The 124,216-nt window shown below is 38.5% G+C and overlaps 11 protein-coding genes, 1 long non-coding RNA gene and 2 pseudogenes across 19 annotated transcripts; 4 read left to right on the top strand and 10 right to left on the bottom strand.

The window, feature by feature from the left end:
* The first annotated feature begins 10,295 nt into the window (after positions 1–10,295).
* Positions 10,296–11,468, top strand: LOC149723803 (uncharacterized). The gene has a single exon (XM_089893438.1). The coding sequence runs from the start codon at positions 10,296–10,298 to the stop codon at positions 11,466–11,468; it is 1,173 nt and encodes a 390-aa protein (XP_089749564.1).
* A 136-nt stretch (positions 11,469–11,604) lies between these two features.
* LOC149723802 (uncharacterized) lies at positions 11,605–13,500 on the top strand. Its single transcript, XM_089893437.1, has 3 exons — positions 11,605–12,060; positions 12,500–12,784; positions 12,889–13,500. The coding sequence occupies exons 1-3, from the start codon at positions 11,605–11,607 to the stop codon at positions 13,498–13,500; spliced, it is 1,353 nt and encodes a 450-aa protein (XP_089749563.1).
* A 2,670-nt stretch (positions 13,501–16,170) lies between these two features.
* LOC149723801 (general transcription factor II-I repeat domain-containing protein 2-like) lies at positions 16,171–17,141 on the bottom strand. Its single transcript, XM_089893436.1, has 2 exons — positions 17,027–17,141; positions 16,171–16,592 (listed from the first exon to the last, which is right to left on the bottom strand). Exons 1-2 carry the CDS (start codon positions 17,139–17,141, stop codon positions 16,171–16,173), a joined length of 537 nt encoding a protein of 178 aa, XP_089749562.1.
* Positions 17,142–32,371: 15,230 nt separating this feature from the next.
* LOC149723800 (uncharacterized) lies at positions 32,372–33,504 on the top strand. Of its 5 annotated transcripts, none has more exons than XM_089893421.1 (6): positions 32,372–32,804; positions 32,864–32,921; positions 32,994–33,032; positions 33,089–33,136; positions 33,188–33,241; positions 33,305–33,504. In XM_089893421.1, the coding sequence occupies exons 1-6, from the start codon at positions 32,769–32,771 to the stop codon at positions 33,484–33,486; spliced, it is 417 nt and encodes a 138-aa protein (XP_089749547.1). In that variant the 5' UTR covers positions 32,372–32,768; the 3' UTR covers positions 33,487–33,504. The 5 variants fall into 5 exon arrangements, with proteins under 5 accessions (XP_089749547.1, XP_089749546.1, XP_089749550.1 ...); XM_089893420.1 differs by having other exon boundaries at positions 33,182–33,241; XM_089893424.1 differs by lacking the exon at positions 32,994–33,032.
* Positions 33,505–34,056: 552 nt separating this feature from the next.
* On the bottom strand, positions 34,057–35,498 carry LOC149723799 (uncharacterized). Of its 2 annotated transcripts, XM_089893419.1 has the most exons (5): positions 34,942–35,494; positions 34,755–34,879; positions 34,557–34,698; positions 34,382–34,490; positions 34,057–34,325 (listed from the first exon to the last, which is right to left on the bottom strand). In XM_089893419.1, the coding sequence occupies exons 1-5, from the start codon at positions 35,115–35,117 to the stop codon at positions 34,194–34,196; spliced, it is 684 nt and encodes a 227-aa protein (XP_089749545.1). In that variant the 5' UTR covers positions 35,118–35,494; the 3' UTR covers positions 34,057–34,193. The 2 variants fall into 2 exon arrangements, with proteins under 2 accessions (XP_089749545.1, XP_089749544.1); XM_089893418.1 differs by having other exon boundaries at positions 34,382–34,698; positions 34,942–35,498.
* A 2,756-nt stretch (positions 35,499–38,254) lies between these two features.
* LOC149723798 (uncharacterized) lies at positions 38,255–39,746 on the bottom strand. Its single transcript, XR_016386891.1, has 2 exons — positions 39,224–39,746; positions 38,255–38,646 (listed from the first exon to the last, which is right to left on the bottom strand). It is a non-coding gene; the product is annotated as an uncharacterized LOC149723798 (long non-coding RNA).
* Positions 39,747–45,483: 5,737 nt separating this feature from the next.
* LOC149723797 (uncharacterized) lies at positions 45,484–48,259 on the bottom strand. Its single transcript, XM_089893417.1, has 4 exons — positions 47,317–48,259; positions 47,127–47,236; positions 46,882–47,048; positions 45,484–46,689 (listed from the first exon to the last, which is right to left on the bottom strand). Exons 1-4 carry the CDS (start codon positions 48,055–48,057, stop codon positions 46,481–46,483), a joined length of 1,227 nt encoding a protein of 408 aa, XP_089749543.1. The 5' UTR covers positions 48,058–48,259; the 3' UTR covers positions 45,484–46,480.
* A 16-nt stretch (positions 48,260–48,275) lies between these two features.
* On the bottom strand, positions 48,276–52,629 carry LOC149723796 (uncharacterized). Its single transcript, XM_089893435.1, has 3 exons — positions 52,591–52,629; positions 52,014–52,174; positions 48,276–49,917 (listed from the first exon to the last, which is right to left on the bottom strand). The coding sequence occupies exons 1-3, from the start codon at positions 52,627–52,629 to the stop codon at positions 48,387–48,389; spliced, it is 1,731 nt and encodes a 576-aa protein (XP_089749561.1). The 3' UTR covers positions 48,276–48,386.
* LOC149723794 (uncharacterized) lies at positions 50,013–60,145 on the bottom strand (annotated as a pseudogene). The gene is made up of 5 exons (XR_016386890.1): positions 54,162–60,145; positions 53,672–54,104; positions 52,877–53,587; positions 52,591–52,823; positions 50,013–52,530 (listed from the first exon to the last, which is right to left on the bottom strand). The product of XR_016386890.1 is annotated as an uncharacterized LOC149723794 (transcript).
* LOC149723795 (uncharacterized) lies at positions 55,366–55,914 on the bottom strand. Its single transcript, XM_089893434.1, has one exon. The coding sequence runs from the start codon at positions 55,912–55,914 to the stop codon at positions 55,366–55,368; it is 549 nt and encodes a 182-aa protein (XP_089749560.1).
* A 1,457-nt stretch (positions 60,146–61,602) lies between the features above and the next one.
* On the bottom strand, positions 61,603–63,152 carry LOC149723793 (uncharacterized; annotated as a pseudogene).
* A 14,794-nt stretch (positions 63,153–77,946) lies between these two features.
* Positions 77,947–81,361, bottom strand: LOC149723792 (uncharacterized). Its single transcript, XM_089893415.1, has 3 exons — positions 81,341–81,361; positions 80,466–81,309; positions 77,947–79,519 (listed from the first exon to the last, which is right to left on the bottom strand). The coding sequence occupies exons 1-2, from the start codon at positions 81,359–81,361 to the stop codon at positions 80,815–80,817; spliced, it is 516 nt and encodes a 171-aa protein (XP_089749541.1). The 3' UTR covers positions 77,947–79,519; positions 80,466–80,814.
* Positions 81,362–101,288: 19,927 nt separating this feature from the next.
* On the top strand, positions 101,289–103,533 carry LOC149723791 (myosin heavy chain kinase B-like). Of its 2 annotated transcripts, none has more exons than XM_089893431.1 (2): positions 101,289–101,936; positions 102,132–103,533. In XM_089893431.1, the coding sequence occupies exons 1-2, from the start codon at positions 101,873–101,875 to the stop codon at positions 103,151–103,153; spliced, it is 1,086 nt and encodes a 361-aa protein (XP_089749557.1). In that variant the 5' UTR covers positions 101,289–101,872; the 3' UTR covers positions 103,154–103,533. The 2 variants fall into 2 exon arrangements, with proteins under 2 accessions (XP_089749557.1, XP_089749556.1); XM_089893430.1 differs by having other exon boundaries at positions 101,289–101,948.
* Positions 103,526–106,521, bottom strand: LOC149723790 (uncharacterized). Its single transcript, XM_089893432.1, has 4 exons — positions 104,727–106,521; positions 104,441–104,550; positions 103,925–104,091; positions 103,526–103,866 (listed from the first exon to the last, which is right to left on the bottom strand). The coding sequence occupies exons 1-4, from the start codon at positions 105,453–105,455 to the stop codon at positions 103,652–103,654; spliced, it is 1,221 nt and encodes a 406-aa protein (XP_089749558.1). The 5' UTR covers positions 105,456–106,521; the 3' UTR covers positions 103,526–103,651.
* Positions 106,522–124,216: the final 17,695 nt, after the last annotated feature.

The raw sequence follows: 124,216 nt of genomic DNA, 5'->3' as shown, positions 1-124,216 counted from the left end.
AAAGCAGAAAGATTCTACCAATCCTGGTCAAAAGTAGTGAACACTTAAAGTAGTAGGTATATTGTTTATGTTGGTACAATTTATTGGTAGGTAAACCTTTAAGGCATAGATTTTATCATCTTCGACGTTCACTTATAATGACCAAGTGCAAACAGTGAAAAAAATTAAGAATTTAAAAGAAGAGATTTAGCTAAGAGCCAAGCACGAGCAATCAGCAAAAAGCCCTGTTGGGAAGTAACGTTTCACCATGTTCTATCAACTCCCAGGTGTAGCTAGTCTAGTAGACGTTCACTTATAATGACCAAGTGCAAACAGTGAAAAAAATTAAGAATTTAAAAGAAGAGATTTAGCTAAGAGCCAAGCACGAGCAATCAGCAAAAAGCCCTGTTGGGAAGTAACGTTTCACCATGTTCTATCAACTCCCAGGTGTAGCTAGTCTAGTATTTCAATTGGAAGAGAAATTGTAGGCAACAGATTTATCTGTGTTTATTTTAAGGGCAAATTCCCACCGATAAAACATTTTGCTGTTTAAGTCACGCTTTATCGCGTGCTTTTAGTCAAATCCGCTTTAAAGCAGTTTTGCCAATTCACACCGCAATTTTGCTTTAATGGCTTCGCGCGACTAGGCGATCGTTAGCAAAATAGCTGAACGTGAATATGGCGATGATTTCGGCTGAGACAAAAGAAGTGATCGCAGTATACTATCTCTGGAAACAAAGAAATAACCTTGAAAGTGAAAGACGGTTCTGGGTACATCCAATCTGTCAGTTCAGGCCAGAAGGAGCTTTTCATACACTAGAAGAAGGAGCTTTTCATACACTATTTAAGACACTGCTTGATCCCAGACAAAATTTATGTTTTTTGTCATTTAACGACACATTACAAGACACTTCTGAAGATTCTCAAGGTTACAAGTGCCACATGAAAGTCGAAAACTTACCAATGCAAATATTTCTATTCTTCTGAACAGGATGAACAAAACCTAAATAGATGGATAAAATTGTAAGAGATTTATCTGTGTTTATTTTAAATTTATTTATCATTAGTATAGTAATGCTAGAAAAGGTTCGGAATCTGCAAAGAATGTTTATCATAAAAGTAAAATTCTTTTTCATACCATTTTTTCTCTGTTTATTGCACATTATTTATTTTAAGTATATTCAACACTATACTGTTGTTCTTTGCAGACGCGGCCCATGCACTCCTGTGTCTCCCAGTTTGCATTAGTGAGAGAAAAAGAGAAGATGACAATTTTTTAATTACTGACATGGTAAGATAGTCTGTGGTTTTTGTTGTTAAGTGTTGAACTTCAATTTGTGTACTTTTTTAAACGCAGTCGCGGATGGAAATGTGGTTCCATCTTTTTTGTTACTTATTTGCAAGGTTTCGGTTTATAGTGAAGAAAGCGTTTGAGACAGAAAAGTTCAAGCGATGAGAAAGATAAGAATTCAAAACCTGGAGACCTAAAGAGTAAACAGTGTTAAAATGTTACAGAGTCAAAACAAAGAATCAGACAACATGAGCAAAAACAAAATACGTACAATCGAGAAAACGCAATTCACTTTCTGAAAGAGTTGAACGATAGTTATTCAAATCAGAGAAATTCATATTTTCGTTATCACAATTTCTGAAATTTCTGAACCTGCTCATCATTTGTAAGGCTTTGTGGCACTCGTGAAGTCCGACTGACCCCCACAACATCTCTGTTTCACCACGTAGCATAACTGAATATTCCAAAACACCTCCTCAATGCAAGCTTTACGCCACCAGTGCAGGAAAAGTTTTAAATAATACTTTTCAAAGAATTATTTGCAATTCGAATATCAATAAAGGGTTAACAAAATTTTAAAGCAAACCTAAGTGCAAATCAAAGCCTATGTGGTAGTCAAACCAATCAAAGCCTAATGTGGTTTTCGTTGTTTAAAGGGCCTAAACACACCCCAAATGTACTTCGCTTTAATCGATGGAGTGTGTTTTTCTAATTCCAACGACATCTTACTTGTTTTAATCGGTTCTGTACAACCAAAGATATTCCAGCTCAAACACCGTGAAATTCAAAAAACTGATTTGAAAGTTGCGTGGCGAAAAAAATTGAGAAGTGTACTACCCACGTGACAAACACGTCACAAAATTGTTGAAGCGTGGCCGCTCTCATTCAGAAAGGCGAGAGGCAGTGTTTTCAGCGAAAAACGAGAGAACAAAAAAAACGCAAAAAAGCACAAAAAAAACGCAGGTTTCGCTTTTACGAATGAATCAGTCACGTGACTAGTACGTTCCTACGTCACAATCACGGAGCTCGTAGTAAAAAAAAGATAGCGCTAGAGATCACTGTTTGAGGACGAATATCTCCGCCTATACTGGACCAGTTTTAATAAGCAAAGTATTTTTGGAATCAATAACACGGTCGCTTTATGAATTTACCATAAAAAATAAAAGTGACGTGGGGTGTGTTTAGGCCCTTTAAAGAGTCTGGATCACTCGCGGGCACTATGACGTAAATTACGTCACGATCTTTTCTAATCGATCAGCTGATTTAGGCTTTGCTGTTTGCAGCAAAACAGAGTGTACCGTCGACATAGCATTTTCTGTTACTTTTAAATTAAGAAATATGCGTAGGTATTGCCGTGGCCTGATTTTAGTTTAAAATTAACATTTTTTAAAATTGTTTGTAGGTGTATTACACTATTTAAATTTGTCAGTTAACAATAATGTAAAAGTGTCAGTGTGTGATGTATAGTCAGGTAGAAGTATTTCATCTAATGAAGTGACATAAGTGAAGATCCTAGTCCACTAGCAATAAAAGTATTGAGCCTTTCCAGTTTGAACCTGTACTTCCAGCAAGTGTTGGGGAAGTAGACAGGCCAAGACCATGGAAAATAAGTGAAGCTGAGCAAATCAACAACACAATTTGGTGGGTGTTTAGACACCCGTTGTTGGTATATTGTTTGTGAGCTGATTGCAGGGGTGATGCAGTGACTTCGTGCGCTCGTGGGTGTCTAAAGCTACGTCCTAGTCTAGGTTATCTAGGAGTTGTCGTTTGCCGTTTCCTAGTCTAGGTTATCTAGGGTTTTGGCTGGCAAGAAATCACACGATTTTGTACCCTCAGTTACAGTAACTATGTTTATTTGTTCATATGCTTCGTATCGTTATATCGTTCTCTCGTTGTTATCTTATATAGTTCTCGTTTCTCTTATCTCTTTTCTTATTTTTTTTTTGAATGGCGATCACACAACGGTATATATAGCAGTCGGGGAATGGTTTGAAGGGAAAAAGAAATTTTGGGTGTCAGACGAACCGGCGTGATAAATGGCGGTAACGAGGTTATAATGCAAAGGACACAATTGGGAGCATCGGCGCTAACTCGGTTAACGGCAGGGTGCATTCGCCGCGTTGTGGGAAAGTTAGCACGCGACGTCAAACATTTGGGTCAATATTGGGGACAAAAGAATTCGTGTGACGTAATATTACGACGGGCCGCTACAACACCTCCCTTTGGCCATTGAAAAAATTAGAAAACCAGTCAAATATGCCAGAGTGGTGCTCGTTGTAGAAGCTCGTCGTCTCACATACAAAGGCAGGAAAGTGTTACTCTCGGGATCAGCTTGGTCCGCATTCGGGTTGCCTGTAAAACATCTAAACACCGAACGCATAGTTATAGTCACACACACAATAACAAGGCATGTTTAGAACTGGTAATCTGCGTGTGTGAGTTGTGGGTGTTAGTTATGTATTCTGTATAGTACGGTGTCAACCAGGGTTTAATCGGGTGTTGTGACATTTCTTTACTGTAATTGCACGTAGTTGCGTGCACACACGGACGACTTCGTTTGCAAGCACCGCCGGACACAATAACCAGGGCCACAGCATAAAAATAACAAAAGACAACATGTATTTGGCAGCGTTGCCGCTGCCCGGTCACCCCCAAGTAAAAATTAAGGTATAATCCTTATGCAGGCTTAAAAAAATAGGGAATTAGAAATCTGTTTCATAAAATCGCAGATGTGCGGGTCGACGAATTGCCCGACCAAAGCGGTTTGTATTTATAGGTATCGGGATCCTACTTGGGGATGGTGTTCGCCGAACGACGGGTTCGGGATCATATATGATCTTAGATATATCGTTCTCCCCTTCAATTCTGAAAGATTCGTTTGCGTCGCGAGGCTGCATTGTAAAGTCGTAAACCGTGTTTGCAGGTTTGAGACGATCTAAGGAAACGGTAGTCACTCGATTTCCGAAATCAATGGTAAAATACTTATCCGCTCGGCTAACGACGCGGAACGGTCCGTCATAGGGACGTTCTAGAGCCTTCTTAACCCGATCTACGCGGACGAATACGTGTGTGCACGAGAACAACTTATTATCGATGTATGACGGATTTTGCAATAACGGTCTGGGAAGTGTTGGTCTCAATGATTGCATGCGCTTACGTAGGCCATCGAGAAACGTTCGATGATCCGCGGTAGTGGTGGTAGGCTGGTCGAAAAACTGGCCTGGTAGTTTTAATGTGGTCCCGTATACCAACTCGGCGCTGGAACATGTAAGGTCCTGTTTGTATGCGGCGCGGAGGCCCAACATAACCCAGGGTAAGTTTTCAAGCCAACCGTTATCGTTGAGTTGCGACATAAGCGACGCCTTAAGGGAACGGAAAATTCTCTCCGCCATACCATCAGACATTGGATGGTAGCTCGTGGTGAAAATTAATTTGGCTCCGAGGAATTTAGCCATATCGAACCAGATGGATGATGTAAACTGCGCACCTCGATCGGTCGTTATTTGGGCGGGGGCTCCGAAATTTGCAACCCAGTTGAGGCAAAATGCGTTCACCACCGTTTCGATCGTAATATCTGCGATTGGGACAACTACGGGGTACCGAGTAAAACGGTCAATTATGAGTAGGATATATCGATATCCGTTACAACTGGGTAGTGGTCCGGTTATATCCACGTTAATACTGTGGAAACGTTGGGTAGGGACGGATATGGTTTTGATTTTGGTGAAGGTATGCCTGCCAACCTTTGATTGTTGGCATGATAGGCAAGCTTTTGCCATATCCCTTATATTTGCATTCATACCTTTCCAAACAAACCTTTGGCTGATAAGCTTTTGAGATCCACGGACTCCCGGGTGCGATAAACAATGCAAACTTTCGAAAATTTTGCGGCGGAAAGACTGCGGGACTACAGGGCGGAACGTACCGGTAGAAATGTCACCAATAATGTCTATATTGGAGTCTGGTAACTGTCTTACCGCCAACGATAGACTAGACCCGTCACACCGCTTTAATTCCCGAACCGACTTATCGCCCATTTGTGCTTCGGCCATGGCTACGTAGTTTATATTTGAGGTTGGAGTTGAAAAAATAGCGTTGATTTCTGGACGCGACAGACAGTCCGCAATAACGTTATTCTCCCCTTTAAGAAAATACAATGTGCAATTAAACTCCGAAATATAACTGAGATGGCGGCTTTGGCGACCAGAGGCTGATTCGAATCTACTGCTTATGGCAGATACGAGGGGCTTGTGATCCGTTAAAATGACGAAGGTTCGTGACTCTAAGTAATAACGAAAGTGTTTGAGGGACGAAAATACGGCTAACAGCTCTAGGTCGAAAGTGCTATATTTGCGCTCGGCGGCGTGTAATGTTCTAGAGAAAAATGCCAAGGGAGCCCAGTTACCGTCAACCCGCTGCTCTAGGACGCCAGCAACAGCGACGTTACTTGCATCCGTTACGAGTCGAGTAGGTGCGTTTGGCAGTGGAAAAGCGAGAGTGACCTTCTCTGCGATGAGGGATTTAATATTTTCGAATGACTTAGTGCTCTCTTCACTCCATTTAATACGGGAGTTTTTCGGCAACTTAGGAGATGCCAGTGAGTTTAGTGGAGCCAAGATAGCGGCACATTTGTCAATAAAGCGGTGGTAAAATTAACCGCTCCGAGGAATGTGCGTAAACCACGTATAGTTTGAGGGCGGGGATAATTTACGAGCGCCTCCACCTTAGATGCGGGCGGTTCGATACCGTGCTTGGTAACCGTGTGTCCCAGAAAATCAATTGTTTCTGCGCCGAAAATACACTTCTTGTTTAAAATTAGGCCAAATCGTAAAACTCGCTCAAATACCGTAATCAGGTGGCGAACGTGCTCGTCTCGATTAGAGCTGTAAACGATGGCGTCGTCGATATATATAAAAAAATGGAAGGTCCCGAAAAATATTGTCCATCAGTTGCTGAAATGTCGCGCCTGAGTTTCGAAGGCCTAAACTTAAACGGGTTCACTCAAATAAACCGAGAGGGCAATTAAACGCCGTTTTGTGGATATGTTCTGGCTTTACGGGGACCTGGAAATACCCAGACTTGAGATCCAACTTGCTAAATATAGTGGCCCCGACCAAGTTCGCAGTCATGTCGGCGAGTAAGGGAATCGGGTAGCGAGACGGGACGGTGTGCAAGTTTAAGTTCCGATAATCAACAGTGACTCGGTAATCACCATTGGGCTTTTTTACAAGGTGGAGTGGCGAGGCGTGGCTAGAGTTTGATGGACGGATACCCAATTTTAAAAGTTTTGATATTTCCTTCTTTGCAGCCGCGAGTTTTATAGGGTCGAGCCTGCGAACGCGACAGGAAACGGGGTATCCGGTAGTTTCGACTTCGTGCTCTATATTGTGACGAACAGGCAACGTAAACCTGGATTCGTCGAATGCCGTCGGGAAAACATTAAAGAAATCGTCCAAGCTTTCGATATCGGAAGGCTTAATGCAATTGTTGGATGCTGGAGTTGCGCTGGGTTGGGACGTGTGGGTATCAACGGTATTTCGGGGTGGACGCGATATACAGAAAATTTTACGGTTGCTTACATCTATCATTATTTTGAAGTAATCTAAGAAGTCCAGGCCAAGGATAGGGTGACGTACGTTTGCAACACAAAACTTCCAGCGAAATGATCCACAATTATTTAAAGAAATAGCTAAATGCCGATATCCATAAGTTTTAATGTTGGTGTCGTTTAGTGCGATGAGGGTGGTATTCGCGTGAAAAAGAGATTTCTCGTTATTTAGTGGAGGAATCACGGATACCTCTGCGCCTGTGTCTATCGAATTGCGTCGCTCCCATATCGGTCGTGATACATGCAAAACCGGGATGGCCTACAGTGGCTGACATTATAGTCGTTAGGTACACGCGACGAATAATTAACATCGCATCGTCGACATTCGATGTTTTGTGACCTTGCACTATGGTTTTGTCGGTTACCAAAACGCGGTGCGTCGCGATTATAAGATACGCGGGGTCGCGGGTATGTTTGACCTTGCGAAAACTGCGGATTTTCATGACAATAGGCCGTTAAGGTCCGGATCGACTCGGCTAATGAATCGACTCGCCTCCCCATAGCTTCGATAGGACTGGAGTCCTGTCTGCTCGTTACGTTATCCTTGTGACTATTACGTGAACTGCTGCCCTTTACTACCTCATCCGCACATTCAACCAAGTCTTCAAAATTCAAATCCAAATTTCGACGTCGCGAGGGACACACTTTAGAAGCTTGTTTCGCATTAGCTTAACAGCGAAGGGGTTTTCACGGTCGCTACCCAGAATCGATTTCATTCTGTTTACAAACTCGGTTGGTGTGTCGTTCCCGATGTCTAGATTCTCGATCTCGTCAAATCTATCACTTTCCGCCCGTGCGAAGGCGTGCAATAAGGCGTTTTTTAATACATCATAAGCGTTCTCTGATTCGGGTGAAAGCGCATATTCCACACGCGTTATTTCTGGACTACCAAGTGCGCCAATGACCGAAAGAAATTTATCTGCTTGTGCTATAACATTTTGCTGCTCAAATGACTTTTCAGCACAACTAAACCAGGGCGCTTGGGCAAAAGTCCAGAAATTTGGCAGTTTAACGCGTTTGGGGTTTTTCATATCGTTAAGCGTTGTAGGACAAAAAGAAAAAGGTACCGAACCATTACCAGGGGCATTTGGGGTGCTAAACATATAGTCCGGTTTGTGTGGCACGCTGTTACTGGTGTACCGTCGGCGCTATTGTAAGACATAAGGTCGAACGGTGTGCTTGCGACATTATGCAACATAGATGAAATGCCACTAACCTTTTGAAACCCCGGATGTGGTTTAGCGTTGCTTGTGTTAGATGCGGCCGGTTCCGGCATGAGTGGTGATGTAGTGTCAGCGAACCTCACGAAAGGATTTCGATTGCTCGAGGGATGTGTGGAGGATAGCCAGTTGTTATCCATGCCTTGCATTTGTGTGCAATAACTAGAAAAAAACGTAAAGTGTTAAGATGTCGTACGGCTAGTATAGATTACATAGCTGACCCACGATAGTCGGGGGCGTAAATATTTTCATAAAAGATATTTATAAGAAAACAAAAAAATGGTGCCGTTAACTATAAAACAAAACAACACAAAACTGTTGGTTCAAACGGTGCTCCCTCGGCGAAGAAACTTCCGGGGCGATGGCGAAGGTCGCTCGATGAAGTGTCACGTTTGTTAGTAGGCTCGATCCTCGTCCAATGACGGTCCCGTTTTTGCTTGATTGCTTTCGTTGGTTGATTATCCTTTTTTGTTCTTTTGATCACTTTTGTTCGTTTTATCACGTCGAGGTCACCACTTTTAGACACCCGTTGTTGGTATATTGTTTGTGAGCTGATTGCAGGTGATCTGCAGTGACTTCGTGCGCTCGTGTGTGTCTAAAGCTACGTCCTAGTCTAGGTTATCTAGGAGTTGTCGTTTGCCGTTTCCTAGTCTAGGTTATCTAGGGTTTTGGCTGGCAAGAAATCACACGATTCTGTACCCTCAGTTACAGTAACCATGTTGTTTATTTGTTCATATGCTTCGTATCGTTCTCTCGTTGTTATCTTATATAGTTCTCGTTTCTCTTATCTCTTTTCTTATTTTTTTTGAATGGCGATCACACAATGGTATATACAGCAGTCGGGGAATGGTTTGAAGGGAAAAAGAAATTTTGGGTGTCAGACGAACCGGCGTGATAAATGGCGGTAACGAGGTTATAATGCAAAGGACACAATTGGGAGCATCGGCGCTAACTCGGTTAACGGCAGGGTGCATTCGCCGCGTTGTGGGAAAGTTAGCACGCGACGTCAAACATTTGGGTCAATATTGGGGACAAAAGAATTCGTGTGACGTAATATTACGACGGGCCGCTACAGGTTGACCAAGAACAGCAGTTATTACAAAAATGTGACATTTAATAAGTCTGTTGGTTAAAGTTTGCACTGTCTTTTTTCCTGAATTTGTTGAAATTTGTGTAAACACATATGTGTTGCAAATATGATATTCTTGACTGAGGCTTGAGCATGGAATACAAATTTAGTGAAATCAATTTTCTAGTATAGTATTTATTGTTGATTTGTTGGCCTTCATACCAAAAAGTTGGTCAATCACATGTTTATGGTGTTTATTTTGTTTAGACAGTATCGCTACACAGCTGATCAGAACTTTGTTCGATAAGTACTGGAAAAGGAAAACAGAAAAGTTCCATCAGTGCTGATCAAAAGTATAAGCGAACAACATTATAGTGACGGTTTAACAACATTTGCAAGAATATTTCATCATTCAGTTTTGAATGGTCTTGTTTCATACAAATTGTGATTCATTTCAGTATTCTTCTGCGCTCTCCAAATAAATGCTACTTGATCCGAACAAGTGTTTCCTTGCATATCCTAATGAGAACATATCATAGTAAAGCGATCTGAAGTAAATTGTGCACTACAAATATGAGATGACCAGCATACCAATGTAATGTTGCTTCCTTTTTTCTATGCCCCACTCTTCCTTTTGAATATACTTATTATTACTTTTGTCATTCTTGTCTTGCTATTTTAAACACAACACCTATCAGGCATGATTACTCGGCTTATGATAAACTCCTATATAACTTTAAATACAGTATAAATATAGTCTATGCCATATAGGGAAAAAAGAAAAAGAATTTAAAATCTGAACCCTGGAAAGTCACGAAAACTAATTCTCCACTTGGGCTATTTTGTGTGGTTATACACGGATCCCTTGGAAATAGTTTCCAATAAGTTGCTAAAGCCATAAATACTGTTAATACTTTAAAAAACGTTTTTGATTTGCTTATCTATCAAAACTGCACCAATAAACGATAAACCGCTGATAGGCCGGATTTTCCCCATAAACGAAATATATTGCATTGTGACGTCACAGTGCCCACGAGAAACGTTTTTTACAACTTTGAAATTTGGAACACTTGGAATGAACTTGTTGGAGTGAGAACAAGATTAGGATGGAGTTTGGTTGGGAAAGACATGCGTGGTGGTGACAAGCGGAAGCAGTCTTGTGTAAATTTCGTTAAAATGGACAATCTGGAACTGCACGACCGTATGGTAAAAATGTTTGATCGGGACTTTGAAGGAGAACAACATTCACTTGGCTTAGCAAATTCAGTTGAGGACAACAGGGCACTGAGCATGATGAAACGTTCCATTCGGAAGACTGATGGGAGGTATGAAATGGGATTGCCCTGGAAATCTGACTCTATTGCTTTGCCGTACAATAGGTGTTTGGCAGAAAAGCGTTTGGGATACCTAAAACGAAAATTGAACAGTGACCCGGACTTGTTAACGAGGTATGCAGGGAAAATGGAGGAGTCCATTCGGTGCGGCCACATTGAGAAAGTAAACCAGGCAGATAGGGTTTCGGGATCTCGGATATGGTATGTGCCTCACCATTGTACTGGTCCAAAGTTTCGTGTGGTATTTGACTGTGCTGCTCGATTTCATGGGACTTGTTTAAATGATAATTTGTTACAAGGTCCTGATCAAACGAACCGCTTAGTGGGGGTGCTCATGCGCTTCTGTGAAGGAAAGGTCGCACTTTCAGCTGATATAAAGTCTATGTTTTATCAAGTACTCGTAAATCCGGAGGATCGAGATGCACTACGCCTATTATGGTGGCCGAAGGGGGATTTAAGTAGGGATCCAGAAGACTATAGAATGCGGGTTCATGTTTTTGGGGCAACCTCTTCTCCTAGTTGTGCTGGGTTTGCCTTGCGCCAGGTTGCAGAAGATAATGAGAAAGTTGCCAGGACTGAGGTACTGAATGCTATCCGTAACAATTTCTATGTGGATGACTGTTTGCTCTCCGTTGCATCTACAGATGATGCAGTGAAGTTAGCTTCAGATTTGCAAAGGACCCTGGCCACAGCTGGGTTCCCGCTGACGAAATACATGAGTAACTGTAAGGAAGTACTGGAAAAATTGAGTGATGGTCATCTGGCTCCAGTGCTACATGGATTAGATTTGTGCAAAGATAAGCTTCCTGGAGAGAAGGTGTTGGGAGTAGTATGGGATGCTGAAAGTGACCATTTTAGTGTTAAAGTATGTGTGAAAGAGAAGCCTCTTACTCGCCGAGGCATCTTGTCTATGGCGAGTCAGTTGTATGACCCTGGGGTTCATTCAACCATTTTTACTTCCGGTTAAACACCTTCTGCAACAATTATGTCAGTTAAAGTTAGATTGGGACTCAGTCATACCTACTGAGTTGGAGAAAATGTGGTTGAAATGGTTGGGTAGTTTGGAAAGCTTGCGCAGTGTACGTGTGCCACGTTGGTATAAAATGGGTCCAGGTATGTCATGTGCGGAATTGTATTGTTTTTGTGATGCGAGTGTTGTGGGTTATGGTGCAGTATGTTATTTGAGAGTGCTTGTGGATGGGGTTACATTTTGTTCATTGGTTATGGGTAAATCACGTGTTACTCCTATAAAGACTGTATCTATTCCCCGTCTTGAACTGTCGGCAGCTACTGTTGGAGTGAAACTTGGTAAGTTGGTGGCTGGTGAGTTGACATGTAAGCTGCACCGAGTCGTGTATTGGACAGACTCGACTTCAGTATTGCAGTTTCTAAATAATCCTGGGCGACGGTTCCAGACATTCGTGGCCAATAGATTGGCCATTATCAATGATCTGTCACATACAAAGCAATGGAGGTATGTTGACACGAAGAACAACCCTGCGGATCTTGCATCTCGTGGGTTGATGCCAAATCAGATCGAAAAGGCCAGGCTCTGGTTTGTGGGTCCTCCGTTTCTACTGAAGATGAATGGCCTAGACAATTAGTGAACTTTCCGTCAAGGCCATATGAAGAAATTGAATTTAAACCAACCTTCAAAGTCAATACTGTGGTGGGAACTATATTGCCGGTCTGTCTGAAGAGGTTGATTTGCCATTACTCCACTTGGGTACGGCTACTCCGTGCGGTAGCATGGTTAACTAACACGATACAAACAATATTTGAGAGGAAATATTCCTAAAACTACAAGATTGATGGGCGATTAACAAGCAACAGATCGAATTCTGATGGTGGATGAGTTGCGGCAAAGCGTCTTTGATGTGGTTAAGTTGGTGCAATGGGAAATGTTCCCTGAGATTGTGAACGGGTTGGAAGATCGTTCGTCATGCAGAGAAGCGCTCAGGTATAAAATGCATTAAATCTCCCTCTCTTTCATTACAGAGACTACAGCCAATATTGGTAAATGGCATTTTGAGGGTCGGTGGCCGCTTGCTAGAGGCGGGACTGGAGGAGGATAGTCGCCATCCTATGATCCTACCAAGTCATCACCATGTTACAGACTTGATCATCCAATATTATCATGTGAAAGCTGGTCATTGTGGGACCCAATACGTTTTGGGGTTGGTTCGTGAGATGTACTGGATAGTTCATGGACATTCGGCAGTAAGACGGTATCTCAAAGAGTGTCGGCCATGCAGGCGATGGAAAGCTAAGGTGGGAGAACAGGTGATGGCACCGCTTCCCAAGTGTAGAGTGGTTGCAGGGAATGCTCCCTTCACTGCTACAGGGGTTGATTATATGGGCCCGCTTCTAGTCAAGGTTGGTCGTAGTCACGTGAAACGCTATGCTTGCGTTTTTACTTGCATGGCAACGCGGGCAGTGCATCTCGAGGTGGCCATCTCCTTGGAGACCAGTGCATTTCTGAATGCTCTGTCTCGTTTCTTGCATCGTCGGGGTTCGACAGCGAACTGTCGGATGATTCGTTGCATTCTTTTTTGGTCGAAGTAGAATCTATCCTTAACCATCGACCTTTGACCCCAATAAGTGACGATGTGAAGGACTTAGCTACCCTGACCCCAATGATGCTACTAACTGGAAGTGTGGCTCAGTCATACCCATCGGATGTCTTCATCGAGGCTGATGGTTATCGGGAGTCGTGGCGGGCGGTGCAACTATTGTCGGAAAGGTTTTGGCAGAGGTGGGTACGAGAGTACTTACCGCTGCTACAGCACCGCCAAAAGTGGTTGCAGCCCAAGCGAAATTTAGCGGTGGGGGATATCGTGCTGATGAAAAGCGAAACAGCCAGAGGGCATTGGCCGAAAGCGGTAGTTGAAGAAATACTCCCTGATATGCATGGAGTAGTTCGAAGGGTTCGAGTTCGAAGCAAGGATGGTGTCTATCTAAGAGACATTCGAAAACTTTGTTTGCTAGAATCCGCTTAGAATTGTTTATATATTTGTTTGTTGGGTATATATTGTATTGTTGTGTGACATTCGTGTTGTGTATAGGTTCGTTAATCTCCCTTGTTTTCACCGCCTTTTGTTTGGAAATGATGTGTCATTGGGGGGAGTATGTAGCGGTTAAATTTGGTATCGATTATACGTTATCGTTTCTCCATTATATGTTATGGTTTCTATGTTGATTGTATAATTCTATGTTGATGCGTAATTTATGTCCAGTTAACCTTCTTGTTTCTGGCCCGTTAGATAGTAGTTTGCGCAGCTTTGTTAGCCATGTAGCGGCATTTATTATTCGCGACTGTAGTAATTCTTATTGCTTAATTTATTCTATTTGAATAAGGTGTTTGTATAGTGGCTGTATTGTTTCGAAACACTTGCTGAACATTTGTTAATCCATTGAGGATCGTAATTATACGTTGGAATACAGCTCAACTTGACTTTTGTTAACTTGGCAGTTATGGTGACAGTTTGTTCGGGGGTTGTGTATTTATGGTCTATTGTGCCTGGTTTGTCTGGATTGGGGGTTTGTGTATTTGAGTGGATTGTTAGGTTGGGTATGGTATGGGTTTATGTGAGTGCTTTCCTACAGCTGATAAGTGATACATCACCTACGGTACAGTACTTTAGTCAGTTCTCTATTTTTCCTTTTCCCCTTTTTTTTCCCAAAGTCTGTACACTACAGTCGCAATTAAGTGCCCTATATATGCGTGTGTGCTCGCCTTAGTTTTCATTCGCTATTCCAGCGTTTCACTCTACAATTTGGCGTCTCAATACAAACCCAAGAACACAACACCTGGCAACTGGAGAAAGGTATAAAAGCTTTCACTATGGTTTCCATGTAGGCCACTTAACTATTTGCAAGGCGTTTCACTCTACAATTTGGCGTCTCAATACAAACCCAAGAACACAACACCTGGCAACTGGAGAAAGGTATAAAAGCTTTCACTATGGTTTCCATGTAGGCCACTTAACTATTTGCAAACTAATTCCTGAAGTTTGCACAGCAATCTGGGATGGTTTGCAAGAGAAGTATATGCCAAATGTAACGGAAGGTTTCCTGTAAGAAGTGGTTCACAGTTTTTTAATTACAAAGGTTATCATTCTGTTGTTCTCCAAGCACAGTGATTGAAGTGGGTGACTATGGCAGGAGAAGTGTGTCCTCTGTTGTTGGTCAAAACATGGCAACAGGCTCATTTTGTTTGCCTGAGGAAGTGATTCTTCCAGGCACTAATCGAAGTTGTCCATGTTTTATTGTTGGCGATGAAGCGTACCCACTGCTTACCATTCTCATGAGGACATACCCCAAAAGTTATTTGGACAATGCAAGGCGTATTTTTAATGGAAGATTATCAAGAGCAAGAAAGAGCGTGGAGTGTGCCTTTGGCGTGATGACAGCCAAATGGAGGGTGTTTGAAAAGCCAATGCGTTAAGCCAGAGAATGTGGATAGCATCGTAAAAGCAGCATGCATTCTGCATAATTACGTTAGGAGACAAGGAGGCTCCCCAATCGACCTCTAATGCTGATTGCTCACCTGAGGCAGACGATATGAATAGATCTCGGCCTTCTTTAAGAGCAATGAAAATTCGAGATGACTTAAAAGATTATTTCTTAACCCCACAAGGAGAAATTCGGTTGCAATATTTTTTGACAATATATATTGATTTTCCAGTGTATGTGTTATAAATAAACAAAAATAACCAACACTGGGATATGTCCAAAAATTGTTTATTGTAGTCCAGGGGTGGGGAACCTTTTTAGTATTGCGGGCCACATAAAATTAGAAATAACACAGGAGGGCCACTAAAAATTTCGAAATTTTATTTACAGATAAAAAATGCAGCCAAGTAGAGTGATTTATTTCACTTTCATAGCTAGTGGGATGGCTAATAGTTTTAAATTTTGGTGAGTCGTGTGATGTCTGCTGACACGGATGATGTTGCAACTCTTAACTGCATCTCCACGTTTTCATCAGTCAGTCTGGAGCGAAGCCGACTTTTTGTTAGATTCAATTTGGAAAAAAAACTGCTCGCAACGGTAGGTGCTTTCAAATAGAGACGCATATTTCAAAGCATGTTTCCGCATGACTGGAAAAGCGTTGATAAAAGTTGAGCAGCGGAATTTTTTGGTACATCGCTTTCAACGTACCGTCACTCTAGGAACATCAGTTGCAACCACATTGAAAGGAGAGGCAAAAATATCTAACTCCATTTCTTTACTCTTTATGCCCAAAAATCTTGCATTAAATGTCTCCATAAGATTGACACATACATGGGCATATTTGGCTGTTGTAGAAGGCTTTTGCTCTTGCACGGTAGGGAAATGTGCGGTGTTATTGTTCTCAAGTTGTACTTTCCACAGATGTAGTTTAGCTTCAAATGATTTCACTTTTGCAAACAAGGAGTTCAAAAGCTGACTAGGACCATGCAACTTGACGTTGAGCTCGGAGAGGTGCTTGCTAATGTCAACCATAAACGCTAGGTCACACAACCATTGGCTATCAGTGAGTTCAACGACATGGTTTCCCCGATTATTCATAAACTGATCGACTTCGTTTCGTAACAAGTAAAAGCATGTCGCTACGACTCAGCCAACGAACTGCACGGTGGTAGACAAGGTCGTGGTAATCAGTATTCAGATCTTCCAGTAATTGCTTAAACAAGCGGCTGTTCAAACCTCTGCTTTTGATGAAATTGATGCACTGTTGGCATGACACTACTAAGCTGCACTGACTTCGCGCACAAGTTTTCCTGGTGAATGAGACAGTGGCATACAACTAAATCACTTGCATTAAGGCCGTAACGTGTCATTTCTCTTTTTACAAGTGTGGTTAACCCCTTTTGTGAACCCACCATGGCTGGAGCACCATCTGTTGCAAGACCACTCAACCTTTCAAATGGTAGATTAGATTTGCGCATTGCTACTACAAGCCTCTCAAACAAGTCTTCACCACGTGTTGTCCCATGCACAAATTCCAATGACAACAAATCTTCTTGTATTTCAAAGTCTGAAATTGTTCCTCGAATGAAAATTGCTAGCTGGGCGGTATTGGTTATGCCGGTCGACTCATCCAGGGCTAGAGAAAAAGAAATCGAGAGCCTGAGCGTTTTCTTTCAATTTTTTTTTCAATATTTTTACCCATATCCTTAATCCAATCTGAGACAGTTCTTCGAGACAGACTGACTTTCTGAAACAATTCCACATTATCCGGCGCTAGTAGCTTGACAGAGGTGACAATGCATTCTTTCACGAATTCTCCATCTGCATGTGGTTTCAGCTTCTTCGCTATCAGTTCAGTAAGTTCATAATTCGTTCTGCCGATATATATCTTCATCCATCATTTGCAGTACCTTGACAAAGTGCTTTGCTGCGCTTGTAACTCTCTTCTAAGGACACTAATCTTATACTGCCTCGCCTGCCCTGTTAGCTGTTCCAGATTACCATGGCAAGAGTCATAATGACATTAATGACGCTCTAGATTTGATTTCTTCTTTGCCGCTACAGATTTACCACAAACAATGCACACAGGTTTGCCACTTACTTCAACAAAGAAGTACGAGTTTGTCCAATCTTTCTGGAACATTCTGCCTTCATCATCAATCTTTCTTTTCGTTCCAGAAGCCATTATACAACTTAAAATTTTGCAAATTTGAGAAGTAGGCTACTCTACAAAACACTTTTCACAAAAAGCATAACTGACCGATTAACAATAACTGGTCACATTGTGACGTACACAGTGTTGTTGTCACAAATGGCCTTCTATGATGGATTAACTAGTCATAGAAGGTCATTCGAAATATAATGAGAATGCAGAGCCTACTCTTTTTTGAGCTGTTGTTTTGATATATTTTGGTCAAAAAGTTTTGACTCGGGCCACATGGAACAGTCACGCGGGCCGACGGGCCGCAGGTTCCCCACCCCTGTAGTCGATGCACAGTCAGATGAAAGAATTTTTGAAAAGGTAGTACGTAATACGATATTAACAACAAAGCATATTTTACTAATGAATTTTGAGGTAACAATTAAATACTAGATCTTATACCAACGAATTAGTAGGAATAAGATCCACAATGTGACATACAATAAGAAGACAAAGAAGGTAACGAATGTTAAAGAAGGTAACAGTTAAAGAGGTAACGAAAGTTAAAGAAGGTAACGAAAGTTGTAATTAGGGACAGAGGAGCTTCACAATAATCACCTTATCACTAATATAAAACCCACTTTAAATAACTTAAATTGCTTCAGTTTATGGCTTTGACAATACTGCAAAATAGAAATTGCTTCAGGTATGCATTGAGGATTTAGATAAAAAACGTAGCTGAAACACATATTTGACATGGTATGAACAATGAATGATATGAATAAAGTAAAATTTACTTTAAAACAACACAAGTTTGTTCATTAAAAATTGCATGCTGTTGAGAATAAGAAGACAAAGAAGGTAACGAAAGTTAAAGAAGGCAACGAAAGTTGTAATTAGGGATAGAGGAGCTTCACAATAATCACCTTATCACTAATATAAAACCCACTTAAAATATGGCTTTGACAATACTACAAACTAGAAATTGCTTCAGGCATGCATTGAGGATTTAGATAAAAAACGTAGCTAAATCACATATTTGACATGGTATGAACAATGAATGATATGAATAAAGTAAAATTTACTTTAAAACACAAGTTTGTTCATTAAAAATTGCATGGTGTTGAGGGTAAAAAGTTTGAGATGTAAAAAATAAGTTATGGAACAGTTGTTTTAAAACACATTTGAAACCGAAGACAGTCAACTTTTGACAAATGCCAATAAACCGCAATGCGTTGTACATTCATTCGTCTCTTCAAAATCTGGCCGAGGGTTATGTGTTTAGAATTAATTTGGCTGGGGCGTATGTTTTGGATAATTTTATGACATGAATTAGTGCTTGTTTTATATAGGGTTAATAAAAAACGTCTCCTGTTCTTACGATGTTTAAAATTTCAACGTTAGAACCGCAAAATAATAATACAAATAACGACTTGTAAACATAATAAAGACGTAACCAATGTTTACATCACCAAGACGGGATTACACAAGTGACAAACAAAACTTTCATTGGGAGAAGCAGTAATCTAAAAAAACGCTTTAACAAAGATACGAATTCGATTTTACAATAAGATCATTTGTTACCAAAAGTGCAGCTGCAAGCTGCGTTAGAAGGGAACAAACCGAAAGCATGAGGCAAAAGTAGCGCACGCTCCACTTTCATAAAGCGCGATAAAAGCATGACTAAAAACGAACGTGCCTTTTGCGTGCCTTACCGCATTGGTGCGTATCAGACAATAGAACAAACAGCGCTCCATCTGGAAAGCGCTTTAAAGCATGACTAAAGGCGACTTTGCTTCATTGGTGGGAATTCGCCCTAAATTTATTTATCATTAGCTAGTATAGTAATGCTAGAAAAGGGTCGGATGCCTAAAAAGATTACACCAAAACCTGCAAAGAATGTTTATCCAAAAAAATTCTTTCTCTTTTTCATAACTTTTTTCCTCTGTTTATATTATTCATTATTTAATTCAAGTTTGTTTGTGTTCTATGCAGATGCGGCCCATGCCCTCCTCCTATGTCTCCCAGCCTGCATTGGTGATAGAAAAAGATGACAATTTTTTAATTACTGACATGGTAAGATAGTTAAACCAATCAAAAGCCTATGTGGTTTTCGTTGTTTAATTTTTGAACTTCAATTTGTGGTTTTTCAGACGCGGATGGAAAAGTGGTTACACCTATTTTGTTTACTTATTTGCAAGGTTATAGTTTACAGTGAAGCAAGCGTTTGAGACGAAAGTCAAAGAAAAATTCAAGCGAGAAAAAAAATTAGAATTTAAAACCTGGAGACCTAAAGAGTAAACAGTGTTAAAATGCTAGGGATTCAAAACAAAAAATTAGACAACATGAGCAAAAACAAAATACGTACAATCGAGAAAACGCAATTCACTATTTGAGAGAGATGAACAAAGTTATTTAAATCAGGGACATTCATATTTTCGTTATCATTGGGGGTCTTCAAGCAAAAATTCCATTTCTGCAATGCATTATGGCACTCTTGAAGTCCGACTGACCCCAACAACATCTCTGTTCCTCCACGCAGCATAACTTAATATTCCCAACACTACCTTGATGCAAGCGTTACGCCACCAGTGCATAACATGTTTTAAATAATACTTTTCAAAGAATTATTTGCAATTCGAATATCAATAAAGGGTTAACAAAATTTTAAAGCAGCCTAGTGCTTTAGAATATAGGGTTGGGATGAAATTAAAATTTTAATGAGAAACGTTACCCGGTCGAATCTGTCACAACAGCGATAATCGTACGCGACTTCTGTCGGCTTGCACGAGTGTACGGTTACTATTTTATCTGGTGATGTGGCACTTGTAAAGAATCTTGCATTAGTTTTTGAGCCTTCCCAGTTTGATCCTGTGCTTTCAGCAAGTATAGAAGTTTATACCTATCACGAAAAACATATGAAGCTGGAGCAAATTAAAAATATAAATTGTTGGGTCGACTAACAATAACTTGGAGCATTTATTAAAACATGTGACATTCATTAAAGAGTCCGGCCCACGGTTCTCGTGGTTGTGCAGTTTTTTGCATAAGAATAAAGTTTTGTCTACTGATGCTAAATTAACAGCCAGTTTGTGAAAATTCGCTTTAATTTAAAAGTTATGGAACGTTTAAATTATCATCAAGTTTCAAATTTGTAAATACGTCACTCGCGGGCACTGTGACGTCACAATGCAATATTTCGTTTATGGGGAAAACCCGGCCTAGGGTTTATCGTTTATTGGTGCAGTTTAAACGTTTTTTAAAGTATTAACAATACTTATTATGGCTTAAGCAACTTATTGAAAACTATTTCCTAAGGATCAGTTGTATAACCACACAAAATAGCCTACCAAGCTTAGTGGAGAATTAGTTTTCGTGACTTTCTAGGGTTCAGATTTTAAATTCTTTTTTTCCCTGTATGGCATAGACTATATTTATATCTCTGTATTTAAAGTTACCATATAGGAGTTTACCATAAAGTGGAGAATTAGTTTTCGTGACTTTCTAGGGTTAGATTTTAAATTCTTTTTCTTTTTTCCTTATATGGCATAGACTATTTATATCTGTATTTAAAGTTACCATATGGGAGTTAACATAAGCCGAGTAATCATGCCTAGGTGCTGTGTTTAAAATAGCAAGACAGGAATATGACTGTTGGGAGTTTCATAAGCCGAGTAATCATGCCTGATGTGCTGTGTTTAAAATAGCAAGACAAGAATATGACTGTAAAGCGATAAGTGCATATAATATAGATATGTGTGTGTTTCTTTTTCAAAAGGAAGAGCGGGACTAACATTATATTGGTATGCTGGTCATCTTATATTTGTAGTGCACATTTTACTTCAGATCGCTTTACTATGATATGTTCTCATCAGGATATGCAAGGAAACTTGTTCGGATCAAGTAAGCAGCATGTATTTGGAGAGCGCAAAAGAACAGATCCACCATCTGGTACAAGCATTCTTTATTCAAAACAATGAAAATACTCCAATACTTAAATATGTATTTCTAGTAATGTTGAATGTACTTAATTTAAAACAACATAATCTTGCATGAATCACATTTTGTATGAAACAAGACCATTCAAAACTGAATGATGAAAAATTTTTGCAAATGTTGTTGAACTGTCACTATAATGTTGAACCTATCTGTTTTCCTTTTCCAGTCATTCCTGTACCTATCGAACAAAGTTCTGATCAGCTGTGTAGCGATACTGTCTAAACAAAATAAACACCATAAACATGTGATTGACCAACTTTTCTATACCAGAGTAAATTGATTTCACTAAATTTGTATTCCATGCTCAGGTCTCAGTCAAGAATATCATATTTGCAACACACATCTGTGTACAGAAATTTCAACAAATTCAGGAAAAAAGTCACATTTTTTTAATAAATGCTATTCTTGGTCAACCCACCAAATTATGTTGTTGATTTGCTCAGCTTCACTTATTTTCCATGGTCTTGGCCTGTCTACATCCCCAACACTTGCTGGAAGTACAGGTTCAAGCTGGAAAGGCTCAATATCTATTGCTAGTAGACCACTTCACTTATGTCACTTCATTAGATGAAATACTTCTACCTGAATATACATCACACACTTACCCTGTTTACATGATCAATTCAATCCGACTTGATGACGTCACACGCATTTCAAATCCGATCCGCTAAAACGCATATTTACATGGCGCGTTTCAATCGGATTAAAACTGAAATGGGGACCGAAGCGTTTGTAGTCGCCAGTTTTAATAAACTTTATTACCCGCAATAGGTTATCAGTATAGCTTGAAATACAACAATCAGCAGCCTTTAAGTGCATATGTGCATTATTTTAATCTACTGAACTGGTTTATCTAAAATTCCTAAGTACTGTTATTTATGTCCTGCCATACTTCACAGATAGGTTGTTGCTATTAATTCAGACAATGCTGATCCTCTCATAAACATACTAACAACATAACATGTTAAGTTTTGGTCCCATGCTTTTAACAAGTATGACATGTGTTAATTTTGGTAGTAGGTACTGCAACAATAAATTATTAACAAAAGCAAAATATACAAAACAGTAAAGCCACATGTTAATCTGCACAAAACAGAGTTTATTCAGACATAAAAGTTTGGTTTTCATACCACACATACTTTCATACAGACAACCAAATACACTTTGACAAAGAAGTCATAATGGCTTTTACATCACAAACACTGTTTTAATGATGTTTTTCGAAGGAAGTAGCAATAAAGCTCTGAAGCAGCAAGTGTTTCTGTCGCATAATCGATAATAATAACATATTTATTCGCTTATTTAAACCATCATCAATAAAACTTCCGAAGGAAGTAGCAATAAAGCTCTGAAGCAGCAAGTGTTTCTGTCGCATAATCGATAATAATAACATATTTATTCGCTTATTTAAACCATCATCAATAAAACTTCATTCTTCCTGTTTTACAAGATTTGTTCTCGTGGTGTTAATGGTTCCTGAAATATAAGTGTAAGTTTTAATGAATGCACTAAAGTCCATCCAGTCATACTAACCTTTTTCTCATTTGCTTTCTTTAATCTTCCATCACTTCAGTCACTCTACCATTTTGAATGCAATGCATAACTTTGTTGTTCTTTTTGCTGCCAAATGTGTTGAACAATTCTCCAAGACAATTCATAATAGAAAAAATAGTTTGACTGTTAACCAAATATTTGTTCGAATTCTTTATATAATTTTGTACACAGGGTTGCTGAAGTGCCGTTTGGGCATTTTGGTTCTTCTTGTGAACGTATGGTATTTTACCGCGTATTGCTTTGTTTTAACGAAACCATTGCGTCAAATGGACAAATGTAATTGTCTAACACCCTCACGTCCAATTAAACCCGGTATTTTTGTTACAACACAATTCATAATAGAAAAAGTAGTTTGACTGTTAACCAAATATTTGTTCGAATTCTTTATATAATTTTGTACACAGGGTTGCTGAAGTGCCGAATATTTTGGGCATTTTGGTTCTTCTTGTGAACGTATGGTATTTACCGTATTGCTTTGTTTTAACGGAACCATTGCGTCAAATGGACAAATGTAATTGTCTAACACCCTCACGTCCAATTAGGTGTAAACCCGGTATTTTTGTTACAACAAAGTTCAGACCTGTTGGTGTATTGCTTTGTTTTAACGGAACCATTGCGTCAATGGACAAATGTAATTGTCTAACACCCTCACGTCCAATTAGGTGTAAACCCGGTATTTTTGTTACAACAAAGTTCATACCTGTTGGTGGATTGTCCTTACTACATTTTCTTGTTCTGGTACATTGTGCAGAGAAAATTCCGAGTACTGGAAGTTTATGATGGGATGCCGATTCGTATCTCCCATAAATAGGTCGTAGTGTTGGTCTTTTCAATTCTTCCCATCGTTTCTCTAATAAAATTCTTCCCATCCTGTTGTGTCGACTTCAAAACTATTCTCTTCCATTAACAGATAATGTTTGCTTGTAGTTGTGTTGGGGAGTTTATGTTTGCTTGTAGTTGTGTTGGGGAGTTTATTATCTTTATGAAATGCTCATAAATGGTGGAAGATTCACCTTGTCTCTATCAGAGTCGTACAAACACCGAGTAGTCCAACTGCCGTCTATGTGTGTCCAAAATAGAGCAAAAGTGGTGACTTTGACAATGGGTTTAAACGAACTTGTAGAGTTGTGTTGGGGAGTTTATTATCTTTATGAAATGCTCATAAATGGTGGAAGATTCACCTTGTCTCTATCAGAGTCGTACAAACACCGAGTAGTCCAACGTCTCTATCAGAGTCGTACAAACACCGAGTAGTCCAACTGCCGTCTATGTGTGTCCAAAATAGAGCAAAAGTGGTGACTTTGACAATGGGTTTAAACGAACTTGTAGAGTTGTGTTGGGGAGTTTATTATCTTTATGAAATGCTCATAAATGGTGGAAGATTCACCTTGTCTCTATCAGAGTCGTATAAACACAGTGGTGGTGCTGCTGCAAACTTGCAATTGTGAGAACACTACAAGGCACTTAAATTTTTAAAGGTTCATTTAAGGCACAAAATTTGAGTGGTTTTGATATAATTTCTGCATTGCAACTTTTAACTGGTTTGTTTACAGTACTGTTGGAAACTTTCACCGCCTTCAAGTCCTGTGGTTTACTTCACTGAAACTGTGGCAGGAGATGGTATTTCTATTTATTTAGGTTTCAATAATTTTAACTGTAGATATAATTGTGGTTGTATTTTGCAGAACTGATAATAACACTTGAGGTGATGGAAGAAGTAGATATAATTGTGGTTGTATTTTCCAGAACTGATAATAACACTTGAGGTGATGGAAGAAGAAAGTGAGTCATCCATTCCAGCAAAAAAGCCATCAACTTCCAAAGCAAGGCAAGAAACGATCAGGTTGGCACATTTGATTAGTTTCTGTCAGTCTTATGTTTTGTGCTATTTCAGGAAAACATTTGTGGCATGATTCGTAAGAGTGTGGAGAGTATTGAAACAGTGGCAGGAGATGGTATTTCTATTTATTTAGGTTTCAATAATTTTAACTGTAGATATAATTGTGGTTGTATTTTGCAGAACTGATAATAACACTTGAGGTGATGGAAGAAGAAAGTGAGTCACCCATTCCAGCAAAAAAACCGTGGAGAGTATTGAAACAGTGGCAGGAGATGGTATTTCTATTTATTTAGGTTTCAATAATTTTAACTGTAGATATAATTGTGGTTGTATTTTGCAGAACTGATAATAACACTTGAGGTGATGGAAGAAGAAAGTGAGTCACCCATTCCAGCAAAAAAACCATCAACTTCCAAAGCAAGGCAAGAAACGATCAGGTTGGCACATTTGATTAGTTTCTGTCAGTCTTATGTTTTGTGCTATTTCAGGAAAACATTTGTGGCATGATTCGTAAGAGTGTGGAGAGTATTGAAACAGTGGCAGGAGATGGTATTTCTATTTATTTAGGTTTCAATAATTTTAACTGTAGATATAATTGTGGTTGTATTTTGCAGAACTGATAATAACACTTGAGGTGATGGAAGAAGAAAGTGAGTCACCCATTCCAGCAAAAAAACCATCAACTTCCAAAGCAAGGCAAGAAACGATCAGGTTGGCACATTTGATTAGTTTCTGTCAGTCTTATGTTTTGTGCTATTTCAGGAAAACATTTGTGGCATGATTCGTAAGAGTGTGGAGAGTATTTCTGAAATAGCAGCAGAATGACGAATTTACAGCATTTGGAAATTTTGTTGCAGCAACTCTACGGGGCATGCCACGAGCCTGTCATTTCACAGTGCAAGTTAATAATAATATAAAAAAAACTGTACAAATACGTTATAACACGAGTGTTCTGTTAAATACACTTCCTGCCCCCCTTACGAGTTACCACGTATGTAACTTATTTATCCTCGCATGGCGGGGCAAGGACAGTCGTTATAACACGGTAATTTACACAAACCCATTAGTGACCACTGGGTTGGAGCAATTGCTGGAAAGTGTCTTGCCCGAGGAAACATAGGCTCACAATGATAGCAGCGACGAACTTGAACCCATTACCTCTCAAATTACCCATGTAAGCATTGTTTTAGAACTCTTTAACAGATATACAAAAACATCACAATCGGCCGCAACATGTTGTTGTCAAACCATCCAAACAAACTATTAAACAGATGGTGGAAAGTATTAACAGGATGAAAAATATCTTGCATGATGCTACTTCTTAACAGGCTTTGTTGGAAGCCGAAGAAGGATTACATTCTGTGGAACAGAATTTGGTAGTCTTGCAGCATGAAGAAGGTATCCGGGTATCAAAACCTCCTCTTTCTTTAAAGACAAAAAAGAGAAAGTTGCCGTCATCATTTGTATGTGATAATTACCACGCAAGCACCATTAAGCCGAATAAATGTCAAGGCAGACATGGGTCGGTGGCTAACAGCATGTCTACATGCAGTCACTGGATTGCAACCAAAACAAACAGAAAATTCTTCCAACGTAATTGCCGGCCCTCAAAATTCCAACAACCAAAAAGTGACAAATTTAGGAAACATGCTACACCTTGGCTGAAAAACACCTAACTGACAAAGCATTACAATGTGGTCCATATTCTGTTACATATCTTTAGCTTTTGTCATTGGAAATGAACATAAGTTCCCAACAGAAACAAGAAATATGGGCATGTGATAAGCGGTTCCGTGATGGTTGGCTGTATGATGAAATAAACGACAGCTACCTTTGGTGTTTAAATAAATAAAAACAAGCAAATCATGTTTGCCAATTCAACTGTGGCACAAGGTATGAAAAGCGGTCTCTTAGTCAAGCGACTGTGGGCAAACATGACATTAGAAAATAAGAAACTTATTTTTATTCCGTATAACCCAAGTACAATTCATTGGATTGCTGGTTGTCGACATCAAGAAAAAAATGGGCAAACATGACATTAGAATTTATCTGCATGTACGCGAGTTGGCTAGCAGAAGGTAAACCATTGCTACAGCCAGATGTTAGACCAAGAGAATCCCAGGAGCATATCATGAGTCACGTCTGGATATTAACGTTTGTGGATCATGTAGAAACCAGGATGAAAATATTACTGATTGGGTCCCATGCACTAAGTGTCCTCAGTGACATTAACAAGGCAAAAATCAAATAAAACTTTTGTATGTTCCCATAGTAACAACATGGGTTTCATGCACTAAGTGTCCTCAGTGACATTAACAAGGCAAAAATCAAATAAAACTTTTGTATGTTCCCATAGTAACAACATGGGTTTAAGGCCAGAAACATTTGTTGGCCTCCACCGAGGTCAATTAAAGTAAAATCTACGAAACTAAAGCACCATTTTATTTTAATGCTTTAAATTAAAGCAAATGCTCTTACAGAAGTGTAGCGGTTGATTGTGCTCTAACTAGCACAGATTTAATGATATAAAGATAGCTAAATTTAATACTAAATACAAAAAGATTGAATATAAAGCAACGTTGTATAGCGAAAACAAAAAGCATGACAGGAATGGAATGCAGTTTCGCTGCTTGCGTAACATCTACTTTCCTGTCATTCTAATCGTGATAATAAAACAATTACCCAGTTGTGTGTATGCCAGGCGAGGCAATTGCCACATGCCAATGACGCGTTTTATTGTTTTGCTACACGTGTTTTTCGTTATACAAATCTTTCACTTTCCTGTACTGAGAGGCAGTTCCGGGCTTGCAATACCCTGCTGTTCTCACTTTGTCTCTAAGCTTGATGTCGCTCGTTCTCCGTACAATAAACAGAGATGTGGCGTACAAGCGTCATACATCGGTGTGCAATGCGTTGCGGAGTCGGATAGCGTGAGCGTCGGGGCAGGAACGGATAGCGTGTGCGTCGGGGCAGGATGGAACAGCGTCGTCGCGAGGCTGCAGAGCGCGAGCTACAACTTCAACATTGGCCGCTCCCCCCCACAGTTGGTGAACCGCTGGACACAAAAAATCCTTCCGATGGCAAGTGCAGTCAACGATGAATCTTTTTCTGTTTATATACTTTATGCATACCGAGCTGACCACTCACAGGGTTTCACTGGTCTATGTGGCCCACAGAAATAAAAAAAGAGTAGAACGCGCAACTGCCCAAAACCGTGATATATTCTTTTTTCTATTCACGTGGCCGCCAACTCCGTCCCCATTTCCCTTCGTCCCCAATGTAAAAGATAGGCGCATAGTATTTTTGGAAGGTTTTAGCTGTTTATTTTAGAAACTACACCAACTATTCAAGTTTATTAGGCCAGTTTAGTTATTTAGCAGGTTAATGCTTACAGTTTACCACTTGTTTAGGAAATTTAATTATTTAAAAAATTTAATTAAAAATTTTAAACAAACGATTTGTTAGAAATATATATACATTATAGAAAATAGTTGTTTCACACTATAACTTTCAATTTAGTCAAAAAATGAAGAAAAACTACATAAAACGTCATCGACTCCATTGACTACAATAGTAAACGGGAACGAGCCGTAAAAGAGAGAGAATGTATCACCTCTCTCCTTTGCCGACATTGGAGATGCGCGTTCTATTCTTTTTTATTTCTGTGATGTGGCCCGAATATTATATTACTTTATTACTGTTGAAGTCAGTCTGACTAAGACCCCAACAAGCATAACCGTTTACTGTTGAAGTGAGTCTGACTAAGACCCCAACAAGCATAACCGTTGAGTATTACTGTTGAAGTGAGTCTGACTAAGACCCCAACAAGCATAACCGTTGAGATGGGTAAAGTTTTCCCCCAACGAGTGATGGCAAAATGCCCTCTTATACCTATTTTTTAGGCTTATTGTGAGTTGATACACTCGCAGGGTTTCATTAATGTTATAGCTCGAATGTCTATTTCTTCTTTGGTCTTATATTTGTATGCATATTGTGAGTTATGTTAGCACACTCACAGGGATTCAGCTGCCTATCAGTGGCGTAGCAGCCACGAGGCAGTTGCAGTAGTCGCCAATTTGTCCAATGATGTGGCCTCTTGGCCTGAAGTTATAGATCACAATGTGGAGTTGAGTTAGTCAAAGCAGGACCTGAAAAGTATCAAAACAAGGATGGCCCATTTGCTTCAAAGAGCAGAATAATTAAAGTTGGAGATACCAGCACTAAGCTTGAGCGAAGAAGTGTTTTCAAAGAATGGTTCTATAAAATACTCAAAAACGGTAACAGAATTTTGAGAAGTTGGTTATTATATTCGAAAAAGGAATATGTATTGTTATTGTTGTTCCACTTAAAATGTTTCAATAATTTTTGGCATTTAAACCCACGCATATTTGAGCATGAGAAGTCCAAAATCCACAAAGAATGCTTGGAAAATGGAAAGATCTTGCATTGAGACTACAAATACAAGAAACGATTGACAAGAACATGCAGAAAAATACGAGTGAAGACCAAAAAAAGTGGAAAGCAATTTTAGAAAGCGTTGTTGAGGTCATATTATTTCTAAGTAAACGAAACCCTCCTTTTCGAGGACATCGTGAAGCTTTTGAATCCAACAACCAAGGGAATTTTTTCGAGACCGTGAAGATTCTGGCAAAATATAGTCCCAATATCAGCAAACACCTTTCAGATATTCGTATTTCTAAGAATGACAACTACTTATCTTTCTCCCACTATTCAAAATGAGCTTACTTTGCTTCTCAGTAAACAAGTCAAAAACATCATTCTTGAAGAGGTGCGCGAAGCTAAATATTTTGCGATTATGTGCGACACCACTCCGGAAATATCACATACAAATGACTTTTATTGTCAGATATGTAACAACAATCAAAAACAGTAGTATTGCCCAACTGGAATCATTTTTGAATTTCTTTCCGTTAAGCGGAAAAACGGCATCTGAAATTTCTCAATCTATTCTAGATGAACTTGAAGAACTAAACAACTTAGACGTGATGATGTGTAGAGGGGACAAGGCTACGACAACGCATCTACCGTGTCGGGAATTCATGCTGGATTTCAGCAAAAAATCAAAAACATAAATCCAAAAGCACTATTTGTAGTACAGTGTGGAAATCACACACTGAATCTTGCAGGTGTTCATGCCGTCGGATCGTCGCAATTAAGCGACAGATTTTTCGCTGTTTTAGAAAGACTATGTTTTTTTTCTGCCTCTACTCATAGATGGGATGTCCTTCTAAAGCATGCGCCAATCGCGCTGAAGCGAGTGATTGATACGCGATGGAGCACACATCACGCTGCTGTAAAGGCTCTTCACGCAGGTTTTCATGAGATTATGGATGCTCTAGATGAACTATGTAATCCAAACGAAAATCTTAATACACGAGGTGACGCTCATAGTATACTAGAAGCGATTGTTTGGTGGGCTTTTTATTCCAATGTGTTTGCCTGTTTGGTGGGCTTTCTATTCCAATGTGTTTGCCATCCAAAGCACCGAGACAGTTGGCATCTACCATGTCGGGAATTCATGCTGGAGTTCAGCAAAAAATCAAAAACATAAATCCAAAAGCACTATTTGTAGTACCGTGTGGAAATCACACCGGGAATTCATGCTGGAGTTCAGCAAAAAATCCAAAAGCACTATTTGTAGTACAGTGTGGAAATCACACACTGAATCTTGCAGGTGTTCATGCCGTCGGATCGTCGCAATTAAGCGACAGATTTTTCGCTGTTTTAGAAAGACTATGTTTTTTTTCTGCCTCTACTCACAGATGGGATGTCCTTCTAAAGCATCCGCCAATCGCGCTGAAGCGAGTGATTGATACGCGATGGAGCACAAATCACGCTGCTGTAAAGTCTCTTCACGCAGGTTTTGATGAGATTATGGGTGCTCTAGAGGAACTATGTAATCCAAATCCATTAGCAAGTATGAATTCCGATTTAGTGTCTCTTTCTTTAAACATCGCATCAACCCAAACACTTCTGCCAGTTAATTAATTCAGTTTCATATATTGCAATTTGAATTTAACAGTAAAATTTCCATTTACTTTTTGTTTGTTTGTTGCAGCATGAGTGATATCAATGTCATTTCTTGTTGTACTAAAACAGCTGCTCACGCTCAATTTTACACTTCAACGAATTATATAATGTCATTTTTGCCTCGCAGTATAAAATCAAAATCTAGAATAAAATACTAGCTCTGATGCACTTCTGTAAACACGTGTAGCATTCAGCTAAATTTATTTTATTACGACGTGCGATACACACCGATCGAGTAGGATTGAATTCTTTGGCCCGTCGTGCCAAGCATTTCTCGCGTCGGGAGAGTCTCAAAATTTCACTTCTCCACGTATGCTCTGACGCGGTGTGCATTAGCATACGTAAGGGCGTGTCGGCGTCGGATCGGAAGGCGTTAACGACGCGATAACGAGGGCAGTGTGCATAAGCAAACGTTGGCCGGACGTCGGGCTTCGTTGTGGTGGAAGCTGTCCGCCCCCGCTGTTGTACAATTGCGCCGAGCTTTCCGCGGGGTGCCGAGGTGCCCTCGCTGCGGAGCCAGGTCTTCGAGGTCGTGCTCTTGCCGACCCGACCATGCTAGGTTGTTTTACACTGAGCGAAAACTTCGGCCCGACGTCCGGTTTCGTTGTAGTGAAAGCTGTCCCCCCCCGGTCGTTGTATTAGTACGCCAGGCTTCCCGAGCTCTCTGCGGGGTGCCGAGATGCTCGAACCCTCTCTGGGATACCAAGGCGCGGTTGCTACTGTAGAAGAGTATAGGCGCTGGGAACGCAGGAGTTGCCTGCACGGCTGTCGGGCTCCCAATGCTGGAGGTGGAATAGGTGCGGGGAGTGCAGCGGGTCGAACCACAGCAGCAGCGTTAAAACTGCAAAATAATAAATAACGACTTGTACACATATAAAAAGATAAACAATGTTCACATCACTAAGACGAGATTACATAAGTGACAAATAAAGATTTCATCGAGAGAAGCACTCATCTGAAACACGCCATAACAAAGATACAAGTTTAAAAAATAGTTTCCTATTTATTTTTTTGTTGTTAAAAAACAGAATAGTAGTTTAAAAATAGTTTCGTATTTTTTTGTTGTAGAAAACTTTTGAATGTTAAAGTTTAGGAATGAAAATGTCAGCTGTTCCACAACCAATCCGTGAGGTCGCTTTGTATGCGTGATCGATTAAGTTTACACAAGAGAACCTTCGCAGTTTGAAACAAAAACAAGTGATGTAAAAAACGCTTTGACAACGATACGATTTTAGCAATGAGATCAAGCAGCAGCAAGCAATGTTAAAACCGCAAAATAAAAAATCGGATGTAGCGTGAAAACCGCGAAATACTAATATAATTAACGATTATAAACAATTATATTATAAATATATTTAATTATTTTATCTATAAACATAATATTGACGTAAATAAAGTTTACATCACCAAGACGAGATTACCCAAGTAACAAATATAGCTTTCATTAAGCCTCTTTACATGAACAAATTAATCGGTTTAACTCGCAAAATAAACCCGCACATTTTGACGTACGGTTTGCGTCGTTACGGCTGACTGCTTTTTTGCGGGCTGATAGGCGCCTTCTTTAACTCGCGTGTAGAAGGTAGATTAACGCGCAAACTTTGCAAAAGACTGGTCGTTTCATGTTTTGAACCTAAGATGGAAGTAAATAAAAACAAGCCTGATTGCTACAAGAGAGCCCTATGGACATCGAGAGATATTAACTATTTAATAGATTTAATACAAGAAAAACGAGATCTTGAGAAAATTGATGGCAGAATTCAGAGAAACAAAGTAATTTTTCAAAACCTAGCAAAACAGATGCAAGAAATCAACTGTTCGTACACTGGTTAGTATGTTTAAAGGAAATCGAAATGATGTAAGGTCCCAGTTGTAAGATTACACAGTATCATTTTAACTTAGTTTTATATATTATGATGTAGTGAACATCTGTTAAGTTACTCCATTAGTGTTTAATGTTTATCACTAACTATAATAAGAGAACAACTTTTACAAGACAAAGAGTACACAGGTATAAGTAAGAAAGTTCAGTAACAGTACAGTATAGATATTGTGCATTAAAGGTCATTGGTTGGTACTGGGTGTTTTCTTCACAAACTTCTTTTTATGAAAGGGAGCAGCTACGAGAAAAATGGAAAAATCTTAAAAAAAATTATAACAAAATAAAACTAAATCTAAGTACATCGGGTGCATCAAGCAGTGGAGCTCAGTGGGAGTTTTACGAAAAAATGAATTCCCTGCTTCAAAACAGACCAACAGCAAAGGTAAATTAAATAATGTTATTTCAATAAGCTTATACTAATGTAACAATGTAATTTTAAAGGCAATGAGCAACACTGGGGTAGATTCGTTAAGTGAACCTTCTTCAGAACTAATGGATGGTAAGAATCAATTTTAAAAGTACTAATTAATCTAAAAATTACACTATTTTTTTCCTTTATGTTCTTTAATAGTTAGTTTATTGGAACAAGACGGACTATGTGAAAGTGAAGGTACTGCCAATTATTTTGAATTTTGGTCCGAAACTTTGATTCTTTTTATTTTACAGCACTCAGTACAAGTACAACCCCTATTGAAGAAGCATCATGTAGTACAGGTTAAATAAACCATTAAACTCATTATATAAAGTTAAATAATTCAGTTTCAGATGAAACAAATTCTGTACAACGACAGCCACCAAGAAAAAGACGTAGAACGAACCGTAAGTACTACGTACTATAACTTATTTAGGTTTTGTTTAGACGCCTTTTGTTTCTTTTTCCAGAGCCACTTGATGATGATTCTTTTACAAAATTTGTAAACGTTTACAATGAAAATTGCGAAAAAGATCGCCAACTCATGAAGGAAATGATGACTGGAATAAGGGAGGGTTTTGCTAATGGTATTGCTGAACTGACCAAATGTACTGTTGTTGAAGTGATTAGTGACTCTGCTTTACACGAATAAATTGAACAAACATGTTAAGTTGCACCACACTTTATTGCAAACCATGATTTAAAGTGAAAAGTTATCGGGAAATAGATTCTCGCAATGGCAAATGTTTTACAACATGTGATAGCAAAGCATTTCTACACAGCATTCTTCCATCTTGATTTACAGCATCACATGCCCGGCTTATTGGCTGCTGCATCATAACATAATTGTGATGAAATCGGTCAAGATTTTCAAACATTGGGACATTTGATTTTTCACACATATTATGTAGTACACAGCAAGCTCCGATTATTTTAGGGGCATAATTAATATTACATTCAATTTTTCTTAAAATGCGCCATCGTGCCTTCAGTCTTCCAAACGTGTTTTCCACAACTATTCGGGCACTACTATGGTAGTAGTTAAATGAGTCTTTTTCCTGCGATAAATTAGTGCCTATGAAGGGCTTAATTAGCCATGGAAGTAATGGGTATGCTGGATCACCAAGGATTAACAGTGGAACTGGATACCCCTCAATATTAATTGGAGCCTGTTTTATACAAGTGTATTTAAAATAACAGCAAATAAATTACTAAAAACATACCTTTGGTAGCTTGTTGGAATTTTTAAATAACCCGGAGTTCTTAAAAACTGTAGCGTCGTGGCTGCTTCCTGGCATCTTTACAGATATGTTTCTAAAACTGAAAACCCTGTGCTAAAAGACTTGATACAATATAAATCTAAACATACAAATAAAGATCATCAACAACAGCTTGCAGAACTAAAGAGTTCCACCCCTTTCTGTTTGTATAATCTTTCTTCCCTTGCAATGGGGCAGTTACTATATGACTGCCATCAATACAACCCATTACCTAATAAAAGAATATGTCAAATTGATAACAGTCTATTAGCTAATTTTAATCTATACCCGAGGAAAATGAGATTTTTTCTCAAATCTTGCTGCTATTTTCAACGCTTCTTCTTTGTCCGGCATAAATATATGATTTTTCAGATGTTTACAAAGGGCATCACATAGCCTAACAACAACAGAAGTTAATTTATTTATAGGAAACAAGAATATGTATAACATTTTTTGTGGATACCTTAAAAGGCAGTTATGTACAGAAGCTTCACTAACTCCAAAAAGTTCACCAATTGTTCTATACTCAGAAGAAGAAGCAAGTTTGTATAAGCCAATGGCAACACGTTTATTTACATCAATTGGTTCTCTAACAGCAAAGATGCCTATATTCAAATATTATATTGACACCTAAGAAAACATAAAATGTTAAAAAACTTACTGGGTTTCATGTCGTCTAACACCAAATGAACTAATTGCTCAAAGTCCTGTTTCGGCATTCGAAAGTGTTTTATCCACTGTGAATCATCAAAGTTAGTAACAATAGTGTTCCAAAATTCTTGTGATCTAGAAAACAAATGTTGTCTCATATTAAAGTTTTTAAATATACATTTAGTGGTGAACTGTACCTTGGTAACATCCAAACTCTTTTTGATTTAGTTTTGTGACACTTTGTTTTGAATAAAACCCCAAACAGCACCCTTCTTGCTCTTTGACGTTTTTGAAAATACGATAAAACTAAATATACTTGCATAAAATATTTGTAACCCAAACAGTAAAATTTCGTTTTAATTAAAGTATCCATCTGTAAAAACTGAATTAAAATGACTATTAAAAAGACACATTCCTTATCTATTTAGTTCCAGCTTTCTTCCGTGAACTAAACAGCCGCGAAAACAAAACAACAATCTTGCGGGCTACAAAAACGCACCATGTAAATCGAAGGCTTTTGCGGGTTATTAAGGGGAATTACCACAACTAGTTTTTATGAGAGTTAACGCGCGTCGACAACCCGGCAATGTAAATAGGCTTATTGAGAGAAGCAGTAATCTAAAGCACGCCTCTGGGAAATCATAAAAATGATTTTTTTGTTTTTTTCGCATAAAAAATGTAGTTGTACTGTTTTGAACTAAAATTTTTTGCAAAAAAAAACTGTTGTAAATACTAATGTTAGAAACTTTTTTTAATAAAGTGTTAATTTTTATTGCTTAAAACCAGTAACTATACAGTTTTATTTAAAACTTTTTTTTGAATTCTTTTGGGAAACATGAAAAAATTGATTTTTTTTGGTTTTTGCATAAAAATTGTAATTGTACTGTTTTAAACTCAAAAGTTTTTGCCAAAAAAATTGTAAAAACTAATGTTAAAATTTTTTTTTTATAAAGTTTTAATTTTTTGTTGCTAAAAACAAGTAACTGTACAGTTTTATTTAAAACGTTTTTTAATGTTATGAACTTAAAATTTTTTTGAAAAAAGTTTGCAAAAAAAAACAATTGTTGTAAAAACTAATGTTAAATTTTTTTTTTAATTTTGTTATTGTTTAAACAAGTAACTGTACAGTTTTAATAAAACATTTTTTTGATTTCGTTTGGGAAACAAGAAAAAATTTGTTTCTTTTTTTTGCATAAAAATTGTAGTTGTACTGTTATGAACTTAAAATTTTTCCGAAAAAATTTTGCAAAAAATAAATAAAAAATTGTTGTAAAAACTAATGTTAAAATTTTTTTAATTTTTTTTTAATTCTTTATTGTTTTTTTGATTTCGCTTGGGAAACAAGAAAAAATTTGTTTCTTTTTTTTTGCATAAAAATTGTAGTTGTACTGTTATGAACTTAAAATTTTTCCGAAAAAATTTTGCAAAAAAATAAATAAAAAACTGTTGTAAAAACTAATGTTAAAATTTTTTTAATTTTTTTTTATTCTTTATTGTTTAAAACAAGTAACTGTACAGTTTTAATTAAAATATTTTTTGATTTCCTTTGGGAAACATGAAAAAATTGATTTTTTTGTTTTTTTTTGCATAAAAATTGTAGTTGTACTGTTATAAACTTAATTTTTTTTCTTTTGCAAAAAAAAAAATTGTTGTAAAAACTAATGTTAAAATTTTTTTTTCAATAAAATTTTAAGTTTTTATTGTTTAAAACAAGTAACCTTACAGTTTTAATTAAAACATTTTTTTAAATGAAAACATTAAAAAAATTATTTTTTTTTGTTTTTCTGCCTAAAAATTGTATTTGTACTGTTATAAACTTAACTTAAAATTTTTTCGTGCTAAAAAAATTGTTGTAAAAATTTTTTCGTAAAAATTTTGCAAAAAAAATTGTTGTAAAAACTAAAGTTAAAATTTTTTTTTAATAAAATTTTAATTTTTTTCTGTTTAGAAAAAGTAGTAACTGTACAGTTTTAATTAAAACAGTTTTTTGAATTAAATTTAAAAACATGAAAAAATTGATTTTTTTTGTTATTTCAGCATAAAAATTGTAGTTGTACTGTTATAAACTTATATTTTTTTAGAAAAGATTTTGCAAAAAAAAAAAAAAATTGTTGTAAAAACTAAAGTTAAATTTTTTTTTAATAAAGTTTTAATTTTTGATTGTTTAAAACAAGTAACACGAAAAATTAACTATTACAAGTGTGAGCAGGTCACGCAGTGGGCTAGAGCAAAGTTAGTATAGACCAAGTTAGGAAACAGAATGTATCTTAGAAAGAGTTAGCAGCGAAAAGTTAGCTGTAGTTTCAAACTCCGGGCGATGTGAAGCAAATGATTGGTATTTTTATATGTGGAAAAATTAAAAAATAACTGTTATCAAAGTAACACTGTTCTTTCAGGAGCAAGCGTGAAAAATGTGGATTAATGGCTACAGAGAGGAAACACAAATGTTGTAAAGAGATATTGCAGTTTTTGCAAATAAACCGCAATAAACCAAAATCAGAGTATTAAATGCATTACTGGGAACATCCTTCATTTGTTTCGGCATCGGGTGCAACTCGAGTTCCCAAATTGTAAATATGTCAGTGTTTCAAAAAGAACTATATTTTTAATTACCTTTCGTGCAAAATGACACACATTGCACCACCTTTATTGGTGAAACTTGTTTACATGCCTTAATATACCCGGTGGCCTCACTGTCTATACTTGGAGATGATTAGACATAATGATATACTAATTACACAACAAATAAAGTAGAGAGTTTTGGAACTTGAAATGTGCACTGCATACTACACTACAACAAATAAAGTAGAGTTTTGGAACTTGAAATGTGCACTGCATACTACACTACTTTCTGTTGGTCCAGCCAACAACTTATGTATTGTAGTTACAGTCGTATCAGTGATCACAACATATTCATAATCATGACCTACCTGATTTTGCATTTCCACATTTAAGAACAGAGCCAATATCTGGCATTTCAACAGTTAAAGGTATAATTAAACCCTTTAAGGGTATTTGCCTCACTGTCTATACTTGGAGATGGTTCATCATCTGTACAAGGAATAGGCAGAGGAAATTTCACAAAGTATCTTAGGCACTACAGACATAATGATATACTAATTACACAACAAATAAAAGTAGAGAGTTTTGGAACTTGAAATGTGCAATGCATACTACACTTCTTTCTGTTGGTCCAGCCAATGACTTATGTATTGTAGTTACAGTCGTATCAGTGATCACAACATATTCATAATCATGACCTACCTGATTTTGCATTTCCACATTTAAGAACAGAGCCAATATCTGCAGTTAAAGGTATAATTAAACCCATTAAGGGTATTTATCTAGCGTATCACAAGGTAATTTTCAAATGGTTATTACTGCTGTGGGGGGCGGCTAATGTTGAAGTTGTGGGTTCGCGCTCCGCAGCCTCGCGACGACGCTGTTCCATCCTGCCCCGACGCACACGATATCCGACTCCGCAACGCATTGCACACCGATGTATGACACTTGTACGGCACATCTCAGTTTATTGTACGGTGAAAGTGCGACATCGAGCTTGGAGATAAAGTGAGAACAGCAGGGTATTGCAAGCCCCGTACTAAAAACACGTGTAGCAAAACAATAAAACTCGTCATTGGCACGTGGAAATTGCCTCGCCTGGCAATCGCGAGTATTGTTCAATTGTTCCTCATCTTGAAATTGTTTTGTCGCTACTTGACATGTTCACGACGGTAGACTTGTTGCAAGATTCGCGTCGCTACTTGACATGTTCACGACGGTAGACTTGTTGCAAGATTCGCAACTTCTTGTGTTGAGCAGACTAGACTAGGCATCGATGAGGACATTTGATCAAATTTCGCAGTGTCGTGCAGGGTATCAGTACTCGAGCAGCAGATTGTCTGAAAAACAAATTGGAGAGAAAGTACTAATGCCCTAGAGATTGAATATTTAAATACAATAACGAGCGGGTAAGATAGGTGGAGATAAAACTGGGTTTTAAACGACAAATGGCTTCTGCAGTAACAAGCAAAAATTTACTGTAAGGTAGAGTAGGTCAAAGTAGGCAGCTGAATCCCTGTGGGTGTGCTAACTCACAATATGCATACAAATATAAGAGCAAAGAAGAAATAGACATTCGGGCCATAACATTAATGAAACCCTGCGAGCGTATCAACTCACAATAAGCCTAAAAATAGGTATAAGAGGGCATTTTGCCATATCACCCGTCGGAGAAAAACATTATTTTACCCATCTTAACGGTTATACTTGTTGGGGTCTTAGTCAGACTCACTTCAACAGTAATAAAGTATAAAGCACATACAACAACTCAACGGTTATGCTAGTTGGAGGTCTTTGTCGAACCCTACTTCAACAGTAATAAAGTATATAGTATTCGGGCCACCTAGACTAGTAAAACCCTGTGAGTGGTCAGCTCACAATATGCATAAAGTATAGATAAACAGAAAAAAGATTCACCGTTGACTGCAGTTGCCATCGAAGGATTGTGTCCAGCGAGTCACCAATTGTGGGGGCGGCTAATGTTGAAGTTGTGGGTTCGCGCTCCGCTTTTGTGGGTTCGCGCTCCGCAGCCTCGCGACGACGCTGTTCCATCCTGCCCCTACGCACACGCTATCAGACTCCGCAACGCATTGCACACCGATATATGACACTTGTACGGCACATCTCAGTTTATTGTACGGTGAAAGTGCGACATCGAGCTTAGAGACAAAATGAGAACAGCAGGGTATTGCAAGCCCCGTACTGCCTCACAGTACAGGAAAGTAGAAGGTTTAAAAGGAAAAACACGTGTAACAAAACAATAAAACGCGTCATTGGCATGTGGAAATTGCCTCGCCTGGCATACACACAACTGGGTAATTGTTTTATTATCACGATTAGAATGACGGGAAGGTAGATGATACGAAAGCAGCGAAACTGCATTCCATTCCTGTCATGCTTTTGTTTTCGCTATACAACGTTGATTTATTCAATCTTTTATGTATTAGTATTAAATTTAGCTATCTTTATATCATTAAATACACTGTATTTAGCATATTTTAAAATACATCGACCATAAAGGCTAGCTTAAGTTACTAAATTCAATTATCGCACTGGACCGATTCAAAATCAATTAGTGCATACACATTAACAACCATTTATCTCTTTAGGCAGCCTAAATACTTCTTCAGTAGCCAATATACTTTACCAGAAAGAATATCAAGGCTAATCTGGCCCAGAGTCGTATAAACACCGAGTAGTCCAACTGCCGTCTATGTGTGTCCAAAATAGAGCAAAAGTGGTGACTTTGACAATGGGTTTAAACGAACTTGTTAAGTTTTGTTTGTGTTTTTCCTATTGTGGGAAGGTGTAAAATAGCTTCTATTTACCTTACCAAACATTTTTTAGAAAAAATAAACATTTTTTAGAAAAAATAAATTTAGCCGCATTAAATGACTAAAATGTCTCAAATCAACCGCTTCTAATTCTAATTTTTGACTTTTTTTGACACAGAAAACAAATAACACATGTTTTCTACATTTTCAACCTTTAAATTTGGTTTTAGGCCCAAGTTTTTCTGTAATTTATCGAAAAACATACATTTTCCCTATACCTACTGTGTTATTTTGGACCCAAATTGCCGTTCAATTTGTGTTTTACGTAACAATGTTGGTATACTCGGTATTTCTATGGCTCTGATCTGGCCTAAACAAAGCACAGTACAACTTGTCCTGTGCGAAAAATAAATGCGTTTACTGCGTATTTTAGATTTAGCAGCAACGCTATAAAGCGCACTGAAGCGTGTCGGCGGTGTGTGACGTCACGACCCGTTTTCAGAAATTTCGAAAAATCGCATCTTAAAATGGAAATTAAAGTAGTGTAAAATCACGATTAGGTGTAATAAAACTGCAAATAAAATATTTATTTAGCCATAAATTGTGTTATTGTGTTTCCAATCAAGTCACCCTACTGTTTAGTGTGCCTTTAAAGGAAAATACAGGGTTTCATTTTTATTGGTAATGGGGTAGATGCGGATCAAGACGTTTATTTTTAGTTTTCAAGAGAATGGTATAATTCTCCACGGAATGCAGTGTTCCCACTGTACCATTCACAAAGCCTTTCTTCTTATCCCGATTTTCAGTAATGCATAAAGTGCACCAACGTATTAACATGGTTGTCTCCGTAGTTGAATTGTCGAGATTGCACACAACTGCGGGGTCTTCTTGGTAAAAAAGGTTTCATTGCCAGTGTATTAATATGATGGACCGCCTCGTTTGTACAGGTCAGGAAGAGTGCATCGCTGTGTGTTGTCATAGCGTCAATAATTTGCTTGTCTGTGACGTTTTGAGTTGCGTATAAGGTGTTACTTTGACAAAAAGCGCCCTAACATTTTACGTGTTGGCTTCCAATGACGAATGTGGTTAAGGAAGTTATTTAACTCGCCGTCGATGCATCCTAGCTGTAAGTTTAAATTATGCGTTGAAGCAGCTTGTTTTAAATACGGATCATCAAAAAATGTTTTAGTTATCTGCCATCACGTGAAAATGGTTGCTGTTGTGTTGCTCATCTTCACAGAATATGACACATTTGCTGTTGTTTAATGATGCTAGTGTGTGGTGTGTATGTGTGCATAGCGTTCGTCATTGTAATCATGCTGACTTCGTCTATGATAATCAATTGAAATGCATTTAAGGCCCAGTTTATTTGAAGTGGCTCATTGTCTCTAATTGGTATTTTGAATGCAGCATGAATTGTCTCTGCGGTGATGTGTGATCCGAATTGGGCTTTGTAGGTTTGAGCCAGTATTTCTGTTGGACAAGCTACCAAAACTTTTTGCCTAGCAGATGTTGTGTAATCATGTGGTTTTTCCAGTACCATGTGGTCCGATGAGCAATCTTGGTCTATACGATTGTGGAATACTTGTATCTTGTCTTACGAGTTCCAATTCTTGTTTGACGCTTAGGACAAAAAACAGTGTAGGATCCTGAATGTGCAAATCTGAGGAATGCAAAATGTTTCTTCTCCAAAGAGACAAAACCTGACGTAAGCTTTCAACGTTGCTGATCATTGTTTTGATGTAATAATCTTTGTCTCCACGGTTGTTCATGTACTCTTTAATTTGTTTGTTTGAATACTGTCGAGACCTTGTTTATTTAAACTAAACTTAGGCTTTATTTAACATAACGTAACTACGACCTTAATCAAATAGAATATTAGATATAGATTAAAATAACAACGGAAATGATATCACTAAACTCAGTAAGCTAATTCAAACAGTAACACTGCAACTGAAAGACGGGGAGTTAAAACAAATGGTGAAACGTGGCGAACAAAAGAAGGAACACACGAAAGTAATTATTAGCGGCGCGCGCCGCACACAGTGTTGCCGTTTGTGGAATGCTTCACATTCTTCCCCACAAAATTTTGTTTTAACAAATTACAATACAATACAATACGAATTACAGGATTAATACGCGGTTTAAAACCCGTAGCGCTGGGGTTCTTTTCTTTGCCGTGTCGATCGACGTAATGGCACCTCGTACGTCGTTTCGCTGCTGGGTTCGATGATTTCAGATCTTTCACTGTCACCGGTTTGTTCATTGGCGGTCCCTTCCTGAGTTTCGAATCGTTCACTCGTTACATGTTCATTTCTGTCCGGATCCGTTGGCTCAATGCTGGGGTACGGGGCGAGGTCAGAAGTTGAAACAGTCGTTTCCCGTCCATCCGGATGTCTTATGTTCGCGTATGTAGGGTTGGCGTCCAACAACTCGACCCAGGCGCTTCATGCCATTCGGTCTTTGGTGTGCCTAGCCACCAATGAAACTCCACACGAACGTTTTTTCTTACAAGACTTCCTCCCACTGTTCCTCGGCCATAAGTTTCCCGTGCAGAAGTAGTTTAACAGTTCTCCAAATGGTTTGATTGACGCGTTCGCATTGAGAATTACCTTGAGGGTGATATGGTGTAGATTTGCTGGTTGCAATCCCACGCTCCGTCAGAAAAACTTTCACTTCATGGCTGATGAACGACAATCCACGATCCGAATGTACGTAAGCTGGAAAGCCAAATAAACAAAATAAATTCGTGAGACACTGTATGACAACCGCGGAAGTCATTCTTTTACAAGGAAATACAAACGGGAAGCGGCTATACTCATCGACGATGATAAGTAAATAGCTATTGCGACCTTTGACAGGTCCTTTAAAATCCATGCTCAATCTCTCCCATGGTCTCATTGCTTTAATCAGATTCCGAGAAGCTGGTTTGTAGAACCTTGGCTTAACTTCTGCGCACGTTTTACATTGCCGACAAATAATCTTAGCTTCTTCACTAGAGAAGGGAAGATTACGAGTTTTAATAAAGTGGTACAATCTTGAAAAACCTGGATGCCCTCTAGATTATTGTGCAGCGTTTGGAGTTCCTTCAAATCACGATTAAGAGCATTCACTCGGGACAGCGCATCTGGGACGAAGTTATCACGTCCCGGTCTATGAACTATGTCATAGGCGAACTGACTCAGCTCTAATCGCCACATTAGAATTTTGGAGTTTTTTATTTTACCCCGGTTTCTTTGGTCGAACATAAACGAAATAGACCTCTGGTCCGTAACCAACGTAAAAGATTTACCTTTAAGAAAATGTGACCATTTCCGAACCGCTTCTACCACCGCCGTCGCCTCTTTCTCGATCGCGGGATAGTTCCGTTCACACGTGTTTAGAGTTCGAGACATGTACGCCACTGGGCGCCCGGATTGGGAAAGAACTGCAGCAATTGCGTAATCCGATGCGTCCGTTTCGACTTGTAGGGGCTCTTCACTTCTAATGGCTCCTAAGCTTGCAGCCGCCAGCTCTGTTTTTAAGGTTTCAAAACAAACAAGTGCATCTTTTGTTAGTGGAAACTTCTTTATACAAAGTAAAGGTTGTATTTTGTGTGAGAACCTCGAGATCCATTTCGCATAATAAGCAAACATACCTTGAATACGTTTCAACTCTCGGGGTGTATCTGGTGGCGGTAGATTTAGGAGAGGGCGTAGGCGTTCCGGATCAGGACGTGCATCACCGTAAGAGATCCGGTAGCCGAGAAAGTCAATACTGGTCATTCGAAGTTTGGACTTCTCTTCATTGATGGTTAGATTATGCCTTTTCGCAGCCACTAACAATTTCTTTAAATTTCTATCATGCTCCTCCAATGTCTCTCCTGTAACAGTTATGTCATCCAAATACGCATATACCTTATTTAAATGATTGTCTTGTATGAATCGATTTATTATTCGTTGAAACGCAGATACTCCATTTGTGACCCCAAAAGGTAGGCGTTTGTACTGATATAACTGACCTTCTGCTTCAAAGGCGGTGAAGGGTCGATCTGAGTCTTTCAACGGGATTTGGTGATACGCAGATCTCAGATCCAAGGAGGAGTAAACCTTATCTTGAGCCACCTTGTTAACTATGGACTCGATTGATGGCAAGGGATAGGCGTCTAGCTCTGTAAATACATTCACCGTTTGTGAATAATCAATTACCATCCTTGGTTTCTTTGATCCCTCGCAAGCCACCAGAACCTGTGCTCTCCATGGTGAATTGGATGGTTCAATAATTTCCTCTTCAAGCAACCGTTTCACCTCATGGCTGATGAATCCTAGATCCTCCTTACTATATCGACGTGATCGGGTTACCAGCGGTTTCCAGTTTGGCCGCATGTGCCTAAAGAGGTCAGGAGGGTCTACTTTTGCAGCCAAAAGACCTAACACTGCTTTTTGGAGAGGAGGGATCGTCAGAGGACGTCGCGGGCCATTCATTTTAAAAATAACTTCAGAATGCCGACACATAAAATTGTGACCCAAGATAATATCCGCGCACAAACCGTCTAGTACCTGGAATGGAACGTTTGTGTAATCACGTCTATGGTGGCCCAGTGTTGCCACACGTTTTTTAACTCTTAACAATAAAAAAAACAAAAAAAAAACGAAAATGAAATTGAAAACGAAAACGAAATTGAAAACGAAAATGAAAACGAAAATGAAAACGAAAATGAAAACGAAAATGAAAACGAAAATGAAAACGAAAATGGAAACGAAATTGAAAACGAAAATGAAAACGAAAATGAAAACGAAAATGAAAACGAAAATGAAAACGAAAATAAAAACGAAAATGAAAACGAAAATGAAAACGAAAATGAAAACGAAAATGAAAACGAAAATGAAAACGAAAATGAAAACGAAAATGTAAACGAAAATGAAAACGAAAATAAAAACGAAAATGAAAACGAAAACGAAAATAAAAACGAAAACGAAAATAAAAATGAAAACGAAAATGAAAACGAAAATGAAAAAAAATGAAAATCAATTTCGCTTTTCGCGTCGTGGCCGAGGAGTGCCAACGAAAAAAAAACGAAAATGAAATTCAATCGTGCCGTGGCCGAGGAGTGCCATGTGCAGTGTTACCGTTGTATTTCATTTATACTTACCATATTGGATTGTACGTTCTTCTGATAAACAATAATGATGTAGAGTTAGGTGTATCTATAATCTACATTATGTATTTACTTTATTGAGTTATTTAGCAAATAAAACTCAGTGAAATTATCAGTACGTAAACTCGTTATTTTGCATTGCATCACTGAATCGAATGACGTCATATTCAAGCAATTCCCTCGGGTGAAAGCGCTGTTAGTCTTTTTATATATTGCGGTTTTACCAACACAAAACTGTGCAAAAAACAAGAATATAATGTGCCATATCCGACGTAACACATCCTTATTGTGACGTCATATGTTGCTATTTAGACGTAACAACTGGTTACGCACTGCAGTGCCAGTTGTGCCTAAAAGTCTTTCCGTTCTGGAAATGATTCGTCTTGGACGCGTAATTGAAACTTCTAAACCTTGCACAATACAGATATATGAATTGAAAATTCCTAATATGGTCTGGTTTAACAACGGCAAAACGGTAAAATTTGATGTTGGAGCCAGAAGTTTCGGACAAGGTTCGTTCAGAGAAGCATATAAAGCAAAGCCTCTTACTGTCTCCAGGGAATTTCAAGGAACTTGGGTACTGAAACGGTATCTCTCCTCTACATTACCTACAATCAAAGCAATAAACCAAACCTGTCAGGAACATACAAAAAAAAATAGTTCAAGCACACACACTGGCTACTCACTGGGCACAAAAAATGAAAATGAAAGTAGAGAAGTTGGGAAAAGCTTCAGAATTTGGCCACTTTCCAAAATATAATAAAATATACTTGGGTCAGGATACAAATTCAGAGGATTTTGTCACTATAGAAGAATACATAGAAGGTGACTTTATAAAGTTCCTCTGCAATGATGGAAAGATGTGCTTAGCTGCTGCCTCTTTCTCGCCAACATATGAAAAGGCTGCATGCCTGGCTCATTATTCATACATTCAGTCCGACATGAAACTGTTACTGACAGATATACAAGGAAGCGAAACAATATTTACAGATCCGGAAATCGCATCAACATCGTTGGTTGATGGTACTGATGGTGCTTTTACATTTTGTGCAGGCAATTTATCCACCACAGCTATTAACAACTTTAAAAGTTCCCACATTTGCAACAAATTTTGCCAAATTCTTGAGTTAAACACACTGACAGTGGAATGAGCATTGGTTATTTATTTACAGAGGCATCATATAAAACAGCAGTGGAATCATGACACTTAATGGGGCCCATGATTGTAAATATGTTCACAGCAATTATGTAAATATGTGTTCTTTATGATTCGTTTTGATTAATGATTCGTTTTGTTTCCTTTTGAGCGAATAAAAATGCATGAACACATTTGTGTGTTTCAGTTTCCTCTGAATTAGGCAAAATATCGGTCAGCATTTTCCTTACTTGCGCAGGTAGATAATCACTTGGTACACTGAGAACTCCAGACATTTCAGCAGCCTTTTTTAATATTTCATCGGACACATAGCTTCCTGCAAAAAACATTTGTTACTACAGTGGAAGCATTATTCCATACATTACTGTAAAGCATTCAGTAGTACCATAAATCAAACATATGTTAATAAAAAAGTGCTTGTACATTTAACAGCTTTCTTCTTCTATGAATAATCTAATGAAACTGGTGAATATAGACATTAACCGTTTTGTAAAATTAACACACATACCACATTGTTCTAGCCCATAATTCTCTGGAAAATCAAAAATATGATTGGGGACACCATTTGGAAGAAAAGTATCCTTTTGTCGCCTGATTCTGTGTGTGTTCCAGCTGTCCACAAAATTTTTCATTTCCCTTTCCAGAACAGGAATATAAACAAATGCTAGTATATGTCTGAAATTAATACCTAGGTATTATAAATCTTTATACACTAAACAGTAAACATTTTTGATTCACACAAAAATAAAGTACCTGTCCATCACATTCTGTGGGTCATACAACCCATGATCTTTTAAATAGCGCAATTGTTCTTTAAAATATTTTTCTAAACGCTCATGGAGTTCTCTCCACCACCTTTCTATCTGTAGAAATTAACGTTGCAATATTAAAAATATGTCTTGACATTGGTTTACTAAGGGCATAAACTACTTCTTGTACATACCTGATTCGAAGTGGATTTTCCATATATAACAGATTCCATCGGAGAGATACTTGAAGCCTCTATGCTATTGGTTATGTATGCTTGCATGGTAGCCATTATACCGGTTTCACTGCCTCTGTCAACTCTGATCATTGAAGGTATTTTCCTTGATATATATATGTGATCAAAATACCACTTTCCAATCAACTTTGGATCAGCATTGTCAGTCCAAATGCGCAGCCATAATAGTTTTCTGCTGCATGTATCAATACAGCCATATACAGCCAATGGAAATGTGCTTCTTTGATACCCCATCAATTTACAATGACCATCTAAAGAATGTACCCAGTTTGGTCCTTTAGAAACGAAGTGACCATTTGATCTTTGATGTTTATTTTCGAGTTGTCGCGACTTTAATCCTTGTGGATTAAGCTCCTTCATAGTTGTGTAAACTGTGTCTCTAGAAACATTTAAACCATAAATGTCACGAATTTTTCTATGCATAGCCCGGTATCCTAGGTCTTTTCCTGCTCCAATCAGCTCTTTGCTTACAGCTTCACTAACTTCACTTTGTGTTACATCACCATCAACATATTTTAAACTAAAATGCATTAGTCTTCTGGATAATGTTCTCAGACTCCATTGATACTCTGAAAAATCTCTTTCCATGTATTGTAAAATGAGTTTTCTTGGAGTAGATTGACAAACATATCTTTCCAGTTCCAACCTAAGATCATCATCAGTTTTCCAATCGGTTTCCATTGTGAATTGAAACAGGAAACTGACTACAGGGATAACTCACGCAGGCAACATAGCCATTACTAACCAACAGCGCTTTCACCCGAGGGAATTGCTTGAATATGACGTCATTCGATTCAGTGATGCAATGCAAAATAACGAGTTTACGTACTGATAATTTCACTGAGTTTTATTTGCTAAATAACTCAATAAAGTAAATACATAATGTAGATACGCCTAACTCTACATCATTATTGTTTATCAGAAGGACGTACAATCCAATATGGTAAGTATAAATGAAATACAACGGTAACACTGCACATGGCACTCCTCGGCCACGGCGCGATTGAATTTCATTTTCGTTTTTTTTTCGTTGGCACTCCTCGGCCACGACGCGAAAAGCGAAATTGATTTTCATTTTTTTTCGTTTTCAATTTCATTTTCGTTTTCAATTTCGTTTTCATTTTTATTTTCATTTTCGTTTTCATTTTCGTTTTCATTTTCGTTTTCATTTTCGTTTTCATTTTCGTTTTCATTTTTATTTTCGTTTTCATTTTTATTTTCGTTTTCATTTTCGTTTTCATTTTCGTTTTCATTTTCGTTTTCATTTTCGTTTTCATTTTCGTTTTCATTTTCGTTTTCATTTTCGTTTTCATTTTCGTTTTCATTTTCGTTTTCATTTTCGTTTTCATTTTCGTTTTCAATTTCGTTTTCAATTTCGTTTTCGTTTTCGTTTTCGTTTTCATTTTCGTTTTCATTTTCGTTTTCACTTTCAATTTTATTTTCGTTTTTTTTTGTTTTTTTTTATTGTTAAGAGATAAAAAACGTGTGGCAACACTGGGCCACCATACACGTCCCAACAAAGAGATTGAAGCCGATGCCCTTCCTTGAGTTGTAGCTGATAGTCCATTTGTGGCCATGCCGATAACCGCAGACGACTTTTCTACACGTAAATTGAGTCGGTGAGCTACTTTTTTGTTCAAGAAATTATCGGAGGCACCGGAATCGAGGAGAACTTTAATGGATTGACCTTTCACAATCGCATCTACCACGGCGGGACCAAGGCAATCTGGCGCCCCAGCTACTACTGAAGGAGTTTGCATTACAGCAAGATATGGCTGATCCTCATCTTGCTTATCCATAGCCATCATCCTAACTCGGTTCCCATATCGTGCACTTCGGCATGCTCTAGAGAAATGTCCGCGTCTTCCACATTTAAAACAGTCTTCATTTCTGGCGGGACAATTGGTCCGACTATGCGCAAAACCACCGCAAAAGATACATTTACCTCGGACCTGCTGTCGACATACAGTTTCTTCGTATTGGTGCTGTGGGGCAGATCGTTTTGGTTCGTGTTGGTGCTGTGGGGCAGATGCAGCAAAAGACGGCGTGGGTGCGGCGTTTCGTCCCATAGATGTGGAATACTTCTGCGCACGGTCCAGACTATCCGCAAGTTCAAACGCTTTCATCAAGTCCAAGGAATCTACCTCCAGTAAACGCTGTCGGATGACAGAAGAAGAAAGTCCGTTAATAAAGGCATCTCGAGTCAGTTCCTCCCGATACTGATTGGCTTCTACTGCAGTGAATTCGCATTGTCTTGAGAGCGACTTTAATTCTTGTATGTATTCCGGAATACTTTCTTCAGGCGATTGTTGCCTACTGAGAAGCAAATAGCGCGAATATATATTGTTTTTCTTTTTGATGTAGACACTTCGGAGGGTTCGGATAATCTCTTCATAGGATTCTGCTTCTTCAACATACGGATAGACATCGGGCGACAAACAACTTATGACTATCCGCTTCTTGTTAATCGCCGAGGAAGAACTTTGACTTTCACTTAGCGATGATATGAAATCTTCAACCGTCCGTAACCAAAACTTGAAACTTTAGCTGCATCTACTGACGAGGGTTCCACCGACAACTCCTTTGGTCGAAGTATCTTTTGATCCATACGTTATGTTAAATAAATTGTCGAGACCTTGTTTATTTAAACTAAACTTAGGCTTTATTTAACATAACGTAACTACGACCTTAATCAAATAGAATATTAGATATAGATTAAAATAACAACGGAAATGATATCACTAAACTCAGTAAGCTAATTCAAACAGTAACACTGCAACTGAAAGACGGGAGTTAAAACAAATGGTGAAACGTGGCGAACAAAAGAAGGAACACACGAAAGTAATTATTAGCGGCGCGCGCCGCACACAGTGTTGCCGTTTGTGGAATGCTTCACAAATACCAAAATGTGGGGTTTGCGAGTGCTGCGAGATGGAAGTAGGCAATCAAATTTGGAGTTGTATTAAAGTCGGCGGTGGTTCTTGAATGGTACGTTTAGCAGGGTGTGTTGCCACAAGGAATCGTCTGTAAAATATGTTTGCCGTTGGTGTGCCGACGACTACAACCCGATTACCACCTGTGTACGGTTTTGATTGCCTTTGAGAAGTTACGAATGTACGCAAATATTTAAGAAACGTTACGTTGTCGATCGATAGAGCGGTTGTTCATACATTTTGACTTGCGCACAAAGAGCGGTGTTTGGCAGAGTCGGGACTATGTAGCGCTGCTCTGGTCCTGTAAAGTTTCATCGATGACAAGAGAAACATCATTTCCGGCTCTGCGGGATTCATGGTGGTTACGATTTTGTATGCCACTCGGTGAGAAGTCAAAAGGCGTCATGAATGATTCGTTACATTTAGAGACATAACTGGTTACATAACGCACCAACATCACTGGTTTGAACATCCATGGCACAATTGAGAGTTTCCGAAAGAGTGTCGATATAGGCTCTTAGGTTAATTAAAGATGACGTCGGTGGATACAAAATGTGTGTAAAGTGTCTGCAGTAGCAGTATTTTGCTGTTTCAGGCAAGTTGCGGGTCGGTTGGATTTTTGCAGTGTGAATAAACTTGCAGCATACGCCGGTTCGTTTTTAGGAAGAATTGCTTGTATTCTATTGGTGTCGATGGAGGTTAATTTTTCTAGCCAAAGTAATAAATGAACGTGCAGCGTTCTCCTCTTTGCTGAAATTTGACCCGATAAAAATACGTCTTGACATTTTGGATGGATTTGTGCCTGTAGTTTGAAAAAACGTGGTTGAAATTCGACCCGATAAAAATACGTCTTGACATTTTGGATGGATTTGTGTCTGTAGTTTTAAAAAACGTGGTCTTTCCAGTTGCCGTTTTTCCCGGTGAGATATCCAGAAACAAGTTCCTTTAGTATGTGACCGATGTGAAGGGTTTAAACAGAAGGCTGGTCCGAGGGATCAAAACCTCACTGTTCCCAATTGTTGCTCAAGAATGTCGTGTTGGGGGGAAGGTTCGTACGGGTTGATGGTGATAACGAGTTGTTGCACCGTGTCTATGAGGAATGCATGCTGCCATTTCCAAAAAGCAGGCGAAAACGATTTCGCGTCTAATGCTCTTTGAGGTGAACAGCCGAACATTCTTCCGGAATTGATGGCACCAGTCACGGTCTTAAAGATCCATCGATTAAATTGAAATTGAAGCAGCTCGAAACTGTAAATAATCTGTGATTGACGACAGTACTTTCTGCGTAAACGCATGCTTTGAACTGACGTGTTATGATCCTCCTTCTATAAAGGTTTCGCACAGGTTGTTATAAGGATAAAGGAGAGGCCACAATACGCATTCAATTCCCTGTGCGTGTGAAACAGACCAAAGAATTGAATACGCGCGAAACTGTAAATAATCTGTGATTGACGACAGTACTTTCTGCGTAAACGCATTATTTGAACTGACGTGTTGTGATCCTCCTTCTATAAAGGTTTCGCACAGGTTGTTATAAAGGTTTCGCACAGGTTGTTATAAGGATAAAGGAGAGGCCACAATACACATTCAGTTATAAGGATAAAGGAGAGGCCACAATACACATTCAATTCCCTGTGCATGTGAAACAGATCAAAGAATTGAATACGGGTTTCGCTTTCCAAAGTGTTGGCATGGTCAACGTACTTTTTGTAGGAACTATGTGCGCAGGTGTAGAGATGCTCGTATGCCATTTGCAGTCGTAGCTTTAAGGGATTATCCGGAAGACTCGAAATGGATTGTGAAACTCCTGCCGACTTTACAATAATCCGGAATCCCCCTGTTTTGACACGGTACCCGTGTTTTTTCTTGGAATAGGGGCCACAGTCGATGGTAAATGGTGACAAAATCTTGTGTTCCTTTTGGTTAAAACCTGTCAAGCACTCTGGCCATGCAGATAATTTTGGAGCAGCGTTCGGGCAGTAATTGCAAGTAGGCCTGGTTGCAACAATTCGTTTCGCAAAGCTTGGTTTAAGAATTTGAGGAGACAAGCAAATACATGTGTCACATTGCGACCACGACGCCTTTTCAATCCACGTCTTCAGGTGACCAGCTACTTGTTTTGTCCCACAGAGGTGTGAGACAATGTTGAAAATAAATGAGAGGACAAGAGCTCAAAACGGGCACGTTTTTCTTGAAAAGCAGCGTGGCGTTTTTGTTGAATCTAAAAAAGTCAAAAATGAGGAGATTGTTTTGCTTTTTTTTCCAAAAAAAATTGACGTACCTGAGGATCGCAAACGATTTGGGAAAAGCTTAAATCCATTATAAAGTTAACATGTATGCTTTTAAATCGTTGCTTAAATCTTGATTTAAAACTCTATATTAAAATATTTTCAAAACAAGTTTATACAAACATTCATGGTGGAAGTTATTTTACTTTCGAACCTATAGGTTCTAAACAGAAAGGTTCAAAACAAGGATCTAAGCATGAAGAGACTCTTCGCAGGGTTACGAAATCTGAAAGAGAACAAGTTAGCATCTGTGTAAAAGATAATATTTGATTGTCTTACCGTTCGTTGATGATTGAAATATTAGAGATAATAAGGTGAGGAGGTTAAAGAAGTGTTAAGAATTACAGATGATAAAACGTTGAACTTGGACAGGTCAGACTATCCAAATGCAAACAGTATCAATATGTAAAATGCTAATATGCTATATCTGAAATCTAAAAAGGAAAATTGCAAATTAATTGAGCGAATGTGAAAAAGCACATATAACAAAAAATGTGGAATGGAAATAACAAACTAAAAACACAAGTGATAAAAAGTTGAACTTGGACAGGTCAGACTAGCAAAATGCGAACAGTATCAATATGTAAAATGCTAATATGCTATATCTGAAATCTGTCGTAAAAAGTTTAATCCTTTCTTTTTTTAGACGGCCCAGGCTTTTTGAAGTGCTATCAGAGGTTTGTATGTTGCTTTGCTTTGTTAGCAAATCTTTTGCAGCTGCAGCACAATAATTTGACAGCGTCGGTGATGCAACATGTGGAAGATTTAAAGCAATGTTCTGGGCAACTTTTAAATGAAGTGCGAGCAAGTGCATTGATGCACCCATTCTTCATACTAAGTAATAAAAATAATTTATTGATTTGGGCATTTTTGTCTCGGATTATTCATTTTGAACTTTGTCCATTATTTTTTCTCAACTTGTTCCGGGTTGAGGAAACATCTGTTTGTACTTTCCCGGTTACTTGCGTTCTTTTCGAAGAACTGTTAAGACTGCAAGAAAACACAAATTACCATGATATATGAACAAACACAAATTACCATGATATATGAACAAGAGGAGTAGTATTAACTTACTTTTTCGCCATTGTAAGAATCGTGAACAGTAATTTAAAAGGGTTTCTTGTGATGTAATAATATATCTGAAATAATTTATTGATTTGGGCATTTTTGTCTCGGATTATTCATTTTGAACTTTGTCCATTATTTGTTCTCAACTTGTTCCGGGTTGAGGAAACATCTGTTTGTATGTTAGCGTCAGTCAGATCGTCAAGGTCATTTTTTATTCGTTCCCAATTCGTTGAAATTGTCTCCATCAGCTGACTTTTTGCTATTTCCGGGCGAGTGAGCCATTCGCAAGTAAATAATTTAAGCTTTGCTTTAAAGTCGTCATTAGATGCAGACCTCGGGGAGTGTGGCAATTCCGTATGGTCTAAGAAAGTCTTTTGGGAACTGTTGAAAAAACTATACTTTCCCGGTTACTTGCGTTCTTTTCGAAGAACTGTTAAGACTGGAAGAAAAAACAAATTACCATGATATATGAACAAGAGGAGTAGTATTAACTTACTTTTTCGCCATTGTAAGAATCGTGAACAGTAATTTAAAAGGGTTTCTTGTGATGTAATAATATATCTGAAACAAACATACGAATCAATACAGAGTAAAAACAGCAGTGCGATTTGTTGTAGTTGGGCAACGGAAGAAAACGCCACGTGCGACAATTTCGCGCAGAGCTAAATCTTTGAGAGATTTTTTTTATTGAAATAAAATAATACAAACAATGGCAACTATGCCGAAGCAATGTGTACAAGTAGTACACAGCTCAGGTGGTTGCACCCCACTTAAAGAAGTTCGCCCACATGCTTTAGCAATATAAAAATCCAATATAAAATTCCGTTTTTTGAGCATTTTCTGCGTTATATTTATATTAAAAATCTGGTGGTTTCGCTTGGATTCTAGATCGTTGAGCATTTTCTGCGTTATATTTAAATATATTAAAAATCTGGTGGTTTCGCTTGGATTCTAGATATATACAGAAAACGTGCACACAATAATAAACAATTCACAAGAATGCCAGTAATACTAAATGAAAGGTGCCTTAAGTCCAGTTTTCAACCTTGTACCAGAATTGCTTAACTTTCGGGCAATAATAAAACGCGTGTAATTGTTTCTATTTCTGTTTTGCATGAAACGCATCGGTCAGTGTCTTTAAAAAGAAAAGTGTTTCATTTGTTACAATAGCGTGGTTTTGTAATTTTATTTGAAAATGTCTTAATTTTGTTCCAACGTGCAAAAATAATTGTTCATGTAAACTTTCTCCCAGTCGTCTATGTTCCCAATCATTGCGCACCATTTTTGCTGCGTTCCGAGAATTGGTTCCTCCAACGCCGCAACAATGCTTCGGTACATCGAGCTTGTCGAATTTAATTCTCCTATGCCATTTAACAATTGTTGCACCCTACTGGCGCTCGATGTTATTCTCTATCACAATATTGCCTGTGTCCCAGCTTTCAGGTATAGATTTAATGAGTTCGTTATAGCGTTCGTAGTCGCTCTTATTATCTTTAACGTTGTATTTTGTAACAATTTCAGTATAGCTCATATAGGTTCCACCTTCATTTATTAGTTGATTATAATTTACTATGCCGACATTTGCAAACTCTTGGATGAGAAAGGAACGAGATCGGTATTTAATTTTCGCGTTCAACCACAATGTTCTCGAGCTATAATTTTCTCCCCCAGTGCACCACAGTCATATATCCGTTTGAGCGTTAGTAAAGTGGTTCGGAGCGCTCGGATAGGAGTATACGCTGGAAGTCAACAGATGTTTCACGCAGTGATGATTGTAATGTTGCGATTAACACCCCCGTGTTAAAGTAGCGGGATTCAGTTTCTTTCCATGGCGATCGATATTCTGGGTTTAACAGAATTAACCATTTAGATTGTAAGGCTAATATGTAAGCATCGATGTTTATCATGTTCGTTTCTCCAAGTTTTATTTCGCGACCAAGTGTTTTTCTCTTTATGCGTTCCCATTTTGAGCCCCAAATGAACCGAAAAATCTTTGTGTTTAGTGATTTCACTATGTATTTTGGAATTGGCGTTGGGAGAACGCTTGCTTTGTAGGTGAGTATCGGGATTATCGGGGATTTCACGACCGTAACCTTTCCAAGAATGGTAAGAGGCCTCCCGGACCAGATGTTTAGCAAAGTTGCTATTTTCTTCAGCGGCTTTGTCAAATTTAGGTCAATTATGACTTTAGCGTACTCAATGCCCAAATATTTTTTGTGGTCTTGCCGCCACAGGAGGTCCAAATCCATCATAGGTTTACTTAAACATTTTCGTTTACTACCAACGTAGAAGGCTTGTGATTTTTGGAAATTAATCACGCATCCAGCTCTTAAGCCAAACTCGTTCAGATTTTTGGAAATTAATCACGCATCCAGCTCTTAAGCCAAACTCGTTCAAAGTCGTTTTCTCAAGCCAAACTATTCTCCTCACCGTCGGTAAATATCACGGTGCCATCAGCCAGAAGCGATATCTTAATTTCCGTATCATTAATTTTGACGCCCTTTATCAGCTAGGCGAATTTCCGCTGCTAACGTCTCGGTGGCGAGAACGAATAGTGATGGAGATATCGGATCTCCCTGCCTGCAACCTCTGCCTATTTCGAAGAGGCGAGACACATGACCGTTATTTGTTATTACATATCGGGGCTTTCTGTAAAATATACTAATCCATTTTCGTATGTATTTCCCAACAAACCCCCAGTTTTTTATCATTTCGTAGACAAAATTAAAGTTCAGTGTGTCAAAGGCCTTATAAAAGTCTAGGCTGATAACTGTGCCTGGTACGTCTTCTAAGTCACAATAGTCAAAAAGTTCAGTGTGTCAAAGGCCTTTATAAAAGTCTAGGCTGATAACTGTGCTTGGTACGTCTTCTAAGTCACTCTGCCTATTTCGAAGAGGCGAGACACATGACCGTTGTTTGTTATTACACATCGGGGCTTTCTGTAAAATATACTAATCCATTTTCGTATGTATTTCCCAACAAACCCCCAGTTTTTTATCATTTCGTAGACAAAATTAAAGTTCAGTGTGTCAAAGGCCTTCTTATAAAAGTCTAGGCTGATAATCCTGGTACGTCTTCTAAGTCACAATAGTCAAAAAGTTCAGTGTGTCTGTCACGTTTTTACGCGTGACGGATGGATTTTTAATTGGAATTAACTATCGAAAAGTGTCTCGAAGCTGGTCCCGTTAATCACCGTAGCTAAACGTCTTTCTTATTCCTCTTACTCACAACCATACGTAACTCAGTTCACTCTTGTATATCATGTTTTCTACGAACCACAACACGCTTATATACGCAACGATTTCACGACAAAAGACACAAAAAAAAACAAAAGAACAGCGTGATAACTGCAGCGTCTAGATCCGTAACAGCAGGAGTGTTTGGTTTGGCTCCAGACCTTGCAGTTACGTTCCACGACTTCCGCGATACGTAATTATCGATCTATAGATACGGCAGATGACCCAGAAATTCACGCACAATACATAATATGAGGTTTAAGGAATAGCAGCCTTTTACGCATCAAAGCGTGAATTTGTGACATCACCCCCCATTTAAAGAACTTTGTTAAAAGTTAACAAAAAAACAACATAAATTCACTGTTTGAAAACGGATACATATTACACAAATATAATTTACGATGAGACGTGGTACACAGAATAAAAGTCATGAGCGGCTAAGATAATCAGCACCCACGTTATCGGCGCCTTTGATATATTCGTATTTGCTTCGATAGTTTTGGAGAAACAGTGCCCAGCGCATTATGCGGTCGTTTATGAACTTAGCCTGATCAACATAAACCAGGGGCTGATGGTCGACTTGTAGTCTAAACTCAACACTGTAGAGATATCTGGAGAACTTTCTGATGGCCCATACGATCGCCAGACATTCCCTCTCGATGGTTGAATATCTGGATTCGGTCTTGGTCAGTTTCTTGCTCGCGTAGCTCACGGGGAGGCACCGTCCGTCGTGAATCTGACCAAGCATAGCTCCGATGCCCTCGTTTGACGCATCCGTCCGCAGCACAAATGGTTTTGATACATCAGGTAGCTGTAGTATGGGGTAATTTGTCAAATGCCGTTTAAGAGTAGTGAATGCTTGCTCATGGGCGTCATCCCATGTGATGGAACTTGGTTGACCTTTTTTTGTCAAGTCGGTCAGTGGTGTAGCGATGGTCGCATAATTTGGGATAAAATCTCTGTAGTATCCGGTCAGTCCAAGGAAAGCTCGGACTTCCTTTTGAGTAGTTGGCCGGGAAGCATTCTCAACCGGTTGACCTTTTTTTGTCAAGTCGGTCAGTGGTGTAGCGATGGTCGCATAATTTGGGATAAAATCTCTGTAGTATCCGGTCAGTCCAAGGAAAGCTCGGACTTCCTTTTCAGTAGTTGGCCGGGAAGCATTCTCAACCTTTGTCACGTTGTCCCTTTGTAGTCCAACCACCCCGTCAACTAGATGATGCCCTAGAAAGTCGAGATTGTCCGTTCCGACAACACATTTGAAGTCGTTGAAGTAGTACTCGCAGAGCATCGAGGTGTTCTTCCCATGTTTCCGTGTGTACAATGATATCATCGATGTAGCATTCGACATTGTGCAGTCCTGCAAGTATTCTGCGCATGGCTCGTACAAATGTGGCGCTGGAATTAACCATCCCAAACGGCATCCTTATGAACTCGTACGTTCCATCTGGTGTCACAAAAGCCGTCTTGTGCACATTTTCGCTACCGGCACTTGCCAGTAACCTTTCGACAGATCTATTTTGGTAAAAAACCTGTCTTTGTAAAGTTTTTGAAATATCGCTTCTGCCGACGTCATAGGTTCGGGGTCGAATACCGTTACTTTGTTTAGTTTCCGAAAGTCGATACATATCATCCGATTAGATCCGTCTTTCTTTTTGACGATGACCACTGGTGACGCGTATGCGGACTCTGAGGGTCTGATGACTCCCATTGCCATCATGTTGTTGATTTCCGTTCTTAGTGATTCGCGTACACTGTATGGTACTGGATAAGGCTTCGAGCGTATTGGCTTCTCATCCGTGACTGTGATCTTGTGTTCGATAATTCCCATCTCACCCGGGACGTCCGAAAATACATCCTTGAACGTTTGCACAAGCATTTTGACCTCTTGTAGTCTTAAATGCTCTAATTGATTGCCGTAACAGATATCTTCAAGCGACTCATTAGCTCCGAGTGTTGGCACATCCCATGGTGTCTCTTCCTCTTCGGCTACCACTCCTATAACTGCCGAACTGGCAGTGAGATTGTGTCCTTCTTCGGGACTTGGTCGAACCTCACGTTCCACGTATTCCTTCAGTAGATTAGCGTGGAATGTTTTCAATCTTCCATTTATGTCGAGTCTGTAATCATTACTACCCAGCTTGCTCTCAATGGTGAAAGGTCCATTCCATTGCATCAACAGCTTGTTATTATCTGTGGGTAGAAGAACGAGGGCTCGGCTGCCGACTTTTAACAGTCGGCGTTTCGCTTTTCGGTCGAAATAGCGCTTATAACGAGTTTGCGACTTTTCCAATTCGTCGTTAGCAATCTTTAAAGTGTCCCGGAGACGTTCTCGTAATTGCATTACGTATAAATAACTGGTTTGTACCTCTGGATCTGTCTTGCCGTTGGTCCACATTTCTTTGAGTACATGCATGGGCCCTCCGTACCGTCCTCCCATACATCAGTTCAAAAGGCGAGAAACCCGTGGATTCCTGTCTCACCTCTCGATAAGCAAATAGAAGCGGGTTTATATACCGATGCCATTGAGCTGGTTGGTCGCTGCAGAGCCTCCTTAACATACGCTTTAGCGTCCCATTGAAACGTTCAACAAGACCATTGCACATCGGATGATAAGGCGTTGTTGATAAGTGACGTATCCGTAGTAGCCTTTCGACTTCTTGCATACACTCCGATATAAACTGTGTGCCCATATCACTCAATACTTCTTCAGGTATGCCAAGCCGACTGTACATATCAACCATGGCCTCCGCTACTTCTTCCGTACTGATTCCTTTTAATGGCACTGCCTCCAGGATATCTCGTTGCGTAATCCACAAGCGTCAATATGTAGCGATGCCCTCTTCCACTTGCCGGTAAAATTGGGCCAATTAAATCTACAGCTACCTTTTTAAAGGGGACGTCGACCAAGGGCATGCGCTCCAGGGGCGCGATCGGTACTCTCCCCTTTTGAATGGTGCGCTGGCAGATGTCGCATGACCTGCAAAACCGGCGTATATCTCCGTTCATGCCGGGCCAATAGAAGGCTTGAAGAATCTTGTCTTTTGTCTTTTTAGTTCCCATATGGCCTCCCATCATTGATTCGTGCGCCACTTCCATTATCTTATTCCTCAACTTCCTTGGAACAACTATTTGGTTCAGAGGTTTTCCATAGTTAATCTTCGGAGTCGTGAATTTTCTAACCAGTAGACCATCCTTTTCAAAGAAGCAAACTCTAGTGGTACCTTTGCCTCGTTCATCGTTCATTTCCCGATACTTTTGCAGGCTCTCCGTCTTGCAGCTGGGCACTCATGAATCCGCTCTTGTCAGTGACCGGCCAGTCGTTCGGCGTTGGGATCGTCAAGGGAGGAATTCCCCCAGATTTTGCCGTCTGCGCTCTCGTCGTCACAGCACATGCGATACCCCACTGTCTAAGTTTTTTTCCGCGAATAAAGTTGAAAACTGCCTTTCTCTTTTTGCTGTCTCACAAACCAGCCACATTATATGAAGCATTATTAACTGACAGTTGAAAATATAAACATAATAATCAGTAATTCATTCACCGTATAGTTAGTAGTTGCCATGACTGTATTCAATGAGCCTTTTGAGCCGCCTTTTTATATTGTGCGATAAGTCTTATAAATTCTCCCCGTATCACGCCAAAACAACATCCCTTGCATTGCGTTTTCTTTCGGCGTCCGGTCAATGTCTGTCCATGTTCGGTTCTAAGGTAAGATTGAAATCCCCCCCCCTATGATTATGTCTGCGTTAGATGCGGAGCGAAAAACCGTTCGAAACAAATTCTCGAAGAAAGTTGGATTGTCTTTGTTTGGCGCGTATATGTGTTAACTAACAGTAGCGTTCGCGATTGGATTCGAACTTTAGCCATTATATCTACCCTCTGGGTCGACATTAATATTCACCAAACTATATGACGTTTTATTGTCGCATAGTATTGCAACACCTCTACTACGATTATTTTAATATTCACCAAACTATATGACGTTTTATTGTCGCATAGTATTGCAACACCTCTACTACGATTGGAGCCATTAGCCCAAATGATCTGTGCTCCCCATTTCAGTTCCCATAGTTTTTTACAGTCCACGGAACCATGGGTTTCTCTATGATTATGTCTGCGTTAGATGCAGAGCGAAAAACCGTTCGAAACAAATTCTCGAAGAAAGTTGGATTGTCTTTGTTTGGCGCGTATATGTGTTAACTAACAGTAGCGTTCGCGATTGGATTCGAACTTCAGCCATTACATATCTACCCTATGGGTCGACATTAATATTCACCAAACTATATGACGTTTTATTGTCGCATAGTATTGCAACACCTCTACTACGATTGGAGCCATTAGCCCAAATGATCTGTGCTCCCCCCATTCCAATTCCCATAGTTTTTTACACTCCACGGAACCATGGGTTTCTTGCAAAAACGTAAAGTTAAGTTTTTTTCCGCGAATAAAGTTGAAAACTGCCTTTCTCTTTTTGCTGTCTCGCAAACCAGCCACATTATATGAAGCATTATTAACTGACAGTTGAAAATATAAACATAATAATCAGTAATTCATTCACCGTATAGCTAGTTGCCATGACTGTATTCAAAACTGCCTTTCTCTTTTTGCTGTCTCGCAAACCAGCCACATTATATGATGCATTATTATCTGACAGTTGAAAATAAAACATAAACATAATAATCAGTAATTCATTCACCGTATAGCTAGTTGCCATGACTGTATTCATATCCACAACCACACAAAAATGGCTTGTCGCCACATGGTTCTTTGAGATTTCTCTTTCCGCACTTACGATTATTCAGTTTCTTTTTACATGCCGTATTTTTACAGGTTTTACTCGTATAATCTTACTAAAACAATTTAAAGTTAAACAAGTGCAAACAAGAGAGTACTTCTGACAAGCCACGCATTCGTAGCAGCCATCTTCTAAACGAAACTCCGGTTGAAGTGTATTGCAACACGGCATTTTTCTCATTCCTCTTTGGCACATAGGGCAGATTGTTTCTTGTATGTCACTGTTTTTAAGGAACAAGTCGTCTGTGCAGCAGGCGCGTGCTACGTCAAACTCACATTAGCAACCCCAGCAATGATATGACTTCGCACTTTCCGTTGTAATCCTTCGGTTTTGCAGTTCGGACAACACACCGGTAGCCTTGTTACACTGAGACTAATGGAGTGCAGTTTTGGTTTATTGCCGTCTTCAGGGCTCAAAAGTGGTCTTTTCGACATTGACTTTTCAGGTTCCGCTTCATATTTTTTTTCTGTCTCCTCCTTCTCACCTTCTTCTCTTGAGCTGCTGGTACTTGCTCGAGGGCCGGTGTGGTCACTGTTTTTAAGGAACAAGTCGTCTGTGCAGCAGGTGCGTGCTACGTCTTTTCCCTGAGTTCCAGAACATTAGGACTTGAGCTGCAGGTAATATCAATTTTTGTCCCCTCCTTCATTTCGGCAATTCCCACAATTTTGCTTTTTTTCAAACCCAATTTTCTTCAATAATTCAAAATTACCTCATAGCGTTTGATTTGTTTTTCTGTCTTAAAGTTTAAATTAGGTCGTTTAAACAGATTGTTCTTTTGGGTGCCCACCACCCTAGCGAAACTAGCGATCGCACTTTCCGTTGATAATCCTTCGGTTTTGCAGTTCGGACAACACACCGGTAGCCTTGTTACACTGAGACTAATGGAGTGCAGTTTTGGTTTATTGCCGTCTTCAGGGCTCAAGAGTGGTCTTTTCGACATTGACTTTTCAGGTTCCGCTTCATATTTTTTTTTCTGTCTCCTTCTCACCTTCTTCTCTTGAGCTGCTGGTACTTGCTCGAGGGCCGGTGTGGTCACTGTTTTTAAGGAACAAGTCGTCTGTGCAGTAGGTGCGTGCTACGTCTTTTCCCTGAGTTCCAGAACATTAGGACTTGAGCTGCAGGTAATATCAATTTTTGTCCCCTCCTTCATTTCGGCAATTCCCACAATTTTGCTTTTTTTCAAACCCAATTTTCTTCAATAATTCAAAATTACCTCATAGCGTTTGATTTGTTTTTCTGTCTTAAAGTTTAAATTGGGTCGTTTAAACAGATTGTTCTTTTGGGTGCCCACCACCCTAGCGAAACTAGCCTTTTCGCTCATCTTGCAAAACACGTCCGCACGCTAGCCTAACTCGCTGGTCTCCAACAATCTTTGAGAGATAGAGACGCGGTTGCAAGTTGCAACGATTTGGCGCCAGGCAGCGGCCACTTACTATCGGTGCTTCGCATCATTAGCATATTAGAAAGAGCTGCTGGCGCGGCTTGACTACCTACGATCGCAAGTTAACGCATTAAGCAGATTTAAAAACGAACTGGTACTGTTGCGTACTAACATATCACACCTTGCTTGAAAACTTCGCGAACTTTACTTCTGAAACGTGACCTCCTTTCAGCTGCGCTGGCATTAAACTAATGGCAAAAAAACGGAGCTTCCGCTTTTAAACAAGCCTATTTGTTCGAGTCAGACCTACTTGTTTCTTTAATTGTTCATAGGGCGCACCTGATTGAACGAGCGCTTTCAGCCACTGCTTCTCTCAAATAAAATTTGCATAAAGCGAGGCGCGCAAGAGAGAAGCCCCGGTGAAATGAGACGATTTAGAACAAGATAACAGCCGCATGCCAAGAGTCTGTGGGGGGCGGCTAAATGTTGAAGTTGTGTGTCGCGCTCCGCAGCCTCGCGACGACGCTGTTCCATCCTGCCCCGACGCACACGCTATCCGACTCCGCAACGCATTGCACACCGATGTAAGACACTTGTACGGCACATCTCAGTTTATTGTACGGTGAAAGTGCGACATCGAGCTTAGAGACAAAGTGAGAACAGCAGGGTATTTGCAAGCCCCGTACTGCCTCAATGTACAGAAAAGTGAAAGGTTTATATAACAAAAAACACGTGTAGCAAAGCAATAAAACGCGTCATTGGCATGTGGCAATTGCCTCGCCTGGCATACACACAACTGGGTAATTGTTTTATTATCACGATTAGAATGACGGGAAAGTAGATGTTACGAAAGCAGCGAAACTGCATTCCATTCCTATCATGCTTTTGTTTTTGCTCCACAACGTTCCTTTATATTCAATCTTTATGCATTAGTGTTATAAAATTTAGCTATCATTATATCATTAAATCTGTGCTAGAGCACAATCAACCGCTACAAGTCCAATCGACAATTGCCCTCGAAAGAGGGAGAGGCGGCTGCAACTTGCGACAATTTCGTTTAGTGCAACGGCCAGATTACAGGACAAAACAACCACACTCTTCGAGAGATAGCGAGTCGGTTGCAAGTTGCGACGATTTGGCGCAAGGCAGCGTCCACTTACTATCTGTGCTACAGCTGTTGGCGCTTGACTAACACGATCGCAAGGTACAGCAATAAGCACATACATTTTAATTGTACCTGGTACTGTTGCATTACTATATACCATATCTTGGTAGAAAACTACATGGAGACTTGTATTTACGTGACATACCCTGTATAGCGGTTAAATTTGGTACCGATTATACGTTATCGTTTCCCCATTATATGTTATGGTTTCTATGTTGATGCGTAATTTATGTCCAGTTAACCTTCTCGTTTCTGGCCCGTTAGGTAGTAGTTTGCGCAGCTTTGTTAGCCATATAGCGGCATTTATTATTCGCGACTGTAGTAATTCTTATTGCTTAATTTATTCTATTTGAATAAGGTGTTTTGTATAGTAGCTGTATTGTTTTGAAACACTTGCTGAACACTTGTTAATCCATTGTGGATCGTTCGTTTCTGGCCCGTTAGGTAGTAGTTTGCGCAGCTTTGTTAGTCATGTAGCGGCATTTATTATTCGCGACTGTAGTAATTCTTATTGCTTAATTTATTCTATTTGAATAAGGTGTTTGTATAGTGGCTGTATTGTTTTGAAACACTTGTTAATCCATTGTGGATCGTGATTATACGTTGGAATACAGCTCAACTTTGACCTTTGTTAACTTGGCAGTTCTGGTGATAGTTCGTTCGGGGGTTGTGTATTTATGGTCTATTGTGCCTAGGTTTGTCTGGATTGGGGGTTTGTGTACTTGAGTGGATTGTTAGGTTGGGTATGGTATGGGTTTATGTGAGTGCTTTGTGGGTATGGTATGGGTTTATGTGAGTGCTTTCCTACAGCTGATAAGTGATACAGTTCTTTAGTCAGTTCTCTATTTTTCCTTTTCTCCTTTTTTTTCCAAAGTCTGTACATTTTACACCCTGACTAAACAGCCCCTGAGCGAAAGAGAGAGGTGCCGAACCAGTGACGTCCCACAAATTAAAGATTTCTTTTGAGGTCAAATGGCTCTCTTTTCAGAGCCAATAAAAAACAGGCAACAGATAAATTAAACAGTTCTTCTTAGAACTATAAAAAAGAGATGCTAACGGTTCTTGTTAAGAAGCTTATGAAAGAGATTAAACGGCTCTTTTCACAGCTAAAAGAAGATATGCAAACGGTTTTTGTTAGAACCTAATGAGATCAAACGGCTTTTTTCAAAGCCACTAAAAGAACACGCAAGTTCGATGCCAAGAAGGACTACACTTTATATAACTGCATGCGTATTGTTTATTAACGTGCATTAACTATGTGAAAGAAATAAGGAGTGTTTTATTTACGAACTCTGCACAACACAATATATTTTTACATCTCGGCACTGAACATAAAGAACATGATGATGCGTAAATTTGTGCTAGATTATTCATCTCCATAATGCAGGACTAAAGTGCTATCTAATTAAGTTCACAACACAAATTTAACCACTGGGTGGCCAACAAAAATAAGCAATTGAATGAGCGTATGACTGGAAAAATGATGCAACTTAAGCCACTAACAAAGCACATGAATAGGCAACTACAATTGAAAATATATCACCCCCTTACTCCGGAACTGGTGCTACCTAATTTACTTCATTGCAGAATTTTTACAAGCGGGTGGCCAAAATATTGCTTTTAAAAAGGCAACTAAGTAAATAAAACAGCAATTGGCAAGCAACTGGAAAATCCACCGTTAAGTAATTTAAAGTATAAAAGAAACAATTTGTGTTGGAATAAATTACACTTTGTTGCAGAACAGAAGAGGTGGCTAATTCTGTTTACATCACAATTTCGAACAGCGGATGATGGCCAATTTCTTTTTAAATGAACAAACATGCAACAGAGTGAGAAAATGTGCTGTGTATGTGTATGCAAAAGGGAGTGACTTGCACGACTTTCGGTTGCCACTGTAGGAGAGTATAGGCGCTGGGAGCGCAAGAGGTCGATCCCCGCCGGTGGCCTGCGCGGATGTCGGGCTCCACCGCTTGAGGCGGTATAGGCGCTGGGAGCGCAGCAGGTCGATCGACGGGAGTGGCTTGCACGGCTATCGGTCGTTACTACTGCAGGAGAGTGTAGGCGCTTGGAGCGCAGCAGGTCGATGATCCACGGGGTTGGCGGATACGTTGTTGTTACCTGGTTGATCCTGCCAGTAGTGATATGCTTGTCTCAAAGATTAAGCCATGCTTCAAAGCAGGCTCTCGAGCCTGAATAATAATGGTGCATGATGGAGAGTAATGGAATAGGACCTCGGGGCTAAATACAGTTTCGCGAGTCCTATATAGCGAACAAGTACCGTGAGGAAAAGTCGAAAAGCACTTTGAAGAAAGAGTTGAAACATTGCGTGAAACCGTCGAGAGGCAAACGAAAAAGCCTGTCGGGTCTGCCGGCCGGTCGGGCTTGCGGAGCGAAGTATCGCGGAACCTCGCTGCGCTCTCGGACGTCCGGTCGGCGCACTAGCGTCAGTGGAGGGCCGCGACCGGCTGGGAGGGGCGGACAAGCTGCGGCGCGCAAGGTAGCCCTGCCTTTGGCCGGCTGGTACAGGCGCGGCGCGTGCAAGTGCCGCCGCTCGGAGTGCCAAGTGGGGCCACTCTTGGAAGCCTAGGGCCCGAGCCCGGGTGGAGCAGCCGTCGTCGGTGCAGATCTTGGTGTTAGTAGCAAATATTCAAAAGAGAACTTTGAAGGTCGAAGTGGAGAAGGGTTCCATGTGAACCAGTTGGAACATGGGTCAGTCGACCCTAAGGAACCGAAAGGGAATCGGATTAATATTCCCGAACCTCAACACGGAGATTATTGGTGCTTCGGCGCCTAGTGCGGTAACGCAAGCCCGGGAAGAGGACCCACATTCTCTTTTCTTGGTAAGGGGTGGCAACCCTGGAATCGGTTTGCCCGGAGATAGGGACATGTGACCCGCAAAGCAACATCTCTTGTGCTGTTCAAAAAGCCCGCGTCGGCCCGTGAAAATCCAAAGGGAGATGGTGTAATTTTCGTGCGAGGTCGTACCTATATCCACATCAGAGCGAGGCGAGATGCTCGCGTTGCCCCGGCGGGCCGAAAGGGAATCGGATTAATATTCCCGAACCTCGACACGGAGATTGGTGCTTCGGCGCCTAGTGCGGTAACGCAAGCGAACTCGGAAACGTTGGCGTAGGTCCCGGGAAGAGGACCCACATTCTCTTTTCTTGGTAAGGGGTGGCAACCCTGGAATCGGTTTGCCCGGAGATAGGGACATGTGACCCGCAAAGCAACAACACGTCTCTTGTGCTGTCCAAAGAGCCCGCGTCGGCCCGTGAAAATCCAAAGGGAGATGGTGTAATTTTCGTGCGAGGTCGTACCTATATCCGCAGCAGAGCGAGGGGATGCTCGAGTTGCCCCGGCGGACCGAAAAGGAATCGGATTAATATTCCCGAACCTCAACACGGAGATTATTGGTGCTTCGGCGCCTAGTGCGGTAACGCAAGCGAACTCGGAAACGTTGGCGTGGGTCCCGGAAAGAGGACCCACATTCTCTTTTCTTGGTAAGGGGTGGCAACCCTGGAATCGGTTTGCCCGGAGATAGTAGGGACATGTGACCCGCAAAGCAACACGTCCCTTGTGCTGTTCAAAAAGCCCGCGTCGGCCCGTGAAAATCCAAAGGGAGATGGTGTAATTTTCGTGCGAGGTCGTACCTATATACGCAGCAGAGCGAGGCGATGCTCGCGTTGCCCCGGCGGGCCGAAAGGGAATCGGATTAATATTCCCGAACCTCTCGACACGGAGATTGGTGCTTCGGCGCCTAGTGCGGTAACGCAAGCGAACTCGGAAACGTTGGCGTAGGTCCCGGGAAGAGGACCCACATTCTCTTTTCTTGGTAAGGGGTGGCAACCCTGGAATCGGTTTGCCCGGAGATAGGGACATGTGACCCGCAAAGCAACAACACGTCTCTTGTGCTGTCCAAAGAGCCCGCGTCGGCCCGTGAGTAACGCAAGCGAACTCGGAAACGTTGGCGTAGGTCCCGGGAAGAGGACCCACATTCTATTTTCTTGGTAAGGGGTGGCAACCCTGGAATCGGTTTGCCCGGAGATAGGGACATGTGACCCGCAAAGCAACAACACGTCTCTTGTGCTGTCCAAAGAGCCCGCGTCGGCCCGTGAAAATCCAAAGGGAGATGGTGTAATTTTCGTGCGAGGTCGTACCTATATCCGCAGCAGGTCTCCAAGGTGAACACAGCCTCTGACCGATAGAACAAATGTAGGTAAAGGAAGTCCGCAAACTAGATCCGTAACTTCGGGAAAAGGATTGGCTCTAGGGGCTGGGGGTCGGTCTGGCCGTGGCACGAAGCGGGGTGGGGCGCTGTTCCGGACTGGGCGAACACGCCTTCGGGTGTGAAGAGCCTGGACCAGTGTCGGCGTCTTCCCGTGGAATGCCGCAGCTAGCTTCGCGGCCCGATTCGGCCGGCGTCGAACAGCTGACTTAGAACTGGTACTGACCGGGGGAACCCGACTGTTAATTAAGACAAAGCTTTGCGATGGCCGCTGGTGTTTGACGCAATGTGATTTCTGCCCAGTGCTCTGAATGTCAAAGTGAAAAAATTCAACCTAGCGCGGGTAAACGGCGGGAGTAACTATTATGACTCTCTTTTTATGGCTCTCTATGGTGGTCGTCTTCTCGTGGCGAGAGTCGTAATTACCTCCGGCATAACTGCGAGGGCCGTCACCTGGTGTTGACCCAATGTGATTTCTGCCCAGTGCTCTGAATGTCAAAGTGAAAAAACTCAACCAAGCGCGAGTAAACGGCGGGAGTAACTATGATGACTCTCTTTTTATGGCTCTCTATGGTGGTCGTCTTCTCGTGGCGAGAGTCGTAATTACCTCCGGCATAACTGCGAGCCCTTACAAGGCTGGCAGGGGGACTGTCGGAGCGAAACCAAGAAGTGCTGGTGGGGGCCTCTGCCCGGCTCACAATATAAATATGGCCGGTTGCCAAAACGTAGCTGGCTCGGAATGCGGAATGCTGTAGCTTAGAGTGAAGGCTCGTTGGTCCGCGAGGAGGAGATGATTCTGATGGCTCAGGCGCAGGTGCAAGCGCCACCCGGTACCGGTTCATCAACCAGTATTTGCATGCGCTATTTCCGTCTCGATCCCTTGATGCTATCAAGGGAGCCAGAGAGGCAAGTCCGCAGCTTATAAAAAGATCATTCTGGAGCAGCGGCTTGCAGCGCTTGTGCCTGTAAGTCCTCCAAATCAGATCAGCGGGGCGGAAAGCCCTAGCCAACCATCATCCAACACCTCCCAGGAGGTAAGACAGGATCCTGAGGAGAGGTCAGAGAGACTTCGCGACGCGATTGACTTAGGACACTTGCGCACCGACTTCGACACGTCGACCGGCTGTCGGATCTCAGGTCCATCCCTCCCTATCGATCAAATCTGCAGTCACATTCAATCTGTTGCTGTTGGTTGGCTACCAACCGAAAGCGTTAAGGATGATGATCACAAGAAGCGACTTGCTGAATTGAACCTTGCGTTCCTTGATAAGCAAGGCATTTGATAGCGTATCTCACCGCTCCATCCTACATGCTGTTGAAAGACTGGGCGTTCCGCCCCCGTTACTCAATACGTTGAGGAGCTGTACGCTGACTCGGAGACTCTCCTTCGAGGTTCTGGCGAACTATCGCCTCGATTAAAGTTCGACGGGCTGTAAAGCAGGGCGACCCGCTATCCCCCTACTTGTTCAATGCAGTTATAGATTGGTCTCTCGAACAATCCTTCGGGGTTACGGTCGTGGTCTCTCGAACAATCCTTCGGGGTTACGATCGGAGAAGCAAGGGTTAATGATTTAGCATTTGCGGACGATATAGTTTTACTATCATCTTCGCAACCTTGTTTACAACGACTAATCGATCAGCTGACCACTCACCTGGACTCAGTGTGAATAGCACAAAATCTGCAAGACGTTTCGGGCTCATACCGGTGGGGCTAATATCTCCGCCGCCGGGATGCGGGTGGATGTAGCAGACAGTCTTTTAGCAAGTAAGTAGGCGAATCTCTCGAAGGCTCCTTTGAAGCCCCAGCAGCGCCTGTACATTTTATGTACTCACCTGCCACCTTCGATTAATATCAGCTGGTACTTTCGAGTACTAGCAAGAAGTTTCTGCAGCACCTAAAGACAGGTGCGTGAGGGTGGCGTTCCGGAGGTGGCTTAGGCTACCAAAGGATACGCCGAAAGCAACTTCTACACAAAGTGCAATGACGGTGGTGGGCTCGGGGTTCCCGAGCTCCAGCGGGTAAACCGCTTCAAAATGCCGGCCGTTGGCTGAAGACAAGGAGGTCGCAAGATCCCGTGGTGCAGGCTGCGGTCGGACTGGAGTATTTCCAGAAACTGTTGGAGCGCTGGAGTACCCCCGATTTATATCAGGGGGAGGGCCATCATCACCACAAGTGGGCACCTGGCCGTCGCACAGGCTCGATCGCTTTATTCCTCAGTCAATGGCCGGGGTCTGAGGCAGTCGGGGCTTGTGTCGAACCAGTTCGACTGGGTGAGAAGCGGCTGTAGCCTACTAAGTGGCAGAAACTTTATCGGAGCGATTTGGCTGAGAGGTAACCTGCTCGCAACTAAAGTACGTGCCTTCAGGGGACGACCTTGAGTGGATATATCATGCGATTGAGTTTTACTATCATCTTCGCAACCTTGTTTACAACGACTAATCGATCAGCTGACCACTCACCTGGACTCAGTGTGAATAGCACAAAATCTGCAAGACGTTTCGGGCTCATACCGGTGGGGCTAATATCTCCGCCGCCGGGATGCGGGTGGATGTAGCAGACAGTCTTTTAGCAAGTAAGTAGGCGAATCTCTCGAAGGCTCCTTTGAAGCCCCAGCAGCGCCTGTACATTTTATGTACTCACCTGCCACCTTCGATTAATATCAGCTGGTACTTTCGAGTACTAGCAAGAAGTTTCTGCAGCACCTAAAGACAGGTGCGTGAGGGTGGCGGTCCGGAGGTGGCTTAGGCTACCAAAGGATACGCCGAAAGCAACTTCTACACAAAGTGCAATGACGGTGGTGGGCTCGGGGTTCCCGAGCTCCAGCGGGTAAACCGCTTCAAAATGCCGGCCGTTGGCTGAAGACAAGGAGGTCGCAAGATCCCGTGGTGCAGGCTGCGGTCGGACTGGAGTATTTCCAGAAACTGTTGGAGCGCTGGAGTACCCCCGATTTATATCAGGGGGAGGGCCATCATCACCACAAGTGGGCACCTGGCCGTCGCACAGGCTCGATCGCTTTATTCCTCAGTCAATGGCCGGGGTCTGAGGCAGTCGGGGCTTGTGTCGAACCAGTTCGACTGGGTGAGAAGCGGCTGTAGCCTACTAAGTGGCAGAAACTTTATCGGAGCGATTTGGCTGAGAGGTAACCTGCTCGCAACTAAAGTACGTGCCTTCAGGGGACGACCTTGAGTGGATATATCATGCGATTGTTGCCGTAGGCCGGAATCGACTGGCCACATTCTTCAGGTCTGCCCAAGAACCTGGCGAGCGCGTATTGGCCGCCATGATAACGTGGCCAAATTAGTAGCGAGGGAGAGCGCGAAACGTCATTGGAAGAGGTGATACGCGAGCCGGCCATTCCAACGCCGGTCGGTATTCGCCGACCTGACCTCGTGTTTTTAAAAGGGGATACAGCAATCGTAGTCGATGTGACGATCGTGGCCGATAATGCCGAGCTCGAACGATACGGGGGGTGGGTAGCCCTCAATATTGGGGCAAGTAAAATCACGTTTTCAAGCGTCACCACTAACTGGCGCGGTTGCATGGCGAAAGAATCTGGCAGGATGCTGAAACTTGACCTCGGCCTCCCCAATTTAATCAGGGGGCGATCTCCGCGGTTGTTCTGGAGAAAGGCTTCCACATGTACCCCCCTGCTTTAAGAGGGGGACATTTCGAGTTCGCTACTGATGAAGGGAAGCTGGATGAAAACGTTAGTAGCAACGAGTCAGAAACTGAGGTAAGCCACCTCAATCCATTATTAAATGGCGAAAGGCTAAAAGAGTGGGCTACCGTAAACCGCATGGCGCCGGTTGGAGAAGCAGAACCCCGGCCCGATGTACCAGGGCATGAAGCCCGCAACCATAGGATCCGGGGCAAAAGCGCACCTGGCAAAACAAATAGCCGCAATAGGAAAAGGCAGTGCCTCGGGCCTGGCCATCCTTGCAAGAAGGCCAGACCTTGTCAGGCGGAGTTTGACTGGGGCGGTACATCTGTCAAAGAGTAACGCAGGTGTCCTAAGGTGAGCTCAATGAGGACGGAAACCTCGCGTAGAGCAAAAGCTCACTTGATTTTGATTTTTAGTATGAATACAGACCGCGAAAGCGTGGCCTATCGATCCTTTTAAACTTGCGAGTTTCAAGCAAGAGGTGCCAGAAAAGTTACCACAGGGATAACTGGCTTGTGGCAGCCAAGCGTTCATAGCGAAGTTGCTTTTTGATCCTTCGATGTCGGCTCTTGCTATCATTGTGAAGCAGAATTCACCAAGCGTTGGATTGTTCACCCACTAATAGGGAACGTGAGCTGTTTAAGAATGAAAATTTCAGCTGTTCCACCACACACCCATGGGGTAGTTTGTATGCGTGATCGTTAGGTGTTCACAGGAGAATCTTCGCAGTGCAGACGTTAACCAACTTCAACAACGCCATATTGTAGCAGTATAAAATATCACAAGCACATCTGTGTCTTTTCAGATGTCCTGCCAGCAGCGTTAGAAGGGAACAAACCGAAACGTATTAATATAAATTAGGACTTGCAATTATCTTAAACGTAAACAAAGTTTATGTCACCAAAACGAGATTACACAAAGAACGGATAAAGTTTAGGTATAGAATACTGCTTGTGGGGGCAGAATTAGGACTTGCAATTATCTTAAACGTAAACAAAGTTTATGTCACCAAAACGAGATTACACAAAGAACGGATAACTGCTTGTGGGGGCAGTACATTTAAGCAATGTGTTTCCTGTAATCACTGTTGATGTGTCCAAAAAAATGGAGGAAACTGATTAGCTTTTGTGTGGCCCAATGTTATTGCTGGATGTTCATGTGTAGGTGTGGTAATGTGTGTAAATAAAACTGCAACGTATTGTACACAGTTTTTATAAAAAAAATGGGCAGTAATGAACATTCTAATAAAGAAAGCGCTTATAACAAACTAATAAGAAAAAAGTGCCGAGTCAGCATAATATAGCCTACGTTCAATCGAAAATTGAAATAAATAAGGTCTGTTTTACAATTTTTTTATACGGTTTTGAAAAAGAAGCATTTGGGCAGTAGGTATCAGTGAGACATAATGAACATTAATATAAAAGATATCAGTGAGACATAATGAACATTAATATAAAAAAGTGCTGAGTCAGCATATTATAGCTACGTTCAATCGAAAACACGAAAAACTAGCTTTTTATAAAAAAAATGGGCAGTAATGAACAAAAAAATGGGCAGTAATGAACATTCTAATAAAGAAAGCGCTTATAACAAACTAATCAAACTAATAAGAAAAAAGTGCCGAGTCAGCATAATATAGCCTACGTTCAATCGAAAATTGAAATATATAATAAGGTCTGTTTTACAATTTTTGTATACGGTTTTGAAAAAGAAGCATTTGGGCAGTAGGTATCAGTGAGACATAATGAACATTCTAATATAAAAAAGTGCTGAGTCAGCATATTATAGCTACGTTCAATCGAAAATTGAAATATATAAGGTCTGTTTTACAATTTTTTTATACGGTTTTGAAGAAGAAGCATTTGGGCAGTAGGTATCAGTGATAAATAATGAACATTCTAATATAAAGAAAGCTCTTATAAACGAAGTAATAAGAAAAAAGTGCTGAGTCAGCATATTATAGGTACGTTAAATTGAAAATAAGGTCTGTTTGACAATTTTTTTTATATGGTTTTGAAAAAGAAGCATTCCTTATACCAAATCAGAAATATAATTTGAGTTTTTTTTACTTTTTCGGAAGCTGGAAACGATCAAAGTTGAGTGGGTATTTTTCCTAATAAACGATCAAAGTTGAGTGGGTATTTTTCCTAATAGGAAATCCTATGCAAAAACGCGCCACGGCCTATTACTCCAGCGGTCGAATTTGCGGTTTTGAAACTCATGTTTTTGTTGCCCTTTCAAGTAAAAAGTATTTTACCCCCTTTTCGGTTGGAAACTTTTTCTTGAGTTCCAGTATTCCTTGGGTTCCAGAACATTAGAGGCCATGAGCTTCCAGGTAATATCAATTTTTGTCCTCTTGATTTCGGCAATTCCCCCTTTTTTTCTTTAATAATTCAATTACCTCATAGCGTTTGATTTGTTTTTCTGTCTTAAAATTCAAACAATTTGGTCGTTTAAACAGATTGTTCTTTTCGGTGGCTCACCACCCTAGTGAAACTAGCCTTTTCACTCATTTTGCAAGACCCACGCCAGCCTAACTCGCAACGAATCCCGTGGACTGGCGACCTATTATTGTTGCGGTTCTTGTATATCGTTAGAAGCATTCCTTATACCAAATCAGAAATATAATTTGAGTTTTTTTTACTTTTTCGGAAGCTGGAAACGATCAAAGTTGAGTGGGTATTTTTCCTAATAGAATCCTATGCAAAAACGCGCCACGGCCTATTACTCCAGCGGTCGAATTTGCGGTTTTGAAACTCATTTTTTTGTTGCCCTTTCAAGTAAAAAGTATTTTACCCCCTTTTCGGTTGGAAACTTTTCCTTGAGTTCCAGTATTCCTTGGGTTCCAGAACATTAGAGGCCATGAGCTTCCAGGTAATATCAATTTTTGTCCTCTTCATTTCGGCAATTCCCCCTTTTTTTCTTTAATAATTCAATTACCCCATAGCGTTTGATTTGTTTTTCTGTCTTAAAATTCAAACAATTTGGTCGTTTAAACAGATTGTTCTTTTCGGTGGCTCACCACCCTAGTGAAACTAGCCTTTTCACTCATTTTGCAAGACCCACGCCAGCCTAACTCGCAACGAATCCCGTGGACTGGCGACCTATTATTGTTGCGGTTCTTGTATATCGTTAACGACCACTTGCGGCAATTGTGGAATAAATTCAGAATCGCTTGCGGTTCATCACCACTGAGCGCTCGTTGTCGTTGGACAGATAAAATTCTTTTTACAATACTGTTATAGTTAAATTATATTTCGTACGTTTACGCGGTAAAAAGTACAGCATATTATTCACCTAGCATAAAGAATTCTTCTGAATCTGGTTTTCTTTTTCAACAAAGCACTCTGACTTGGGTAAAGATATGAATCGCTTGCGGTTCATCACCACTGAGCGCTCGTTGTCGTTGGACAGATAAAATTCTTTTTACAATACTGTTACAGTTATATTATATTTCGTACGTTTACGCGGTAAAAAGTACAGCATATTATTCACCTAGCGAAAGAATTCTTCTGAATCTGGTTTTCTTTTTCAACAGTGCACTCTGACTTGGGTACAGATATGATAGCCATTTGCTTGTAGGAAAAAATTCTAGTTTTATTTGGATATGTACATTTGTGATAAAGCAGGTTGCAGTTTTGGTACCACGCCTAAACTTTTGCACGAATTAAAATTCACATTCTATTTGATTAAGGTGAATATATATATGCAAGAGTAGGTTAAACTGTTTTAAAACTGTGCCAATATATATCACTGAACTGCCAAGAAGTTATGGAAGCGATCATGGAGAAGATGGCCTCCTTTGAAGAGATGTTCTTGCAGCTCAAGAACAAGCAAGATGAGTATAAAAGTGGTAATGCTAATTCTAACAACGATGATATGCTGCTTCTCCTGCTGTTGCTGTTATTACAGGGTCACCAGAACTGAAACAGTATTAAATATTGTGGCCCATTTAATAGTCTAGACGGTCAGGTTCTACGTCCGTGTTAGATAAGGCTTGTAAAGAGCACGACGAGGCATATTCTCGATACGGCCCTGAGGCATATTATAAGTTTTCGGATGATGACCAGAAGCTTATCAATTTTGCGAAAAAGGATTTTGTCTTTGCTTGCACCAATTTGTACACTACATTTTTGCTGCAAAAGAGTCTGGTTGCTCCTAAAATGGCTCCACAGAGACCAAGAGATTGGGCGATCATTAGCAAGATAAATCGTGCCCGGGCCAGCAAGAAGGCCAAACTGACAGATAACAGGGACGACCCTGAGGCCAAACATGACAGTTTTCCTGAAGTCTCAGCCAAGGAGGTAGAAGACATTTTACGGATAGAAGAAGAATACCACAACAATCAGAATATGGACTCTGGAATTGGCCGGCGAGTCTGGTTGCTCCTAAAATGGCTCCACAGAGACCAAAAGATTGGGCGATCCATAGACACCTTAAATGTAATAGACTGAACTCGGTAAAAAAATTTCAGACAGGTCACGCATGATTGAACCCAGGCGGCAATTTGGTGTTTAAGTTGTATCTCTATAGTAACAGACAGTAGCGTCGGTAAAGTTATAAATACAGTCTTACAGACAGATCATAGCTTCTACAACAGTTCGATATAATGAATTGTTGCATTCCCGGCTGCTCCTATTCCCACAAGGAAGGTAGAGAAAGACGGTCACTATTCTCCATAAGACGTCCAGAATTTGGGAAAACCGCTAGCGAAAAACTGCACCGAACAGATTTGACAAATTTTATTTTAAGGTTAAGAGATCCACTTAAAGGAGATAACATAAAACAACTGCTACATAAAGAAAAGTAGGTCATGAATATGTTGGTGTAATGGTGTGGATACTGTACCATAAGAAAAAATTTCAGACAGGTCACGCATGATTGAACCCAGGCGGCAATTTGGTGTTTAAGTTGTATCTCTATAGTAACAGACAGTAGCGTCGGTAAAGTTATAAATACAGTCTTACAGACAGATCATAGCTTCTACAACAGTTCGATATAATGAATTGTTGCATTCCCGGCTGCTCCTATTCCCACAAGGAAGGTAGAGAAAGACGGTCACTATTCTCCATAAGACGTCCAGAATTTGGGAAAACCGCTAGCGAAAAACTGCACCGAACAGATTTGACAAATTTTATTTTAAGGTTAAGAGATCCACTTAAAGGAGATAACATAAAACAACTGCTACATAAAGAAAAGTAGGTCATGAATATGTTGGTGTAATGGTGTGGATACTGTACCATAAGAAAATTGTTTTTAACTGGAACACATTCATCATGCTATTATTTTTTAGTAATACAGTCTATCTGGAACATTTTAACCCTCGGTCATTACCTATAAATTTTATTTAGGGCAACCATTTGTGAAATTCACTTTTCTGAAGATGATTTCATCGTGCACAATACACGAAAAAGTTTAAAATCTGGTGCAATGCCGAAATTTTTCTTGCCTGCCAAGTGCAAAACTACACAAAAAGTTTGTATTTTACTTTGTTTTTAGGTAAACAGTACTTTGAAATTATTCTTCGGGTACGGCACAAACTAGTGCAATAACAGTGAATTATTATTCCAGCCATCCAGAAAGCAACCATTTTATCGGCAGCCACTTCCACCTGTTATTCGGCATAAATCAGCAATCAATGTTTTAAAATCTTACGAAAGTTTATCAGAGTCCCTAAAAAGTAAGACAGATCAGTTTCATGTATTAGGTTATTCAGTACCAAAAGCATTACTATATTTCAGAACAGTGGGGTTTGGTATTTAGAAACAATTACTTATTCTTAGAATATGTAGAGAAAGAAAATGATATTCAGCCAAGCATCAGGTACAAAAGTTTATTTGAGGTTTTGCCTAAAAGTATATTTTCATATTTAAAACTTATTTACATAACGATTTGTATTTTCCTATTTTCACGCAGTATTTGTCTTTCATTGGATTTGATTATTTTGTGGGTGGCCTTTGGTGGATGGCGAACAGATATTGCACAGTTTGAGGTGTGCAATTTAAAAACAACAATTCTTAAAGAATTCTTAGGTATATAAATTATTAATACAAAATCTATACAAAACTTGGGCAAATGCTAATGAGCCTAACAAATTTTAAGATCAATTCTTAAAATATGAACTGTGCTGTGGAGTGGAACAGCCAACAAGAAATACAAAAGTTCACCATTTACAATCGTGGTGTGGTGATTCAATGGACTTGAAAACATTCATACGTTCACCAAAGTGTAATGGAATTGGTAGGAAATTGGTGATGTTGATATAATACAAAGATATAATTTATTGTAATATATATCATGAAATCATGATGAATATAATACAATAAACAATGTTACAGTTGAGGTTGGTGGGCAAAGGTGCTACCCTTGTGATAAGTATGATATCAAAACAAAGTACAACAAAAAGTATACTTCATTGAAAAATGTGCAAGATGATGATTTAGTGACTGTGGATGAAGACACACACAATGACATAATTGTAAGTACAGATATTCATTAACCATCTTTCTAAAACGACCCTACCTACTAGGAATTATATCATAAAGAAAATGATGAGATGAATGATTGGCAAAAAATGTTTTTTTCAAATCAATGCCAAAATGCAAAGACATCTCCCAAGCAGAGACGATATCACCCAGATGTGATACGGTGGGCGATCGAGCTGTATGCACGATCCCCTGCTGCATACAATCAACTTAAAACTTCTGGGGTATTGACTCTACCATCTTCAAAAACTCTGCAACAGTACAGGTATGAAAAAGTACACCATTGTTAATTTGTTTTTTACACATATATAGTTATTCCCACCATAGTCGATAAATCCAACTAATTTTCCATGTTATAGTTATTAGTTAAAAACAAAAATGTTCAATTTTAACGTGTTTTTTTTTGTAGAAATATGGCTTCAAATTCATCGGGGATAAACAGAATTGCAATGCAGCAACTAAAACAACTAAAAGACAGTGTTGAGGGATACATAACTGTTGATGAAATGAAAGGTATGTTTAAAGCAAACTCAAAACTTTGTTTACTTCAAATCTATGACACATCATTTTAAATGCTCTTTCAGTTCAAGAAAGTTTGGTACTAAAACATGGAAAATTAGTTGGATTTATCGACTATGGTGATCGGAAGTGCGAGGAAAAACTAGCAACACATATATGCAGTAAGCTATCGCCAATTTATAAGCCTAAAAATGTAGTAGAAAGATTAACTTAACTTTACGTTCAGTGTTTTACATTCGTTCTTTCAAAAAAGAAGTATCTGTACCGATTGCATGGTGGCCTACCACAACAACACCTGCTTATCAATTGGCATCAATGTTTTGGGAATTGTTTGGTGTGTGCGAGCTGAAGGGATTTCATATTAATGCAGTAGTTGCAGATGGTGCATCTGTGAATCGGAAATTTTTTGAAATTTTAAGTGGTGTGACACATTCAAGATACCAACAGTACATTTGCTCAAACCCATCCCGACCAAGTTACCCAGTGTTTTTATGTTCAGACACCAGTCATTTACTTAAGGTATATCATGCATTATTAATATATTAATGAACCATATTATTTCTTTATACCATACAATTTATTTCAGACAACTAGAAATGCACTGTTTAGTTCTAAACCTGGAGGAACCAAATTTTTTAACAAAGCTGGGAGGGATATACTTTGGAGCCATGTTATATCACTGTATAACAAAGATAGTGTTACGCCATTGCACAAAACTAATTTGACTGATGCACATATTCATTTAAATTCTTATAGCAAGGTATGCTATAAATTTACTGCTCCCTTAGAGAGTTAATTTTTATGCTAAATCTTGTTAATTTACTAGATGAAAGTGAATTATGCAAGAGATGTGTTAAGCTGGCGTGTAGGTCAGTCAATTAAGCAGGATGTAGCAGGCGCTGATGGGACATCAGAATTTATTCTGCTGTTTAATAAGTATGAATGTTATTTTGTTGGCAATTTTACACACAAATAATGGTTGTGTATGTTTACTAGGTGGTTTGAAATTGTTACGTGTGGGGTTGATTGTCCCATCTGGAATGCAGAAGACCAAAGACTACATTGGCTTGAAAACACATTTATTACTTACTTAAAAGACTGGAGGGTAAATATCTAAATTACCGATGAAGTTTAAAATAAACAATCATAACTAACATTATGGAATATACAATTTTAATTAATTAGGAAGAAGTGGATATAAATTTTCCAGGAGAGGAAAAAAGAATAATGGCAAATGCTACTTTTGATGGCTTAATATTTACAACCATTAACATGATTGAGTTGACAAAGCGTCTCCTTCAAACCCAACGATTTGTTTGCCTAAGAGTACTCACCCAAGATGTGCTGGAGGCAACATTTGGAAATTTGGTACAGGTTTTGTAGTTTCATTACATCAGCATAAACTTCATATTTCTGTGCACAGAGATCCTACATGAGACATAGCAGCAATCCTAACATAGCACAAGTTGGATATGGAGTATCTTCAATAACACAAAGAAAATGCATTAAAAAGATTAAGGGAGCAAATACAACATATGGGAACACTAATGTTTGGACCACTGTTTGTGAAGAGCCACTGCCAAAAGTGGCAAAAAAGTAACCATTAAAGTAGGTGACGAGGCTAAACATAAACAAATACTTCATTTACGTTTTATGTACAATATTTCTGTTTAGGCAATAAGATTATTTACCACACTTTTTTTTTAGATCTCTACGTAAGGCAAGTGATCTGGACTTTAAACAGTATTTATTTAATGAAAATTTCGCAAAATTATGTCCAAGTACTTTAACTAATAAATTTGAAATGTATTCCATTATTTTAGACATATCTGTACCCTCATTACTTGTTCTCTGTGTAAGATACTCAACATAATGCTTATAAACAGCATCTTCCTTAACAGTTTGCAATAATCTGGTAAAATCAACATTACGGGCTGTAGTAGATGTTTCTCTGTTGTGCAAATAATAAATCCTACAAACTAATTTTTGAAAATCCTCAGATGGACACTGTAGACTACTTTCTTTATACTCCATGGTTTTTAAGAAACTTCCAGAAGGACTATCCTTACACAGTAAATCTAATTCTTTTACATTAACAAATTTGGTTTTAGCTTTTTTTATCAAGTATCCTCCTATGTATTCTAAGATTTCTGTAAAAACATATAAATTTTTATGTACCTCCTATGTATTCTAAGATTTCTGTAAAAACATATAAATTTTTATGTAACATATTCTTAATAAAGTAAAACATTGAATTACCATTGTCTCGTTCATCAATTCCTCCAACATAGTTAATTTCCATAGTGGTTTCAAGTGAAACTATGGTGTCCATTATCTTTATAAGCAATAGCGGAGCATATCTCTGAGGCACTTGAAGTAGCATATGAGCATTTAAACATAAAGTAGTGTAGGAGGCATAAAAACTGTTTATATTTTTTGAAAAGAAATCGGACTTTAACTGCTGTATGAAGTTTTTTGTGGTTTGTGTTATTGGTAGGCTGTGACTAACGCTTTCCTCTGTTATGCTGCATAGCTTGTATATGGCTTGTTTAAAAATATAAGTTTCTTCGTCTGCATAATGCTCCTCTGTTTCCTTATTATGAACATGTATCTTGTCTACTGTTGAAGTGTCTTCGTCAAGACAAGTGCTTTTACCTTTTATTATATTTATTTTACTATACAATTGACTTATTTCACTTTCCATAATTGCAGTCATTCGTTAAGTTCAACTAAAAAATACTGAAAATTTCAATCAACTACGCACCTTTGCTCTTTTTACCTGAGATCAGTCAAGCGTGACGCGTCTGAAACATGTTCAGGAGGTTTTTTTGCTTTATTTAAAATAAACTTTTGACAAAAATGCGGTAAAACAATAAAACTGTATGTTTGATTCAATTTTTATTCATTTTTTTAAAGATCATAGGAAAGTGCGATCTCTAATATTAAAAATTTACCAAACTGTAACCGGGCGAGTTTAGTCTATTACATTTAAGGTGTCTATGGGCGATCATTAGCAAGATAAATCGCGCCCGGGCCAGCAAGAAGGCCGAACTGACAGATAAAAGGGACGACCCTGAGGCCAAACATGACAGTTTCCCTGAAGTCTCAGCCGAGGAGGTAGAAGACATTTTACGGATAGAAGAAGAATACCACAACAATCAGAATATGAACTCTGGAATTGGCCGGTCGACCGGCATATCACAACAAGTGGAAGAATTTTTCCTGTCCCGGTCACAATCACAGAAGCGATTGTTAATGGAAATGGACGATGACGCCGAGACCAGTGATCCGAAGCGTATGAAAGAAGCCGGAGCGATGGGCATAATAGTACAATTACAATGATAATCACACATCGAGTAATTCTGCTATATCTCAACCGACGTTTGCTTCGTGGACAGCATGGGTGGCAAATGAAAGGGACAGCATCAACTCTTAAGAAAAATTCTCGACCCAGCGAAGCTACACCATTTTGAGGAATTTGGCGCTCGGACCACACAGCAAGGGTACACTGATGGCGCTAATGAAAATACAAGAAAAGCAAAGAAATTTGGAAATATTCCAAAAGTTATGAAGAGAAGCTGTAGTCGTACGGCTGTCTAATTGAGAAATGGAATCAAGATGTTTTGTGTTATTCACTAGAAACTTTATCTGAACACAAGGAATGGCTAATTAAAAGATTCGGTAAAAGAGACCACTGTGCAGACATTATTGCCACAATTAAGCATCTAATGGAAATTACATGTGTTTTTCTTGTTAAAGCAGTAGTCGTACGGCTGTCTAATTGAGAAATGGAATCCAGATGTTTGTGTTATTCACTAGAAACTTTATCTGAACACAAGGAATGGCTAATAAAAGATTCGGTAAAAGAGACCACTGTGCAGACATTGAGAAGGCAGTAGTCGTACGGCTGTCTAATTGAGAAATGGAATCCAGATGGTTGTGTTATTCACTAGAAACTTTATCTGAACACAAGGAATGGCTAATAAAAGATTCGGTAAAAGAGACCACTGTGCACACAATTAAGCATCTAATGGAAATTTTTCTCGTTAAGGCAGTAGTCGTACGGCTGTCTAATTGAGAAATGGAATCCAGATGTTTTGTTTTATTCACTGGAAACTTTTTCTGAACACAAGGAATGGCTAATAAAATATTCGGTAAAAGAGACCACTGTGCGGACATTGCCACAATTTAGCATCTAATGGAAATTACATGTGTTTTTCTCGTTGATTAATTTGCGTTGCAAAAGACAAGTCAAAGATATATTCAGAGGGTATGGCCATATTTACTACAAGAAGAATTCCTGTTTGCACTTTATAATAATCTTGTCGATTGCAAATCAAGCGAAATCTACAGGTATTATTACGTACCGTCATACTTTCTTAAAATAAGTTCATTAAACATCATTATACACCGTTAATTTTTCAGAATATTTAAATCCATCACCAGCCGGAGATATGCAAAAAATGATACAAATACAGTATTAGGGAACGAATTTCTACAATCTGCAAGAATGTTGGATTTGTTAGAAATTTTTTTTAAATGTCTCTTTTCTTTATAAAACATACTCTAAGTCAATTACAATTGTAACTGTATTACGCGTATTTATTACGCACAGTTACGTAAATTGTTATTTTAAATGTCTCTTTTCTTTATAAAACATATTTTAAATGTCTCTTTTCTTTATAAAACATACTCTAAGTCAATTACAATTGTAACTGTATTACGCGTATTTATTACGCACAGTTACGTAAATTGTTATTTTAAATGTCTCTTTTCTTTATAAAACATATTTTAAATGTCTCTTTTCTTTATAAAACATACTCTAAGTCAATTACAATTGTAACTGTATTACGCGTATTTATTACGCACAGTTACGTAAATTGTTTACTTAAGGCACACATACCAATGTTGCACAGTGTCTCGTTTTAGTTCATGTCACTTTGTTTTCAGACGACCTGCAATGAAAGAGATCATTGAAAGTGCCCCTGAATATCATCACCCTTTATTGCTGTGTTCTTCTTCACAATTGCAGTGTTGCTTTACTGCATTATAAATTTTATGCATATATTTAATACATATATTTCGTTTGTGACAGACAGGTGAGTCGCCAGTAGTTGCAACTCAGTTCTTTGTCATCGTTGTAGAACGAGGAAATCAATTTGAAAAAACGTGGCCCTTCCAGTTACCGTTTTTTTCCGATCCGATATCCAGAAACAAGTTCTCTTTAAGAATGTGACCGATGTCGAGTTTTTTTCCGATCAGATATCCACAAACAAGTTCTTTAAGATTGTGACTGACGTGATGAGTTCCTCCTATAAAGGACCTCGCACAGAGGCCAATGCACATTCAATTCCCTGCAATTGAAACATGTCGAAAAAGGACCTCGCACAGAGGCCAATGCACATTCAATTCCCTGCATTTGAAACATGTCGAAGAACTGAATGAGGGTTTCGCTGTTGACTTTACAATGATCCGGATTCCTCCTGTTTTGACGCGGTACCCGTGTTTCTTGGAGTAAAGGCCGCAGTCGATGATGAATGGTGGCAAGATATTGTGTTCTTTTTCACTGTTCACTGAAGTTTCGCAAGCACCCGGGCCATGCAGATATTTTTACCGCTCGTTCGGGCAGAAATTGCAAGTAGGCCTGGTTGCGACAATCCGTTTTGCAAAGCTTGGTTTGAGAATTTCATTTGTCACATTTCGACCACGACGCTTTTTCGATCCGCATCTTTAGGTGACCGGCTACTTGTTTTCGCTTGGTTTGTCCAACTGTGAGACAATGGAAAACAACTGCGAGGACAAGAGAACGCATTTTTTTGTAGCTTCCCGGCGCTCAAAACGTGCCCGTTTTTCTTGAAAAGCAGCTTGGCGCTTTTGTTGAATCTAAAAAAGTCAATAATGAGAATTTGTTTTTCTTATATAAAACCAATTCACGTGTTTCTTGGAGTAAGGGCCCGCAGTCGATGATGAATGGTGACAAGATATTGTGTTCTTTTTCACTGTTCACTGAAGTTTCGCAAGCACCCGGGCCATGCAGATATTTTTACCGCTCGTTCGGGCAGAAATTGCAAGTAGGCCTGGTTGCGACAATCCGTTTTGCAAAGCTTGGTTTGGCGCTTTTGTTGAATCTAAAAAAGTCAATAATGAGAATTTGTTTTTCTTATATAAAACCAATTCACGTGTTTCTTGGAGTAATGGCCGCAGTCGATGATGAATGGTGACAAGATATTGTGTTCTTTTTCAACTGTTCACTGAAGTTTCGCAAGCACCCGGGCCATGCAGATATTTTTACCGCTCGTTCGGGCAGAAATTGCAAGTAGTAGATCTGGTTGCGACAATCCGTTTTGCAAAGCTTGGTTTGAGAATTTGTGGAGACAAGCAAATGCATTTGTCAGACAAGAAATGCAAAACCAATTCACGTGTTTCTTGGAGTAATGGCCGCAGTCGATGATGAATGGTGACAAGATATTGTGTTCTTTTTCAACTGTTCACTGAAGTTTCGCAAGCACCCGGGCCATGCAGATATTTTTACCGCTCGTTCGGGCAGAAATTGCAAGTAGGCCTGGTTGCGACAATCCGTTTTGCAAAGCTTGGTTTGAGAATTTCATTTGTCACATTTCGACCACGACGCTTTTTCGATCCGCATCTTTAGGTGACCGGCTACTTGTTTTCGCTTGGTTTGTCCAACTGTGAGACAATGGAAAACAACTGCGAGGACAAGAGAACGCATTTTTTTGTAGCTTCCCGGCGCTCAAAACGTGCCCGTTTTTCTTGAAAAGCAGCTTGGCGCTTTTGTTGAATCTAAAAAAGTCAATAATGAGAATTTGTTTTTCTTATATAAAACCAATTCACGTGTTTCTTGGAGTAAGGGCCCGCAGTCGATGATGAATGGTGACAAGATATTGTGTTCTTTTTCACTGTTCACTGAAGTTTCGCAAGCACCCGGGCCATGCAGATATTTTTACCGCTCGTTCGGGCAGAAATTGCAAGTAGGCCTGGTTGCGACAATCCGTTTTGCAAAGCTTGGTTTGGCGCTTTTGTTGAATCTAAAAAAGTCAATAATGAGAATTTGTTTTTCTTATATAAAACCAATTCACGTGTTTCTTGGAGTAATGGCCGCAGTCGATGATGAATGGTGACAAGATATTGTGTTCTTTTTCAACTGTTCACTGAAGTTTCGCAAGCACCCGGGCCATGCAGATATTTTTACCGCTCGTTCGGGCAGAAATTGCAAGTAGTAGATCTGGTTGCGACAATCCGTTTTGCAAAGCTTGGTTTGAGAATTTGTGGAGACAAGCAAATGCATTTGTCAGACAAGAAATGCAAAACCAATTCACGTGTTTCTTGGAGTAATGGCCGCAGTCGATGATGAATGGTGACAAGATATTGTGTTCTTTTTCAACTGTTCACTGAAGTTTCGCAAGCACCCGGGCCATGCAGATATTTTTACCGCTCGTTCGGGCAGAAATTGCAAGTAGATCTGGTTGCGACAATCCGTTTTGCAAAGCTTGGTTTGTCAATGCATTTGCTTGTCTCCACAAATTCTCAAATATGCATTCACATTTCTTTGCAGCGAAGACTTGGTAGAGTATCGGAATTTTCCCCTCCAGGCTTTTTTAGAGGTGCTTGCCACATTCAGGGTCTTCGGCGATTACCCCAGACCAGAGTGTTGGTTTTACGGCAACTGCTGTTTGGGCAGCGATCAAAGGAGGAAGGGCCTCTGAGGAGGGAGGTTTCGTTCCAGCAAAAATGACTGCAGTCTTTCGTCGTCCGCCATAATGGCGTTCATACGTGGAAGAAATGGCATAGTGTTTTTAGACTTCTGTAAGATTTCAAAAATAAGGGGCTATGTCAACACGTGCACCACTATATATACTGGGGAGATGATTCTGACTGACGAGGGGTCTTCGGCGATTACCCCAGAGTGTTGGTTTTACGGCAACTTCTGTTTTATGGTAGAGTATCGGCATCTTCCCCCTCCAGGAACTTCTGTTTGGGCAGCGATCAAAGGAGGAAGGGCATCACTTATCACTTAGGAGCATGTGCAATCTCGGTTCATTCTTTGCTACTTTGGAGCGGTATACACAGAAGCGATCTTATTTTTGCTATTTTTCATTCTGTTTACATCACTTTAAACATGTGCAATCTCGGTTCATTCTTTGCTACTTTGGAGCGGCGGTATACACAGAAGCGATCTTATTTTTGCTATTTTTCATTCTGTTTACATCACTTAGGAACATGTGCAATCTCGGTTCATTCTTTGCTACTTTGGAGCGGTATACACTTTGGAGCGGAGCACATAGTAATAGGCAAGAGGCTAACGGATTATCACTCAAACCAAAAAGAAAATGTTTATTTTGATACACATATTCAGTCGGAAAATTCTTTCCAGAATAAAGTTACTTTAGGGCATGTGCAGAAAATATGATGTGTTGCATCTTCACAAAAAACGCATTGGCCTGAGTCAACAATCCCGAATTTGAATAGTTTTATTATTTGTTATTATCGCCAGGTTGTTTAGCTTTATTTGGAAGGAGCGGAATTTTGTTTTCAGGGTACAAAATTTATGGTTTTGTAAACGTGGGATCGCAGGATATATTCTCTAATGGCAGTCCATACCATTTTTAGCAGTTTTTCGGGGTATTCAGTTTGATTTGGGGGCTCCTCCCTTTCAATCGCCGCAGTAGAACTACGGATTTGTTATGAGGCTTTGATTTGGGGGCAATTCCTCCCTGTCAATCGCCGCAGTAGAACTACTGATTTGTATAAGGCGAGCAGTGGAAAGGCTTTGATTTGGGGGCAATTCCTCCATGTCAATCGCCGCAGTAGAACTACTGATTTGTGAAAGGCGCGCAGTGAAAATATGCGCAGAAACTCGCCACAGCCATCTCTCATTGGTGATAACATAGCGACGGTCATAACGTTTTGGTCGACAAACTCTTTTTCAATCAATTTCCAGGGTGCGTGGTAATTTAGGTCTATAGCGCGATTCTTATCCATCGTAGGTTTAGTGTTAAAAAATATGTTTTAATGTCGATCATACCAGCCCCGCCTCTTTCTATGTCTGTGCACAGTTTTCTTCGATTTATCTTTTTCCACTTAGATTTCCAGATGAAACGAAATAATTTCTGTTTCAATTTAATATGCCTCAGGGCGCACCCGATTAGCCGAGCGCTTTCAAATAACATTTGCATCAAGAGAGAAGCCCCGGCGAAATGAGACGATTTCGACTTGAGCCGCATGCCAAGAGTGCAGATCGACAACACCTCCAGAAAGAGGCGACTGCAACATGCGACAATTTTGTGTAGAGCAGCGAAAAGATTACAGTACGAAATGACAACATTCTTTGAAAGATAAGAGTGCAGATCGACTTTTTCTTATAAAATAAAATTAAAACAATTTATGCCCAAGTATCTTTCATAATCCAGTTTTATCTCGTAATAAAACTGAAACATTTATGAATTTGTTTCGTTTTAGTTAAATTTGGTTTGACCAATTAAAAATTGAATAAATTTTACTGATAGTGATACCATGCGTTTTGTTATTATTTTGTTTGTTGACACTAGCTGCATCAGTATATACCTGTTAAAATATTGTGAATTTATATCTCGTAATAAAACTGAAACATTTATGAATTTGTTTCGTTTTAGTTAAATTTGGTTTGACCAATTAAAAATTGAATAAATTTTACTGATAGTGATACCATGCGTTTTGTTATTATTTTGTTTGTTGACACTAGCTGCATCAGTATATACCTGTTAAAATATTGTGAATTTAAAATCCGAAAATAAAATTAAAACAATTTATGCCCATGTTAAAACTGAAACATTTATGAATTTGTTTCGTATTAGTTAAATTTGGTTTGACCAATTAAAAATTGAATAAATTTTACTAATAGTGATACCATGCGTTTTGTTTTATTATTTTGTTTGTTGACACTAGCTGCATCATTTTAAATTAATATTAAAATTAAACTAAGTTAGGCTTAAGAAACAATAATACATCAAAGGAGACCACAATGCAGTTTTGTTAAAAAACTGTTTAGTCAGTAAGGGCACCATTTTATAATTTTACTAAACTAATCCAATTTGTGCAAATATATTAGTACGAACATAATACATTTTTACTAACAGGATAATATTTCTGATTGAATTGCTTTTTAAATAATTACAATTTAGTTTAATGTAACTTAATAGTAACATAGTAACTTGTTATTTTTTAATGCTACATGTAAGTCATAAGCTACGTTGAGTTGCTGTAACTTGTTATTTTTTAATGCTACATGTAAGTTATAAGCTACGTTGAGTTGCTGCGATGCCACTCTAGGTCACATCAGATCAAATCATCATCTAATGGTGTAACCTTGGTTTCATAGAGTAAAAAGATTCAAAAACGTTATCATTATAGGTCACACTCAGATCAAATCATCATCTAATGGTGTAACCTTGGTTTCATAGAGTAAAAAAATTCAAAAACGTTATCATTATAATTAATGTGACTTAATAGTAACATAGTTACTTGTTATTTCTTAATGCACATGTAAGTTATAAGCTACGTTGAGTTGCTGCGATGCCACTCTAGGTCACACTGTTCCAAAAGTTGATAACATCAATAATCAATTCTGTGCAATACCATGTTTTCATTAGAATTTTAATTTGTAACCCATTGTCCTTTGCAAATTTAATATCAGACCAACCACTTGATTCTTCTACTAAAAATTGTACCATGGATGTTAATTCTTTTTTTTACAACATTTTTTTTTATTTGATAGATCTCATAAATTTGTGAACATTTATTTAGCAAAACAAAAAATGTGTTCATACGAAAAACCTTGCCTTTTTGACAACGTTTATTATTTCCTATATGTGTTTAATTTTAACGGTTAGAGTTTAACTACTTAAAAGGCTTTTCGTTTTTGGATTCCCTTAGTAAACACGTTATTAAAACAAAATCCGTGCCTGTTATAACCAACTGATTGAAACGAATTTATATTTGAGAAGAAAATCTGACATATGTGGGTATTTGTTTTTTTAGATTTATAAGAGTAATAATATACTTTAAAATTTACCTAATATTATATGTGAAAGACCATAGCAATACATTTTGCAGAATGAACAGTGCAACTCAAAAAGTGTTTGCTTCAGGAAAGGTTAATTACTTTCAACAATTTTTAGAAGACTTTATTAAGCAATATGGCTGATGCCGATTTTAAGGCCAAATTGAAAAATTTTACATGCGAATGGCTGGCAAGACCCGGAATCGCAACAAGTGAGTTGGTCGAAACAACAAGTACCAACTGGGAACGAATCAAGGAAGATTTGACTCATGTTACACAACAACCGTGTTTTAATGAATTTCAAAAGGACATTGAAAAGTTTTACATGCGAACGGCTGGCAAGACCCGGAATCGCAACAAGTGAGTTGGTCGAAACAACAAGTACCAACTGGGAACGAATCAAGGAAGATTTGACTCATGTTACACAACAACCGTTTTTTAATGAATTTCAAAAGGACATTGACAACAACCGTTTTTTAATGAATTTCAAAAGGACATTGAAGGTATTATTTTATTTTTCCAAAAGCTGAATAAACAATCCGAGCTGTTTGACAGCTTTATATCCTCATTTATTCATGTTGGCGCATCAATGTTTTCTCTTGGTATCCACCTACAAGCCGCAAAGTTTATTGGCAACAACTTACAACATGTTGCAGAACAGGCCTTTGATGGCAACAATTTGGCGGCCTTTAAGGAAATTGGCAGTCTGCAAAGCTATGCTGAGGCAGCGGTCAAAGACCTTATGGAGAAACAAACAGCAAAATGGAACAAAGGAACTCCAACAAAAAAATTACAAGATAATATTTCGGCAAGAAAAAGACGTGCAACGACGACAGAGGAAAACGAACCATGCACATCGAAAACTCGAATTGCATGAATGCATGAGCAATAAAACAATTCAAAAACATTTTATTTATTAAAACAAAAAAATGTGTTTATAGGAAAAAACATTGCCTTTTTGACAACATTTATTATTATTTCCTATATGTGTTTAATTTTAAAGATTAGAATTTAACTACTTAAAATGCTTTTCGTTTTTAGATTCCCTTAGTAAACACGTTATTAAAACGAAATCCGTGCCTGTATTAACCAACTGATTGAAACGAATTTATATTTGAGAAGAAAATTTGACAAATGTAAGTTTTTGTTTTTTTAGATTTATAAGAGTAATATACTATAAAATTTACCTAATATTATATGTGAAAGACCATAACAATACATGTAATACATTTTGCAGAATGAACAGTTGTACAACTGGGGGTGCAGGACACTCTTTGTTCTATTTTTTCCTCTATATGTAGAGCTTCAGCTTCATACATGGATGGAAACGAATTTATTTCGTTTCTTTTTTGCCTTCTACGTCCACGAACCATTGGCAGACCCTGCTGAGTATTGTTGCGTGTCTCTTCATTCCAATCTTCCTCATCTCCAAAGTAAAGTTTCTCATAACTTGTTGGAACAACAGAAATCTCACTTTGCGCTTCCACGAAGTTAATGTCAAAGTCCTTGTCCGGGCATATTTCAATGTGTTGTTCCATCTCTGGTTTTGGAATAATGTGCCGAGCATATTAAATGAACATGTGGCCATATTTGCGTTTGGGTGATTTTGCTTCCACGAAGTTAATGTCAAAGTCCTTGTCCGGGCATATTTCAATGTGTTGTTCCATCTCTGGTTTTGGAATAATGTGCCGAGCATTAAATGAACATGTGGCCATATTTGCGTTTGGGTGATTTTTTTGCACTTGTGTATGTGCCGCATTTTTTTCTTTGTTTGAATCTTGTATTCACTGCATGTACACGGGAACATGGTACGGCGATTCGAAATCCATTTTCCTATTTTTTTGTCTAGAAGTTAAAAATTCCAAAATCTTTCTTTCAAGAAGTAAAATTAAAAATCCAACTGGTATAAAGAAACTAATTACCTAAAAACCGCACGGTGTAGCCACTGACCTAATAAACGAAAAAGGGATAAAGTTTTTAAAAGTGTACTCTGTTACATTTTACTTTCGATATTGTTTTCATTTTTCTAAGTGATTATTTTTAATACTGTGGCGGCCCGTCACGTGTGTGTGCGCCGAAACGTACAAGAGTGCCTTTTTCCTACATTTAGCTGCCGTATAAATACCGCGTCTCGTGTTCATTTGCCCTCTCAGTTTACCGCTCGCAATAAACCATTGTGGAACCGTTACGATACTACTATTCTGTTTTAATTAGATTGTTTATAGGTAATTGATTTCACTCATTCAAACAATATGGACGAAACCAATTTCAATGATTTTGAAAGAAACTATTTATTGTAAGTATTATTTTTGCATATTTATTAAAAAAATAATAATGTTTCCTAATTTTAGATTGATGAAAAACGGAGGATTGCTACGTTAGAAATGAACCAACGCTTTTCACGGTTAAGTGCTGCCAAGTACCAATTTGCAACAAGTGTTTTTCCAAACCTTACATCAAATTCAGTTGAACCGAGAAAAAGGAAACTGGATGCTGATGCAATTAAGCATTGATAACATTCATCATGGAATCGTTGCCAAACGTGCAAATCATTGTTTAGCGAACCGATGAACTCAAATTTTAAGAAAACGACGCAACTTAAACAAAAAAATTGCAAAATTTGCGCTGGAGGAAGATATACAGTGCTCAGCAATGACGATTGGCCGCCATGTTTGCTTAACTTTAGCGACAAACATCAAAGGATGCGGAATCCCTTTTCGATAGATTGTGGACCTTATTTAAAACAACAGCATGGTTACAGAACCAAAACTGCAGGATTAACAATAGTGAAAAAATTAAACACAGTTGAAGAATGCATAATGCAAGAAAGCGACGAGACTATGAAAAATCAACTACAGCAAGCTTTTCAATACTTAATATCTTCATCTAGCAGCAGCTACAAAGAATATTATGACATGGCAAATCAATTGGAACCTGGTCACAAGATTCCTTTTTTTAAGTTGTTTTACCACAAAGGCATTGAAGGGATTCTTTGGCCGTTGCTGTATCCTTTTAAAAGTATGTGCGAAACTTACATGAACATCACACACAATCATTTAAGTGCCAAACAATCATTTATAGCAAAAGTACGATAACAATTTTGGACTACTCATGTTCTTTTGAACTTTTACAATTTCATTTTGATCGCTGGATTTTTAAAACAATTACTGGAGCTATAAACACTGGCAAAATGCTTGGATGTTCGCCTCGTGCATTGGATGGGAAAGCCTTTTCTCCGTGGTATTGGAAGTGGCAACACAGTTTTTTAATTGACACAGTGCTCTAACTTGGTCATCCTAAATTATTTATAACTATTAATCCATACGAGTGGACATTTCCAATGCATAAATCAATAAAAAATATTATGCAGCATCTCGAAGCTACTCCTACAAAACACCCTGCTTTGGAAACACTGCATATTGGACACGTGCTGCAACAAATTGTCAGTGGATATTTGGCTGGAAAAACAATTGGAAAATGGAAGGATCATGTATTGGCAAATTACCGTCACAAGGAAATATCAAACGTTCAAACATATTTCTACAGGATCGAATTTCAACGTCGTGGTACACAGTTCACATTCACGTTCTTTTTTGGTTAAAGCAATTAAACTTCAATCAATGTAAAACGATTTCAAGCACATACCAGCCGACGACGTCGATTTTGCTGCGGAGATACATCGCACTCAAAAGTCAACTCGTCTTGCTACTTGTCTTTGTTTAATGTTTAAATGAAGCTGAAACATTATTGAATGCCAGGGCAGATTCCATTATGCTTCGATTTTCGTACATTTTTTATTTAATGACACAGTGACGCCTTTTCAAATGAGGGCGTAATGTTGTATTGTTTTGTCCTTGAGCGTGTATGTGATAATTTATGAGATGACAACAAATGAATCATTTCAGGTTCGAATACAGACATGCTGGCTACTACTTCGTATGCTGCTTGATGTGAACCAGCGGAAGCAAATTGGTCGGAACAAAGGAAGGATTCTTTTAACTTCGAGACATAGTTTGTGACGTACTTTAAGTACAACTAAATGCCCATCACTTGTTTGAACATCCATTGAACATTGCAATCCACTAGTGTATCAATAAATGCAGGAAGTCTAATGTCCTTTGAGGTTTTCGGATGGTTTAGTGCTAGCAGTAAACTAAGAGTACGAATGAACCCGAGACGCGGTATTTATACGGCAAATAAACGCAGGAAAAAGGCACTCACGTACGTAGGAAAAAGGCACCCTTGTACGTGTTCATACGGTAGAGAAACGTAGGAAAAAGGCACTCGTGTACGCTTCGGCCTTCACACACATGACGGACCAACAATATCGAAAGTGAAATGTAATAGAGGAAATTAATTAACTTGTATAAACAAAGGATAATGCAATTCTGTAAATAATAATAAAGAAATTAATTCAATAAGTTCAATACAAAATAAAATTCAACATACAAAAGTACCAAACATTAAAACAATAAAAATTATTAGTTCAATCGACACCTTTTTATTTCTATATATTGTAATAAAGAATCTAAATAGAACCCCGTTTACAATAGATCGACTCATCTAGATTTGCCGATTAAGCTACCTACACCGGAATTCATACAGTGTAAACTTCTATGCTTATTTAAAATAGCCGTCTTTCAAATTCGGGGTTAATAAATGTTACTATTTAAAGGCAATGCTCTAATTTTCGCTTTATTGAACTTCACAGTAGTACTTGATTAATCTGCTATAATCTCTGTTAATTTTTACGGGACCTGCCACTTTGGTTGAACGCTTTAGTGATTAATCTTAGTGATTAATATCAATATGTAAACTTGTTTCGATTTATTTGCATATTGCCTTTTTCTGTTTTCGTCTGGAAGCACGGGTTTACCTAATCATTTGCACTTGCAACGCGACTAGACAGCATCTCTGCTTCGTAACAAATATTTTAATCAAATAATGATTGGTTAGATACATAAAAATTAAAATAAAACTAATTTCGGGTCCTATTAAATAACTTGGAATTAGTCTGCTCAGGGCCCACTTTTGGTTATTAAAGTATTGTCACAATGTGGCATCCTTTTAAAATATTACTATTTTGTAATATAAGCAAAAGCTTTTTTTTACTCAACTAAGTCAATTTGTGCAAATATAATATAACGGTAACAGGGAAATATTTCTGATTTAATTGCTTTTTAAATATTTACAATTTAGTTTGTTCAAATAATGATTTGAGTTCAATACATAAAAATAAATCTAATTTCGAGACATATTAAATAACTTGGAATTAGTCTGCTCATGACCCCCTTTTGGTTATTACACCGAATGAATATTGTCACTATGTGGCACCCTTTTAAAATATTACTATTTTAAGATATAAGAAAAAGCTTGCTGAATCAAGAATTACAGTATGTACCTGTTAAAATGTTGTGAATTTAAAATCCGAAAATAAAATTAAAACAATTTATGCCCAAGTATCTTTATAATCCAGGTCACCATTTTATAATTTTACTAAACTAATCCAATTTGTGCAAATATATTAGTACGAACATAATACATTTTTACTAACAGGATAATATTTCTGATTGAATTGCTTTTTAAATAATTACAATTTAGTTTAATGTAACTTAATAGTAACATAGTAACTTGTTATGTTTTAATGCTACATGTAGGTTATGAGCTACGTTGAGTTGCTGCGATGCCACTCTAGGTCACACTGTTAGTTACATCAGATCAAATTAAAGAACTTGGAAATAGTCTTGTCAGGACCCCCTTTTGGTTATTAAACCAAATCAGTATCGTCACTATGTAGCATCCTTTATAAGATACAAGAAAAAGCTTGTTGGGTCAAGAATTACAGTATGTATCTTTCCAGACATGGTGAATTTAAAATCCGAATATGTCATACACTACCAACTAGCGAAATTGTAGAACAAATTACATTTAAATTAATTAACAGTAACATATATTTCGCAACTATATAGTACATTCGTAACTGCCATAAATCTTTTTTAGGCACAATATCCATCTACAGTGAATAACATTTTTGGACATCGACTAAAAAAGGTAACACCGCGGGTTATCGAGTCTCGGTAGTCCCGCGAAGTTACTTTTCGGAGTCAATGCGCAAAAGGTTTTTCGCCAAAAACATAAAATCTAGGAACCTCCAAAAAAATTCCCAGCGGCTAGGGGGGGGGGGATGGGGTTCTTGGGTTGTTCGCATGTAATGGTAACCTTGGTTTTATAGAGTAAAAAAAATCAAAAACGTTATCATTATAATTAATGTGACTTAATAGTAACATAGTTACTTGTTATTTCTTAATGCTACATGTAAGTTATAAGCTACGTAATGACAAAAAACGGCACTTCCGCTTTTAAACAAACCTATTGTTGGGGTCAGACCTACTTGTTTCTTTAATTGTTCATAGGGCGCACCTAATTGGCCGAGCGCTTTCAGCCAGTGCTCTCAAATAACATTTGCATAAAGCGAGGCGCGCAAGAGAGAAGCCCCCGCGAAAAGAGACGATTTAGACTTAGAGCAAGATAACGGCCGCATGCCAAGAGTGCAGAACGACAACACCTCGAGAGAGAGGCGACTGCAACATGCGACAATTTCGCGCAGAGCAGCGGGCAAATTACAGTACGAAACGACAACATTCTTTGAAAGATATAGAGGCTGTTGCGAGTTGAAACGATTTGGCGCCACGCAGCGGCCAATTACTATCGATGCTTCGCATCACCATATTAGTAAGAGCTGCTGTTGTCGTTTTGTACGTCTCTCGCTTAGTGATCAGGAGGCTTTTTGGAGGCATAACACCGGACGAGTTTCGGCAGATACTGGGCAGTATGACCAGTAAGGGGGCTCCGGGGCCGGACGGCCACCGGCTGTTGGATCCCCCAGGTACATCCCCATCGATCGGCAGCAATCTCTGGCTGCTGGCTGGCTACCAACCGAGACAGTCTAGCTAGTAAGTTGGCGAATCTCTCGAGGGCTCCATTGAAGTTGCAGCAGCGCCTGTACATTTTATGTACTCACCTGCTACCTTCGATTTATCACCAGCTGGTACTTTCGAGTATTACCAAGAAGTTTCTGCAGCACCTAGACAGGTGCGTGAGGGTGGTCGGCTTAGGCTACCAAAGGATACGCCCAAAGCACATTTCCACGCAAAGTGCTAGGACGGAGGGCTCGGGGTTCCCGAGCTCCAGCGGGTAACACCGCTTCAAAAGGCCGGCCTTGGCTGAATATGACGCGGTCGCAAGATCCTGTGGTGCAGGCTGCGTTGGGACTGGAGTATTTCCAGAAACTGTTGGAGTACCCCCGAGCTATATCAGGGGGGGGCCATCACCACAAGTAGGCATCTGGCCATCGCAAAGGCTCGATCGCTTTATTCCTCTGTTGATGGCCGGGGTCATACCAAGTGGCAGAAACTTTAAAGGAGCGATGCAGCAGAGAGGTAACCTGCTAGCAACTAAAGTACGTGCCTCCAGGGGACGACCTGGAGTGGATATATATCATGCGATGGTTACTGTAGGCCGAAATCGACTAGCCACATTCTTCAGGTCTGCCCAAGAACCTGGGGAACGCGTATTGGCCGCCATGATAACGTTGCCAAATTAGTAGCGAGGGAGAGCGCGAAACGTCATTGAAAGGTGATACGCGAGACAGCCGTTCTAACGCTGGCCGGTATTCGCCGACCTGACCTTGGCGATAGTGGCCGATAATGCCGAGCTCTCGGATGCTCACAGCGGCAAGTTTATTTTATTACGATAACGGGGCGATACGGGGGTAGGTAGCCCATAATACTGGGGCAAGTAAAATCACGTTCTCAAGTCTCACCACTAACTGGCGCGGTTGCATGACGGAAGAATCTGGCCGGATGCTGAAACTCGGCCTCCCCAATTCAATTAGGGGGACGATTTCCGCGGTTGTTCTAGAGAAGGCTTTTTCACACGTACCTCTGCTTTAAGACGGAGGCATTTCGAGTTAGTTGCTGATAAAAGCAAGCTGGATGAAAACGTTAGTAGAAACGGGTTAGAAACTGAGGTAAGCCACCTCAAGCCATTATCAAATGGCGAAGGCTCTAAAGAGTGGGGGGGCTACCTACCGTAAGCTGCATGGCGCCGGGGCAAAAGCGCACCAAAACAAACTAGCCGGTGGATAGGCCGGGCCAAGTGCCTGGCCATCCTTGCAAGAAGGGCCACGTACTAGATGACCGCCCGAAGGCCACCTCAAGCCATTATCAAATGGCGAAGGCTCTAAAGAGTGGGGGCTACCTACCGTAAGCTGCATGGCGCCGGGGCAAAAGCGCACCAAAACAAACTAGCCGGTGGATAGGCCGGGCCAAGTGCCTGGCCATCCTTGCAAGAAGGGCCAGGTACTAGATGGCCGCTCGAAGGCCACACAGCCAAGAACAAGTCATAAGACGATTGAACGATGGCCAGGCACTAGGTGGCCGCCCGAAAGCCAAACAGCCAAGAACAAGTCATAAGACGATTGAACATAATCTCGATCCAGTTGGGTGTGATGCACACCTTCATAAGATATACATGTAAGGATGGATCGCGCCAGGTAAAGCGGTAGCTTGAAAACTGTAAAAGCTATCGATAGCCAAATGCCTCTTCAACTAATTAGTGACGCGCATGAATGGATTACCGAGATTCCCGCTGTCCCTATCTAGCGAAACCACAGCCAAGGGAACGAACGGGCTTGGCAGAATTAGCGGGTAAAGAAGACCCTGTTGAGCTTGACTCTCATCCGACTTTGTGCAGAGACATGAGAGGTGTAGGATAAGTGGGAGGTCTTCGGGCCGTCGGTGAAATACCACTACTCGCATCGGTTCTTACCATTTCAGAAAAGCGAAGAGCGAACTTCAGGTCCAGGTTCTTAGCCTTAAGCGCGCGCTTTCGGGTGCGGCGCGATTCGATATGAAGACCGTGTAAGGCGGAGAGTTTGACTGAGGTGGTACATCTGTCAAAGAGTAATGCAGGTGTCCTAAGCTGAGCTCAGTGAGGACGGAAACCTCGCGTAGAGCAAATAAGCTGAAATAACTTTATTTTGGAAATGTCAGATTTATGTTATGCTTGTTCGAGAGGTGTGGAACAACTGAAAAAACATTATCATATTTGTGTTTGATTGGGAAAAAATCCAACTGGTTGGTTAGATTAAAATGCGACGTTTTAATGAAAAACATTGAGCAGGGAGTTGGCGGCACAAGTAAAGTCAAAACTCATTTTTTGTTTAACTCTATAATGCAACATATATGCACAGCCTTCTGGCAGAGATGGAGTATCAAACCAGATGCAGACCTTTTGTACTGTTTGTCCTTGCGACTTGTGGATGGTGGAAGCATATGCTGGTGTAAATGGGTAGTACATTTCGCCCGCCATTTTCATTGGAAATGGCATAGATTCGGATAAAGCAAGAGTTTTCAATCTCCAAGTAGACAATTTTTTTGGAAAACTTTGCCATCAATGCCACATTGACCATTTACGTATCGTCGCGATTTATCCCTGTTCTCTGTTATTCTCATGAACATTCCTTCATAAATAGGTCTTGGCCATGATTTGTTGTTTCCCATAATAAGAAAACCCAAAGGTGGTGTTGTACGAAAGAGATGGCAACATATGGTGTCATTGATGAAAGCACTTTCCTTGTTGGTAAATGTTAAAAATTTGGTGTTGGGATTGCGTTTGTACACAGATACAACATCGTCCTCTGTTGGATGATTTGAATCTGACTGTAAAAGACCTGCATAAAAAAGGGTTCAATTGTTGTTTAGTTGGTTTCCAGTAACCAATGCTCTGTTGATCGAAACTGAGTGAAAAGGGTGAATTTACGGCAAAGAGACATGAGTAGTTTGTCGTCAAATAAGTTTTTACAGTCTTGTTGATTTTGTCCGAATGGTTGCAATTGCAATGGGTCACCGCAAAGAACTGTAATTGGTGGTCTTGCCTTAGATCGGATACTGGAAATAACGTGGTGTGAATGATTTTTTGCCACCATACTGATTTCATCTCCACCATACTGATTTCATCTAAAAGTATTATGCCAAACATTCGTAAATTCCAATTAGTAAAGCTTTCTTGTTCACGATGTATGCCTATTTTAAAAGCCGAATGAACAGTGTCACAGGTGACAGAATCTGGGAGAAAGGCTTCGTACGCGTGCTGCAGAGGAAACCTGTGGCCGTGGCAAGAAGAGCACGATGTTTCTTAGTGGAACAAACTTCAATTATTCTGCGAAGCACTTCACTATTACCGGTTCCATGTTCCCCTGTTAATAAAAAAAATATTTAAGGGCGGTAAATAAAACATTTTTTGAACTTTGGTCAACTGTGTTTAATACTGTGGTAAAGAAGTTTTGTTGTTGTACATTAAAATAATTGAACTGTTTGTACTTGGTGTTGGCACATTCAAGGTGTTGGCACATTCAAGTGAACAGAAGTACTGGAATTTTGTAACCAGCATTTCCATGTGTGACGTAAATTGTCAACGTATGAAAGAAATGGTTCAGTATAAAAAGAGAGAGATCACCGCGACCCCTTAAAAAGTCACGAATTTTTTTATTGCATTTCGAAAAGTACCATCTATTATGCAAAAAACATTTTTATTATGCAAAAGAAAACATTTTTAATCATCTAAAAGCTTTCTTGTTCACGATGTATGCCTATTTTAAAAGCCGAATGAACAGTGTCACAGGTGACAGAATCTGGGAGAAAGGCTTTATACGCGTGCTGCAGAGGAAACCTGTGGGCGGGGCCAAAGTTAGTATAGACCAAGTTAGGAAACGGATTGTAAAACAACGAGTCTTGTTATCCATTGTCGCGCGTCTATGACGTCATAGACGCCACCATTACGGAGCCCCCGGCATAGCATTTTATCATTGCTGGGTGCTGTTTTTCGTTTAAATATTGCGATTCTTTAAAAACCAAGCACTTCTGCGCGTAAAAATGGCTTTCTACTAATCATCTTATCAAAATAATAAATCCACAAAAGTAATCAAATTTTATTCAACACTCAATTGATTAAAAAGTAAAAAAACAGAAAATATCAAGTTTACTAACCAAGAACATGTTTAAAATATAGAAATACAAACAAAAACGCATAACATTACTATGGTGGCCTATGAGTGCCACCCTAATAAATAAAAAAATAAGAATATTACGATAAAAAAACGATAAGTAAAATGAAAGCGAAAAGTAAAATGAAATTAAAAAGTAAAATGAAATTGAAAAGTAAAATGAAATTGAAAAGTAAAATGAAATTGAAAAGTAAAATGAAAATGAAAAGTAAAATGAAAAGTAAAATGAAAATGAAAACGAAACGTAAAATGAAAATGAAAACGAAACGTAAAATGAAAATGAAAATGAAAACGAAACGTAAAATGAAACGAAAAGTAAATTCAAAACGAAAGGTAAAACGAAAACGAAAAGTTAAATGAAAACGAAAAGTAAAATGAAAACGAAAAGTAAAATGAAAACGAAAAGTAAAATGAAAACGAAAAGTAAAATGAAAACGAGAAGTAAAATGAAAACGAAAAGTAAAATGAAAGCGAAAAGTAAAATGAAAAACTTCACGTGGACGAGACGTGCCAGTGCCAACATAGACATCACAAAAATCTTACATGTAGTATTTCTATGGCAGGTCTTCTTTCATTTTAAATCTTTGCACGCGCTTTGAAACAAGATATTATCAACAAAAATGGCTGATATGTGGAACAAATTTAAAGAGGAGATGAAACAAAAAAGAACAAAGAAACCTGAACGTAAGGTTACCGGTAAGAATGACTCGCAAATTTTAGATAGGAAATGCATTACCATTCAAAGATGCAGCCCTGAAGTATCAGGCAAGGCTCAAAAATATTTAAAAATAGGAGCTCGCGAGTTTGTTCCATTTCTGTTTGATGAATTGAGCATTAAAAACATAAAAAAGGCATGTAATGCTCATTTTTCCTTTGAAGATGATGATATGACCTGTGACATTTTAGCTGGGGAGCAAGGTCCATCATGCTGTTTACTTGATCAATTACCAAACTTCAATGTCGTACATATTAGAGCAATTGCTAACACAACTGAACTAGCTTGTAAAGAAAATTCTAAGTTTAAACTTGTGGTATCAAGCTCTTTGCCCCAAATTAAAAGAAGAAAAACTGACCATCTTCAGCCGCAACAAATTTCTGTGGAATTTAGTGTGAAAAGGGAACACCCAATCCCCAAAAGTTTATCGGTTGTAGAAATGATGAAATTAGGAAACGTTATGGACGCTACCAGTACAAAAATTAAACTATCTCAGTTTCACATTTCTGACATGATGTGGAGTACTGAAATTGAGGAAATTATTCGGGTCGAAAAGGAAAGTTTTAGCCAAGGAGGCTTTAGAAAGGCATATAAGGTGCAATCTTCTTCCAAGCTGTTGCCTGGTACTTGGGTGTTAAAGCAATACTTGCCAGAAACATTGGACACACTTAATGAAATAAACCAAACCCCTGAAGGCCATACCCGCAAGATCGTGCAAATGCACATGCTTGCAGCAAATTTTACTTCCCAACTTGCCAAAGCAGTACAAAATCTGACTAAAGGCAAATTTGGATATATACCGACATATACTAAAATATACTTCGGAAAAATTACAGACGGCGAAGAGGACACATTTGTTACCTTGGAAGAATATATACATGGAAAATTTACAAAATATACATCGAATGATGGTACTGTATGTGGAAACAAAGAAACGACAGCATGTAAAAAAGCAGTATGTTTAGCACATTTCAGCTTTCAGCATTCTTCCCAGCAGCTGCTTTTAACCGACATTCAAGGAGATACTACTGTGTACACTGACCCAGAGATTGCTTCCATTAAACATGTAAACGAAGATGGAACTTTATTGTTTTGTGCAGGGAATCTAGCACAGCGAGCAATCTCTACCTTCGTTGCACAACACGAGTGCAATGATTATTGTGAAGCTTTGGATTTAAAGATGTAGTGAACAATAAATTAAGGATCTATTAATAATCTTGAAAAAGAATAAGCTTGCAAATCAATATTATACATAGCAGGCGAATTGTCAAAACGCTTGAGGTACCGGTAATAAAGCATTTCAGTTTTACGTATAAGCCAGCTAATTTCTTTTCACAATCAGGTGCACAAATCTAACTATTTGATAACATACCCGTACATATATTTTTATAATCTATTATAATATGGTATTTCTTTTATAGATTTCCTACACCTACATTTTGTTATATTGTGTACCCGGTACATATTTGCCTTTTACAATTTCTCTTGTTCCTTTCATTTTTCAACTAATGTTCTTTTTACCTTATGACAGTGTAGTTTTATTATAAATACACAAATGGTGGCTCACTGTTGCATTTTTAATGAATATTTTCTGCGAGAAAATTTCAGCAAAACTGGAAATAAAATCAGTGGTAATTTAATTTAGTTTTCTGGTATTTAGACTTAAACAAAAAAACAAACATATTTATGGTATAACAGGTTCTTTAGTAAGCTGAGAAACAAGCTTTCTTCTCAAAAACAAGTAAGCATCTGTACATTCATTTGCCGATAGGAGATGAGGGTTAGGAATATATTCTTGTAAAGTCTTTCGCTGGGATGACAATAGGAAGTCGGTTCTCACATCCAGAACTCCAGAAACCTCACAAACTTCCTTTAGCTGTGAATCAGTTATATGCTGGCCTGGAGAATCACTATTATTAGTACTGAACACCAGAGCAAGAATAACAATATAATTTACCACATTTTTCAAGACCATAGTTTTCCGGAAAATTGTAAATATGATTGGGAATGCCGTTGGGAAGATATGTACCCCTTTGATATCTTATTCTATGTGTATTCCAGTTATCCACGAATACTTTCATTTCCTTTTCCAGCACTGGTATATACACAAATGCAAGTATATCTCTGTTAACAAACATAAATAATAATGTTTTTGTAAGCTCTACTTTGGGTAAATGCAAATAAATGTTATTACTTACATCGTCCAGCTGCATATAGTCTGTTGTGCCAGAATTCAACCGAAAGGTTGTAGGGTCAGAAACCCACTGGTGGCTTAGTCATTTGTATCCTTGGGCAAAGCAATTAGCAAATATAGCCTGAACCCAGTGGATTAATGGGTTAAACTAACACAGTCAGGAACATCTGAATTATACACTGCAATACCTCCTGTAACTCGACAGTGGGCATGCTTGCATTTTCCAATGAATATCCTACATTGGCTATTGCAATGCAAAATTTAATTGCGTCATGTTACCTGTCTAAAGCTATGTCAGGATTGTAATGACCCAGATCTTTCAAAGACATTAATTGGCGTTTAAAATACTTTTCCAGGCGTTCATGTAACTCTTTCCACCATCTTTCAATCTACAAACAAAGCCATTGTATTAATTACAGAGTGTCAACCACTACTGTTAAAAAAACATATTTAGACTGCACCCCATGTTTTATGCTCACATTGAAACTGATTTCACCAAATCATATTAAGTACCGGACACTGGTATGTTTAAGCATTAATAAAAAATGTTAAGTTAGCAACATACCTGATTTGAAGTTGATTTTCCATAAATAACAGTATCACTCGCATCAGTAACATCAATATGAGATTTTCGAAGAAATGCATGCATTGTGGCCATGATACCAGTTTCTGTACCTTTGTCAAGCCTCATATATGATGCAATACATTTTGTCTCATAAATATAATCAAAGTACCAACGAGCAATTAATTTGGGGTCACAATTGTCGGTCCAAATTTTAAGCCACAGCAGATTTCGGCTAGCAGTGTCTATGCAACCATACACAGCTAGTGGAAAAGTACTTTTTTGAAATCCCATTAGTTTACAGTGGCCGTCAAGTGAATGTACCCAGTCAGGTCCTTTGCTACTAAAATGACCCTTTTTTAACCTTTTCTTCCCTGGTGTTCTTGCTTCCAGCCCATCGGGATCTAACTCCACCATGATTGCATATACTAGGTCCCTAGGTACATTCATATGGTGCTGTTTCCTTACTTTCTGATGCATGGCGCGATATCCTAAACACTTTCCAGGTCCATCAAGTTCTTTGGTTACTGCTGACTTTACATCATTTATTGCAATTGCTGGATCAATATAAGTGATGTTAAAAAATTTCAATCTTCGACAAAGAGTTCTTAGACTCCATGGGTACTGAGGAAAGTCACGCTTTACAAAATCAAGTATTTCTAATCTTTTAATGGATTGTCTCACATAGTTTTGCAATGCACCAGTCAACACAACGTCATTTTGCCAATCCATCACTGATGTCAGCAATGGCACTTAACAAGTTTACTAGGCCTGTGCTGTGGTAACATATTATTAAATGGTTAAAATTTTTGCATAGGGGTTAGTGCATAGTAAAAATCTGAGCATTCCGTAGTTTTAAACCTAATGCTGTCAGGGTGGGTTACGGATTAGTATAAATTTTCCTAGTTCCATATTTCTGTCTTTAAGTGGGCCTATACTGCCCATGTTACATTATTATGTCTAACATCTAAGTATAAACCATATCAAAACATAGAAAATACAATAACCTCAAGTTGACATTATTTCTTTATATCTAAATCTGCTATGTCTAGTAGTCTTGTACCATACCAGTACCTACAATGTACATTGCATAGATAAAGCGTAATAGTTTAGTATACTAGTCGGCCATCTGCGAAGCAATGATATCCACTTTAGTACCTGATCCGAACTATTGTTTACATGAGGCTTTTGAGGCTGGTATATCTACTTGTTCACCCAAGACCAAAAATTCACCTAATAAAAATTAACAAAGCGTTGACCTATATTACTACTTGTTTAGGATAGCCTACTATGGTTCTACTCCTAATATTAGGCCTACGCATAACGAATGTTTGGTTAGATTTAAAAGTTATGACAAATTGCAACAACATTGTTGGGTTGATTTGGCTAATAACAAGGAATAAATAAACAACTACCGGTACGTTAAAGCAACAAGTACGAAGGTTTAAAATGAAAGAAGACATTCCATAGAAATCAGAGTAAATAAAAAGTAATTTTGATAGAATTTTTAAGATTTCTATGTTGGCACTGGCACGTCTCGGCCACGTGAAGTTTTTCATTTTACTTTTCGTTTTCATTTTACTTTTCGTTTTCATTTTACTTTTCGTTTTCATTTTACTTTTCGTTTTCATTTTACTTTTCGTTTTCATTTTACTTTTCGTTTTCATTTTACTTTTCGTTTTCATTTTACTTTTCGTTTTCATTTTACTTTTTGTTTTCATTTTACTTTTCGTTTTCATTTTACTTTTCGTTTTCATTTTACTTTTCGTTTTCATTTTACTTTTCGTTTTCATTTTACTTTTCGTTTTCATTTTACTTTTCGTTTTCATTTTACTTTTCGTTTTCATTTTACTTTTTGTTTTCATTTTACTTTTCGTTTTCATTTTACTTTTCGTTTTCATTTTACTTTTCGTTTTCATTTTACTTTTCGCTTTCATTTTACTTTTTGTTTTCATTTTACTTTTTGCTTTCATTTTACGTTTCATTTATTTACTTTTCGTTTTCATTTTACTTTTTGTTTTCATTTTACTTTTCGTTTTCAATTTACTTTTCGTTTTCATTTTACTTTTCAATTTCATTTTACTTTTCAATTTCATTTTACTTTTTAATTTCATTTTACTTTTTAATTTCATTTTACTTTTCGCTTTCATTTTACTTATCGTTTTTTTTTATCGTAATATTCTTATTTTATTTATTTATTAGGGTGGCACTCATAGGCCACCATACATTACCATGTGTATCTAGCTGCAGTTTTGCATGTAAATTGCCGTGATTTTACTTTTTGGCTCACAAACTTAACACGTATACCGGGCAACGAAACTTAAGGTATCTTTGTAAAATTTGCCTAATATCGAAGTGACATTGAGGAAAACAATACTGAGTTACTATTTTTGATCTTCTGCTTGAATTAGTAAGCTACCTTTTCTGCGTTCGGGGTCTTTATGAAATCGGAAAACGCGAACACCTTATTTGCTACTACTTAAGAGTTTGGAGCTGCATGTCCACTTATGTTGGATTATAAATGTAGTATATACTGGTTCTGTAGATTCGTAGGTATGATCATATACTATTATGTAAACTAAGCTGATTGCTGCTAGTCTGTAAACTAAGCTGATTGCTGCTAGTCTTATTCGCCAACGTAAAGTAAGCTACCCTGTTAAACCACACTGTACGCCGAAAAGCAGTCAAAATATTAATTTACTTCACATTAATCCCTAGATTTAATATTAACAAGATTTATATTAGAAATTGTTTTTTTTAAAGGTTAAAATAACCGCTATACGTGTTTTCTAGTTTTGTATCGCTTACAAGAACTAAATGAACACATGCCGACCATGCATTTGTATGGGCGATTCACGCTCTGTGGGCTCCGTAATGGCGTACACGAGCGCCGTTTCCTAACTTGATCTATACTAACTTTGGTCGTGGCAAGAAGAGCACGATGTTTCTTGGTGGAACAAACTTCAATTATTCTGCGAAGCACTTCACTTTTACCGGTTTCATGTTCCCCTGTTAATAAAAAGAATTCAAGGGCGGTAAATAAAACATTTTTTGAACTTTGGTCAACTTTGTTTAATACTGTGGTAAAGAAGTTTTGTTGTTGTACATTAAAATAATTGAACTGTTTGTACTTGGTGTTGGCACATTTAAGTGAACAGAAGTACTGGAATTTAGTAACCGGCATTTCCATGTGTGACGTAAATTGTCAACGTATGAAAGAAATGATTCAGTATAAAAAGAGGAGATCACCGCGGCCCCTTGAAAAGTCACCAATTGTTTTATTGCATTTTGAAAAGTTCCATCTATTATGCAAAAGAAAACATTTTTAGTCATCTGGAACTTTTTCAAAATGCACATGTTTGCGTTTGTACGTTCTGTGAAGTAGAGCATCCTGAAAAAAAAATTTTTTACCCGATTCTATATTTTTTTTTATTTTATTTCCCGATTCTAAAGCTCCAGAAACAGTTTTGTAAACCAACGGTCGTACTGAAAACGTAACATTGCAAAAAATGTACTGTAATCTGTGATGTTTAAGTCTGAAACCTTTCTTTGTGCTTAAATGTGTCTGACCACCACAAGCTTTAGATTCGCACAAGTAATTAAAGGGAAATCACCGGCCAAATGGTAGTTTCCATACATGAAATTTTAAACATTTGGTAGAAAGGAACCCGTTGTGGTAAATCTCCTTGTCGGTGTTTCTGTATGAAGTCGTTGTACTTGCTGTCTGTTGCTTGGCATAAGCAGTGGTAAGCATTACGCAATTTATGTTTTCTTGAACCGTTTTCAATGATATCAATTTTGTGATGTAGAATGTTTTTAGACAGAGTTGCTGCAACACCGCCATCTTTAAATCGATAACCATGTTGTTTTCGGGAAGTACTGCCAATGTGCAAGGTATATATGGAAAGGACTTGTTGAACTTCTTAAGTTAAATTTTGCAGAAATATTGGCCAATGTTGCACTGCTGGAATGTGGTACCTTTGTTTCGTACATATGCATCGTTTTGTTAACGAAATTGTTAGTGTCCTGAAAGTTGGGCGAGTGTTCACTGAGGCACTTTGACATGCATAATCGCAGTAAGTCCAAGAATTGCAGACATCCATTGTTTCAATTGGTCACCTATGCGTTGACCAGTCGATTGGTGGTCACCATTAGAAAACATCTGTGAGCAGAAAATGCTGCACCCTTCGCAATTCTTTGTTCCATTCTTGTACTCACTATATGTTCAGCTGGAATTTTTTTTTCTTGCAAGTGTTCATCTGTTAATATAAAGTTTTGTTTGTAGTTACCCCAGTACAATATAAAGTTTTGTTTGTAGTTACCCCAGTACAATACAAAGTTTTGTTTGTAGTTACCCCAGTACAATTCACAGTATGTCATGATGCTGTAGGAAAAAAAATATTATTTTATTATGGGTTTAATGTAATTTAAGACAATGCTGTCCTGCATGAGTATGTACGATCAACAAGTGTACTTAGCTGTTCTGTAGTAATGTTTGTGCAGCAATGTAACTGTTGCACAATGCATTGCAACTTTAACGAAGAATTTTACCGTCCAGATATTTTTAAGTAGTATAGCTATCGTAAAAGATAGTGTAACTGAGCTACTACGATTAGACAGTTCATTCAACGGCTACTTATTTACATTCAATTATTAACAGTTACATGGCACTTTGTTGTAGTGCATAATTATCAACTGATCTGTTGCAGTCGATAACAACATCCTGACTGATCTCCTTGCAGCCGATAACATTCTGACTGATACTGTGTACATGTCTAACAATTGTAAAATGTAGGTGATTGATTTAACAGTCGTTAAATACCCTTACACTTTTTTGAAACATGACTGCCTATGGTGACAGATGGGGATAGGGAGGTGTCTGTTCCTCCGGTAATCCAGTCTCCTGCAGGAAAGTAATAATAAGAAATTATAAGTTTACTCCGTTTTTGTGTTTATTTGGTCAGTAGAGACACCATGTAGTTATTTAGAAAATAGTTTTTTGACACAAGCTGCAGTTTAAATTTTGAACTAAAAATAGACACACCGTTAGTTAGTTATATCTAAACATTGTTTCATAGCTGTAAAAGCCATAATAATTTTCATATGGAACCTTATACCTTTTGTTTTTATTTCGTCAATGATGACAACATGCGGTTGATAAATCATTAGTTCTTGACACGAATTGCAGTTTCAATTTTATTAAAAGTTAAAACACAATGTCACCACAAAAATACAGAAAGAGTCAGTGAGTTGTATCTAAAATTTATCTTCTATCTTTATAAATGTACTAGTTTTAATATTTGGAAATTGAAAACCTCACGGGTAAAGTCACTAATGCATTTTTGCCTTTAAAAATTTAAAACGTTTCCAATTTCGTTCCGAGAAACGAAATTTCGTTCCGAAATCGCGAATATTGTTTCTGAAACGAAATTTTGTTCCGAGATTTTCGCTTTTAAAACAATTTGTACAAAATATTTGTTCCCATTTTTTTGTTTCAAATCGTTATTTGGTTATAGTTCGCAACAATTTAAATTTTTTAATTTCGTAAAAAATCAAAATAAATTGTTCCGAAATTTAATTATCCACTAGATAGAAACAGAGAGCAAAAATAATTTCAATGCTTCCAATATACTTTTTAATTATATATTTTAATTCATATTAGGGCTAGGGCTATCTTTAGATAAACTTTTCGTTCCGAAAACGATATGTTTCGCTTCGAAAACAAAATGTTTTGTTTTAAAACGACGTTTTTCTTTTCGAAAACAATATCTTTCGTTATGAAAACATTACGTTTTGTTACGAAAGCAGTGTTTTGTGTTCCGAAAACAATATTTTTTTGTTACGATAACATAAATTTTGTGCCGAAATCAAAATACTTTGTTCCGAGTACAACATACATTTCTTGATTACATCAATTTTTGTAAAATCTTCATACTTTGCTCCAAAAACGTTGTGTTTTTTATTTCACGTCACAAAATCGCGAATTATAATGTCTAAAAATCGGGTATTTTTTAAATTAATTAACATTCACTTGGTCCACAAAAAAACAACAATTATCGTTCAGATAACAATAAATTTGGTTTACAAAGACAATACTTTTGTTTCAAAACAATATTTTATGTTACGAAAACAAAAAAAATTGTTCAGAAAACAATATTTTTCTTTCCGATAACAATAAACTTTGTTCCGAAATCAAAATATTTGTTTTAAGTATAACATGTATTTCCTCGAATACAAAATTTTATTAAAATCCGCATAATTTTCTCCGAAAACATCTTCTTTTCGAACGTAATTTATGTGGTCTAAAATCCGCTTTACTTAATAAAAAAATGATCAATAAATTTAGTTTTGGGATCATATTATATTTCGAAAACAATATTTTTTGGTACGAAAAATTTTGTTCCGAAACAATATTTTTCGTTCCGATAACAATATATGTTGTTCCGAAATCAAAATATTTGTTTCATGTTGTGGTGTTTCATTTATAATCAATTTAACTATGTTCTTTATTCGTTCTCAATCCGTCCCCGCTATTGTTTTCCGCGATTTATACCGTCACAACTCGGTGAACCCACGTGTGCGCTTTTTCCTGTAACCTTGCCTTTTCGTTCACCGTTAGTTCATCGACTGTTCTCTGCAGTCACATTGGTTCAGGCGACGTGATAGAACGTACTATTACTCGCAACGCGTGTTTGTGTTGCAATATCTATTTACTTTTATTTTTTACATTTCTAACTGTTTTAATTTCCATTCTATTTGAATAAGGTTTTTAAATAAAAAGAACAAATTGATAAACACGATCTCCCAACGCTTCAATGTAAAACATGCGTATTTCCTCGAATACAAAGTATTAAAATCCCCATAGTTTTCTCCGAAAACATCTTGTTTTAGAACGTAATTTATGTTGTCTAAAAACCGCTTTATTTAATAAAAAAATGATCAATAAATTTAGTTTTGGGATCATTATATTATATTTCGAAAACAATGTTTTTTGTTACAAAAATAATACTTCTGTTCCGAAAACACTATTTTTTATTACGATAACATAAATTTTGCTCCGATAACGATCATTTTCGTTCCGATAACAATATCTTTTGTTAAATCAATACTTTTGTTTCAAAGCAATATTTTTTGTAACGAAAACGAAAAATTTTGTTCCGGAAACAATATAATTTGTTCCGAAATCAAAATATTTGTTTTAAGTAAAACATGCGTATTTCCTCGAATACAACGTTTTACTAAAATCCTTATAATTTTTCCAAAAATATCTTTTCGAAGGCAATTTATAAAGTCTAAAAATCGCTTTATTAAATAAAACATTAAAACATTAAGTTTCGTTTTGGGATCATTAAATTTCGTAACGAAAACAATATTTTTCAGTTACAGAAACGAAAAATTTTGTTCGGAAAACAAGATTTTTCGTTACGAAATCGAAATATTTTATTCCGAAAACAATATTTTTCGTTACGAAAACGAAAAATTTTATTCCGAAAACAATATTTTCTCTTACAAAAACGAAAAATTTTGTTATTCCGAAAACAATTTTTTTCGTTACGAAAACGAAAAATTTTATTCCGAAAACAATATTTTCTCTTACAAAAACGAAAAATTTTGTTATTCCGAAAACAATTTTTTTCGTTACGAAAACGAAAAATTTTATTTCAAAAACAATATTTTTCGTTACGAAAACGAAAAATTTTTTTATTCCGAAAACAATATTTTTTGTTACCAAAACAAAAAATTTTGTTCCGAAAAAAATACGTTTCGTTCTGATAACAAATATATTTCGTTCTGAAATCAAAATTTTGTTTCAAGTAAAACATTTGTATTTCCTCGAATACAACGTTTTATTAAAATCTTCATACTTTTTCCCGAAAACATCTTCTTTTCGAACGCAATTTATAATGTCTAAAAATCGCTTTATTTAATAAAAAAATTGAACAATAAGTTTCATTTTGGGATCATTAAATTTCGTTACGAAAACAATATTTTTTAGTTACAAAAACGAAAAATTTTGTTCGGAAAACAATATATTTTTCGTTACGAAAACGGAATATTTTATTCCGAAAACAATACTTTTTTCATTACGAAAACGAAATATTTTATTCCGAAAACAATACTTTTTTTACGAAACAGAAAAATTTTGTTCCGAAAACAATATTTTTTGTCACGTCAACGAAAAATTTTATTCCAAAAACAATATTTTTCGTTACGAAAACGAAAAATTCTGTTCCGAAAACAATATTTTTTGTTACGAAAACGAAAAGAAAACGAAAAATTCTGTTCCGAAAACAATATTTTTTGTTACGAAAACGAAAAATTTTATTCCGAAAACAATATTTTCTCTTACAAAAACGAAAAATTTTTTTATTCCAAAAACAATATTTTTTGTTACAAAAACGAAAAATTTTGTTCTGAAAACAATTTTTCGTTACGAAAACGATATATTTTGTTACGAAAACGAAAAATTTTGTTCCGAAAAAAATAATTTTCGTTCTGAAAAGTAAAACATTCGTATTTCCTCGAATACAACGTTTTATTAAAATCCCCCATACATTTTCTACGAAAACATCTTCTTTTCGAACGCAATTTATAATGTCCAAAAATCGCTTCATTTAATAAAAAAATTGAACAATAAGTTTCATTTTGGGATCATTAAATTTCGTTACAAAAACAATATTTTTTTTAAATTTTGTTCCGAAAACAATATTTTTCGTTACAAAAACGAAAAAATTTGTTATTCTGAAAACAATATTTTTTGTTACAAAAACGAAAAAATTTGTTTCGAAAACAATATTTTTCGTTAAATATATATTTTTTTACGAAAACGAAAAATTTTGTTCCGAAAAACGAAAACAATATTTTTTGTTCTGAAAACGAAAAATTTTATTCCGAAAACAATATTTTTTGTTACGAAAACAACAAGACCATTCTGGTCAGTGTTTTTCGTACTGGGGAGCTTATGTTATGATCCTCAGTTTTTCATATGATGCTCTTGAAGATGAAAAATAATCAAATGAGTGAATGACCTGACAAGTGCCCACCAGAATACACAAGCTTACCAACTAAATATGCTGTTGTATTTAAATTTCTGTAGTCAGCGGAAACTTTGCATGTTTGGTTTGCTGCAATTTTAAACATGCTAATAAACTTCCGATCCTATGCTATCCTTGGTCATCTGTCCAGCAAAAGAGGAATTTAGAATTATAAAGCTAAGATGAAAATATTCATTACTTCGATGGCAAGTACCTTGGATGTCTGGATAGTGAATATGTATCTTTCCTGGACTGGATAATGCCCAAATTACAAACGAAATTAAGCGAAAAAGGAATATTTCTGTAAACCGTTGGAATCAAACTTTGGGGACACGCAACTTGTTGTTTCTTGGAATGGACTGCAGTCATCTTCACCGCTATTGGTTACATGTGGTTAACAGGAAATTGGTGTTTTATCACCTGCATTATACCCACTTGTACAACCTGTCTCACAACAAGCCATACACATGATTTCTCACTATATCTTGCATACAAGCATTTTTTATACAAAATGTATACATGTAACCTGTTCTAAACTGACATTACCTTTACCAGCATATACAAACCACAAAAGAGGTAGCATTTCTTTTTAATTTGACCCACCTTTTTTATTGTACAAATGTAAATATGTTTTTTCAAATTACAATGTAACCAAAAATAAACTCATATTACAATCTCTAAATTTATGTGACTTGGTGCAACTTAACAGTTTAAAAAGGGAAGTTCGAAAATTATCTTTATTTTGATAAGCTTTTGGCCTTGACTGTGTCGATCTGTCCTGCTATTCCGATACCTGGTACATCATTTCTGAAGCTTTTTTAATAAAGCAAGAAATAGGCCTTTTGATGAATATTAGGATTATCAGACAAAAAAACAAAGTCGAAAAGGGATTTTCAAAAGCAAGCAGTCTACTTCAATTAAAAAATAAACTGAGAAGTGGTAGGTCTTGTAGTTCAGAGAATATTTATAGTTAGGAAAGTTTGATTAAAATATCTGTGGGACTAAATTTAGAACTAGTAACAACACAGGCGCGCATGCCCAAACAGACAGCTTCATTTAAAATTTTACACTGGTGGCCAATCATTAACATAATACACGCAAGCTAAATAAAAAAAAATTAACATTTATACTGTACTAACTGCTAAAACTCCGAGCAAACACTTTCCAATGCGATAATTTGTCATATAACTGATCAAAACTGTCTACAAATCGTACAAGCGCTGCAAAACCATCCGCCTCCAGTTTCGAGAGAGGCGCCGACGGTGTCCAGGCCTGTAATAGATGGTGCCATGAGCATGACCCATATTGAAAATTGTTTCTATGCTACACAAAGCAATATTCTCTCTCCCTCCCTCTCGCTTCCGCACTCCCCTGTTTCTCTATCTAACTTCCTCTCTTTCTGTGTGAGTGCAGTCGTGGATAGGAAAAGAGAGATAGAAGGGACAGTTATGTAGAGAGTCGTGTGTGTGTGTAAAGACCTAAAGGACGCAATCAAAAGCGTGAAGAAAACATTTTTTAACGCTTCCCACAGTAAACACGCGCTTTTAATTACTAAAATATCTACCATGAAATTGCAACACCAGTTTTTTATTACAATTATATTTTGCTTTTACTAAAGTATTTAAAAATCGACTTAAATAATATTTTGCTCCACAAACCTTGTATTTCGTTCCCGAAACAAATATCTCGAAACGAAAACAGTATGTTTTGTCACGAAAACAGCGAAAGTGTTACTTCGACTTTGTTTTCAAACCAAAAGCGGGAAAAATAAAACCTGCTATAAGTTGCTTTTAAAATTTATTTGAGCAATCTAACTTAGCGATAAACAAGGCCGTCGATTATTAGACACAATTCTTTGTAACTATCTTATTTTTAACCAAAATTTAAAAAAAATGTTTTGGCTCCCATTGGAAAAAAATGTAATTGTAAACCTTACTGCACTGCGAAACCAAATCCGCTCGGAAAAAATACGACGATTTAATTTTATATTTATTTTTATGCACACAATTTATTTTTATACTCATACTAACCTTTGTGCAGATATTCTGTTACTTAAGTAAAATAAAGTGTTTTTATAAAAACCATGTTATAATTACAAGAAGTTTAGAAGTGTTTTTTTTTTGTAATGGCTAATCATTGTTTTTACTATAGTATTTAAAAATCAACTTAAATAATATTTTGCTTCGCAAACCTTATATTCCGTTCCCGAAACAATATATTTTGATTCAGAAACAAACATCTCGAAACGAAAACAATACATTTTGAAAAGGAAAACGGCGAAACTGTTACTTTGATTATCAAGTTTTTTGTAAACCTCCTCAGGATATTTAATTTTTATAATAATATATATTCACCTGGTCTCATTTAGTATTTATATATCTAAGTTACAACTGAATATAAGTGATAGTTGACAAGTTGTGCGTTTAAACGCGAGAACAAGATTGTGTATATTATGTTTATTCTAAAATTAAACAAAAGGAGTTTTAACATAATGTATAGTTGTCAGCTTCAAAATTAAGAACAATTTGTGATATTTAAAGTAAGTTGGAGTAAAATGAGACATGTTTTCATTCTCTTTACTCGTTCAATTTCATAATAAACAATAAAGGAAACATTTAAATAATTATATACCCGTCGCGCCGTGACTCTAAAAGAACGTCGTTTATTGTTTAAAATATACGATATCCATTAAGTACCATAACTTTTTGTTCCGAACACAGTATTTTTTGTTCTAGAAAATATTTATTTTGTTTCGTAAATAATACCTTTTGTTTCAAACACAATAAATTTTGTTCAGAAACAAAATATTTTGATCCGAAAAAGTTTTTAATTTGTTGATATGAAATAAATAAAGTTTGTTGCGAAACTTTATATTTATTGCTCCCAATCCAATAATAATATTTCTATAATATTCTGCCCCGAAAACTTTATATTTTGTTTCCAAAACAATATATTTTGTTTCAGAAACAAATATCTCTAAACGTAAACAATATGTTTGAAAAGGAAAACGGCGAAACTGTTACCTTGATTATCAAGTTTTTTGACAACTTACTGAGAAAATTTCATTTTTATAATGGTTTATTTACCTGGTCTCAATATTAGTATTTATTTAAATATGTTACAACTGAATATAAGTCATAGTTGACAAGTTGTGCGTTTAAACGCGCGGGCGAGATTATGTATCTTTATTTTAGAATTGAACGAAAGGAGACCAAATTATATTTTACACTTATAATACTATAACTTTCCTTATGAATATTGCTCCAGAAAATATATGTTTTGTTCCGAAACAGTTTACTATGTTTCGAAAATATTTATTTTGTTCCGTAAACTATACGTTTTGTTTCATACACAATAAATTTTGTTCAGAAACAAAATGATTTAATCCGCAAACAATATTTTGTTATCCAAAAACGATATTTTTCGATCCGAAAACGATATTTTTTATTCCGAATTAAAATGTATTTTTTGACTCATTTATTTGGTTTATATACCTGTTACTTTATTTTGTCAAATAATTTAATGTTTTATTTACTTTAATGTAGTAACAAGGGTTAGTAAAATAAAAAGTTAAAACTTCTTCTATCGAATTATTCTTTTATCGCCAAATCGCACATAGACCATTATCGCCCCAAGTGTCCAAAAAAAAATTCAAAACCAAATCAAAAAATTTTGTTCCGGAATTGCAAAACAAGGTGTTCCGAACTTTAACCATTCGGAACAAAATATTTCGTTCCGAACAAAAAATATCGTTAAAGACTTTACCGATGGCTTTTTGTGTTTACTCATCATTGGTGACAATATGTGGTTTCTTATGTACTTAGTTTCCTGACACCTGTTACAGTTTTCATATTATTAACAATTATAACAATATGTCAAAATGTAACAGAGACACCTTGCGGTTGTAAATTAATTTGTCTGGTGATGCTAGCTGCAACATATAAAAATACTGCTACAGTTTAACTATTTTGTGCTCAAGTATGAATGAATAAATGAATGAATGTAACTTACTTTATCCTCGCGTGGCCGGAAAACGACAGTCATTATCACACGGGTTTAACACCTCGTGCCAGCTTACGAGTTGCCATGTATGTTACTTTGTGGGTGATTATTTTTTAGGGATGTGCTGAAGTTGTAAAAGCTCGGGTTCGCCAAGCGCCGAGCTTCAACGAAAAGCTCGGCACGAGCCCGAGCACCTATGACGTCATCAAGGAGAAAGGCGTACGAGAACGCGTTCATATTCAGTCGAAAAGCGTCGCTAATTTAAATATTACACAGCACGTGATTTGCGGTTAAAAAGACGTCTCGTTTCGTAATTTCCAATAAAAAATATTTAATTAAAAAGTATTTATAACTTTTGCAGCCAGTGGTGCAACTAGCGCGTTCAAAAGGGGTCTGTCATGCAGATAAAAAACAACGTTATCTCTAAAGCGAAATAAACGCTTTAGATATTGGTTTTGCACACTAATCTTTTTATTCTACTTTATGCGGTAAATTAGGACCAATATTACATTATTTATATTTAATTAGAAACGTCCTTTTAATAAATGAAACATTGGTGTAAGTTTTACGCATGTCCATCGTGGATAATCTAACGATTATTTACGCCAGAATAACTTTAATAAACCATTACGATTGTTATATTACAAACGAGATTGTTATAAAACAATCGTGTTTTATTCGCTTCCATACGATCTGTAGTTTGTGTATAATTTTTGTTTCTGATGATTAGTTTAAATGCAGGTAAATCGCGATTATGTAAATTTTAATTGATACAAATATAAAAGCGAAGAGCGACGATATCAGTAAATTGGAACCAACAGAGATTGCAATATGATATTGCATAGTATCGTCCAAGCGAAAGAATGTAATATTGAATGCAACGCCTGTTTTAACACTTTCTGTCTGGGTGCGTGTTTGCGGAAATGGGATCTGTCATTACAACAAAACAGCCCCCATGGTTGCAGCAGTTCATTTATTTCATTATAAAAAAGTTTAAGAGTTATTAGCTTTTTATTAAAAATCAGATACAGGAACATTGCGCGCTCGTGTAATTTGACACCGGCTGTAATTCCATACGGGCAATTTCACTAACGTTGCGATTCGTTACTTGCGAAAGAGCAAATTCACAACGAACGAAAAATAATTAAAAAGGAAGCTACGCTGACTGTTCTCGTTATCTCCTCTTAGTAGCTTCACTTTTTTTTTTATTTTCAGTATTTTTCGCTCTCGCGTGCAACATTATAGCAATAGCATATGAGGCTCGGCGCTCGGCCCAGATTTCAGCCGAGCGCCGAGCGTCAAAAAATGAGACGCTCGGCTCGGCACATCCCTATTATTTTTTTTGATTTTTTAAATTTTTATGTATAGCTGATAATTTGAACAACCCATTAGTGCTACTGGGTTGGAGCAATTGCCGTTAAGTGTCTTGCCCAAGGACACATACGCCCACAATGGTAGCAGCGACGAACCTTGAACCCATTACCTAATGGTTACAGGCAGGCGCGCTAACCACGGCGCCGGCAGCAACAACATCAATGAAGCATACCTCTCACCTACTGCGGATTATTTTTTACGATTTTAGCTTAAGTTTTTTTTATTTATTTTTTTATTATTATTATTGGAAAACGATAGAAATAACAAAAGTTGCGCAAATATGCAGTTCAACAAAGACCATTTCGCGTTATGTACAGAAATTTTGTTTTTGGATTTGGCAATATAAAGTTCGGTGGTTTTGACTTCGTTGATATATCGAAGGAAGAGAATAATGTTCGGCGGGGGTGTTGATAAAACTTTGGAGCGATAAATTAAGAATCGGGCACACATAAGAATACAGTTTGCAAATACGTTCATTTTGTCGGCAGTGTACGGTAAACCAAATAACTTTTCAACTACAGTTAATTGTATGTTTAGACGGGTCACAGAGTTAAGCCAGGATTCTACATTATTCCAAAAATGTGATACTTCGTTACAAGTGGCGAACAGGTGCATAATGGTTTCAGGGGCGTTATTACAAAAACTACACATTTCGTTTTGAGTAATGCCGAGAGAGGAAAGAAGTTGATTGGTAACGAGAGCTCGCATATTAATTTTATATTGCATTGCCCTTAATTTGTTTTCTAGTGTGCAACGGAAAAGGCACGTGTACTGCATTTTTCCCATTCAGGTACGTCTCGCTGCTCGAGGTCAGTGGCCCATGCTTGTTGTTTATTAGTCGGCTCTTCGTGTTTAGCCGCACGGCATCATTCATACAATTGTTTGCTTTTGGCAGATCTCAAGCAGTCTAAATGTTCTGCAGTTGAGGTTCGTGGCGGTAAGGTTCTCGGGCTGTGGTGTACATTTGACGGTAAAGCGGCTTTTAGTTCGTTGTACCGAAGAAATAAATCTCGGCAAGGGTTAATTCCATGCGACGTGCAGTGTGTCAAAATCGATGTATTCGTCATCTTGGCTTAAAAGTTGGCTAAACGAAAAAATTCCAGCATCTACAAATGACTTGATGAACAGCGGTTTGTTGCGAAACTTTATTTGCTTCTGTAGCCATAATGGTGTGTAGAAGGTAGTCGGCTTGTCGAGCATTAAGCTTTTCTTGCTAGTTTCCAAGCAGCATCGGAGTGTTTTAAATGGAATAACAAAGGTTAACGCTTTATTCCTTGGGGTGAGATTTGCGTTGAGGTATGCAACGATTGTGTTTTCATTTATTGTGTGGCGTTCGATAGCTGTCCAGGGAGTTGTGATAGATGGGTTCAGGAACTTCGAAAGATTGCGCATCCAGATGGCTGTCATATAAGCTTCATATACCACCTTGGGCAGAGTCGTTGCATAGTACATTTCGACGAACTCTCCCATCGAGAATTCCACAGGAAACGAAATAGCATTGTGTTCACTGTTGTAAAAAAGATTTTTGAATAGATGATGGGCAATACACTAACTTTGTAAGACAAGATGGGGACAACAATACTTTTCATGACTGTAACCTTTCCATAAAGAGTGAGACTTTTCTACCGGACCAAATATTTAGAACTACTTTCATTGTTTCGAGTAGCGGAGGAATGTTCAGTAGATATAGTTCTTTGTATTCTTTAGCCGGTTGATTGGTATGCGTACTCCGTGGTATGCGATGTAGTCTTGGGGCCACTGTAGACCCATATGTTCGTACGGGCGTATTCTCGATGTTCGCAGACTTCCTAAATTGAACGCATGTAATTTCTCCATGTTGATCGTGCAGCCTGATATCGCACCGAATGCGTCTAACAATGTGAACAGAGGGTCGAAGCTCTGTTGCTTCCCGTCCAGAAATAGCATTGTGTCGCCGGCAAGCAGGGAGACTTTTAGAGGATGTCCGTGTACGTCGATTCCACCGAGTCTCATTTTTTATTAGCCGTGCAAGGCACTCGATGCCCACCAGGAATAACGAAGGGGATAGAGGGTCGCCTTGTCGAACACCTCTACTTATGTCAAAAGTTCCTGATAAATATTTATTGTTGCTTATTCGGCATCTTGAGTTTTGATAGAGCGTCTTTATCATTGCTGTGATACGATGTCCAAATCCAAAAGCCCTAAGACAGCTTATTAAGTATGGCCACTGAATGGAATCAAAGGCTTTGTATATATCCAATGTGAGAACAGTTGTTGGAATATTTTCTTGGTCCGAGTAGTCTATAACATCGAATAATAGTCTTAGGTTGTTGTTGATGTGACGTCCTGGCATAAAGCCATTTTGTTCTTGCCCTATGATGTCGTTCAGGCACCCTTTGAGACGACTCGTAATTACTTTAGATATTACCTTGTAATCTGTGTTGAGGAGTGTTATTGGACGGTAGTTTTCTGATGATAATGGGTCCTTGTCCTTTTTTAGTATCAGTACGATAACTCCGCAAGTTTGCGTCTTTGTGAGTTCCCCTCTGTTCAGTGAGTATCTCATCGATTTTAAGAAGATGGCCTTGACGTCGTTCCAGAACACTTTATAAAATTCGGCTGGGAATCCGTCTAGTCCAGGTGATCGGTTGTTCGGCATAGTTTTGATAGCTGTCCAGCACTCTTCTTCTGTTATCTCATTGTCTAACTCCTTACTTATCTCCGCGGAAATGCATGGGCAGTCGGCACGTGAGATGAGGTCTAAAGTTGCGGCAGAGATATCATCATTGTTAGGTCTATTTGGTGCAAAGGGCTTGCTGTAGTAGTTTCTGAGCCCGGAGAGTATGTCTTGTTGATCGGTGAGTATCTTGTCTTGGATTTGAAGCCGGTTGATTGTATTCTTTCTGATGTTGCGCTTCTCTAAATTCAAGAAGTATTTATTACACCTTTCCCCTTCTTCTATCCATTTTGCCCGACTTCTTGTGATGTATCCTTTGGTCCGTGCTTCCCAAAGAGAGTTTAGCTGCGTTTTGAGTGTGTCTCTCTTCTGTTGACTGTGGTTTCTGTGTGGTCACCGGACGTTATTTCTTTATCTAGATGGTCGATTTCCTTTTCTATTGCGATCTCTTCTTGAATTTTCTTGGCTTTTTTGTAAGCCGAATATTTAATACAGCTTCCCCGGACGACGCACTTTAAAGCATCCCAAATAGTAGTAGGATTGACGTTGTCTATATCGTTAAAACGAATGTACTCTGCAATTGCTGATTTTGTGAATTTGACAAAGTCTTTGTCCTTAAGGAGCGTGGTGTTCAGCTTCCAGTAACCCGGTCCGTGGTTTTGGCCGACCAGACTAACCTCGAGCAGGATTGCGGAATGGTCTGAATTTATACTCGGTTTTATATTTGCTGTAACTGTTGCTTGAAGAAGATCGTCTGAGATGAGAAAGTAGTCGATTCGACTTGCTGCAAAAGGGTTAACCTGCACTCTTGAATATTTGCGGCAGTCTGTATTTTTTATTCGGAAGATGTCTTGTAGACCAAGATGTTCCATGTTCGCCAAGATGGTCCTGCGTGAGTTAGTTTTGCTTGTACTTGACGCCCCGCAACGATCGATTCGGTCCTCCAATGTTACGTTAAAATCACCCGCAATTATGACGTGGTCAACATCATTATAGGTGTCAATCATGTGGAAGAAGTCTTGAAAAGATTCAGGTTTATCTGCATTAGGTCCGTAAATACTGGCAAGTAGGATTCTTGTGCTTTGTGTCGAGACATCGACAAGTAGGAATCGTCCATCTGGATCGGCGTATGACGAATGAATTTTGTAACTGAGTGTTGTATTAAACAGGATGGCAACCCCTCTGCTTCTGTTTGTTCCGTGTGCCATAAAGGATTCCCCCTGCCAATCCACCAACCTCCACGGGGTCTGGGTTACTTGCGTGCTGTAGGTTTCCTGGAGAAACAGTATATCCACTTTTTTCCGTTTAAAGAAGTTAAATATTGCTTTCCGTTTTAGTTTATCGTGTAGCCCACATACGTTTTGTGAGAATAACTTTAGAATCATTATGATTGTGACGCGCAGTGGGAGTCTGTCGGTTGTTCAAATTCAAATCCGCATTTGCATTTGTGTCGTTCGTTAGCTCCAACGAGAGCTTGCTTAACAATACCGCAACTGCATGTGAAAATCCTGTGTTCGCATCTTGGGTTGGCGCATTTCTTACTGTCTTGTGGTGCCGGTACTTCGTTCAATGTTCCACAATAAAAATCCAATTGAGAGCGAATCACACTGAATGCACTGTAACATGTTTTTGTCTGTCGTAAGTTCTGGTTGGAATTCGTTACAACATGGCATTAGTACCATTGACTCCTGGAGCATTTGCATAATCATGGTCAATTTGCAAATCCGATCTTTCAAGCAGATTGTACTTCCGGATTAATGCGGCAGTACTCAAAGTTACTCTTTCATCTATATGGACATAATTATCCAAGACATTGAGTATTGCAGTACAATCCTGTTGTTTACAATTGTCACCAGTAGTAAGAATGCCACTTCTCATCAAGAGGCGTTTGTATGCTGCAATAAATTGCTGTACTGTGGGGTTATTGTTACAGCCACTTGCAGATCTTATAGCACAAAAGAATAATTCAAGGTGGTCCTGACTGAACTTGTAGGTTAGTAGGTACTTCAGGTGCCCTTCAGTGACCCAATCACTAAAACAATGCTGGACACTGTTAATACAAACCAAGAAACCAACAAAACCTGTCCTTTCTAGGTGAAAATACAAGCTGTTTTTCTTGGGTGTTACAAAGACCCTGAATGTAAATGATGCAATTTTAAGAAAAGATTCCCAAATGAATTTGTTATTTTCTTTCAATGGTGATTTGTACCCATGCGCTAAAGGGTTTCTTGAGTTCAAAATATCAAAAAGTCGATCAAATAATTTAATGAAGTCGACGGTTGCCTCACTTCCAACAAACTGAGATAATTTTAAATTTACATTGCAGTGTTGAATTGCGTCAGCTACACTTGCATTGATAGTTTGACTTGCAAGGTTAACAACTTTCATTTTCTGTTGTCGCCAATTAACATGATCCCTTTTTAAAA

The sequence above is a fragment of the Ciona robusta genome, unplaced genomic scaffold (assembly GCF_009617815.1).
Source record: "Ciona robusta unplaced genomic scaffold, ASM961781v2 AP042742.1".
Lineage (NCBI taxonomy): Eukaryota > Metazoa > Chordata > Ascidiacea > Phlebobranchia > Cionidae > Ciona > Ciona robusta.
This window is presented reverse-complemented; position numbering and strand designations above follow the sequence as displayed.

Coding starts and splice junctions, on each gene's coding strand:
- LOC149723791 (XM_089893430.1), top strand. CDS start 101,873: ATGGCTGATATGTGGAACAAATTTAAAGAGGAGATGAAACAAAAAAGA. Junction 101,949..102,131: donor ACCTGAACGTAAGGTTACCG/GTAAGAATGACT, acceptor TTTCCTTTGAAG/ATGATGATATGACCTGTGAC.
- LOC149723795 (XM_089893434.1), bottom strand. CDS start 55,914: ATGGATTTGGACCTCCTGTGGCGGCAAGACCACAAAAAATATTTGGGC.
- LOC149723803 (XM_089893438.1), top strand. CDS start 10,296: ATGCGTGGTGGTGACAAGCGGAAGCAGTCTTGTGTAAATTTCGTTAAA.
- LOC149723799 (XM_089893418.1), bottom strand. CDS start 35,117: ATGGATACTTTAATTAAAACGAAATTTTACTGTTTGGGTTACAAATAT. Junction 34,880..34,941: donor AGAGTTTGGATGTTACCAAG/GTACAGTTCACC, acceptor TTTGTTTTCTAG/ATCACAAGAATTTTGGAACA. Junction 34,699..34,754: donor GTTAGACGACATGAAACCCA/GTAAGTTTTTTA, acceptor ATTTGAATATAG/GCATCTTTGCTGTTAGAGAA.
- LOC149723800 (XM_089893420.1), top strand. CDS start 32,769: ATGAATTCCCTGCTTCAAAACAGACCAACAGCAAAG. Junction 33,033..33,088: donor CGGACTATGTGAAAGTGAAG/GTACTGCCAATT, acceptor TTTATTTTACAG/CACTCAGTACAAGTACAACC. Junction 33,137..33,181: donor AGAAGCATCATGTAGTACAG/GTTAAATAAACC, acceptor TAAATAATTCAG/TTTCAGATGAAACAAATTCT.
- LOC149723802 (XM_089893437.1), top strand. CDS start 11,605: ATGGGTCCAGGTATGTCATGTGCGGAATTGTATTGTTTTTGTGATGCG. Junction 12,061..12,499: donor AAAAGGCCAGGCTCTGGTTT/GTGGGTCCTCCG, acceptor CTTTCATTACAG/AGACTACAGCCAATATTGGT. Junction 12,785..12,888: donor AAGCTAAGGTGGGAGAACAG/GTGATGGCACCG, acceptor GGTTGGTCGTAG/TCACGTGAAACGCTATGCTT.
- LOC149723796 (XM_089893435.1), bottom strand. CDS start 52,629: ATGGATTTAAGCTTTTCCCAAATCGTTTGCGATCCTCAG. Junction 52,175..52,590: donor AAATCGTTTGCGATCCTCAG/GTACGTCAATTT, acceptor CCCTATTCCAAG/AAAAAACACGGGTACCGTGT. Junction 49,918..52,013: donor GCACATAGTTCCTACAAAAA/GTACGTTGACCA, acceptor ATGCAGCTAAAG/TTTCAAGTTTTGGTTACGGA.
- LOC149723797 (XM_089893417.1), bottom strand. CDS start 48,057: ATGGAAACCGATTGGAAAACTGATGATGATCTTAGGTTGGAACTGGAA. Junction 47,237..47,316: donor GAAAATCCACTTCGAATCAG/GTATGTACAAGA, acceptor TAATTTCTACAG/ATAGAAAGGTGGTGGAGAGA. Junction 47,049..47,126: donor CCACAGAATGTGATGGACAG/GTACTTTATTTT, acceptor TATTAATTTCAG/ACATATACTAGCATTTGTTT.
- LOC149723801 (XM_089893436.1), bottom strand. CDS start 17,141: ATGGCTTCTGGAACGAAAAGAAAGATTGATGATGAAGGCAGAATGTTC. Junction 16,593..17,026: donor ACCTGTGTGCATTGTTTGTG/GTAAATCTGTAG, acceptor CTTTTTCTCTAG/CCCTGGATGAGTCGACCGGC.
- LOC149723790 (XM_089893432.1), bottom strand. CDS start 105,455: ATGGATTGGCAAAATGACGTTGTGTTGACTGGTGCATTGCAAAACTAT. Junction 104,551..104,726: donor GAAAATCAACTTCAAATCAG/GTATGTTGCTAA, acceptor CTTTGTTTGTAG/ATTGAAAGATGGTGGAAAGA. Junction 103,867..103,924: donor CTATGGTCTTGAAAAATGTG/GTAAATTATATT, acceptor GTGATTCTCCAG/GCCAGCATATAACTGATTCA.
- LOC149723792 (XM_089893415.1), bottom strand. CDS start 81,361: ATGTTACATAAAAATTTATAT. Junction 81,310..81,340: donor TGTTACATAAAAATTTATAT/GTTTTTACAGAA, acceptor AATACATAGGAG/GTACATAAAAATTTATATGT.